Source organism: Scyliorhinus canicula, chromosome 12 (assembly GCF_902713615.1).
Source record: "Scyliorhinus canicula chromosome 12, sScyCan1.1, whole genome shotgun sequence".
In the NCBI taxonomy this organism is placed as follows: Eukaryota; Metazoa; Chordata; class Chondrichthyes; order Carcharhiniformes; family Scyliorhinidae; genus Scyliorhinus; species Scyliorhinus canicula.
Window position 1 is genome coordinate 42,878,019 of NC_052157.1, and position 121,896 is coordinate 42,999,914.

At 49.4% G+C, this 121,896-nt stretch overlaps 1 long non-coding RNA gene across 1 annotated transcript; it reads right to left on the reverse strand.

Moving 5' to 3' along the window:
• Positions 1–22,098: 22,098 nt before the first annotated feature.
• LOC119974567 lies at positions 22,099–115,297 on the reverse strand. Its single transcript, XR_005462523.1, has 2 exons — positions 115,213–115,297; positions 22,099–22,361 (listed from the first exon to the last, which is right to left on the reverse strand). It is a non-coding gene; the product is annotated as an uncharacterized LOC119974567 (long non-coding RNA).
• Positions 115,298–121,896: the final 6,599 nt, after the last annotated feature.

Consider the following 121,896-nt stretch of genomic DNA (forward strand, 5'->3'; position numbering starts at 1 on the left):
GTACGGACAGTCACCAGAGACTGCCAGGTCTGTGCGGAGTGCAAGCCGCACTTCTACCGGACAGATTGTGCGCGCCTGGTGAAAGCCTCCCGCCCCTTTGAACGCCTCAGCGTGGATTTCAAAGGGCCCCTCCCCTCCACCGACCGCAACACATATAGCCTCAGTGTGGTCGATGAATACTCCAGGTTCCTCTTCGCCATCCCATGCCCCGAAATGACGTCATCCACCGTCATCAAGGCCCTCAACACAATCTTCGCTCTGTTTGGTTTCCCCGTTTACATCCACAGTGACAGGGGATCCTCATTCTTGAGCGATGAGCTGCGTCAGTTCCTGCTCAGCAGGAGTATCGCCTCCAGCAGGATGACCAGCTACAATCCCCGGGGAAACGGGCAGGTAGAGAGGGAGAACGGGACGGTTTGGAGGGCCGTCCAGCTGGCCCTACGGTCCAGGATCCTCCCAGCCTCTCGCTGGCAGGAGGTCCTCCTGGATGCACTACACTGCATACGGTCTCTACTGTGCACCGCCACAAATAACACACCTTATGAACGTGTTTTTACCTTCCATAGGAAGTCCACATCTGGGGTGTCTCTCCCGACGGCTCGCAGCTCCAGGACCGGTCCTTCTACGTAGGCATGTCCAACTCCACAAGGCAGACCCCTTGGTGGACAGGGTACACTTGCTCCACGCCAACCCCCAGTATGGCTACGTGGAGTTGCCCGACGGCCGCCAAGATACTGTGTCCCTCAGGGACCTGGCTCCCTCAGGTTCCACTCCAACACACTCTCGCACCCACGCGCCACCCTCCCCTCCCCCGGCGCTCCCAACATTAGACCCACCAAGTCCATCCTTCCTTCCCCTGCCCACGCAAGAGGACGAGGAAGGTTTTGGCATGCTCCCGGAGTCACCTGACTACTGGCCAGCACCAACACCGCCAGCACCGACGTCGGCGACACCAGCACCGCCGGCAACGACATCGCCTCCACAGTTACGTCGGTCCCAGCGAACCGTCAATGCACTGGATCGACTTAACCTCTGACGGGCACCAGACCATCAAAATGGACATTTTGTTTCCCCTCCCCACTGTAGATTATTTGCAAAACTGTATATAGTTCCACGCCACCCCCGCCGGACTCATTTTTAACAGGGGGTGAATGTGGTGAACCACTGTGTGCACCTGTATTAGGGGATGTAAGGTAGGACCTGCACTACAGGTTCGCCGGTAGCCCCTGCCGGCTGGCTCCGCCCACAAGGAGCCATATAAATATGCGTGTCCTCCTCTGATTTGCCATTTCGCCAGCTGCAGTAGGAGGCCACGCATCTGACTGTAATAAAGCTACCGTTGTACCAATCTGAGTCTTTTGTGCAATTGATCGTGCATCAGTGGCAATGACCCAGAGGGAAGTGGCCCAGCCCCTGAGCTCCATGGCTGTGGGAATTAAGGCCCTGGTCAATCCGACAGCAGGCCTCCAGGACTGGTGATGCCAGGAGGCAGGGGAGCCCCAGAAGTTTGCTCCAGCCACACTCCTATCCCATGGAGAAGCCCGGGGGCCATTGGGCACCCCGAGAGAGGAGGAGGTGATGGGGTCTGTGTCGCTGTCCCACGCACGGGAGGTGCCGAAACACCACAGCGCCTCGGACTCGCCCTTTCCTGTCCCTGCCGAATCCATTGGATAGCAGGCAGAACAGGCAGTTCCCAGAAGGAGGTTGGAGTTGGGAGCGAGAGGGAAGGGCAGGGTACCGGGGTGATGTGCGGTGTCTGACCTGGGGCCCCCAGCCTGTGCCCAGCTCCACTGTCTGCCCATCTCCCCCCCCCCCCCCACCCCACCCCCCACCCCTGGGCCCCCTCTGCAGCCATCCCAGCCCACTCCATCCCTCACATCTCCATAAAATCTCTATCACGGTGTGTGCCCTGGCCCTACATGCTATCCTGTGTGCTGGACATTTGCAAACTTAACTGGTGACTACCTTTCTGGTCTTACGGGCCACCTGGGCCACCCGAGCAACTGCCGGGCCCATCCAGGCCTGGTCACTCCAAAGGATGGCCGTCAAAGTGGACCCAGATCACAGGGTAGGAATGGTAGTAGGCCACCTCCAGCCCTGATGCATATGTACCGCCTGGGGATCTACTTAGACATATCGTTGGGGCCCGAGATTCAGAGGGACACTCTGCAGGTCCATAGCAAATTGGAGGAGTCCCAGAGGCTACAGGTGCAGGAGATGGCAGCGGCAATGCATGGCACCGAGGTCAACACTGCTAGGGTGGTGACCGCAATGGAGACCACAACGTCGGCAGCATGAGTGGAGGTGTCCAAGGTGTGGCTCAGTCAGTGACAGGATGGCTGAGCGCCTCTACAGCATGTCGCAGTTGCTCGGGGACATCACCCAGTACCAGATAGACCCTGATGATGCGGAGCATATCACAGTCTCAGGTGGGCATTGCTGAGGCACTGCAGATCATGCCGCAGTCACGGAAGAGAATCGGCATGGGCATCGGCACAACAGCGACAGGGCTGGCAGAGCCAGATGATGCACGGGAAGCTGCGGCTCGATCCAGCTGCCCCTCTGCCCAGAGATGAACCACAGGGCCCTATGGGCACCGATCGTGAGGAGGGGGCACTGGGTGTCGACCCGGAGTCATCCTACGAAGTGATGGCAGCAGCCACCAGCTCCCCCGAGTTCCACCTCCCTGACAATGGCGCGTCTCACAGTCACCTCAGTACAGTACAGCACTGCGGGGCATGTGTCGCCAGAAAGTGCGCCAGGGCCCTCTGGCCCCAGAATCCCAAGAGGACACCCACCAGGGGCATTGAAGGCCCTGGAACGTTGTAAGCAGCAGGCTGCCTCCACCTCTGATGGGCACCCTGGGGACACACCTAGATACAATGGTAGAGTACAGGATGCAAGTTGAGGATCACTGAGAGGGCACTGGGGTAAGGGGTGTAGGGGGTAAAGGGGAGAGGGTGTGTTGGAGGGAAAGGTCTGGGAGGGGTGGGGAGAGGGGTGGCAGCACCATCAGGAAAGTGGGGCTGATGGGGACACTTTTGTAAATGATTAAAATATGTTGACCTTGCCTCTGGCAACACAACGTCTCTGGCATTTTCTTCCGCTATGCGAGCCAAGCACCAATCCCAACACCCATCCCCCGGACATAGAGGTCCTAGACTCCAACAACGCGCCTTTCCTCGAGACACCAAGTGCAGGTGATGGGTATGAGCAAGCACTTAACAGACAGGCAAGAGTCAGACTATATCATTGAATGTGGAGCACCAACACTCAGTTCTCTGTGGGTCATCATCAACCCTCTTCCCACAACCATTCCTGACAATGTCAACACAGACCCTGGGAGAGTGGGTAATGGGAGTGGTGAAGAGGAGGAGAGGGAAGGCAGAGGGATGGGTGGAGGGGCAAGAAGAATTGGGGAGAGGGGTAAGGACAGACGAGGCCAGATCCTATGTGAAGCGGGTGAGGATAAGGGCCTCACTCGCTGCTGTGCTCCAACCTCCAGCTGGTCCTGCGGGTCCTCCTCAGGCTCGTCCTCCTGTCCCTCCTCCTCGTCTTCATCCTCCTCCTCAGAGGTGGCCATATATTCCTCACCCTCCACCTCCAGCCCCACCAGAGCGGTCCAGGCATCGAACCGCATTTTGAGGAGTCCGATGCAACGCACAATGACAGACCAGGTGGCCGCTTGGGCCTTGTATCGAGTCTCCGCATCGGTCACCGGTATCGGAATTGCGTCATTAGCCAGGTCCTCATTGAATACCTCTATCCCCCAAGAGCCAATTGGACACCCTGAGGTGGTCCTTGAAGTGACCAGGGATGTCCGACTGCCCCAGGATGTAGCTGTCCTGAATACTCCCTGGGAAGCATGGGCACAGGTGCATGATCTTCATGTGGTGATTGCACATGAGATGGATGGTCAGGAAGTTGAACCCCTTCCTGTTGATGTAGGGCACTCGCAGATGGCCTGGTGGGTGCAGGACGACATGCTTGCCATCCACTACCCCCTGGACCTGAGGAATCCCGTCGATGGTGGAGAATCCTGCTGCCCAGGCATCTTGTTGGGCCTGGTCCATGACAAAGTTTATATAGTTTTCAGCCTGGGCAAACACGACTCCACAGGTCTCCACTCGAGCCCTGGAATGATCCTGAGATGTAGACTTTCAGGGCTGCAGTGACCTTGACGACCACCGGGAACGAGTATCCTCCTCCTCCACGTGTGCCAAGTCCGTGAGGACATGGCACAAGTGCCGCACCATCCCCTTGTTGAGGCAGAGCCTCCTGCCGCACATGCTGTCCGTCATTTGTTTGAAAGACCAGCGACTTCTCAGGGTGTGGGGTGGGGTTCTGCACATGGGCCACCGCCTCGGGATTCTGTCGATGCTGCTGGCACCGCTTTCTTCTGCGTCTGACTGCCTGGCCTGCCAACAGTACCATTAGGGCACGTTCCGCAGGGTCCAAGATATCGTCCATACCTTGTAATATCTGTGAGGAATTGGGAGATGTGAGACTGAGAACCAGCGAGTTCACACATGCCGGTGCAAGTTCGCGCATGCGCGTGGATTGTCGCCTGTGCGCCAGCCCTGACCAATATGGCGGAGAGCAATAGGGGCCCGGAGCGGAGGAACATAGGCCCGCACCAGGATAAGCCTGCCCGCGGATCGGTAGGCCCCGATCACGGGCCAGGCCACCGTGGAGGCCCCCCCCCCTGGGTCGGATCCCCCCCCTCCCCCCCACCAGGCTGCCTCCCCCCCGCCCCCGCACCCCCGCAGCATGAACGCCGAGGTCCCGCCGGGTAGGACCACAGGAGAACGACTCCAGTGGGACTTGGCCTAACTCAGCGGGCACTCGGCCCATCGCCTGGGGAGAATCATCGGGGGGGGACCCCATTGAGCAGCCCCCGACCGACGCCGCGCTGACCGTGCTGACGCCAATGGCTTCTCTCAGAGGGTCCGACTTCAGAACTCTGCCTCAGAATGCGGTGGAAGTGAGGTGACATCATATTTTTAAGCTGGAGGTAGCGAGTCTCGTGTTAGACCAGCGAATCAAAGCTTATTGGGAGTAGATGGGAATGTGCAGCTCAACAGAAACAGGTCAGCTACGACCTTGTTGAATGCTGGAGTAGGCTAGAGGGGCCGAATGGCCTAATTCTGCTCCTATTTCATATGTCCGTATTTAGTTTACTTTTATTCCATGCTTGCTGTTACTAGTCTGTCTGCTAGTTGTTGTAATTCTTCTGTGTTTGCTGCACATGCTTTGTCATCTGCAAATCTAACTGATGTTATCATTCAGTGCCACTCCCCCTAAAATCTTTAACACTAGGTTCTGTGTCTTCAAACACTTCTTTGATCATAGTTTCTGTGTCGACATTAAAGAGGACTAGTGGAAAGAGAACACCCTTGTCAAACTCCTCTCCCAATTTCACATGGTTCTGACTCCCCTTGGCTACCTTCACCGTTGTTGTCTGCCCTATGTACAGGTTTCTTATGAACGGTCTATCTCTCCCGCCAACTTCATTGCCTTTCAGCAATATCAAGAACTTGATCCAGTCAACCCGACTGAATGCTTTTTTCCAAAATCGACAGAACAAACGTATAGTTCCTGCTCAAACTATAAACTGCATTCACTCAGGAATCCTATAATGCTGATTGCTTCTCTCACTCCCCCCTTCCTCCGTGGAACTGATAATCTCCAATTTTGTTCTACGCAGCTCATTGTTACAGCTTTCAACCCAGCCTTGGATGTATGGACAATCAGACTAATTTTGCGAAAGTCCTCGGTTTATTTCTGAGCCTGGTCATTATTTTCTACGTGAAGCCCTCTGCCCATTCTCCTGATAAGTAAATATCGTTCCACAGCTCAGTAAATATTGATGGTCCATTCTTTCCCATATTTTCAATGAAATCAGGTAATTATTTCATCCATGCCAGCTGCTTTTCCAGTTGTTATCTCATTTATTGTTGCTCTTACCTCGCTCTCTAGTATTTGTGGTCCAGTAAAATCAATGATATTTCCCCCTTCTAACTCAATCAGTTGAGTTTTTTTCATTTATTGCATGTGGTTCTTTAAAATGCTCCTTGCATCTTTTCCTTACGTCATCAGAGTTTGTTAACCAAACACCTTCCTTCAGTTGTTTATCCTTAGTGTCACGAATCTCCTTTGATTTTGTGTCAGAGGGTGGTATTTGATGGAGGCGATGGAACCTTCCATGGTGGCTGGAAAGCTGGTGAGAACCCCATGCCACTTCTTTTAGGGAAAGCCCACCAAATTAAGTGACAATTATGCACTTGACAGACCAGCGGTTGGTGTCACTGGGGTTGGAGGTCCTGCCCATGGAGAGCTGCCAGCCAATCCAAGCTCTTCACTGATCAGCAGGGGCACCAGGGAGCCCTCCAATGAGGAAGGACCGAGACACAGCTGAGTGTTCGGGGTAGGGGCTGGTTGTAGGGGAACGGGAGAGGGCAATTGGCTGCAAAACTAAGGCCGTGGCTTTCAGTGGAACCTCTGTTCCTGGTGCCAGGTTTTCCCAATCAGACACTGGGTACCCTTGAACGTGGGACACCCTTTGGGGGCTGGCGAACCACCTCAAATAGAATTGCTTGTCCCATTTTGCACATGGGCAAGACCCTCCTGCCTCCAAATGAACCCCTTAAGTGAGTAATTAATGCTCGGTCTGGGGACTCAACCAACCACCACTGACATTACCCCATGGGCCTTCCTGTCACGCACTTAATTGGGATGGATAGCGGAGACCCTCCCACCTGTTTAAGTGCCCCCATGCACTACAGGAGAGGGCATTAGAATCCACTCATAAGGTCTATCCTTCTTAGCCAATCCAATTCTTCAAATATATCACACTACTCTTTTGACCATTGTTCTGGTGTTTTTTCCATTTCTCTTAACCTGTTTTTCCGGTGTCTGATTTCAGTTTGACTTCTTCAGTATTGATATTATTCCATTTTCTCTGTTCTTCCATCATTGCTGTTGTTACACCCGGTTAACTCGGGAGAAAATGAAAAGAAAACACGGTGAAGGAGTAATGCTCGGCATGGAGACTGCCGAATGTGTGATTGAAGTGAAAAGTGAGTCAGATTGACCGACACTAGTGAAACTAAAGGGACAATCAGTTGACATTTCCTTACAATGGTATTTAAGCTCTTGGGCTTGTTGCTGTACAAGACACAAGGAAACCAGTCACTCATAAGGCATTGGGTTAACACATTGTGGGTTCATTTATTAAAACTAGACGCATGAGTCTTACATTGTTGTAAAGCTTGGAGTGCGAGGAGTTATCCTTTGCTCTGCTGCTTAAAGGAAACTAAAAAGTGAAATTAAAACTGGAATGCACAATGCATGCATCTTCTAGCGATGTACATGAAAGATGCATGATTGTCCTCTGAAAGGCATACGACAACATCAGTGGACATTATCAGGTAAGCTCATAAGTGAACAATCAAATGAGGAGGTTGATGAACCTTCTGTAGCGCCAAATATTTTCCATGTATACCATCTCTGTTCATGGTGTCTAAAACATGATGTAATTTAATAAGGATATGGGAAGTCCACACCGAGTAAGATATGAACAAAGTTGTGTTTACAGGACAATTGAAGAACTAATCAAACAGAAGTGCTGAAATAGATATGTGATTGTTATGGGAGATTGGAACAGTTTTGTTGGAGAAGGGAGTGAGGACAAGAAGCCGGGCCATTGGGTCTTGGAAAATGAACTGCGTGGGACCAAAACCTGGTCGATCTTTGCATCAGGGCAAGACTCAAAGTCTTAAAGACCTCTGTACTATCCCGCACGGGGCCCATGGGGTAGGAATGCTTGTCTTCCCCGTGTTCGTTGCGGAGTACGAGCTCCCTCACTAGGTGTGCAGTATCTCGATTACCCAATGTGTATAAGGTCGGCCAGTAAGGCTTCCAACCAGAGAGGAACCCAGTAGGGATCTACGGGGCAGTGTATACATCGTTCTGTAAACACAACTTTGTCCATATCTCAAACCTCAAAGACTCACAGACTTAAATGAAATCATGTTTTAGGCATCATCAACAGAGATGATATACATGGAAAATATTTGGCGCTACAGAAGGATTACACACAAACTATATATTGGTGAGGCAAAATTTCAGGAATGATGTTAAGAACTCGAAAGTGTAGCTAGGATCCTGTGCAAAGCTTTGTGTCTTATACATCAGATAAGCTCAAGGACTTCAGCAGATGAGGGGCTGGATTCACCATCCCCTAGCCACGTGTTTCTCAGTTTCTTGTGCCGGATGTAGCAAATAAGATCAAGGGCGTTTATCATTATGAGGAAATGACAACGGGCTTGTACTCCGCAAGGAGCAAGGGGAAGACAAGACAAGCATTCCGACTCCGTGGGTGCCGTGCAGGATAGTACAGAGGTCTTTAAGACTTTGAGTCAGACTGACTGACACTCCACTCACACATTCAATGGGATTTCCCACTGAAGTCATCCCATGCCGCCGGGAAACATGTGGGCGGGGGCGCGCTGCCAGTGGGAAAAGAGAATCCCAGAGGCCAGAGATTTCCGGGCCAGATTAGTGAAAATATAAACGGCATTCCCAATGGAGAAGATCCAAGGTGGAATATGCATAAAACGGTGAGACCTCAAGTGGCTGAAAGAAGTAAATGAAAAATATATAAATGAAGAAAACAAGATACTAGCTAGAAGATAGCATCAACACAAATGAAAGTCAATGGAAACAGATGAAAATATCTGTCAAGGAATGACAGGCAAATAAGACAGGGGTTTCTCAAAGGAAAAAAGGATCAATTAACCTGATGCACCATCAATTGGACTCGAGTCGTAGTGAAGTTCCAAACAACAGGCTTTAATATGCTAGATGTGAGCCCGGCAGTGGTCATACAGAGAAAGGCCGACTGCCAGCCAGCACGAGCTCGTATACCCCGCCTTGTAGGCGGAGCTACCAACCTTTAAGCTAATCGGCGGGGAGTCACATGACCAGCCACAACCAATTGGCAGAGAGGCACATGACTTGCCTGGGCCAATGGGCAGCGAGGCTGCTGCACCAATGGCAGCTTGGTTCTCCGGTAATATGATCTCTCTAGCCACATTCACCCCTTGTTGAGAAAGAAGCAGGGGGGGTGGGAAGGAGTGGCGGGAGAGACGGGGGTGGGGTGTATGGCCCATAAAACTGGTAGTATGACTAGAGACCTTCTCGGGTAGTACCGAGGTAAGTATGGCTGCCCACTGGCCCGTGACAAACGTGTAAGAAAACCATGCTATATACAGTGTACAAGAGAAAAAAAACAATAATCATAGCAATAATAATAAAAAAACATCGGCAAGGAACATGTGCAGAACATGAAAGTCCATAAGGTCCATCAAATTGACTCAATCAGCCGGATGGGTGCTTTCGGTGTCCTGCTGGACCTGCGCAGCGGCGCCGGTGACGGAGCGGTGGTCGTCCGTGACTCCGGGAGCTGTGGTCGTGGTCCTGTGTCCGTACCCCTGGTCGGAGTTGGTGGTAGCCGGGCCAGGGGAAGGGGTTCCTGTGCGCTGGGTTACGGGGGCGCTGGGGGTGCCGGGGGCAGTCGGAACAGGGGGGAGGGTGTTGGTGTTGGGGGGGTGTGGCCGCACTCTGGCGGGTGCCATGTCCTGTCGTCCGTCGGGATACTCCACCTACGCGTACTGCGGGTTCGCGTGGAGTAACTGGACTCTGTCAACCAACGGGTCGGACTTGTGCACCCGCACATGCTTCCGGAGCAAGATGAACCTCTTGCCAGTGGGAGACTGGGAGACACCTGGACCGCAGGGCCAGTAGGACGGTCTTCCAAACTGTAACGTTCTCCCTCTCGACCTGACCGTTACCCCAGGGTTATAACTGATCATCCTGCTAGAGGCGATGCCCCTGCTGAGCAGGAATTGACACAGTTCGTCACTCATAAAGGAGGACCCCCGGTCGCTGTGGATGTACGCGGAGTAACCGAACAGGGAGAAAATGGAGTGGAGGGGCGCGATTCTCCGCTGCCCACGACGGGTCAGAGAATAGCGGGAGGGCCTTCCCAACAATTTTCACGGCCTCCCGCTATTCTCCCCCCCCCTCCGCCGCCCCCGACACGAATCGCTGCTCGCCGTTTTTTACGGCGAACAGCGATTCTCCGCAGGCCGATGGGCCGAATACCGCGGAGTTTACGGCCGTTTTCACGGCCGCAATCACACCTGCTTTCAGCGTTCATGAAAACGGCCGCAAAGTGCCCGTCCCGGACAACCATGGCACCGATTGGCACGGCACGATACCCGCGCACTATTTGTTCTTCCGCCGCCCCGCAGGATCAGTCCGCGGGACGGCTGAGGGGCATGACGGCCATCGCATGCGCGGGTTTGACGCGTCCGCGTGATGACGTCATCCGCGCATGCGTGGGTTGGAGCCATCCAACCTGCGCATGCGCGGCTGACGTCATTGTGCGCGTCAGCCGCCGTGACTCTTAGCGGGCGGAGTTAGCGACGTTCCCCAGCCCCGATACTAGCCTCGCCCGGGGGGGAGAATTGGGTCCCGGGACGGAGCTCCGAGGCTGGCGTGAAACACGGCCAGTTTCACGGCACGCCGGATTTGCGGAGAAGCGCGCCCGAGGGCTTTGATGATAGTTGAAGTGGTCATGTCGGGGCAGGGGATGGCGAACGGGAAGTGGGAGTACTCGTCAATCACATTTAAGAAATATATGTTGCGGTTGTTGGAGGGGAGGGGACCCTTGAAGTCCATGCTAAGACGTTCGAAAGGGCGAGCAGTCTTTATCAGATGCGCCTGCTCGAGGCGGTAGAAGTGCGGCTTGCACGCCGCGCAAGAGTGGCATTCCCTGGTTACAGTCCTGACCTCCTCGATGGAGTAGGGCAGGTTGCAGATCTTGATAAAATGAAAAAGATGGGTGACCCCTAGATGGCAGAGGTCCGCGTGGAGGGAGTGGAGGCAGTCCACCTGTGTGTTGCCGCAGGTACCGCGGGACAGGACATCAGGAGGCTCGTTGAGCTTCCCAGGACGATACAAGATATCGTAGTTGTACGTGGACAACTCGATCCGCCACCGCAAGATCTTGTCGTTCTTGATCTTGCCCCTCTGTGCATTGTCGAACATGAAGGCTACTGACCGTTGGTCTGTGAGGAGGATAAACCTCCTGCTGGCCAGATAGTGCCTCCAATATCGCACAGCTTCGACAATGGCCTGTGCCTCCTTTTCCACTGAGGAATGGCGGATTTCGGAAGCGTGGAGTGTCCGGGAGAAAAAGGCCACGGGTCTGCCCGCTTGGTTGAGGGTGGCCGCCAGAGCTACATCGGACGCGTCACTCTCGACCTGGAATGGGAGGGACTCGTCGACAACGCGCATCGTGGCCTTCGCAATGTCAGTTTTGATGCGGCTAAAGGCCTGGCGGGCCTCCATCAACAGGGGGAACGTGTTGGATTGGATGAGGGGGCGGGCTTTGTCAGCGTAGTTGGGGACCCACTGGGCATAATAAGAAAAGAAGCCCAGACAGCGTTTGAGGGCTTTGAGAAAGTTGGGAAGGGGGAGTTCCATTAGGGGCCGCATACGTTCGGGATCGGGGCCTATCACTCCGTTACGCACTACGTAGCCAAGGATGGCTAGACGGTCGGTGCTAAACACGCACTTATCCTTATTATATGTGAGGTTAAGGAGTTTTGCGGTTCAGAGGAATTTGCGGACGTTGGTGTCGTGGTCCTGCTGGTCATGGCCGCAGATGGTGACATTGTCGAGATACGGGAAGATGGCTCGTCAATCGTATTGGTCAACCATTCGGTCCATCTCCCTTTGGAAGACCGAAACCCTATTCGTGATACCAAAAGGAACCCTTAAAAAGTGGTAGAGTCACCCATCCGCTTCGAACGCAGTGTACTTTCGGTCACTCGCGCGGATGGGGAGCTGGTGGTAGGCGGACCTAAGGTCCACCGTGGAAAAACTTTGTACTGCGCGATCCTGTTAACGAGGTCGGAGATACGGGGGAGAGGATACGCGTCCAGTTGCGTAAACCTGTTGATGGTCTGACTGTAATCGATGGCCATATGGTTTTTCTCCCCAGTCTTAACCACCAGCACTTGTGCTCGCCAGGGACTGTTCCTAGCCTCTATGAGCCCCTCCTTCAGAAGCCTTTGGACCTCGGACCTGATGAAGGTCCGGTCCTGGGCACTGTACCGTCTGCTCCTGGTGGCGACAGGTTTGCAATCCGGGGTGAGGTTTGCGAACAAGGAAGGGGGTTGAGCTTGAGGGACGCGTGGCTGCAGACAGTAAGGGGGGGAATAGGGCCGCCGAATTTAAAAGTTAAGCTCTGCAAGTTGCACTGAAAGTCCAGTCCAAGAAGTGCCGGTGCGCAGAGGCGGGGGAGGATGAGGAATTTATAGTTTTTAAAAACCCTCCCCTGGACCGTAAGGTCCGCCACGCAGCACCCGGTGATTTGGACTGAGTGCGAACCAGATGCTAGAGCGATTTTGTGCTTTACTGGGTGAACGGGGAGCGCGTAGCTTCTTACCGTGTCGGGGTAGATGAAGCTCTCTGTGCTCCCGGAGTCCAGTAGGCAGCTCGTCTCACGACCTTTGAGGTGGATCTGTGTGGTCGCCGTGGAAAGCGTGCGGGGCCGTGATTGATCCAGTGTCACTGAGGCAAGTCGTGGCAGGAGCTCGGAGTCATCATCCAATACGGAGTAATCACTTCCGGGGTCCTCCGCTGATCCAAGATGGCGGCGCCCATCGGCCGCACGTGGTGGGGGATGAACAAAATGGCAGTGCCCTGGGGTCACACGTGGAGTCGGGGGCCCAAAATGGCGGCACCTGCGGGCCGCACGTGGCATCAGGGGCCCAAGATGGCGGCGTCCGGGGATCACTCGTGGCAGTGGGGGGTGGAGGCAGCAAGGTCAGCGGGCCGCACGGGGCCCTAGAGGAGTGCAGGGGGGGGGGGCCACGGTCGCTGTCTGGAACGGCAGTGACTGACTTGGAGAGGCAGACGGCCGCGAAATGGCCCTTTTTGCCGCAGCTCTTGCAGACTGCGGTGCGGGCCGGGCAGCGCGGGCGGGGTTGCTTGGCCTGCCCGCAGAAATAGCAGCGGGGGCCCGTGGGCTTGCCTAGGCATCCTGCAGTGCAGGTCTGGGGGTCTGGGACCGCAATGCGTGCGGCCAGGGGCATTTGCGTCCGCGTTGCGGTCAGCGACCTTCAAGGAGGATGCAAGGGTCCGTGCCTCAATGAGGCTGAGAGTGTCCTTTTCTAAAAGTCTCTGTCGTATTTGGGGTGACTGCATGCCTGCCGCGAAGGCATCCCTGATCAAGAGTTCGGTGTGCTCCGCAGCAGTGACCTGCGGGCAGGCGCAATTTCTCCCCAGGACAATGAGGGCCCGATAGAATTTGTCGAGAGACTCACCGGGGAATTGTTGCCTTGTTGCCAGGCGGTGCCGCCGTAGACCTGGTTTACTGGCCTGATGAAGTGTCCTTTTAGTAGATCCATGGCAACATTATAGTCCAGTTCGTCCTCTATCATTGAGTAAACGGCGGTGCCCACGCACGAGTGGAGGATGTGGAGTTTCTGCTCCTTTGTTGGTTGATTTACTGTAGTAGTGAGGTAGCTGTTGAAGCACGCCAGCCAATGTTTAAAAGTTGCTGACGCGTTTGCAGCATGCGGGCTGATCCGGAGGCATTCTGGCTTAATCCGTAGTTCCATTTTCAAAGTCTAGCGTATTAAATTGATGCACCATCAATTGGACTCGAGTCGTAGTGAAGTTCCAAACAACAGGCTTTAATACGCTAGATGTGAGCCCGGCAGTGGTTGTACAGAGAAAGGCCGACTGCCAGCCAACACAAGCTCTTATACCCCGCCTTGTAGAACAAAGAACAAAGAAAATTACAGCACAGGAACAGGCCCTTCGGCCCTCCCAGCCTGCGCCGATCCAGATCCTTTATCTAAACCTGTCTCCTATTTTCCAAGGTCTACTTCCCTCTGTTCCCGCCCATTCATATACCTGTCTAGATGCTTCTTAAATTATACTATCGTGCCCGCCTCTACCACCTCCGCTGGTAAAGAGTTCCAGGCACCCACCACCCTCTGCGTAAAAAACTTTCCACGCACATCTCCCTTAAACTTTCCCCCCCTCACCTTGAAATTGTGACCCCTTGTAACTGACACCCCCACTCTTGGGAAAAGCTTGTTGCTATCCACCCTGTCCATACCTCTCATAATTTTGTAGACCTCAGTCAGGTCCTAATCTCCTCAACCTTTCTTCATAGCTAGCACCCTCCATACCAGGCAACATCCTGGTGAACCTCCTCTGCACCCTCTCCAAGGCATCCACATCCTTCTGGTAATGTGGCGACCAGAACTGCACGCAGTATTCCAAATGTGGCCGCACCAAAGTCCTATACAACTGTAACATGACCTGCCAACTCTTGTACTCAATATCCCGTCCGATGAAGGCAAGCATGCTGTATGCCTTCTTGACCACTCTATCAACCTGCGTTGCCACCTTCAGGGTAAAATGGACCTGAACTCCCAGATCTCTCTGCACATCAATTTTCCCCAAGACCCTTCCATTGACCATATAGTCCGCTCTTGAATTTGATCTTCCAAAATGCATCACCTCGCATTTATCTGGATTGAACTCTATCTGCCATTTCTCTGCTCAACTCTCCAATCTATCTATATTTTGTTGCATTCTCTGACAGTCCTCCTCGCTATCTGCAACTCCACCAATCTTAGTATCATCTGCAAACTTGCTAATCAAACCACCTATACCTTCCTCCAGGTAATTTATGTGGATCACAAACAGTAGTGGTCCGAGCACGGATCCCTGTGGAAGACCACTAGTCACCTTTCTCCATTTTGAGACACTCCCTTCCACCACTACTCTCTGTCTCATGTTGCCCAGACAGTTCTTTATCCATCTAGCTAGTACACCCTGAACCCCATACGACTTCACTTTTTCCATCAACCTACCATGGAAAACCTTATCAAACGCCTTACTAACGTCCATGTATACGACATCTACAGCCCTTCCCTCATCAATTAACTTTGTCACTTCCTCAAAGAATTCTATTAGATTTGTAAGACATGACTATCCCTGCACAAAACCATGCTGCCTATCACTGATAAGTCTATTTTCTTCCAGATGTGAATATATCCTATCCCTCAGTATCTTCTCCAACAGTTTGCCTACCACTGACGTCAAGCTCACAGGTCTATAATTCCCTGGATTATCCCTGCTACCCTTCTTAAATAAAGGGACAACATTAGCAATTCTCCAGTCCTCCGGGACCTCACCCGTGCTCAAGGAAGCTGCAAAGATATCTGTTAAGGCCCCAGCTATTTCGACCCTCGCTTCCCTCAGCAACCTGGGATAGATCCCATCCGGTCCTGGGGACTTGTCCACCTTAATGTCTTTCAGAATACCCAAAACTTCCCCCTTCCGTATGACAACTTGACCGAGAGTATTTAAACATCCATCCCTAGCCTCAACATCCATCTTGTCCCTCTCCTTTGTGAATACCGATGCAAAGTACTCATTAAGAATCTCACCCATTTCCTTTGCGTCCACGCATAAATTCCCTCTTTTGTCTTTAAGTGGGCCAATCCTTTCTCTAGTTACCCTCTTGCTTTGGGATTTTCCTTAACCCTGTTAGCCAAAGATATTTCATGACCCCTTTTAGCCTCTGTAGGTGGAACTACCAACCTCTCAGCCAATTGGCGGGGAGTCACATGACCAGCCACAACCAATTGGCAGAGAGGCACATGACTTGCCTGGGCCAATGGGCAGCGAGGCTGCTGTACCAATGGCAGCTTGGTTCTCCGGTAATATGATCTCTCTAGCCATACTACCTCAGAACCCATGGGGTAATTCATACACTTTCGTGCTAAAATAATGCTACCACAACTGGCAAGTCTCTCCCTCCCATCACTCATCCTTTTTACTCTAGGTGTCCATGTACTAGATGTAGTTCATAATTCTTCCCCAGGACTGGGAAATGTAACCAAATCAGCAGAATTTGCTCTCCTGGAATACCATCATTGCATAATTTACCAGGCAAGGCCACATTATGGTTATATCACTGGATTACTAATCCAAAGGCCACGGGACTAATATCCAGCAACAAGAGTTCAAAGTTCACCATGGCAGCTGGGGAGTTTCAACTCAGTCCAATAAATAGATCCGAAATCAAACTGGTGACCATAAAACAGCTAGGTTGTCGTAAAAACCCATCTACTTCACTCGTGTTCTTCAGGGAAGCAAATTGGCCATCTTTACCCAGTCATGTGACTCCAGACTGGCAACGATGAGGTTGAATCTTCAGCGCCCTCTTAAGTGGTTGTGAAGGTGATGCATCACCACCTTCAAAAAAGGAAAATTTGGAAAGAGCAATAAATGTTGCCAGTGTCATCCACACCCTGTGTTTGAATTAAACCAAATACTAAAATAATGATAGGTTCCTTTAAAACTGCACAGATTTTATGGTCCCTGCCAAAAGTTGTCCATAATTAGGAAGGTTTTTCCTTTGAAGTTCAAGCAGTGTCTTTACAAGAGTGAGGCAAGTAAAATGTTAATAGACTTGAGGCCTTCGTGACCAATGAAATATCAGTCTTTAGTTGGCTGTATTATTTTGTGCTGTTGCTTGCTTATATTTTTTATATGAAACATCTGATAATTACTAGAAACCATCTTTGTCTGGCTCATTGCACCAGGTGGTATCCAATTAATAGATTCTGTCTGATCAAAGAACATTCTCTTGCTCTAAATCAGACGAACATCTCTAAGCAGCTTTGTATGTTTCCAATAAAGATTTTAGAGCCCGCATTTTTAAAAGTCGTGTATACATTTTAAAAAATTCCTTTGTGGGATGTGTGCATCTCTGGCAAGGCCAGCATTTATTACCCACCCTGAATGGGGGCATAGGTTTAAGGTGCGAGGGGCAAGTTTTAAAGGAGATGTACGAGGCAAGTTATTTACACAGTGGGTGGCGGGAGCCTGGAACCCGTTGCCGGGGGAGGTAGTGGAAGCAGATACGTTAGTGACTTTTAAGGCGTGTCTTGACAAATACATGAATAGAATGGGAATAGAGGGATATAGTCCCTGGAAAGGCAGGAGGTTTTAGTTCAGACGGGCAGCTTGGCCGGGGCAGGCTTGGAGGGCCGAATGGCCTGTTCCTGTGCTGTAATTTTCTTTGTTCTTTGAGTGGGACTTGGGACAAGGTAAGGTATGGATGAGCTCAAGTTTGTGGAGGGTGTATGCTGAGTGGCCAATCCACCTAATCTTTGGACTGTGGGAAGAAACCGGAGCACCCGAAGGAAACCCACACAGACACGGGGAGAATGTGCAGACTCCGCACAGACACCCAAGGCCTGAATTGAACCCAGATCTCTGCTGCTGACGGGCCACAGTGCTAACCACTGTTCACCGTGATGCCCCACTTGATGGTGTTTGAGAGCTTATCTCGAGCAGGAGAGGGAGGTGGAAAGAATAAGAATTTTGAACAGGGAATTCCAGAATTGGGGGCCTGTACTGCTGAAGGCGCAGCTGCCAATAGTGGGATGAGGAAACTCTGGGATGCACAAGGGTTCAGAGTGGGGGGAACACAGAAGACGTGAATGATTGTAGGGGTGGATTAGGTCAGAAAGATAGGGAAGGACAAGGTCAAGGAAGGACTTGAACATGAGAATTCAGATTTTAAAATTGAAGTGTTGGTTGATAGGACAGTAGTGCTTACACTATTTCACATCAATAATGAAGTACCATTGCCAGGAAGTACACTTGACATATTCCTACATTTCTTCATTCACATAACAGATGCTATGGGTTAACATTTCCTCCAAAAGATCAGGCGGAAGAATTTGTGAATATGTTCAGCATTAAGGAAGGATGTAAATGGATTGGAGGTGGTTCAGAGGAGGTTTACTGGATTGATGCCTGGAATGAGTAGGTTGTTTGATGAGGATAGGTTGGGAAAGACTGGGCTTATCTCCACTGGGGTTTGAAAGAGTTGAGGGGTGACTTGGTTGAAGGCGAGAAGATCCTGAAGGGTCTCGACAAGGTGGATGTGGAAACAATGTTTCCTCTTGTGGGTGAGTCCAGAGGTCGGGGGGCAATGTTTTAAAATAAGAAGTCGTCCTTAAATGACGGGATGAGGAGAATTTATTTCTCTCAAAGGATTGTGTGACTTTGGAACTCTCCGCTTTAGAAGGCAGTGGAAGCGGGATCTCTGAATATATTTAAGGAGGAAGTAGATAGATTCTTGTTAGGCAGGGGAACCAAAGATTATCAGGGGTAGCTGGGGAATGTGGGACTCAACATAAACAGCAACAGTAATTTCCAGCTTCATGTTTTCAGATCATTTACATTGCATTCATTCAAAGGCCCTGAGACAACTGAATAACGACAGTACAGGAAAATGTTCAAGTACCTTTATATTTGTCTTCAGTAATGTGAACAATTTTCCACTTCTGATTGGCATTTCCGCCATGTGCACTAATACAAAATGATCATGACTCCATACATTTTATTAATCAGTTCCTCAGAAAATGAATTTGACTGAACACATTTGACAAATTGACGCCTCTGTGCATATTACATTGATTATATTGTTATGCCTTGAAAATCTCCATTGTACCAGACGAAACCACTGAAAAGTGGTCATAACCAGTCTAGCATAGAGTGCATATATACTTGCAATCATCTTACATCTGTTTGTTCTGCCAATTTTGAGTTCAGCAGAATAACGTAGATTTATGTTTATTGATCCTGTTCATGCCTCAGCAAGTGTCATGTTCGACAGGCTTTTAATGGTTGAGTGGTTTTACATCTGTGGCTGTTCAATTTACTGGCAGCAGTGCCTGTAATCCCAGCGGAGAGATGCTTACCTCAGTGGGAGATGCTATTAGTCACTGGTTGACCTGAAATTCACATGATCTAGCTCAGAACTGTGACCTAATCTCCTCCACATGAGTTTACCAATATAATCAGTTGCTCAGGCACTAGCGTTTGTGCACAGATATGTGCACAAGGGGAGTGATCTGAAACCAAATCTGAAAATTCAGAGCTTTGCAGCGAACGAGCATTCCACCTGTCAAACTTGAAGAAACCAACAACAGATCAAATACTTGTCCAAGAGTCCAGTGTTGTTGAAATGATGCAATGCAAATAAACCTTTGAACGATTAACTTCTTGTCATTTTTATTTTGATTTAACCATTCACATCGACCAATAAGGTGCAGGTCAGCAATTAACATCCATGTCATTGTGTCTAACAATCTGTGGTGATCAGGTATGGCATTTAAACCCAACCACGTTGCCAAACTGTGAACAGTCGCTGCAGCAGCATATTTTATGCTGGTTAACGTTTTAACATTGTATTTCATATTTGTCTGAGTCACCTTTTTAATGTTCCTGCCGACTGGTAGGCATTGCTACACATCACCATCAAGTACATTATCTGTTTAAATTTCCAACTCACTCATTCACTAAAGAAATAGAATACCAAAATAGTCTTGTGGATTGTTTAAATCTAACATTCCTCTCTTCATCAGTTCATTCATTAATATTAATACTCCACCAAGAAACCCAGAACATTCATCAGTTTCAAGCCTGCAGTCTATGCAAGTGTTATTTTGTCAGTGGGTGAAATAGACTAGCAGCCAGTCACATTGTTCCTGCAGTAATTGTTTTTCCAATTAAGGAGCAATTTAGCGTGGGCAATCCACCTACCCTGCACATCTTTGGGTTGTGGGGGGTGAGACCCATGCAGACACGGGGAGAATATGCAAACTCCCCCCCGTCAGTGACCTGGGGCCGAGATCATTCCGTGATGCAGCAGTGCTAACCCCTGAACCACCGTGCCGCCTGTGCTCCTGCAATAATGATCCTTTTACCTTTTTCAAACAATGGACAAATTCTCTCAAATGGCATCATTATTAAAAATGTGGCATTTACAGCCATCTAGTGTGCAGTGTGCAAGGGGTGGCAGTGGTGTAGTGGTGTTGTCGCTGGACTAATAATCCAGAGATCCAGCTAATAATCTGGGCAGGGTTTGAATCCCACCATGGTAGGTTGTGCAATTTAAATTCAATAAAATATCTGGAATTTAAAGTCTAATGTTGACCATGAAATGATTGTCGTAAAAACCTGTCTGGTTCACTCATGTCCTTTAGGGAAGGAAATCTGCTTGTACATGACTGCAGACCCACATCCACAGCAATGTGGTTGACTATTAAATGGCCTAGCAAGCTACTCAGTTGTATTTAATCGCATCAAAAACATGAAAAAGGAATGAAACCAAACCCATGACCACTGTTATCTTGACGAACAGCAAATGCCTGGGAACCCCACCCGTCCAAGTCACTCACCACCCTGACTTGGAAATATACTGGCATTCCTTCACTGCCGATGGGTCAAAATCTTGGAACTCCCTCCCTGACAGCACCTACACCTCAGGGACTGCAGCAGCTCAAGAAGGCAACTCACCACCACCTTCTGCAGTGCAATGAGGGATGGGAAATAAATGCTGTCCTAACCAGCGATGCCCACATCCTGTAGATGTATTTTTAAAACATTGTTGAAAATAACGTTTACAGGGGAAAATATTTTACTCCGCAAATTCTGGTGAGCAGGGTACAAACACCTCTTTCGTTAGGAAGAAGGTGAAACACATTTCATTATTTAACAAACACCATGAATCCCTGTTCTTACTAACTGCAACACCTAGCTATTAGGCACTGAAGCATGGCTCAAAAACATAACTCTCAGTTAAATAAACAAGTGTTTATAAACACATGAGGGAACATTGTAGCTGTTAAAGGATAAATGAAAAACTTGCTGTGCTAAATCAAAAGTGTCAGCTAGAGTTTAGCAATTGGGTGATGAGAGATAAAAGTAGTAGTTTGAGGAAAGTACATCATGAACACCATTCTGAAAACAGGAAAATACTGTAGGTAAGGACATCCGAAGGGACTATCAGTTTGTAACTTTCTGGCTCCCCAGCGACAGAGTTGGGGGGAACCCCAAAAATGCACGGAGGAACCCCTCTTAGCAGTTCCCAGGCAAGGGTTTTCACAGCAATTGTTCAGAAGGTTAACGTCCCCCGGACAATTGAGTTGGAAACCATCTGACAAAACAATTTAAATCATTAATAATTACTCTAAAAGTAGTTAGAAGGAATAAAAACACTCCTACTTTTAGTGTACCTATTTTAAAGACCCAGATTGATCCCGCATAGGAACGACCCCTCCCACACTCTCAAACCCACAAGGGACTCCCCTACTGCACCCCCTCCCCCAGCTAAACAACCTCCCACACCCTACCCCCACTTTATTTTCCACCCCTGGCCTCCCTCCTGCATGGGGTTGTCCACCGAGCTCCAAACCGATCTGATCCGATCCATCCTGAACATCCTCCTACCACCCCCCCACCCCACCCCATCCCCACCCCCGACTCGATCCGATCCAGCAGGAAATCCCCTCCCCTTACCCAATTCATCTAGAATATCTGCCCCTATCCCGACCCGATCTGACCGAGCTGGAGACCACCCACCCCACCCAATCCATCCTGAACATCCCCCTCCCCACCTCCGACCTGATCTGACCCGAACAGTTGCCCACCTCTTCAACCTGACCGGACCCAGCTGGGCCCCCACCCCAAGCGCGTTTAGCTATCCCCAGAGTGCTATCACTGTGGGGCAGTCTTTTAAACGTCGGTCCATTCAGGACAGACTTTACTTTCAGTGGATGAGCAGCCTGTCCACCACACCCTGCCCCATCCCGTAACTCTGTAAAATCCAACCCAAGCTGTCATCTGAGAAATACATGACGAAAATTGACAGGGTCCAAATTTGGGCTGTCACGAAAGCCCTGGTTATTTGTGGTTCCTGAATTGGTGATAAAGCCTAAAGGTGACAATATCACCGTCATCCACTGCCGGCCACTATTTCTTCTTGAGTAGATTGGCCTGCTCAGCAGTAGATTAGTGAACCGTGTTAAGCAGTTAACTCAGGAACACATTTTTGGCTGAAGGCAAAAATGAATAAAAGCTGACACTTTTCTGTATAATAAGGATGTTTTAAGTCTATTCATAAATCCACTCAAAATGGTGTGTAGAATTTCTTTACTCGAATTTTTAAAATGCAGGTATTTTAGAAATTAAACCTTTTCTCACATTGCTGCGATCTGCACATACACCTTTATGAATAGAATTGATGCATCAATCATACAAGTGATAATTCTGCTCTGCTGTATCTTATAGTTATTTCATTTATTATTAATGGTGACTGCTGCTTTCTTGATCCTCTTGCAGCTTCTGTTCAGATCAGGATCTTTCATGCTTTCATTTGCTCTGCTGTGTCCGATGATGCCCTGGGGACATCCAATAACAAATATATTCCTGTCAGTAAGTCGCAAAGCTACAACACTTTTAACAACTGTATACAGTTAGCTAATTTAATCTCCCAGTTTTTTTTTATGCCTCTATTCCTTTCCTCCATTACTTTGATTATCTAAAGAAAGAAGCAAGTTTCATTTATAGATGCTATTTATACCCCCAGGATGTGTCAAAGTATGTGGCAGCCATTGAAATCCTTTTGAACGGAGTGACGGGTGTTTTGCAGGCATGTACAGTGGCTAAATAGCACATAGCAAGGTCCCATAAACAGCAGGGAGTTAAATGACATTGTAATCTGTTTTTCTGCTGTCGGTTAAAGGATGAACATTTGTCACGGAGCCAGTAGAACCCCATGCTCTTCTTTGATCATGCCATATGGGATTTCCAATTGTCAGTTGCTGAAGTTAAGTCAATATCAGACCTGTGGCAACTTGCCTGCAGGTTGCCATGTTACAAATATTAGATACTGGCCCAGATGTTGCAGACAGCAACATGGCCAGCAGTATTATCAGTCTGCTGGTCAGAGATGTATAGCCACACAGGAGAGAAAGAGAGGAGCAGCAGGGAATTGCAGCTCACAGAAGAGCTGGAAACACCTTAGTGCATTCTCTTCCTCTTTTTCTCAGCAGAAAGCACGTAACTGCTTTTGATGTGGTCATGAGCTGTCAACCACAACTCGATGTATATAAACATTGTGATTAAGTTCACAGTAGGCTACTTGGGATGTGTTCAAACGTGAAGAGAATTGAAAATCAACAATCCGGATACCTGGCTGTCTGTAAACTGTCAATTACAGCCTACTGAAAGCTATTTCTTGTTAAAGTGAACAGAAGCCTTGCAGATCAATGGGTCTGAGGGGGTTTAAAGCCTTGTGATGTGGTTTTAGCTTTCTGTGAAGTTACAACTGCTGCTTTCTAGACATCTGTTTGAGGCAGCAGATGTAAGGGACAGGTGAGTGAAAGAAACAGTAATTTATTCACTATTTCTGCCTGGACTGCTCTTTAGCTTCCAGGCAAGGGTGGCCTGATTGGGGGGGGGGGGGGGTTCTTTTTTCTGGATGGTCTCTATTATGGGGGGGTCTCTATTATGGGAGGGTCTCTGTTATGAGTGGTCTCTGTTATGGGGGGTCTCTGTTATGGGGGGTCTCTGTTATGGGGGGTCTCTGTTATGGGGGGTCTCTGTTATGGGGGGTCTCTGTTATGGATGGTCTTTGTTATGGGCTATCTCTGGTGAGGGGGATCCTGTTATGGGGGGTTCTCTGAAATGGAGGGTTCTCTGATATAGAGTGTTCTCTGATAGGGGTTTCTGGTGAGGGTCTCTGATGGGGGTTCTGGTGGATTTCTCTGATTGGCGTCGGTTCATCCTCATGCCTGCGTACTGTGGGGTGGGAGGGGGGCTGACCCAGCAATTCCTAAGGGGGTTGAGAGGATTCCCCTACTTGTCAGCGAGGTGGGGCAGGATTTGTCAGGGAAGAGGGGGCAGCCGCTATTCCGCAGGGGGCAACCCTCTCAAAATGGTGGCCCAATAGCAGGATTCATGACAGAAATCCTCATGATCCCCGCCATGCATAAATTTGCATGGCAAAGGTGAGTGAATCGCTGCTGGGAGCCACTTCTAGCACCAAAGCAATTCATAAGCGATTCAGCTCTAGCTGGAGAACATTGACTGGGATTCTCCGAGCCCGCGGCGAATTGGAGAATCAGCATTGGTGCTGAAAATTCCCGTCACGCCGTTCCAGCATTGGGACACGATTCTCCGGCGACCGGAGAATCTGCACCAGTCGCGGGCACGTGACCGACATGGTGCCACTCGGGGCAGTTGAAAGTGGCCCTTGCGGCGATTCTCCGTGGTCAACCCACTGAGTTCCCCCAGCATGGTTCACATATGGTATCACCCGGCGGGTGCTCGGACCCGCGGCCGCCGTGGCTGTCCTGGTGGGGGCGGACCAGACTCCGGGGGGGTGGGGGTGTCCTCCATGACGGCCAGGCCCGTGATTGGGTCTACCGATCGGCGGGTGTGCGTGAGCCGGGGGGGGAGCTACCGCACGACATGTCGTGCGCCGCAGAAACGGCCACAACGTGCATATGCCGGCGCGGAAATGGCCACCACGCACATGTGCCGGCATGGAAACGGCTGCCGCGCTCATGCGTGGACCTGCGTCGGCAGTGCCGTGCTGCTTATCGGCGCCAGAGCTGCGTGGAGCACTCCGGCTCTCTGCTGGCCCCCCCTGTGGGCCACTGAATCGCTGGGCCAAGAGGCCCATTGATGCCGACGTGAAACTCTCCGGTGTTTACACTGGCGTCAACACTTAGCCGGGATTTTGGAGAAACCTGACCATTGTCTCCGAAACAGAGAATCCAGCTCAGAGCCTACAGATAAAGGTTCCATTTATTTGACATATATCCGAACAGCAGTGTTCGGAGCCTCAGTTTATCAAGTTATGTGGTGGAAGATATCTATAACCTGCTGGAAAAAAACCTGCTCTCTCCTAGACCTCATGGCCTTGTATTACCAATGGATGTGAAAAGTCATCACTGCCCCTCAAAGCTGTTTCCCTGGATCCTTCTGCAGCTCTGTTGTAGATACATTCAGGATCTCCCAGTTGGCAGTCCACATGCATATCAGACAAACGACCGACTGCTGGCTTGTTTTCCAGGGCAGGCAATTCATGTCAATCTCGCCTATGATGGTGATCGTCAGGATGAATGGCCACTTGAATTTCTGCTTCTGGCTGGTATCCCACATGGACAGTGAAGTCATCAACAGCACACAAGTGGCAATCCAGGAACTGCCAGAACAACCAGGAGTATTTGTCAACCAAAAAGTCTTCCATTCCATCAACGTGCAACTGCGGAAGATGTAGGCTGAGTTTAAGAGTCACAGCTTACCCAAAATGAGGTCAGAGCTGGTTTAAGAGTAGTTTATTAAGAACTTAATTAAGAGGCAACATTTTATATATGTTGCAGAAGCTTAATAGACAGAAAAAGTATGTGACCCACGACAAGTGAACCTGGTTTACTGATCCTGGAGGGAGTACCTACGGAGGGAGTGTTCTGCTCTCTCACCAAAGTGTTGGGAAACTCTACCCCCAGGTCTGCCTCACTCTTCCCTGGTCTTCCTCCACCTGATGGTGGAGACGGCCCCCTCAACCCCTGAGCACCCAATTAACTTTATTTCTAGTCGTTGTTGTTTCCACTAGGCCAATCCCTTGCTTATGAGTTGCTTTGGCCAATGGCCGCAGAGCAGGCATCTCCCTTCAGTCGATCACTTTGGCTGAGGTCATTTTTTAACTGATCTCATGTTGGGTGCCAAACACTTGTAGAGTTGAAACAGTGCACAAGGTGCCACAGGGCTCCCTGAGAGCACATTTCCCCTTGGTTACTATCTTTGTTTTATCTTGTACCCTGACTGCTGGGAACTGTTAATGGGTTTATCCAGTGAGAGGAGAGAAACAGCTTTCTGCCAGATGATCGCATACTATGCCTGCTAATTCTGGAAGAATTCGATGAGATTCTGAAAAGTGCAATTTCTCAAAGCTGGTGTGCAAAACAAGATGATATCTCAGCAGGTGTGCACCAGATTCTTGAGAAGCTGTCAAGATGCTTTTTTTTCTTGTGGCAGTCCAATCACCATGCCGCCTTTGTGTCTATAGGCAGTCTGAAGAGTTTGTTGCCAGGAGACAAGGGATACCCTTCAAACTTGGCTGATGATACCTGTCAGAAACCTGAAGAATGAGGCCCAACAACGTTGCAATGAATGCCAGATGACCACCAGATGTGCGACTGAACAAGACACCCGCATGCTGAGATTGCACTTCAGGTGCCTGGGCAGATCTGAAGGCGCCTTTCAGTACAATCCAGAATGAACATGCCGGGCTGCATTCTGTACAACACTGCATAACCATGAGGTTATGACCTTCAGGGAGAAGGTGGCAAAGGTCTCAGATTCTCCTCAGATAATTTGAATAGGGATGGGGCAGTGGGTGGATGAGGAAGAGGAGGAAGGTGAAGAGAATAGGACACTCCCAACTGTTCACATTGCACAACAGGATGCCAAGGAATTTTGAGAGCCCATTCCGCCCAAGGGGCTGGTTTAGCACAGGGCTAAATTGCTGGCTTTGAAAGCAGACCAAGGCAGGCCAGCAGCACGGTTCACTTCCCGTACCAGCCTCCCCGAACAGGCGCCGGAATGTGGCGACTAGGGGCTTTTCACGGTAACTTCATTTGAAGCCTACTTGTGACAATAAGCGATTTTCATTTCATTTCATTTCACCTATGTGCAAACCCCATTATGGCGCAAGATCTCGCAAGAGGGCCATAATGGGATTTGCGCTGGTGGGGTCTTCCCCACCCCTCACCGCACCGGTGATGCGATCAGCGTCATGTCCATAAATTGAAATATGTTAAATTCTACTTATCTGTCTCAATGCCATAACATCTACCCATGCCTTATGGCGGCACGGTATCACATGGTTGGCACTTTTGCTTTACGGAGGTGAGTTTAGCCCCTGGGTGGGGAAGGGCATAGCCAGGCAGTGCCCCAGGCACCCTGGCAGTGCCAACCTGGCAGTGCCAACCTGGCAGTGCCAACCTGGCACCTGGGAAGTGCCAGTTTGTCAGCACAAGGGTAGGCCTTTTGGGGAGCCCCATTTAGGGGTTAGCCTTATGTGTGAGGGGGTCCCAATGGTTGATCGTGGGGGTGGGGGTTTGTTGTGCATGCATTTGGATGGGGGTTGGGCTGGAGACTGAAGAAAGATGGGGTTGGTGCCAGTGAGGGGGGGTGGGATGCCGGCAGGGTCAGAGCACTCTGATGCTTGCATGTGGGGGAGGGGGATGTCCCCATTGAGTGGTGGGTGATTTATTGCCCTTCTGCATGCAAGGGTAAGGGGTGTCCCCCTTTTCTGCGGCTGGGGGATCCCAATGTCCTTATTGGGGGGGGGTTGCATATCTGTGGGGGTAATCCTGATGTCTAAGGGGGTGGGAGGCTATAATTTAACTCTGAGATTTGAAAATGGTGCCGCAATCTCAGAATCCTGGTTTTGCCAGCGTGTTTAGCCATCTCCCCCCTCCCTGCTCCTGCACTTCATAAGGTGGCTCCGTGATCCTCACCAGCGCTTTGAAATTGCACAGAGTGCTGTTAAATCAGGCAAGGTAAGGTATCTCTGAAGGAGGCAACTTTCACACAGCTTTTCTTGCCAGATCCAGCAATTTTGGGAACATTCCGCCCGTAGAGTTTGTTGGTGTCCAGAATTTGCACTGCAGTGCAGTTTGAGGAACTGACGGTTGCAAAACAATGATATCACAGCACCACCACTGGCTGGAGGGTATAATTACACCATGACAAGTTTCAGTGGATAGATCCGTAAGTTCAACTGTGTAGTGCCTGTTTATCGTGCACTAATCTTTTTAGTGTAGTCCAAGATGGCCAGTAAGAAGCGTGCACACAAGTCGGGCTGGAAGTGCTCTGCTCGCCATACCAGTAAATGAACCTGTTCATGACAGGAGAAGTGTGCCAGGAATATTGAAAGTCCAGGACCACGCGTGTAAATTAGGGTGCTGCACTTCTTGAAAGACATAGAACATAGAACATAGAACAGTACAGAACAGAACAGGCCCTTCGGCCCTCAATGTTGTGCCGAGCCATGATCACCCCACTCAAACCCACGTATCCACCCTATACCCGTAACCCAACAACCCCCCTCTTAACCTTACTTTTATTAGGACACTACGGGCAATTTAGCATGGCCAATCCACCTAACCCGCACATCTTTGGACTGTGGGAGGAAACCGGAGCACCCGGAGGAAACCCACGCACACAGGGGGAGGACGTGCAGACTCCACACAGACAGTGACCCAGCCAGGAATCGAACCTGGGACCCTGGAGCTGTGAAGCATTATGCTAACCACCATGCTACCCTGCTGCCCCCAAATGCTGCCCCCAAAGACCTGCATTGAATTTTTGATCACCTTCAACCAATGCCAAACGCAAACAGTTTAAAGATTCCGACTGAAAAAGATTGATACATTCACATGTCTGTGTCATTTCTTGTGTATTCCTCCTTCCATTATCAATATTCTGCTTAGTGTCGTTCGCCTTCTGGAGAAACAAACCAACTTCCTCAGTATCCTCTGTCCCCACTTTGTGAAGTGAAAAATGAAATGAAATGAAAATCGCTTATTGTCTCAAGTAGGCTTCAAATGAAGTTACTGTGAAAAGCCCCTAGTCGCCACATCCCGGCACCTGTTCGGGGAGGCTGATGTGGGAATTGAACCGTGCTGCTGGCCTGCCTTGGTCTGCTTTCAAAGCCAGCGATTTAACCGCGTGCTCTTTCCACCTTACCTGAAGAAAATAAAGACAGAAGGAGGCCATTCATCCCTCCATCCCGTTCCAGCAATGTAATCATGCCTTGCTTCCATATTGTTTTGTTCCCTTGGCCAACAAAAATCTGTCAGAGTCAAATTAAAATTGAGCTAGTTTTTATGGGCCAGGGTTTAGAGAGCCCCAACGTGTATCATGGAGTTCACCTGACCCACAATATTAATACATTGTGGTATGGGGAGCACACGGCCATTCTACAGGTGTGGTACAGCAGCAATGGAAAAGTATTTTTTAAAGCAAAATAATGTTTATTGTGTGAACTCAAGTTAACCTTTTTAAAACAAACAGTGAACATCTTAGCAACCATCAATTCAAATACAACCCCCAAAGAATACAACACTAAGTAATCCTTAATAACTTCCCAAACAACATCCAGAAGACAAAATAAACACCTTTCAACAGAAGCACACTAGGTTTACATTCACTACTGAGAACATTTATAATTCTGAATTCACCAAATGATCATGAGATAGTCTTTTCATGGCACAGATCAACAGTACACCTGCTCTCTCTGGCTTCAGCTCCAACACTGAAAACTAAACTAAAACACACCCTGCAGCAAACATCCTAAAACGAAAGTAAAAAGCTGGCAGACAGCTCAGCTCCACCCATACCTTGACATCACTGCAGTAATATGAGCAGCCAAACATTTCTTAAACGATACTCTCATGACATGGGCAGCAGGGTAGCATGGTGGTTAGCATAAATGCTTCACAGCTCCAGGGTCCCAGGTTCGATTCCCGGCTGGGTCACTGTCTGTGTGGAGTCTGCACGTCCTCCCCCTGTGTGCGTGGGTTTCCTCCGGGTGCTCCGGTTTCCTCCCACAGTCCAAAGATGTGTGGGTTAGGTGGATTGCCCATGCTAAATTGCCCGTAGTGTCCTAATAAAAGTAAGGTTAAGGGGGGGGGTTGTTGGGTTACGTGGATACGTGGGTTTGAGTAGGGTGATCATGGCTCGGCACAACATTGAGGACCGAAGGCCTGTTCTGTGCTATACTGTTCTATGTTCTATAGTAAATATTGGAGAGAGTTCCACACTTTTGCATAGAACCATAAAATTCCGACAATGCAGAAGGAGGCCATTCATCCCATTGCGTCTGCACGACCCTCTGAAAGAGCACCCTATCTAGGCCCATTCTCCCTTCCTGTCCCTTGTAGCCCTACCTAATCTATGCATCTTTGGACACTAAGGGACAATTTTAGCATGGCCAATCCACCCAACCTGTACATCTTTGGACTGTGGGAGTAAACCAGAGGACCCATAAGAAACCCACGCAGACACGGGGAGAAAGTGCAAACCCGACACAGACAGTCATAGAATCATAAAATCATAGAATTTACAGAGCAGAAAGAGGCCATTCGGCCCATCGAGTCTGCACTTGCTCTTGGAAAGAACACCCTACTTAAACCCACACCTCCACCCTATCCCCATAACCCAGAAACCCCACCTAACTGAAGGGCAATTTAGCTTGGCTAATCCACCTAACCTGCACATCTTTTGGGCTGTGGGAGGAAACCGGAGCACCGGGAGGAAACCCACGCAGACACGGACAGAACAGACAGTGACCCAAGCTGGGAATCAAACCTGGGCACCGGGAGCTGTGAAGCAACTGTGCTACTGTGCTGCCTCAGGATTGAAGAGGCTGGGCTTCTGGAATGAACAGTCCCATCAATTGTGGAGATGCAGTTGCAGAGCCAGGGACTGCATGAAGGGTTGTCGGTGAGCATCCAGCACCTACAGGAGCAGTTGGAGGAGTCCAACCGCATGCAAGAGTAGGAGATGGTGCCAACCACACACCCAGGCCATCATCGAATGGGGGGGCGCATGCAGTGGAGGCATTGGGGGTCACGGTTTCGGCCATGGGTCAGCATGTCCAAGATCTGGGGCAAGCTGTGCAGAACATGGCCAAGGCCCAGGACAGGGCTGCCCTTTCATTAACAGCCATGTGCCAGGTCCAGCTGGACATTGCGGCGGCACTTCAGAGTGTGGCCCAGTCACAGCGGGCGGGCCATGGCTGACGGTGTAGACAACATTGCCCAGGTGCTAGCTGACATGGCACAGACACAGAGGGAGATGCCCCAGTTTCAGAGGGGGATGGTGCAGTCGCTGGTTGATGTGGCACAGACCCAGAAGGTGGTGGAATAGTCACAGTGTGATGTGACGCAGTCCTAGTCGGAGATGGCGACGTCCTGTGTTCCATGGCCATGAGCATGCAGACTCTGGTTGAGTTGAGAGGAGGCCTTCAGCACTCGCAGTGCCAGGTGATGGAGGAGCCTTAGGGGTTAGATCCGGTCACACCCCCATCCCATAGAGTAGGGCAGGGGCCATTGGGCACCCCGAGGGAGGAGGAGGTGATGTGGCCTGTGCCGGTGACTCCTGCAGGGAGGTGCCGGAACACCGCAGTGCCTCCCCCTGTCTCTAGCAGCGGGCTAAACAGGATGGCACACCACCTGGGACACCCGAGCAGCAGCTGGGCCGTCCAGGCCCGGTCTCCCCAGAAGACGGCCGCTAAAGGGGGCCCAGATCAGAGAGGGGGAATTGCAGCATGGTACTGCCTTGGGATCCACCTAGATGTTGCTTTAGGGCCCATGTGGTCAGAAAGATAGACACCAGTTAGGATGGCACGGGTGCAGATTGTGTTAGGGACGAGGGCACAATCCTGTGTGTATATATACATATATATAGGGATCTCCCGGCTGGACGGAAGAAAGTGCTACCATGGGCAAGAATCAGGCGTTGAGTGATGAGGAGCACCAGAGCTCATCCCAGAGCGGGTTGTCATCATACTCCATCCCATGGGCCAGAGATGCTGTTACAGCCAACCCTGGGCCTGCACCCCATTGTGAGGTAGGTAGTATCACGGAGGGAGTTGCAAGGCTGGGGGGAGGGGGTTGCGCAAGGAGGTGATTATGGGAGGGGGTGGTCAGCTGAAGGGAGGGAGTGGGGGGTTGAGGGGATGGGATGTCCGTGCTTCTGGCCGTGCCCCCGAGTTGGTGAACCTGGAGGGGATTAGAGCATCCTGTGCACACCAGCCTGGGTGCACATGTTATGCGGTCTCCTGTCCCAGCCGAGGTCCACAGTCCTGCCTATCCACATCCTCCTTGTCGGATGAGGACTGCCGTTCATCCTCCTCCTCTAGAACTCCGCCCTTCTGCTGTGCAATGTTGTGGAGGATGAAGCAGGCCACCACGAATCTGGTGGGTGGTCAGCAAGATGGCTGCCTTGCATGCCACGGAAATGGCGGTCCGTGTATGGACACCCTGGTCCCATGGGGAGACACCACGGTCCCACGGCTCATCCCCTGGTCACCGCCACCCCCTCCCCCGCCCCAACCAGCCCGGCCAGTTTCAGGACCAGCAGCCCATAGGGGCTGTTTGGCACACAGCTAAATTGCTGGCTTTGGAAGCAGACCAAGCAGGCCAGCAGCACGGTTCGATTCCTGTAACAGCCTCCCCGAACAGGCGCCGGAATGTGGCGACTAGGGGCTTTTCACAGTAACTTCATTTGAAGCCTACTCGTGACAATAAGCGATTTTCATTTCATTTAGGGGCTGTTTAGCACAGGGCTAATTCGCTGGCTTTGAAAGCAGACCAAGCAGACCAGCAGCACGGTTCGATTCCCGTAACAGCCTCCCCGAACAGGCGCTGAAATTTGGCGACTAGGGGCTTTTCACAGTAACTTCATCTGAAGCCTACTCGTGACAATAAGCGATTTTCACTTTCACTTTTTCACCATGGTTGCACCTCTGCATCTTCTATCTCCTCTCCCTCCCACATCAGCCTAGGCACTCGTTTCCCGATTTTTAAAAGCACAAGTGAAATTGGTCATGGGGAATCTACCCCCCGGTAGCTGATGGAGGATTGTAGAGGCTCCGGAGAATTGCGGGCCAGGCCCGCTAATGAGATGCCAACGGAGCTTACTGTACGTGCGGAGTGGAATGCATTGATGCCGCTGTCGAGGCACCGGAGAATTGCTACTTGGCATGAACCCGGCACCTGCGGGGACTGATTCTCCGCCCAATCGCCTTTCCCAATTCTGACGGCGGCCGATGGAGAATCCCACCCACTGATTCTCAATGGGTATGTTAAGGTCAAAGGGACTGGTTTTCTTCCTGAATGGTACACAAATGGTGCACGTGTTCAAGATTTGTAAAAGAACAAGGTCGGAACCATTTGTTGCTTATTTGCAACACGCCTGTTGTAACTTGCACGAGCCCTGCTGGGTGGGACCAATTCATCTCCCCATGAGTACAAGCTTCCCTGCTGAGTGGCTGGGCCCCGTCAGCAGAACAATGGACACCGTGGATAAAAGCTCATCCTGAATGGGAGCTGAGCAGGGAAGTCCCGACTGGAATCTGTGTATAACATGTAAATAGTTTCTCATTCAATAAATGACCAGTTTCTTCACGCCTCTCGTGTGGACGTCTCTGTGGACACTATAACGCTTGAACCTTTATTCAAGAGCTATGTTTGCTTCTCTGAGTGTATAGGACTCAAAGGTGAACACCATCAGCCACCATCCCCACTGTAAGATACAGGGAATGTGGGTGCGAGGGGGGGTGGGGGCATGTAATCCTTTGAGGTGAGGCAGGGGCCTGGCACAACAGCAGGATATAAAAAAACGACAAATGTTGAAGGGGGTAATGGCAGAACCTGAGGAAGCCGGGTCAAAAAATTGGGCAGCATATGTCAGGGAGCCAGAGCTTCAAGAAACAATAGAAATACAGAACAGGTGGGATCACACCAGAATGAAGGGTTGTGACAGTATAAGTGTCTTCTCCTTGGCTCTCCACGGTCAAAATATTACAGCCAAAGATCAGAAGGGTACCCCAATTGAAAGTGCGCAAGAAGACATCAGGCACGCATTCTGATATCATCGGGCAATATTTCAGTCAGGAGGCACCAGCGCGAGTCGGATGTGCACCTGTGGATAATTAAGAAACTAATTTAAATAATGTATACGCCAGTTGACATGGATTTTACATTGCCCATGATTTTTGGACCTGTGCATCAGCAGCACAGGCAGGCAGCCATTCCGTTTTTGTCGATATGTTATCGAAGGGCGGGAGAAACAAAGACAGGAGCAAAGGCAGGCTGAGTTGGTCGGAGTTAGTAAGAGTTTGGTTAGCGAGAGTTTGGGGTGGGCTTGTACTAGAGTTTAATGAATGTTTTTGCTGCTTTCTTTTGAGGTTTGTGCATTTAGTTTGGCCGTTTCAGGACATTTCAGTCTTGTGACATCTCTCGGAGATTTCCAACCCTTTGGCACTCACTGTGCAAGGGTCAGCCCCAAGTGTATCTCTGCTGATGGGTCTTGTGTATTCAGCAGGGAGCATCTCCTCTGAGGAGGAAGACAAGGGCTGAAGAGATGGAAGGCCAGTGGTTGCAGGCATTACTGCAGAAGAGAGGCGCAGATACAGGGTGTTCAGGGCCAGCAGGGAGGGTAAGGAGGAAGTCCCCTCAGAAGATGCCACTATCCAGCTGCCAGGGTATACAGACAGCAATCCAACTACCTCAACATGACAACGGTTCAGTGCTGCAGGAGGCTCCTGCTTTCAATGGAAACCATCACGTCCATTTGACAGATGATTGGGTCGGTGATAACCTCCATTGTTTGGGTGGTCACCCAATACCCGTGGCTCTCAAAGTCAATGTAGCCCTTAACGTTTATGCCTCTGGATCTTCCTAGGGGTCAGTAGGTAATCTTTGCAGAGTCTCCCAGCCAGCTGTGCATGGCTGTGCCAAGTTGATGATGGATACTCTGTTCAGGCTGGTGAGAACATCCATTTCAAGGTGAACTGAGCCAGGCAGGCTGAGCGGGCCAGAGGGTTTGTGGCTGTTGCAGATTTCCCCCACATCCAGGATGCCATTGGTTGTATCCAAGTGGCCACCAAAGCACTAGCACTTATTAGCAATCGGGTTTGATGCTGAAGTTCATTCCTGTTGGCTTGACAGGATGCCGGCGGCTGCCTGGAGCTCTATTGATCAAAGTAGTTTTTGTAGCATAAGAATGGGATGATGCACTCAAGGTTTGTAAGACAGAATCTATTTGGTTAGAATTCTGTAACAATGGAGGAGCTATTACACTTTTGAGGGTGCATTGTTGGCCATCAAATAATGGAGAGGAGCTACAGGAGATTTACATTTAGGGCAGCATGGCAGCACAGTGGTTAGCATAGTTGCTTCACAGTTCCAGGGTCCCAGGATTGATTCCTGGCTTGGGTCACTGCCTGTGCGGAGTCTGCACGTTCTCCTCATGTCTGCGTGGGTTTCCTCCAGTTTCCTCCCAAAGTCCAAAGATGTGCAGGTTAGGTGGATTGGCCATGCTAAATTGCCCTTAGTGTCCAAAAAGATAGGTGGGGTTACGGGGACAGGGTGGAGGCATGGGCTTAAGTGGGGTGCTCTTTCCAAGGGCTGGCGCAGACTCAATGGGCTGATTGGCCTTCTTCTGCACTGTAATTTCTATGACATGATTCTATGATTTAACAGTACATGTATGTTAAGGTACAAAGTGTGGCTCAGAAGCTTGGCTCAATTAGACGTACGGGAATATGATGCCATTGCAATAACGGAGACCTGGCGCAAAAGGAAATCAGGACTGGGTAATAATAATAATAGTCTTTATTGTCACAAGTAGGCTTATATTAACACTGCAATGAAGTTACTGTGAAGAGCCCCTAGTCGCCACAGTCTGGCACCTGTTCCGGTACACAGAGGGAGAATTCAGAATGTCCAAATTACCTAACAGCACGTCTTTCGGGACTTGTAGGAGGAAACCGGAGCACCCAGAGGAAACCCATATAGACACAGGAAGAAAGTGCAAACTCCACACAGACCCAAGCCGGGAATCGAACCTGGAACCCTGGCGCTGTGAAGCAACACTGTGCTACGGTGCACTCAAACTACATACATCTGGGCAGACAGGAAAGTGGAGCTGAGACCTGTTACAGTACCTAATGAAGACCCCAATTTATATTAGGAAACTGGGCGAGATCTCAACAATTTTTCAATTTGTAAACTGTAAGGAAAGGAAACTTCACCCCCAGAAGTGAATCCACTGACAACTAGGGATCTTTTATATTAAAACAAACTTAATTGTTAACACAGGATTACCCCATTGACAGCCAAGGAAAAACAGCTTTGTAATTAATAGTTGAACAGTTCTTACAAAAAAAATAAAGATTTTTGAGCTTACTGTCCCATTAACATCTAAACTTTCAATTCAGCAAATCCACACACACAGGTCAAATGTCACTCATTAATACAGTTAACACTCAGGAGCTTACAGCTTATTCACAAAGTCCTTGGCAAGAAACTTTCAGAAGTCAGTCTGAGAAACACCTTTCCTCAGAATCCAGAACTCTAAAAATGAAACTAAAAACAACAGACACAAGACAGGGCCAAAAACAAATCTAAAAACAGATCCAGCCCCTCCCATAAGTGACATCACAGCCTGCGTCGCTGTTTATCCCTTCATCACAGTTTTAACAGACGTATAGGTCAGGAGTCTTCCCTACCCGGTGGGGCGGGGTGTCCCGGCGCCGAGGAGTGAACAACTCCGGCGTAGCACCATCCCAAAGGTGCGGAGGAGGGGCTAGGTCGGCGCCGGAGTGGTTTGCGCCCGCCGGCCGGCGTGGAAGAGGCTTGGCGCCACAGAACCGGCAACGAAGGGTGTCTGCCAGCCGGCGCCGAGTTGCCGCATGCGCAGGAGTGCCAGCGTGTGCTGGCGTCATCCCAGCGCATGCGCAGGGGGGGTTCATCTCCACGTCGACAATGGCCGAGGACCACAGCGGCCGACGCGGAAGAATGGAGTGCCCCCAAGGCACATGCCCATAATCTGGATACTTTAACCAAAGTTCTTTCAATAACATTGCTGCAGCATAAGCATAATACAATATATATAGAAATTTCCTATATTCATCAAAGCCCACAACCAGGTCAGCCATGATCTTATTGAATGGTGAAGCAATTTTAAAGAATTGGATGGACTACACCTTCTCCTCAGTTCCTATGTTCCTATATTTTGCAAAGTAGCTCCCAGTTGACTATGAGGAACTTGTTCAACCTTTACCTTCCAGAATAAAATTCAAAGCTGGAACCAACCTCAAATTATTGTTACGACACCCTGGGCAAGTGTGCAGTCAATTCCAGCACCACTTGTCCCAGAGTCACAACACAAATTTTTTTTTAAAAAATGTATCCAATTAAGGGGCAATTTAGTGTGGCCAACCCACCTGCCCTGCTCATCTTTGGGTTGTGGGGGTGAGACCCATGCAGACACGGGGAGAATGTGTAAACTCCCCCCGACAGTGACCCGGGGTCAGATTCGAACACAGGTTCTCGGCGCTGTGAGGCAGAAGTGCTAACCACTGCGCCACCGTGCTGCTGCGACAACACAAGTGAATCAACCAATAATTCTCATAAAAATCCCCGAAGCCTGTGGCCTATGGCTGCCCAATAATTACAGTCAGCAGGTTTGTAATTTTGAAACACAATTACTGTTTATTTTTACAGGAATAATGATGAAATGTGCAGTCAATGCAACTGGATGACAAAAAGCTAACCTGCTACCCCATTTAACTGTCCCACCTTCTACATACAAGACAGACAAACAGAGAGGGAGAGAAGGGGTGAAAATAATACGGTTCAAGGTCAAAAGATAAGAGTCTTAGGTTCAAATGGCAGTTCTGTTGCACGCTTTCTTGGCAACATGCTCGCCAATTGAGGTCTTTGGTAATGGTCTTATTTGCAGAGTCATTGATTCAGGTCAGAAAATGTAGCACTCACTGGCAGCATGTTTTCTTTATTATTTCTTATCAAACTGGGCCTTCAGCTCGAGGTTCACATCCAGGCCTATTTCTTTCTTAAGACACTTTATCTCGCATCAAAACCTGCTTCCAGCGCATGATTTGATTTTAGGCCTCTGCAACCTCCAGAGAATAGCGCCTTGACTTGCTGGAGAAATAGAGAATCAGCCGTCACATTGGCCTTCTGAAGAGAGTTCAGCTGGAACTTTTGGGAGAGAATTAATTAGAGCCCTCCATCCAAGCTGCAGACTTAAAAGTGAAACCAAAGTGGGACCTCGTGACTCTGGGAACATTCGAGTGGGGATCAAATCCAATCACCACTTGTTACCGGGCAGAGCACTGCCTTTTGGGCCCAGTCGTTGGCCACTCACCGAATCAATCAAACCGAGTCATTACTAACACTGGCCAACCGGCAATCACCATTCTGAATCAGCGCAACCTTCTGGATCCTGCTGCTTGAATTAAAGGTACATCGGGCGGGATTCTCCCAGCCCCGTGCCACACCGGAGAATCCCCGCAACTGAGCCACACCGCCCTGATATCGGCTCATGATTCTCCGCAGAATGGAAATTCAGCGCCATTGGCGCCGGTCACGGGCCGTTCTACGTGGCCGGGCCACCGATTCTCTGGCCCGGATGAGCCGAGCGGCAGCTCTATAAAGACAGAGTCACACCGGTGCCGTCCACGCCTGGTCGCAGCCGGCAGGGACTCTGCGCGCAGGGTTGGAGGGCTGCCTGTGGGGGGGGGGGTTTCCGATGGGGCCTGACCCGCAATCGGGGCCCTCCGATCAGCGGGTTGGCCTCTCGCTCCCCAGCCTATTTTCTTACGCGCCGGCCCCTGAACGCCCGCTCCATGTTGCGTCGGGGCTGGCACATTGAGGGAGGCCACCGCGCATGCACGGGTTGGCGCCGGTGCCACTGCGCATGTCCTATTTGACGCCGGTCCCACTGCGCATGTCCTATTTGACGCCGGTCCCACTGCGCATGTCCTATTTGACGCCGGTGCCACTGCGCATGTGTGGATCCCGTGGTGCACAGTTCGTGCCGGGATGGGAGGCTGGAGCAGCGTGAACCGCTCCAGCGCCGTGCTGGCCCCCTGTAGGGGCCAGAATCGGTACTCCCAGCAGCCCGTTCACGCCTTCATGACACTCTGCCGCCGAATAGGAGAATCCGCCCAGACTGTTTACAGGATGCTTTGCCTTAAAGTCAACGGTCCGTCAGACATCCATGATCAAAAATGGAACAGCAAAAATAAAAGAAAGGGAAAATATGGGATTAGAAAGGGAATAAACAAGTACAAGCAAGAAGGGCCCTTTCATTATTGAAATGTATGTATGTTTGACAATTGATTCTGCAATGATATTCATATGTCAGGCTTCTGACAGATTTGTTCAGTTAACAATGGTTTCTGCTTGCAAGGCATAAACACTGCAACATGGTTTCAATTAATTCATTTATTTGTTTGTCGTATATGGGTTAGAATAAAGTGAGTAAATATCTCAAGGTTCAGGAAAGTTGTGCACTTCACACAAACAGAATAGTTAAGAAGTTGAATTAATATTTCATGCACAGTTCCCAAAGCATGACATGAATTTGCTTTGGGAAGGAAGGTGTTATTAGAAACGAGCAGCACATTTTAAAGGTTGTGCATTGGCTCAGAGCACATTGGTTGTCAATGAAGGGGGAATATTGCAGAACTCGGGAATTCAACTGTTTCCCAATCTAGCAGTTCAGATGTGCTGCTTATGAGTCTAAAAGAATTCAAGAGCGCCATCTTCATTCAAGGAAGTGAGCAGTGTTTAAATGGACAAAATGTAAAATGGATAGTTGCGGGGCATACCTGGTAAAATAAGATACCAGCAAAAGTACAGTTTAAAAGCCAACAGACAAATTTCAAGATTATTCATTGGAAAGAGAATTTATTACTTCACATGTCACGCTTACCGACACTCATAATGGTGATAGAACACACAACTAGGTTTGGGGAGAAGTATAAATCTGAGGACAACAATAAAGATTCTCGTTCAAAGAATATAAAAACGAAGACAATAAGGCCCACAATGTTGTCTATCTTTTCAAAGGCCTCCGTCCAGTTACCAATCACAGTGGAATGACCTTTCTGGTACAACACATTTTTCAGAGTTTATTACAGAGCACTGCCATGCATTAAGACACAATGATTAAGACCCTAATTGACCAAATTATTATCAGGAGGATTGGATTAAAATAAAAAGGTTGCTGCTTCAACTGCCATAAAACATAAAAGTTACAAACCCCAATTAAAATTGTTTGAATACTTTTTGCATATAATAACTTCTTTAGCCATTTTAATGAGGAGGATCGGAGCATCGGTGTCTCATTTGAATGGAATGCTAATTCTGGCAAAAGTTACCAAGAAGCTAACGAGGACAAAGGAACAATGAGGAGATGTTGCATGTTGACATACAATGGAGATTTATCAAAGAGCAGACAATTTCTTATTGACAGTGAATGTACTGATTTTACCAAGGACAATCTCACGGATTTATTCTTGCATAGAACCTGGGATCCTGTTCTTTAAGCTGAGAGTAACTGTACGCAAAATCATTCTGCTAGACTACAGGAACCTTTATACAACACCTCATGGTTTACTATGCTTAATTTAGACCCTTAAAGCTGCAACAAAAATTATTTGAAAGTTCATACTTCCTTTACAGAATGGATCCTGTGGACAATCATCAACAATGTATCGTTAGTTTTTTCAGGGTTGTGATAACCGTCACGAGGGCCACGAGGAATCAGTCATCGATTTCCCCACGGGGCATGTGGAGTACCAGTTCCTATGGTAACCGGTGGGGACCCGTCGAGCTGGGACTTATTATCAACCCCTTGAAATGCCATCCCAGACCCGAACTGGGAATTTTGTTAGTCCCGGATTGGGGCATTTGTGTTGTCTGCTGTGGGTGTGGCTTTACTTCTGAGTTATACCTATAAATCTTTCCAAATGCCTACGGCAGGTGGTCAGATCAGGTGAGTTTCCTGGAAATTTCTTCACTACCACAGCTCTTAAAAGACAAATGTAGAAGACAGACAAACCTAACTAAATAAAATATATACAGGGCAGCATGGTGGCGCAGTGGTTAGCACTCACGCCGCTGAGGTCCCAGGTTCGATCCCGGCTCTGGGTCACTGTCCGTGTGGGGTTTGCACATTCTCCCTGTGTTTGCGTGGGTTTCACCCCTAAAACCCAAAGATATGCAGGCTAGGTGGATTGGCCACACTAAATTGCCCCATAATTGGAAGAAATTAATTGGCCACTCTAAATTAAAAAAGATATATAAACTTCTTTTCATACTTACCATGGGGCTGGTTTAGCACAGGGCTAAATAGCTGGCTTGTAAATCAGACCAAGGCAGGCCAGCAGCACGGTTCAATTCCTGTACCAGCCTCCCCGAACAGACGGCGGAATGTGGTGACTAGGGGCTTTTCACATTAACTTCATTTGAAGCCTACTTGTGACAATAAGCGATTTTTATTTCATTTCATTTCATTTCAAGTATCTAGTTCATGGTTAATGTGTTTTAGAATATAATTTCTAGTTTTAGGAAATAAAGATTTAACTGTAGAAAATGGGGATATCTGATGAAGTATCTGGTAAAGTTAGTTCTGAAGTAAATACAATTCAAACAAGCTTGGAGTTTATTACACTTAAAAGCTTGGGGCAAGCTCACTTTGGCGCTTAACACCAAGAAAGGCATTTAGTTAAAGAACTGGAAAAATGACATCTGTAATTATTCCAGTCAAGAATAAAATGTTCATGTGATTTCCAGGATTAAGGAAAGATTTGGGATTAAATGGCCACATGACACAGGCCACATGTGTCACATTGTCATAGAGATGGGTAGACATGAATGAGATTCTTTGTGCTGGAGTTTATCTCTGTGAATTCAGTTAGGATAAAGCACGCAGGCAAAACTTGTTACTATTTGGAAACACAGCTAAGCGGCTTAGGGCATGATCTACCAGCCCAAAATGCAGATCTGCAATGCAACATTGCTGATAAATAACATGGCCGGTAAATGACGGGAGACCCCGATCCCTGGGTCTACCTGGCTCGCTACACCTTGCGAGATATAACGTGATCTCACGAAATGTCACGATGTGAAGCCTGCCCATTGAGGGCGGGATTACTTTTTGGCAAATCTGCATATTACAGCGAGACAGCTAGTCTCACTCTAAAATGCAGTTTCCTGAGGTAACCAAGGCATTGGGATCTATCCCCTTCATCTCAGAGACCTCGGGCCAGCCTTATTCAGTGTTGGTCTCCACAAATGGAGATCATATGGAATGGCACTGGTGTGGGTCTCCCAGGGGATTGGAGGCACCCAGGTGCTTCAGGGTGGTACTGTGGCTCTTCCAGCCTGGCATCCTGGCAATGCCACCTGGGCACCAGCCTGGCACTGCCAAGGTTCCCAGGTGGCACTGTCAGCCTGGCATTTTGTGCATGGTGGTGATCAGGCCGGGAGGGTGCACTGCATGGGTGTGAGGAGGTGGGGCGGGGAAGGCTGAAGACCCCCTTATAGCAAGTTAAGCTTGGGGAGTTTGGAGGACATGCCGGGAACTCGAGAGATTGGGACGCCATTTAAAAATAGCATCCCGATCTCTTGCTGTACTGAGGCGTTCCGGTAAATGGAGCTCCTCAGTGCGGACGAGTTGAGTGTGGCATTTGGTACGGATTCCCTGCTAAGGTCCCATAACTAACCGGATGAGCAGTAGATAGCGGCGTCTTTCTCTGCGCTGTGTGCATCGGGAGACACACAGCTAAACAAGCTCGTTATGGGACTCTGTTTCAATTTGGTTAGTACAGTAAGACGTTTTACACCAGGTTAAAGTCCAACAGATTTGTTTCAAATCACTAGCTTTTGGAGCACTGCTCCTTCCTCAGGTGAGCAGTGCTCCGAAAGCTAGTAATTTGAAACAAACCTGATGGACTTTAACCTGGTGTTGTAAGACTTCTTACTGTGCTCACCCCAGTCCATTGCCGGCAGCTCCACATCATGGCTTCCATTTGGTTAGATCGGGCCCTTAGAGTTAGACAGATTTTTGATAGGCAAGAGAGTCAAGGGTTATGCGCCCAGACAGCAAATTGGAGTTGAAGCCACAACCAGATCAGCCATGTTCTTATAAAATGGCGGAGGAGACTCGAAGAGTTGAATGGTCTACTCTCGAGGGAGTGCAGCGAAGGTTTACCAGACTGATTCCAGAGATGGCAGGACTGTCATATGAGGAGAGGTTGACTAGGTTGGGATTGTTCTCGCTGGAGTTCAGAAGAATGAGGGGGGATCTCATAAAGACTTATAAAATTCCAACAAGACTAGACAGGGTAGATGCAGGGAAGATGTTACCAATGATAGGTGTGTCCAGAACCAGGGGTCACAGTCTGAGGATTCAGGGTAAAACATTTCAGACAGAGATAAGGAGAAATTTCTTCACACAAAGAATAGTGAGCCTGTAGAATTCATTACCACAGGAAGTAGTTGATGCTAAAAATTTGAATCTATTCAAGAGGCGGTTGGATATAGCACTTGGGGTGAATGGGATCAAAGGCTATGGGGAGAAAGCAGGATTAGGCTATTGAGTTGGATGATCAGCCATGATCGTGATGAATGGCGGAGCAGGCTGGAAGGGACAAAAAGCCTCCGCCTGCTCCTATCTACTATGTATCTATGTATCAACTCCTATTCCAAAGTCCTATTGCACCTGTGGGTCGTATGCAGCTTGTGACTCCAAGTCGAGAGACACAGCCAAACCTACACCGAAAGTAGAGTAAATGCTCGATCTATCATCCATAGTGTAACCTGCGATTGGGAGTTGGTATGTTCCTGACAAAGCTGGAAAGGGGAAAAGCGTTGAAAGATTTGGAAGCAATCTACAGTCATCCTCAATAAAGCCAATTAACCTTGTTGCAGTTGGAGATCTGGAAGTAATTAGTTTTGTTGCAGATGGAAACCATAGCAGCAGGCTACTGGACATGAGGAGTGTTTTAAGCCTTTTCACAGAAGTCGCAAGGCGGCCCATGCGAGAGCTGTGGAAGAGCTGTGAGATTGGTAAAGAAGTTGGAGAGATACTTTGTTGAAAGCTAATTGAAAGACCCCTATCTTGCGCCTTGACAAATGCTGAAACAATCAAGAGAAACTAGAGTGAATTTTGGAAAGCGGTGGGATACCTTTGGAGTTGCTTCCAGGAAAATTGAATGAACGTAAAGATTTAGCAAGGTAAGAGTCCCTTGGTGAAAGTTCAAAATAGAACTGAGTTTACAGCATAACTCCTTATAGGTTATAATGTTCAGTAAATTGTGCTTTCTGTGTTTAGTTCTTTTTGACATACATTGAAGTTTGTTTTTATTTAAAAAAACATGAAGTTTTTGTGGTGTAGTTCTGTCAGTGGATTGCTGGTTATTCAGATTTTGTATTTAAATGTTAAATGTCAGAAAGAACTAAACACAGAAAGCACAATTTACTGAACATTATAAACTATAAGGAGTGATGCTGTAAACTCAGTTCTATTTTTAACTTTCACCAAGGAACTGTTATCTTGCTAAATCTTTACGTTCATTCAATTTTCCTGGAAGCAACTCCAAAGGTATCCCACCGCTTTCCAAAATTCACTCTAGTTTCTCTTGATTGTTTCAGCATTTGTCAAGGCGCAAGATAGGGGTCTTTCAAGATTGTAATACATTTAACAAAAATAGTGAAATTCAATGCCAATCATAAATTGATTACTTTTTTAAAGGAATACCCAATTGAAGAAATAGGTCATGATTTTCAGAGAATCATAGAATTTACGGTGCAGAAGGAGGCCATTCGGTCCACCGAGCCTGCACCGGCCCTTGGAAAGAGCATCCTACTTAAGCCCACACTTCCACCCTATCCCCGTAACCTAGTAACCCCATCTAACCTTTCGGATGCCAACGGTCAATTTAGCCAGGCCAATCCACCTAACCTGCACATCCTTGGTCTGTGGGAGGAAACCGGAGCATCCTGAGGAAACCCACGCAGACATGGGGAGGAAGTCCAAACTCCACACAGGCAGTCACCTGAAGTCAGAATTGAACCTAGGACCCTGGAGCCGTGAGGCAGCCACTGTGCCACTGTGCCAGCCCATAAGGTGGGGCGGGGTACCGCACAGTGATGTGAGTGGGTATAGGCTATCCCCAAAATCTGACCTGATCCATTACCTGAGCAGGAATTTGGTGGCAGGGGGAACACAGTTAGGTTCTGAGTGAAATAGTGAGGAGTGATGAGGATGGAATGAGGGTAAAGGAGGAATGAGGCTAGAGAGGACCCAAATCATCCTTATGAAGTTTGGAGGGAGCTCCAACTGGTCCACAAGCAAAAGGAGAATTAAGTTGAATTACTCACTGACCTGGACTTCTCCTGGTTTATGATTCATCTCCTGATTGGTCTGATCTCACAGGGGAAACAATCATAGAACATAGAACATAGAACAGTACAGCACAGAACAGGCCCTTCAGCCCTCAATGTTGTGCCGAGCCATGATCACCCTACTCAAACCCACGTATCCACCCTATACCTGTAACCCAACAACCCCCCCTTTAACCTTACTTTTATTAGAACACTACGGGCAATTTAGCATGGCCAATCCACCTAACCCACACATCTTTGGACTGTGGGAGGAAACCGGAGCACCCGGAGGAAACCCACGCACACAGGGGGAGGACGTGCAGACTCCACACAGACAGTGACCCAGCCGGGAATCGAACCTGGGACCCTGGAGCTGTGAAGCATTTATGCTAACCACCATGCTACCCTGCTGCCCCAAATCACTATTCCCTCACTCAGATCTTTAACTAAAATTGCAGATTTTCCCTTTAATTACATTGTCAGGCCCCAATCTGATATTTAAAGCAAAACCCCGGGCGGGATTCTCCCGTACCCGGCGAGTCAGGGGGTCCCGGCAGCACGGAATCGCATGAACCACTCCGGCATCGGCCCGGCCCAAAGGTGCGGAATCCTCCGCACCTTCATGGGCTAGGCCGGCGCCGGAGTGGTTTGCGCCCTGCCGGCCGGCGTGGAAGGCCTTTGGCGCCACGCCAGCCGGGGCCGAAGGGACTCTGCCAGCCGGCAAGGGTCCGCGCATGCGCGGGTGTGTCAGCAGCTGCTGATGTCATCCCCGCGCATGTGCAGGGCAGGGGTCACCTACACGGCCATCTCGGAGGATGACACGGCCGACGCGTAGTAAAAGAGTGCCCCCCACGGCACAGGCCTGCCTTTGGATCGGTGGGCCTCGATCGGGGGCCAGGACACTGTAGGGGCACCCCCTGAGGCCAGATCGCCCCGCGACCCACCAGGACCCCAGAGCCCGCCCACGCCGCCAGGTCCCATCGGTAAGGGATCTAGTCTGGCGGGACCGGCAAAAAGCCAGCGGGACTTCGACCCATCGCGGGCCGGAGACTTCGGGCAACCCGGGGCCCATTGAGTCGCGCCAGACCCCACCATCCTCCGGGCGCCGACTTTTGGAGGGCCGGAGAATTCGGCGGCTGGCGGGGGCGGGATTCACGCTGATCCCCGGCGATTCTCCGACCCGGCGGGGGATCGGAGAATCCCGCCCCCCCATCTCTCATCCTGGGGCTGTCCCGCTTGTCTGCTTAAAGTAGAAGATTAATGTTGGGACATGACAGGAAGGCAGTGGGATCAGATGGGGGTGCAAGTAAGTAACTGTCCTCATTTTAACTGTGGCCACTGTGATAAATGTAGCAATTTTAGATGTATTTTATTATATTATTTGGTGCAGTACAGGTTAAAAACCTGTGTTTTGTGTGATTGCTGCAGTCAGGTTTTTAAAACTCCTGGTTTGAAACACAGCTAGGCTTTTTGAAGCCAGAGGTGCAATTAAAGCATTGTAAAAGTTGGGAAATTGACTTTTTTTATATTAAGAGGGCTCCCTGGGGAGTAGTTAGTTAGCGATGTTGTATTCCATTTAATATGATGATGTAGTTAATGAGAGCTTCATATGTTCAAAAATTAAAACAGTTTAATTCAAGCTTCGATAACTGCCGGAATTCTCTTTTTGGGAGACTAAGGGCGGGATTCTCTGCTTGCCGACGCCGAAATCATGAAGAGCGAATAGACAGAGAATAGCTTCCAATGCCAAAATAATAATAATAATCTTTTATTGTCACAAGTAGGCTTACATTAACACTGCAGTGAAGTTATTGTGAATAGGCCCCTAGTCGCCACATTCCAGCGCCTGTTCGGGTATACAGAGGGAGAGTTCAGAATGTCCAATTCATCTAACAAACGCGTCTTTCAGGACTTGTGGGAGAAAACCGGAGCACCAGGAGGAAACGTACGCAGACACGGGGAGGTTCCCTTAACAGCCTCCCCGAACAGGCGCCGGAATGTGGCAACTAGGGGCTTTTCACAGTAACTTCATTTGAAGCCTACTTGAAACAATAAGCGATTTTCATTTCATTTCAGACACAGGGAGAACATGCAGACTCCGGACAGACAGTGACCCAAGTCAGGAATCGAACCTGGGACGCTGGCGCTGTGAAGCAATAGTGCTACGCACTGTGCTAACGTGCTGCCCTACTTAGGCACAGAGTAGGCGCCGGTTTGACGCCAAATTGGGATGCTCCAACACCCCTAAAATGGCGTAAATGTGTCACTCCTATTCTGCGGGGCCTCCGAGATTCACCGCCACCGATGGGTCGAGTTCCTAATGCCGTGGTTCACCTGTGGTCTCAAAAAGCGTGAACATGGCGTCATGGCTGCTGATCGAGAGAGAGGAGGTAGGAAATGGCGTGGAATGACTGCGGGCTGCTAGGCCGTGTTGGCTGCGGTGGGGGGGGCCCCTGCCAGGTCCGGGGGAGGGGAGAGGGAGGGAGGACAGGCTGAGCAGCCGGGGTGCCCCCAACAGGACTGGGGTAGTGCCCAGGCACCGACCGCCATTATGGTGGCCACCTTGCTGCACATCCGCTGACCACCCACCTTGGTCCCTGGTTCTACACAGTGACACCGGCCGTATGGGTGCATCCACCCCACACCCCACCCCCTGCCACAGCATGTCCCCCGGCCCCCAACACCCCGCCCAACCGGCCACCACCCACCGTCAAGGTGACGGTCGCCCTGAAGGCCTAAGCGACGGAGTCCTTCCAAAAGCCGAGTGGGGACCTGTCTGGGATCTCACAGACCTCGGCGCACAGGTGTATCCGCGCTGTCCTGGAGGCCCTATATGCCCAGGCGGGTCATTGCATCCATTTCCATGTGGACCGAGCCCACTAGGATGCCCAGTCAGCGGGGTTTGCTGCCATCGCCCCCGGTTCCAGGGAGTGATCTACGGGATGCATGTTGCCCTACGGGCACCTGCGGATAATAGGCCACTCTGCACTAACTGAAGGGCGTACCACTCAATGGGCAGTGTGCACGACTGCTTCATCCTGGCACACTGGGTGATTTCCTGACATGTTCGAAGGGCGCACCCCCCGGCTGAGAGGTTGGCTCCTTGGAGATAGGGGTTACCTGCTGTGGCCGTGGCAGTTTACACCTATCCGGAGTCCACAGACCAACGCAGAGGCCCACTACAATGATGCCCATACAACGACCAGGAGTGTGATCGAGCGGTGCTTTGGCACTCTGAAGATGCGCCTGGACCACTCTGGAAGGGTCCTCCAGTATAATGCTAATTGGGTGGCCTGCATCGTGGTGGCCTTCTGCATCCTCCACAACATTGCGCAGCAGAGGGGCAATGTGCTGGAGGAGGAGGAGTAAGGGCAGGCCTTGTACGACGAGGAGGATGGGGTGGGTGGGTAGGGGGACTATGAGCAGGACATTGGGCACGGGCAGGCAGGGGAGGCTGCACAACGTTATCACCAAGGCCAACGCACACGGGATGTTTTGATCGCCTCCAGGTTCACCGACGAGGAGGGAGAGGGTAGAGAGGGGGAGCTGGGTGCTGTCCAGGATCATGGACACTACATCCCAGACCATCACCATTCACATCACCAAACCTCCCATTTGCACACCCCTCCGTTATACCAGCAGCCCTGTGTTGGCAGTGACAGTGGGTCTGGTCCATGGGATGGAGGATGATGACAACCCGCTCTGCGATGAGCTCTGGTTCTCCACATCGCTGGGAGCGTCGGTGGCATTGTCCAGGCATTGGCCGGGGCTGTGCAGACACTGGGCAGTGTGATCCAGTCCCAGAGGGAGGTGGCCAGTCCCAGAGGGTGGTGACCCAGTCACTGGCTGATGTGGCACAGTCGCAGTGTGATCTGGTGCAGTCCCAGACGGCGTTGGTTCACTCCGTGCGCTCCATAGCCGTGAACGTGCAGACCACAGTCGAGACCAGAGTTGGCCTTCAGGAGAATGTCTGACTCAAGCCCACAGTAGCACCTTCCACCTGGGTGATCCCTGCGTGTGAACTGGCCAAACCGTCACGGCCCCATCGAATCCCTGGAGTGCAAGTGCTGGTGATGGTCAGGCCACAGGGGGAGGGAGGGAGCACAATATCCCACAGGGCCTGAACTGGTCCCCCCCCCCTCCCCCCGTGCACACCCCCGCCCCTGGCCAGACCTGACCAGGCCACCCCCACCCCATCAGACAGAGCACCGAGGCAGGCTTTTACGGTGGTAACAGGTGTTTATTGTGTGGAAATATATACACAGTCTGTGCCCTAGCCCCGATATCTAAACTGTGCCCTACACCCGTGCCAACCTAACTGGCAGCACGGTAGCATTGTGGATGGCACAATTGCTTCACAGCTCCAGGGTCCCAGGTTCGATTCGGGCTTGGGTCACTGTCTGTGCGGAGTCTGCACATCCTCCCCGTGTCTGCGTGGGTTTCCTCCGGGTGCTCCGGTTTCCTCCCACAGTCCAAAGATGTGCAGGTTAGGTGGATTGGCCATGCTAAATTGCCCTTAGTCCAAAATTGCCCTTAGTGTTGGGTGGGGTTACTGGGTTATGGGGATAGGGTGGAGGCGTTGACCTTGGGTAGGGTGCTCTTTCCAAGAGCCAGTGCAGACTCGATGGGCCGAATGGCCTCCTTCTGCACTATAAATTCTATGATAATCTATGAAACTGGTGTCTAACTTTCCGGCCTTACAGGCCCTAACACTACACCTAGGTGGTTCCCCAGACGATACAGTAGGGGTGGAGGTGGCCTGCTATGACTCCTGCCCTGCGACAAGGATCCCCATGTGGTGGTATTAATGTGAGCACTGCCATTGGTGCAGAGCATTGGTTTCCCATTGGCTCTGGCTGGTCATGTGCCTCTCGCCCGATTGGCTGGGACTAGTCATGTGACTGCTCCCCAATTGGTCGAGAGGCAAGTAGACCCCGCCTCCAAGGTGGGTATAAGTACCCAGAGTTCCTGGCGGTCAGCCTTTCTCTGTAGTCGACCACCGGGCTAACAACTAGCTGATTAGAGCCACAGTTTGGATCTTCATCGTGTCTCGAGTCCAATTGATGGTACATCACCCCATTGGCGCGCATCTCCTGGGCGACCCGGCCTGGATAGGCCCGCCCGTGCTCGGGTGTCCCAGGTGGCATGGTGCCGAACTGTTCTGCCCACTGCCCACAAGATGCACCAGGGACGGGAGGGGGGGAGGTGCTGCGGTGTTCCTGCACCTCCCCAGCGAGTGTCACAGGCATGGGATCCAGCACCTCGCCCTCCTTCAGGGTGCCCAATGGCCCCCGGGTTACTCCATTGGATGGGAGTGTGAGCGGAACCATCTCCTGAGGCCCCCCCACCCGCCACCTGGCGCTGCCAGCCCTGGAGGCCCACTCTGGTCTCAACCAGGGTCTGCATGTTCATGGCCATGGAGCACAGGGAGTGGGCTATCTCCGTCTGGGACTGCACAACATCACGCTGCGACTGTGCCACATCAGCCAGTGACTGTGCCACCTCCCTCTGGGACTGGGCCACCTCCCCTTTTGACTGGACCACCCTACCCAGAATCTGAGCAACGCTGGCCAGTGCCTGGGCAATGTCGCCGATGTTCCCAGCCAAGGCCTGCTGTGATTGGGCCATGCTAAGGAGCACCGCTGAAATGTCCAGGTGGATCTGGCACATGGCTGCCTGTGAAAGGGCAGCCCTGTCCTGGGCCTCGGCCACTGCCTGCACAGAATTCTCCAGTCCTTGGACACACTGATCCATAGTCGAAACAGTCACCCCCAATGCAGCCACCGCAGACACCACCCGTGCGGTGTAGAGGGTGGATGCTGGCATGTGGGGTAGGGTGGGGGTTTGACCGTCCACGAGGGGTGGAGGGTGGAGGGTGGGGAGGGGGGGGGGGGGGGTTAGTGCCAGAACATGGAGCAGCCGACTCACCCTAGCCACCCTGAGATCATGGAGTTTATTCCGGCACTGCATGCCAGTTCGGGCAACGTTGCCCACGGTGCTGACTGCCTCTGCTACCTGTCCCCAGGGTCATCCTCTCTCCTCCACAGCGTCCATGAGGTTGTCCAGCTCGGCGCCCCTGAACCGTGGTGCTGCTCTCCTTCCAGCCATCTTGTTGGTTGAGATGGTGTGTGTGTGGGGAAAGACCATTTATGTCCGGCTGCGTCGTGTGAGCCTCATGTGCGCCAATCACAGACCCAGCGAATCTGGCACCGTTTTCCATGAAATTGATTGCGTTCCACTTGGTGATGGTGCTAGCCCATTTAAAGTAACTGAATCGGTGCATCTGTTGCACCATTTTGTCTGTCATAAAACGCCACGGTTCCCACGCTGGCATCGGCACTCCATCTCAAAATCGGAGAATCCAGCCCCTAAGTGTTGCCGCCAGGACTGAATAGCCTGCGATTCACACTTCCGTTGGGAGTGCTGTTCGGCAAGCAAGTCAGGGCATGCAAATGGGTCAGCATTCTGCAGCCGCGAATCGAGAGCAACTCCCGGTCCAATGGGCTTTGCAACCACTGGGCCGGAGTTAACGCCAAAGAGCCTGACAACTGGAGCTGTTTGTAAGCGCTCCACTTACCACACATTCGTTGCAGCCACGAATATGGCTCACAGAAGAACCCCCGAGTTCGGGAGTTTGAGGTTGACCCACAGCTCCTTGCCAATGAGGAGAGGAGTGACAGCCTCTTCGCTAGGGTGCGCAGCAGACTCAAGCCTGCCCTCCTGAATAATGTCTGAGAGGTGGTGGCAGAGGCAGTCAGCGCTGCGAGCCTCACCAGGAGGAAGCAGCTGGTGATCCTGAGGGATGGTGGCCACTGGTGAGGCCTTTGCTTTGAGAGGGGCAGAGAACTAGAAAGGATTCCAAAGGCCACGATGCAGGTTTCCTCTGGTTGGGGTAAGCTCTGCTGATCCCCTGCTTCCTCTGCAGTGGGGCAGCACTTCTAAGGAGTGCCAACGCCTTGTGATTGAGCTTGGCCATGCCCATCGTCTTGATCATAGAGCTGGGATGTGCTGGTGCCCAGAGGGACAACCTGGGTGGGCTCCCAGGTGACCACAGGCTCTCTGAGCATTCATAGGACACAGGCAACACTCAGCAGTGTGAGCTGCCAGGAATCTGGAAGTAGCACCAGGGGGGGTGTTACACACTGTAGCAATGGCGGTCTGAGTCAGACCACCCCATCCCGATGGGGACACCCCGAGTCCACGGAATCGGCACCAAGTAGTTGCCCGCTACTGACCCTGGCCTGGGCAGTTACCTCCCAGCAAGCCCAACAGTCTTTGAGGCTTTTTCAGACTTTTTTTAGCCTCCTGCTCCCTCTCTGCAGCCATGGCGCCCAGGCCCTGCTTGTAAATACTCTCAGTAATTCACGCCCGCAAGATGTTTACCTAAGAGGGGCAGAGCATCACGGAGAGATGGAGCATGAAGTGTCCAAGCCATTACTGATATTAAAATCCATGCAAAGAACAGCTTTGCATGGCTTCACTGGTGCTGGGTGCAGACGTCAATATGCCCGCCAGCGAGGGACTGGAGCATGGTGTCAGAATCAGATTTTTTCCATTTTGCGCAATGCTCTGCACAATCGCGTTTCTTGCTTCTGGCATCGCGAAGCGGACATCCAGCCCAACATCTAAACTTTTGATCCCTACTTTTGTTGTTCGAGCAGACATGCAATGTTTGAAGTCCAGTCAGTTTTAATACCAACCATACCTTCAAACACATTGAGATCATGTTTTGCCTTATAACTTATGGCAAAATTACTTCAAGCCTCAAAGTTATGGTTATTACCTCAGAAATTGGGCCCGACAGCCAGTCTTTTTGGCCTTAACTCCACTGTCAAAGGCACTTGATGAGCTTCCATCTACACTGTAAGTGCAGAATCTTGGCCATGGTACATAGAAGCAAACATGTGGCACTTGTTTAATACCCATCATGTTGTCGATGTCAGGAAAAGCTTATATATCATAGGAGTTGAAATGTTGAATATGCAGCCCAGATCTAGCTTTGTTCAACAGAAATCTGGACCCCACATTCAGATGTAGCTTTAAAACAACAACACAGAGGTGGTTGGTTTACAATTATAATATGCAGGGTTAATGCACTAGGTATAAGTTGTCAGAGGTTCATTTGTCCATTTGTGGTTTGAAATCTGAATGTGGCAAATAAAACATGGGTTAGTGCAGGTTTGGTGCTGAGGTAGGAAGTAGCATCATTCTCAACGTTGCGAAAATGTATGGGGTGTTTACAAAGAGAAGAAAGTTTGAAAGTTGAAGGCTTATTGAGGTTCATTACAAAGCTGTATGTGACGATCAAAGTGAAAATAAACAAAATGGGTATATACTGAGATATGGGCCGGAATTCTCCGCTCATCGGAATTCACTTTTTGCCGCAGCGTGGGTTGGTTTCAGGGATCCCTAGGGGATCGGAGAATCCAGCCGATAAAATGACAAATGCAGCAGCAAGGCAGAGTAAGCATGGCAGTGAGGTGAGATAGAAATTACAGTCTGCAAAGTCAACACTTCAGCGATCAGAAATGGTTAACGGCTGATGGGAAAATAACACGGATTGTTCTCTTCCCGTATATAAGTCTCGATAGAGTCATGGGGCGGGATTCTGTAATCCTCAGGCTAAGTGTTGAGGCCGTCGGAAACGCCGTTGCATTTCCCGACGGCGTCAACATGGCCTCAGGATCAGCAATTCTGGCTTGTACAGGGTGCCAACACAGCACTGGAGCGACCCACGCCGCTCCAGCTGCTGATTCCGGCGTCAACTGGGCGCTGCGGGGTCCGCGCACACGCAGTGGCACCGGCTCCAACGCGCACATGCGCAGTGGCTCCCTTCTCCGTGCCGGTCCCGCGCAACATGGCACAGGGCTACAGGGGCCAGCGTGGAAGAAAGGAGGCCCCCAGCACGAAAGGCTGGCCCACCGATCGGTAGGCCCCGATCGCGGGCCAGGCCACAATGGAGGCCCCCCCCACCGGGGTCGGACCCCCCTCTCCCCCCACAGGTTGCCCCCGGACCCTTCCATGCTGAGGTCCCGCCCTCTGAGAGCAGGTTAGAATGGCACCGGCGGGTCTCGGGTTTTTTTGTTGCGGCCGCTCGGCCCATCCCTGGCCGAGAATCGCTAGGGGGGGCTGCGTAGAGAAAACAATCACGCAAACCAACCTCCCATCCATTGACTCTATCTATAATTCCTGCTGCTTCAGAAAGGCAGCCAGCATAATTAAGGACCCCACGCACCCCGGATATACTCTCTTCCACCTTCTTCCGTCAGGAAAAAGATACCAAAGTTTGAGGTCACGTACCAACCGACTCAAGAACAGCTTCTTTCCTACTGCCGTCAGACAGTATTGGACCTGCCTCGTATTAAGTTGATCTTTTCTCTACACCTTGCTATAACTGTAACATTATATTCTGCAGTCACTCCTTCCTTCCCTATGTACGGTATGCATTGTTTGTACAGCATGCAAGAAATAATACTTTTCACTGTATACTAATACATGTGACAATAATAAATCAAATCAAAATAGGAATTGACCCCGCGCTGATGGCCTTGTTCCGCATTACAAGTCAGCTGTTTAGCCCACTCTGCTGAACCAGCCCCTTTAGCCTTTCATTTGGACACTGATGAATGGGCCGCAAGCTCCAACTGCGCCGGTGCCAATAGCGCCAATTCTCCGCTCTGCGGAGAATCGCGTCCCGGCGACAGGCCGGTGTGGCGCGATTGGCCGGCCTGGCCCCGGGCTGAGAGCATCCCGCCCATAGAACCCTGCTGCACAGAAAAGGCCCTCAATAAGCCTTCAGCTTTCCCATCTGCACCAGTCAAAAACAACCACTTAACTATTCTAATCCCATTTTCTCATATGCCTTGTCATCGCAAGTGCACATCTAAGTACTTCTTAAATGTCATGAGGGTCTCTGCCTCCACCACCTTTGAAAAAGTTTTTCCTCACATCCCCTCTAAATCTTCTGCCCCTTACCTTAAATCTATGCCCCTAGTAATTGACCCCTCCAACCAAGGGGGAGTTTCTTCCTGTCTACTCTGTCAATGCCCTTCATAATTTTATACATCTCAATCATGTTCACCCTCAGTCTCCTCTGCAGCAAGGAAAACAACCCCAGTCTATCCAATCGCTCTTCAAAGCTAAAACTCTCTAGCCCAGGTTACATCCAGAAGAATAGTCCCCACTATCATAATCCTCTTGTAATGTGGATCCCAGAACTGCACACAATACTCTAGCTGTGGCCTAACCAATGTTTTATATGGTCTGATAAAACTAGATTCCCTTGTACACTAAAAAATGATCTTCAAATCTGATAATTTCATTTCTTATTTTGGTGCTCAATGGTCGAAAAAGGTAGGACAACAGGCACCTGTGGCGAACAATACTAGCACTGCTAGAGTTGGATGGCACTGGTGGGAGGGCAGCTCAGCTTCACAGTGTTAATGAGTGTCCCTATCACATGCTCCACCAGTGGAGGGCAGCAAAGGAGAGTCGAATCACCACCACCTACCACTCAACTTACACGGACTTCATGAAAATGAAATGAAATGAAAATTGCTTATTGTCACGAGTCGGCTTCAATGAACTTACTGTGAAAAGCCCCTAGTCCCCACATTCCAGCACCTGTTCAGGCAGGCTGGTATGGGAATTGAACAGTGCTGCTAGCCTGCCTGGGTCTGCTTTAAAAGCCAGCGATTTAGCCCAGTGTGCTAAACAGTTATTCACTCTGGCCCCCTGAGTTAGGGGTTTAAAGTTCAAAGAAAATTGCCCCTCCTCTTCAAAGCTGCTTCTGACTCCCCTCCCCTCCCCACCAAGAGTCCAATTCTAAAATTCAAAGAAAATTGCCCCTCCTCTTTAAATCTAGTTCCGCCTACCCACCCACCACCACCACCTCTGCCCTCTGAAGATTGGTATGCCGCAACTCATTGATGAACTTTGCTTTCCACCAGATTCTCCATAGATCAAGGAGGGAGAACTCCTGGCATTGGAACCCCTTTTCTCAGGCTTGCGGCCCATACATCAGTGTCCAAATGAAAGGCTAAAGGGGCTGGTTCAGCACAGTGGGCTAAACAGCTGGCTTGTAATGCAGAACAAGGCCAGCAGCGTGAGTTCAATTCCCGTATCAGCCTCCCCGAACAGGCGCTGGAATGTGGTGACTAGGGGCTTTTCACAGTAACTTTATTGAAGCCTACTTGTGACAATAAGTGATTATTATTAAGTGCACCCTTCACAAGACCAAGCAGCAAACCTCAATTCAAGTTGGGACCAGGGAGACCTGGATCCTGGCCTTTTCCTAAGCTATTCTACCATGTCTTCGCTCACAGTGGTACTTATGACCGTTTATTTCTGGTGATGACCATGTGATCTCAATGTCTCACGTTCGGGGGGGGGGGGGGGGGGGGGGGGGGGGGGGGCAAATGGGGCGTTATGCAAAAATCATCATACCATACAAAAAGAAAGGCAGAGGCGACTGCAACACCTGCAGGACATCTCACCCCTCAGTGTCATTGGGAAGGGCTTTGCAGAGTTGCGCACTATGTACTCATCAGCAGGACCTACCTCTGAAAGATCTTGGAGAAAATTGGCTGCCCACCAAAATCCCTCAGTCTCATCAGCATTTTTCATGACAACACGCACGGTGCTGTAGAGTTTGACAACTCATACTTCCATCTATTTCAGGATTGAGAATGGACGGAGAGGCCTGTGTTCTAGCCCCCACTTTGGTATTCTCTTCACCGTGCTCCAGACTATTGCCTTCCTGCAGGTAATGAAGGGGTTTGCCTGCAAACTAGATCAGACGATGAGCTCTACAATTTGTCCGAACTGAAAGAAAGGCATGAAGATCAGAGAACTCCCCTTCACAAATGAAGCTGCGCTAGGCATTCGCAAGGAAGCTCAGCTCCAAAGACCCATGAGTTGTCTCTCCTGTGCCTTTAATTTGTTTTCCATGGCTATAAGTGTCAAGAAAACTGTATTTATGGGACACACCACTCTCCCGCACCCCCCACCGACCCGGACCAAACAACAAACTCCTAGAAGTGGTCCATAAATTCAGGCCCATGGTGATAGACAATCTGACGCTTCTTGTAGAACTCAAGACATGAATAGGGAAACCAACTATCACCTCACAGAACCATGCATAGAGAAACAACAAGATGGTTTTCAGGACCAAGGTGCTGTGTTTATGAGCTCCACATTTTCAGCTGTTTGCCCGAGAGGCAGCAGTGCGTGGCTGGCAGATGCCAGGAGATCCCTCTTCCGGGATCTACTTGGCTCGCCACGCCTTACAAGATCTAATGCGATCTTGCGAGATGTCGCGATCTGAAACCCGCCCATTGTGGGCTGCATTACTATTATGCAAATTTGCATATTAGACGGCCACAGTAGTCTCACATTAATAAGCGCTCCCCTGATCTACCCAAGCCTTTGTCTTTGACTTTCCTTTGACTTCGAGCGAGCACGGTCCCCTTAACGCGAACGAGATGGAATGGCACTTGTGGGGTCACATCAGGGGATGAGAGGCCCCCAGGTGGTTGCCCTCTGAACAGGATGGGAACCTGACACTGCTGGTGCAACCTGGGCACTCTGGCACTGCCAAGGTACCCAGGCAGCACTGCCAGCTGGCTGGGCCAAGGTGCCAGGCTGCCATTTTTCCTGCGGCGTGCACTAGGCCTGGGAGCACCCTGCGCATGTGAGGTGGGGTGCTGGATGGCCCAAAGACCTCCATATAGGTGAGTTTGGGTTTTGGGGGGATTCGGGGGTTGCGTCAGGGGTTGAGAGATTGGGACCGATCTATTCCTGCACTGAGGAGTTCTGGCGAGTGAAGCTCCTCAGTGGAGGAAACGGGTTTAAGTGCAGCCTCGGCGAGGCATACCCTGCTGAGACCCCGAATTTAAACAGAGTCCTGATAGATAGCATGCTGTTTCTTGGCGCTGTGAGTGCCGGGAAACACCCAGCTAAACGTGCTCATCACGGGTCACTGTTCCAATTTGCTTAGACCACACCCATGGATGTCTTACAGTGATTAAGAAAGGCAGCTTAATTCTCACCTTCGCTGTCTGTGGCGCATTCTTGACATCCTCTTAGAATGACAAAATCATCAATGCGACTGCCCTCTCAAGGAAATTATGTTCGCCCTCATCAAGCAGATGGCTCACATACGTGGGATGGACATATACACAAGGGTTTCCTGCATGCCAAGATATCCAGAGCCAGAAGACCACCAGGATTCCCAAAGCTCCACTTCAAAGATGCTTGAAACCATGATATGAAGGCCTTGATTTTTACACCTGTTAAACACTACCCAATGGAAAACTGCAGTATCACCTGAGGTTTGGAATGCGCCATCATGATGATCAGTGGTGATAGCGGCTTGGCAACAGGCACCTACATCAAAAACTATAACCCACAACAACACCTAATAAACACTTCATTTAAGGCATGGTGGCAAAACTTGTCTCTCATGCATTGATCTCTTCAGCCATCAGAAAAATATGAAACTATCCCTTCCTCAATGGATTTGCTGCATGTCCCCCATCTTATGTCGATGAAAGGATTCCAACGCACAAGTAAAAATTCACCTTATAAATGCTTGTGCATGTTTCTCTTGTCTCATGTGGTGATATTTTTATTTGTAATTTGTTGGGATATTTTACATTTTTTGGTGGATGCTTTACATCAGGGGTGGGCAAACTATGGTCCGTGGGCCGCATGCGGCCCACCAAGATCAAGTCATAAAAAAAAAAATTTTTTTTGAAAATAATTTTTTTTTTTTTTAATTTTTTTTAAAAATAAGGTTAATTGGAGGGGGGGCTGTTGGGCTACTGGTATAGGGTGGATACGTTGACTTGAGTAGGGTGATCATTGCTCAGCACAACATCGAGGGCCGAAGGGCCTGTTCTGTGCTGTACTGTTCTATGTTTTATGTTCTATATGAGGCGCCCAGAATCATAACCGGGTGAAGCGCCATTTTTGAAAAGTAGAGAAAAAGAGGGCTAAAGGCAGGATGCCGCCGGGGAAAGCGCTGAGGTATATGCCGCACGCTAATTGGTTACAACCGGGACTATTAATTAATATACTATGCGGCCCTTTAAAATTGTGAATTTCTGAACGGAAAAGTTTGCCCACCCCTGCTTTACATGCTTTGGTACATTTTAATGGGGGAGGGGATGTCTTCTGTTCAGCAAGTATGTTTTATTCAGATATTTGTTTTCAAATACTTTTACTGGCAATTATTCGCTCCCATTAATTCACCCTTTGAATGTGCTAATGGATTCTTACTGAGTCCTAATTTACACTTTTGGAAATTTTGCTCTAGTCACAACTTGTCACCTTCTCCTGACACACAAATGTTTCAGTAGTAGCTCAAAAGTGCAACATTGATGCACCACCTCCTTCAGTAAAATGTATATGAGAACGTTCTGGACTGTACAACCCTCCTCCACCCCACGCTGCTCGCAACACATGTTCACATACGACTATGAATTGCAATCAACATAGAGATTACATGGCTATAATTGCTTTCAGAATTAATGTTAACTTTAGACACATTTTGAAATTAGCTGTTGTGACATTCTTGGACAGTTCACACATAATGTGGGAAAATGGAGATAGATTCCAATGATGTTGTGTCAGACATTAACAGATGGTCAAGAAAATTGATTTGAGATACTTTGTGGTACCTACAAATGATCCATTACTGTAACATTTATGTGATAACCCTCACGAGGATCATGAGGAATCACTCTTGGGTCTCCCTGCAGGGCTCGTTGAGTACAAGTTCCCATGGTAACGGGCCGAGGCCTGTTCAACTGGGACTCATTATCGAGCCTTTTAAATTCGGTCCCAGACCCGGACTGGGAGTTCCTGTTGGTCCCTGGCTGGGACACGAGTGTCGTCTTAAACGGGTACAGCTTTACTTTAGAGTTAAAATAAATTTGATTTTAGCTTTATCTTCATGTCTCTTCGATTACTCCAATTTATATAGAGTTCCTCATGAGAACCTTTTCTCAAAGCACATTCCAGCCTGGAAGCAATTGAATTGTAATTTTCAAAAAAACATTTGAATTCATTTTTACAGGATGTGGGCTACGTTGACTAAGCCAGCATTCATTCTCCAATGCTGGTTGCCCTTGAGAAGGTGGTGATGAGCTGTCTTCTTGAATTGCTGCAGGTCTGCTTTAAAGCCATGTGGTTAGGTACACTCACTGTGCTGTTAAGGAGGGAGTTCCAGGATTTTGACCCAGTCCCAGCAATATATTTCTAAGTCAGGATGGTGTGTGACTTGGAGACCATCATCGTATCGGTGCCAAAGAAGAACCCGGCAATGTGCTTCAAGGACTAACGTCCAGTCGCCTTGACACCTATCATTATGAAATGCTTTGAGAGGTTGGTCATGAGACACATCAACTCCATACTCCCAAATGCCTTGATCCACTGCAATTTACATACCGCCACAACCCATCCACAGCAGACGTCATCTCCCTTTCTCTATACTCATCTCTGGAGCATCTCAATAACATGGACTCCTATGTAAGACTCCTATTCATAGACTACAGTTCTGCCTTCAACACCATAATCCCAGCCAAATTCATATCAAAACTCCAAAGCCTAGGAATTGGTTCCTCTCTCTACAACTGGATCTTTGACTTCCTGACCCAAAATCAGTAAAGATAAACAGCAACACCTCATCCACGATAGTCCAGAATACTGGGGCCCAGCAAGGCTGTATACTTAGCCCCCTACTATATTCCCTGTGTGCCAGAATTTGGCTCCATCTCCATCAACAGGTTTTCTAATGATACGCCCATAGTGGGTCAGATCTCGAACAATGATGAGTCAGAGTACAGGAGAGAGTACAACGTGTGTCATGGCTGCTGCCCACCCACATGCCCTGCCCCCACTGCAATCTGGAAGGTGATGTCATGTGGCCAGCCTGCCAATGGGCCAAATGAACCCGATAAGTGGGCAATTATTTCCCACTTAAAGGACTCATGACACTTCTTTTAGGATTTAACCAGTGATGGTAGAGGCCCAGGCCAAGAAGCCTGCCCAGTGATGCGACTATCAATTCACTCGAGACAAAAGTAGAAGTAAACCGTGGCTTTAATCAACTTAGAATGTGCCTGCCTGCGATTGATCCAATACTGAGAACCGTCTACAGGTCGACTGCTCTTTATACCTCCCTTCAAGGGGAGGAGCCATGGGCGGAGCCCATACATGCCCCAACATGTTCCCCTATGGATAATGCCATACAATCGCCCATAGGAGAAGCCCACAAGGGCAACAGCATAGCACAGATACAAATACAAGGGCAACAGCACAGATACAACTCCAATGGTGGATTATTGGCATAATACATTCACCACATTCACCCCCTGTTAAAAAAATTAAGTCCGGCGGGGGTGACGGGTTCATAAGTTCAGCCGGTCCGGCGCATGGATTGTGCGCTGTGATCGGCGAAGCTCTGGCGTTGTTGCTGGCCCGGGTGTCGAACCCGTCCGTGCTGGCATCGGTAGTGAGGGCGCCGGTGCGGGTATAGACGTGGACTCCGGGAGAGTCTCTTCTGGAGCTTCATTCCTGTGGATCGGTGAAGGGGGGATGGCAGGTGGGAGGGAGCGCGGGAGCCATATAGGGGAGGGGGCGCTGGTCATGGTAGGTTGGGCGGGATATGGTGGAGGGGCGGTGGTGGCGGTAGTGGAACCAGCAGGCGCCAGGTCCCAGAGGGAGACCGTATCCTGTCGGCCATCGGGCGTTCGATATAAGCGTACTGGGGGTTGGAGTGTCGGTGCTGGACCCTCTCTACCAGAGGATCGGACTTGTGGCTCCTGACGTGCTTTCTGAGTAGGACTAGCCCCGGTGACTTCAGCCAGGACAGAAGCGAGGCCCCTGAGGTGGATCTTCTAGGGAAAACAAATAGGTGGTCATTAGGGGTCTCATTTGTGGCCGTGCAAAGTAGGGACCTAATAGAGTGGAGCGCATCGGGGAGGACCTCCTGCCAGTGGGAAACTGGGAGATTCCTGGACCGCAGGGTCAGTAGGGCGGTCTTCCAGACCGTCGTGTTCTCCCTCTCCACCTGCCCGTTTCCCCTGGGGTTATAACTGGTAGTCCTGCTCGAGGCGATGCCCTTACTGAGCAGGTACTGACGCAGTTTGTCGCTCATGAACAACGAGCCCCGGTCACTGTGGACATAATTGGGGAAACCAAGCAGGGTGAAGACACTATGTAGGGCTTTAATGACGATGGACGTGGTCATGTCGGGGCAAGGGATTGCAAAGGGGAAGCGGGAGAACTCATCAATAATATTTAGGAAATATGTATTGCGGTTATTGGAGGGGAGGGGCCCTTTGAAATCGATACTGAGGCACTCAAAGGGCTGGGATGCCTTTACCAGGTGGGCCTTACCTGGTCGATAGAAGTGCGGTTTACACTCCGCACAGATCCGGCAGTCCCTGGTCATGGCTCTGACCTCCTCGGTGGAGTAGGGCAGGTTGCGAGCCTTGATATAGTGGATAAGCCGGGTGACCCCCGGGTGGCAGAGGTCATCGTGGATAGCCCGTAGTCGGTCATCTTGCGCGCTGGCGCATGTGCCGCGGAACAGGGCACCTGGGGACTCGTTGAGCATCCCAGGACGATATACTATATCGTAATTATAGGTGGAGAGTTCGATCCTCCACCTCAAGATCTTATCGTTCTTGATTTTGCCCTGCTGCGTATTGCCGAACATGAAGGCTACCGATCGTTGGTCAGTGACGAGGGTAAACCTCCTACCAGCAAGGTAGTGCCTCCAGTGCCGTATGGCTTCCACGGTGGCTTGGGCTTCCTTCTCAACTGAGGAGTGCCGAGTTTCAGAGGTGGTGAGGCGGCGCGAAAAAAATGCTACCGGTCTACCTGCTTGATTGAGGGTAGCGGCGAGAGCGACCTCTGATGCATCGCTCTCCACCTGGAAGGGGACGGACTCGTCCACCGTGCGCATCGTGGCTTTGGCGATGTCCGCCTTGATGCAGCTGAAGGTCTGGCGGGCCTCAGTTGCCAGTGGGAAGATGGTGGCCTTGATTAGTGGGCGGGCTTTGTCCGCATAGTTGGGGACCCACTGGTATGAAATAATGAATATGAAAAGAACCCGAGGCACCTCTTTAGGGCCTTGGGGCAGTGGGGGAGGGGGTGCATACGGTCATGGTCGGGTACTAGAACCCCGTTTTCCATGACGTAGCCGAGGGTGGCTAGCCTGGTTGTGCGGAAAACACATTTCTCCTTGTTGTACGTGAGGTTTAGGGTTTGGGAGGTTGGGAGTATCTGTGGAGGTTGGCGCCGTGGTCCTGCTGATCATGGCCGCAGATGGTGACATTGTCCAATACGGAAATGTGGCCCGCAGCCCGTACTGGTCCACCATTCGGTCCATTGTTCTTTGGAACACCAAAACCCCGTTTGTGACGCCAAAGGGGACCCGGAGGAAGTGGAAAAGGCGGCCGTCTGCCTCAAAGGCCGTGTAGTGGCGGTCCCCCGGGCGGATTGGGAGCTGATGGTATGCAGACTTCAGATCCACCGTGGAGAACACACGATAGTGTGCGATCTGGTTAACCATGTCCGCTATCCAGGGAAGGGGCTACGCATCGAGTTGTGTGGACCGGTTTATGGTTTGGCTGTAATCTACAACCATCCGGTTCTTTTCCCCGGACTTGAGGACCACCACCTGAGCTCTCCAGGGGCTATTGCTGGCCTCGATGACTCCATCCCGCAAGAGTCGCTGGACCTCAGACCTGGTAAAAGTCCTGTCCTGTATGCTATACCACCTGCTTCTGGTAGCGACTGGTTTGCAGTCAGCAGTGAGGTTTGCGAAGGGTGGGGGAGGGTCGAATTTCAGGGTCGCGAGGCTGCATATGGTGAGTGGGGGTAGGGGCCCCCGAACTTCAGGGTTAGGCTCCTGAGGTTGCATTGGAAACCTAGTCCCAATAGGAGAGGAGCGCAGAGGTCTGGGAGCACATATAATTTAAAATTGGCATATTCGGCACCCTGTATTGCTAAGGTTGCGTTCGTGCACCCTCGGATTGGCATCGAGTGCGACCCAGAGGTGAGGGAGATGGTTTGGTGCGCCGAGAAAATTGTGAGTGAGCAACGTCTTACCATGTCCGGGTGAATGAAGCTCTCTGTGCTCCCGGAGTCGAAAAGGCAAGGTGCCTTGTGCCCGTTTACCCGGATTGTCATCATAGAGCTCCAGAGGTGCTTGGGTCGCGACTGGTCCAGGGTGACCGCGCTGAGTTGCGGGTAGCCGGAGTGGTCGGAGGTGCTGGGGCGGCTCTGCGATGGCTGCCCTTGTTGTTCGTACGCGTCAAGTGGCATAGCAGATGGCGGCCAAGATGGCGGGCCCAGTTGGTCGAGCGTGACGGGTGGTGAGGAAGATGGCGTCCAAGATGGCGGCCCCCATGGATCGCATGTGGCTGACCGCGTGGGGGAGGATGGCCAAGATGGTGGCCCCCGTGAGTCACACATGCTGTGAGGGCTGGAAGATGGCTACCCCATGGATAGCACAAGGCTGATGACGCGTCTGCAGGGGGCAGAGTCAGCTGACACGCTACCACACTGCGGGGTCTGCGGGCCTGTGAGTCTGAGGATAGGGCCTGTGAGTTAGAGTTCTTGGACCTGGCCAGACAAACTTTAGCGAAATGTCCTTTTCTCCCTCAGCTGCTGCAGTGCGCGTTACAGGCCGGGCAGTGCTGCCGGGGGTGTTGGGACTGGCCGCAGAAATAGCAGGGTAGCCCCCCATGATGGGCGGGCGGCCGCGCAGCACAGGCCTCGGGTAGTCTTTGTTCGGGGGTCCATGAGGGGGTCGCGTGGTCAGCCGGGAACGCATTAAGGCTCTGGAATGCTACTTCCAGAGAGGAGGCTAAGTTTACCGTCTGATCCAGGTCCAGGGCCCCATTTTCGAGTAGGCGCTGTCTCACGTAGTTGGACCGGACTCCCGCCACGTAGACGTCTCAGACGGCGAGTTTCATATGTTGAGAGGCCATAACGGTCTGGTAGATACAGCTGCATGCGAGGACTTTGAGGTCGCGTAGGTAGTCTTCCAGTGATTCCCCGGGATGCTGGTGGCGAGTGGTGAGGATGTGTCGCACGTAGACCTCGTTCATGGGCCGTACATAGAGGCGTTCGAGCATCGTGAGGGCTTCTGCGTAGGAGGAGGCCTCGTCGAGTTGAACAGAGATTTGATGCATTCTTTCCTGAAGCTTCTGAAGACAACTCAAATAAAAGTGGTTGAGCTTCTTGGCATAATGCTGGTGCATAGATCAAGTGTTGCATGTGTCGAGTAGCTTGGGCAGGATTATTTCACTGTAGACTTTCAGTTTGGTCGGCAGACATAGAACATAGAACATAGAACATAGAACACTACAGCGCAGTACGGGCCCTTCGGCCCTCGATGTTGCGCCGACCTGTGAAACCATCTGAAGCCTATCTGACCTACACTATTCCATTTTCATCCATATGTCTATCCAGTGACCTCTTAAATGCCCTTAAAGTTGGCGAGTCTACTACTGTTGCAGGCAGGGCGTTCCACACCCCTACTACTCTCTGAGTAAAGAAACTGCCTCTGATATCTGTCCTATATCTATCACCCCTCAATTTAAAGCTATGTCCCCTCGTGTTGGTCATCACCATCCGAGGAAAAAGACTCTCACTGTCCACCCTATCTAACCCTCTGACTATCTTATATGTCTCTATTAAGTCACCTCTCAGCCTTCTCCTCTCTAACGAAAACAACCTCAATTCCCTGAGCCTTTCCTCGTAAGACCTTCCCTCCATACCAGGCAACATCCTAGTAAATCTCCTCTGAACCCTTTCCAAAGCTTCCACATCCTTCCTATAATGTGGTGACCAGAACTGCACGCAGTACTCCAGGTGCGGCCGCACCAGAGTTATGTACAGCTGCAGCATGACCTTGTGGTTCCGAAACTCAATCCCCCTGCTTATAAAGGCTAGCACACCATATGCCTTCTTAACAGCCCTATTAACCTGGGTGGCAACTTTCAGGGATTTATGTACCTGGATGCCGAGATCTCTCTGTTCATCTACACTACCAAGAATCTTGCCATTAGCCCAGTACTCTGCATTCCTGTTACTCCTTCCAAAGTGAACCACCTCACACTTTTCCGCATTAAACTCCATCTGCCACCTCTCAGCCCAGCTCTGCAGCTTATCTATGTCCCTCTGTATCCTATAACATCCTTCAGCACTATCCACAACTCCACCGACCTTCGTGTCATCTGCAAATTTACTAACCCATCCTTCTACACCCTCTTCCAGGTCATTTACAAAAATGACAAACAGCAGTGGCCCCAAAACAGATCCTTGCGGTACACCACTAGTAACTGAACTCCAGGATGAACATTTGCCATCAACCACCACCCTCTGTCTTCTTTCAGCTAGCCAATTACTGATCAAAACCGCTAAATCACCTTCAATTCCATACTTCCTTATTTTCTGCAATAGCCTACCGTGGGGAACCTTATCAAACGCCTTACTGAAATCCATATACACCACATCAACAGCTTTACCCTGATCCACCTGTTTGGTCACCTTCTCAAAAAACTCAATAAGGTTTGTGAGGCATGACCTACCCTTCACAAAACCATGTTGACTATCGCTAATCAACTTGTTCTTTTCAAGATGATTATAAACCCTATCTCTTATAACCTTTTCCAACATTTTACCCACAACCGAAGTAAGGCTCACAGGTCTATAATTACCAAGGTTGTCTCTACTCCCCTTCTTGAACAAGGGGACAACATTTGCTATCCTCCAGTCTGCCGGCACTATTCCTGTCGACAAAGACGACATAAAGATCAAGGACAAAGGCTCTGCAATCTCCTCCCTGGCTTCCCAGAGAATCCTAGGATAAATCCCATCTGGCCCAGGGGACTTATCTATTTTGACATTTTCTAAAATTGCTAACACCTCCTCCTTTTGAACCTCAATTCCATCTAGCCTGGTCGACTGAACCTGAGTGTTCTCCTCGACAACATTGTCTTTCTCCAGTGTAAACACTGACGAAAAATATCCATTTAACGCTTCCCCTATCTCCTCTGATTCCACACACAACTTTCCACTACTATCCTTGATTGGCCCTAATCTTACTCTAGTCATTCTTTTGTTCCTGATATACCTATAGAAAGCCTTAGGGTTTTCCTTGATCCTATCCGCCAACGACTTTTCGTGTCCTCTCCTCGCTCTTCTTAACTCTCCCTTTAGGTCCTTCCTGGCTAACTTGTAACTCTCAAGTGCCCTAACTGAGCCTTCATGTTTCATCCTAACATAAGCCTTCTTCTTCCTCTTGACAAGTGCTTCAACTTCCTTAGTAAACCACGGTTCCCTTGCTCGACAACTTCCTCCCTGCCTGACAGGTACATACTTATCATGGACACGCAGTAGCTGTTCCTTGAAAAAGCTCCACATTTCGATTGTACTCATCCTCTGCAGTTTCCTTCCCCATCCTATACATCCTAAATCTTGCCAAATAGCATCATAATTGCCTTTCCCCCAGCTATAATTCTTGCCTTGCGGTATATACCTATCCCTGCCCATTGCTAAAGTAAACATAACCGAGTTGTGATCACTATCACCAAAGTGCTCACCTACATCTAAATTTAACACCTGGCCGGGTTCATTACCCAGTACCAAATCCAATGTGGCCTCGCCCCTTGTTGGCCTGTCTACATACTGTGTCAGAAAACCCTCCTGCACACACTGCACAAAAACTGACCCATCTATCGTACTCGAACTATAGTATTTCCAGTCAATATTTGGAAAGTTAAAGTCCCCCATAACAACTACCCTGTTACTCTCGCTCCTGTCGAGAATCCATAAGACCATAAGACCATAAGACATAGGAGTGGAAGTAAGGCCATTCGGCCCATCGAGTCCACTCCGCCATTCAATCATGGCTGATGGGCATTTCAACTCCACCTACCAGCATTCTCCCCGTAGCCCTTAATTCCTCGCGACATCAAGAATTTATCTATCTCTGCCTTGAAGCCATTTAGCATCCCGGCCTCCACTGCACTCCGCGGCAATGAATTCCACAGGTCCACCACTCTCTGGCTGAAGAAATGTCTCCGCATTTCTGTTCTGAATTTACCCCCTCTAATTCTAAGGCTGTGCCCACGGGTCCTCGTCTCCTCGCCTAACGGAAACAGTTTATTTGCGTCCACCCTTTCTAAGCCATGTATTATCTTGTAAGTTTCTATTAGATCTCCCCTTAACCTTCTAAACTCCAATGAATACAATCCCAGGATCCTCAGCCGTTCATCATATGTTAGACCCGCCATTCCAGGGACCATCCGTGTGAATCTCCGCTGGACACGCTCCAGTGCCAGTATGTCCTTCCTGAGATATGGGGCCCAAAACTGGACACAGTACTCCAAATGGGGCCTAACCAGAGCCTTATAAAGGTTCAGTAGCACATCGCTGCTTTTATATTCCAACCCTCTTGAGATAAATGACAACATTGCATTCGCTTTCTTAATCACAGATTCAACCTGCATGTTTACCTTTAGGGAATCCTCGACTAGCACTCCCAGATCCCTTTGTACTTTGGCATTATGAATTTTCTCACCGTTTAGAAAGTAGTCTATGCTTGGATTCTTTTTTCCAAAGTGCAAGACCTCACATTTTCTCACGTTGAATTGCATCAGCCATTTCCTGCACCACTCTCCCAAACTGTCTAGATCCTTCTGCAGCCTCCCCACTTCCTCAGCACTACCTGCCTGACCACCTAACTTTGTATCATCGGCAAACTTCGCTAGAATGCCCCCAGTCCCTTCATCCAAATCATTAATATATATGGTGAACAGCTGTGGCCCCAACACTGAACCCTGTGGGACACCGCTGGTCACCGGCTGCCATTCCGAAAAAGAACCTTTTATCCCAATTCTCTGCCTTCTGTCAGACAGCCAATCCTCAACCCATGCCAGTAGCTCACCTCGAACACCATGGGCCCTCACCTTACTCAGCAGCCTCCTGTGTGGCACCTTATCAAAGGCCTTTTGGAAATCCAGATAGACCACATCCACTGGGTTTCCCTGGTCTAACCTACTTGTCACCTCCTCAAAGAATTCTAACAGGTTCGTCAGGCACGACCTCCCCTTACTAAATCCATGTTGACTTGTTCTAATCCGATCCTGCTCTTCCAAGAATTTAGAAATCTCATCCTTAACGATCGATTCTAGAATTTTACCAACAACCGAGGTTAGGCTGATTGGCCTATAATTTTCCATCTTTTGTCTTGATCCTTTCTTGAACAAGGGGGTTACAACAGCGATCTTCCAATCGTCCGGGACTTTCCCTGACTCCAGTGATTTTTGAAAGATCTCAACCAACGCTTCCGCTATTTCTTCAGCCACCTCTCTCAGAACTCTAGGGTGTAGCCCATCGGGGCCGGGAGATTTGTCAATTTTAAGACCTTTTAGCTTTTTTAGCACCATCTCTTTTGTAATGGCAACCATACTCAACTCAGCCCCCTGACCCTCTATAATTTTTGGGATATTACTCATGTCTTCCACTGTGAAGACAGACGCAAAGTACTTATTAAGTTCTCCAGCCATTTCCTCGTCTCCCATCACTAGCCTTCCGGAATCAGTTTGAATTGGCCCAATGTCTACTTTGGCCTGTCGTTTGTTTCTTATGTATTGAAAGAAACTTTTACTATCATCTTTGCAATCCTTTCCTCTACATCTCTGGAACTATTTGGAGGTCTATAGACAACTCCCAACAGGGTGACCTCTCCTCTACTGTTCCTAACCTCGGCGCATACTACCTCAGTAGACGAGTCCTCAAGCGTCCTTTCTACTGCCGTAATACTTTCCTTAATTAACAATGCCACACCCCCCCCTCTTTTACCATCTTCTCTGTTCTTACAGAAACATCTAAATCCTGGAACCTGCAACAACCATTCCTGTCCCTGCTCTACCCATGTCTCCGAAATCGCCACAACATCGAGATCCCAGGTACCAACCCATGCTGCAAGCTCACCCACCTTATTCCGGATGCTCCTGGTGTTGAAGTAGACACACTTCAAACCAGCGTCCTGCTTGCCGGTGCCCTCTTTCGAACTTTTAACCCTATCCCTGACCTCACTACTCTCAACATCCTGTACACTGGGACTACAATTTAGGTTCCCATCCCCCTGCTGAATTAGTTTAAACCCCCCCGAAGAGCACTAGCAAATCTCCCCCCCAGGATATTGGTACCCCTCTGGTTCAGGTGAAGACCATCCTGTTTGTAGAGGTCCCACCTACCCCAGAATGAGCCCCAATTATCCAGGAAACCAAAACCCTCCCTCCTGCTGTGACTCGAGAACAGCCCCTTCACAAACCACCTTCAACTTACGCTGACCGCACTGCACGTATGCAAATCTCCCCGGAACAGCCAATCAGAAGCTCTGCTCTGTTGCCCCCTGCTGGATGCTTGACGTCCTCGAACTCCTCTGGTCACTGATGCAGGTGCACCTTCAACTTATGCTGACCGCACTGCACGTATGCAAATCTCCCCGGAACAGCCAATCAGAAGCTCTGCTCTGCTGCCCCCTACTGGATGCTTGACTTCCGTCGAACTCCTCGGGTCACTGATGCAGGTGCACCTTCAACTTACGCTGACCGCACTGCACGTATGCAAATCTCCCCGGAACAGCCAATCAGAAGCTCTGCTCTGCTGCCCCCTGCTGGATGCTTGACTTCCGTCGAACTCCTCGGGTCACTGATGCAGGTGCACCTTCAACTTACGCTGACCGCACTGCACAAATGCAAATCTCCCCGGAACAGCCAATCAGAAGCTCTGCTCTGCTGCCCCCTGCTGGAGAGACGTACTCCTCTCCACCCACAAACTGATGTTCGAAGGCTACACTCACTTTCTTAGTTCTTGCATGTGTCTCATCATCATTATAGACACTCGAGAGGGTGTGCTGCTGAGATATGTGACTTTATCCATTGGCCCTGGATGGAAACCGTGGGCTTGATCGGGCTTTCCTGGAGAAGGCTGGTACATTATTACAGTTTTCTTTGTGATTATTTTAAGGCTGAATTTGTCACATATATTGGAGAACAAGATCATGCTACATTGCATGTCCAACTCTGATCCAGCAACTGGTGCACAGTCATTGGCAAATAGGAAATTGCCAATCAGGTCGTTTGAGACCTTGGTCTTTGCCCGGAGTAATTTTAGATTGAGCAGATTCCAATCCTTAGGATAACTGATTTTGATGCCACATCACCATCATGGAAGGCATCAGTGCATGGCAGAGAAAAACATGCTGAAGAGGGTTGGTGCTCGTACGCAGCCCTGTTTAACTCCATTAGTGACTGGGAATGGGTCAGAAAACTCACTGCGCTGAATCCTCCGCAGCCCCATGCCGAAATCGCGGCCAGTGCGGGGGCAGAGAATCCACTTTCATGCCGCAATTGGGCCCGGCGCCAGTCTGGCGATTCTTCGGGATCCGAAAACCGGCGTGACCACGGAGTACGCCGCACGGCCGGGGGGGGGGAAACTAACCACCGACAGGCGGTCTGGATGCTGGCGTGGTGGCTGCGGACTCAGTCCGTGGTCACACTGGTCTGGGGCAGGGGGGATCGGAGGCCAGGGAGCGCCTTATAGGCAGCTGGGGATTAGATTTGCGCGATTAGATGCTAGGGCGTGTGGCCGCTCGGGGGGGGGGGGGTCTCATTTCTCGGTGTGGCCAATCGGAGGGGGTCTCTTCGGGGTGGGGTGGGGGGGGGGGGCGAGTCCGCCATGGAGCCTGGCGCGCCCGCTGGATGTCACCGTCAGGCACATGCACCGACTCCGAACCGGAAGTGCGGGGGCCCATATCCACAGCTAAAGCTGCGAGATTTACTCCGGGTTTCTGCTAGCCCCCTGCAGGGCATTGAATTAGTCCAACTTTTTAATAGGAATTTCGGGAGTAAAACTCCACCATTTTTACGCCAGAGTGGGGACATTGTCTCATTTTGGGAGAATCCAGCCCACAATCTTCCAGGACAGGCACGAGTATAATGTCATGGAACTGTCAAACTATTGTGTTCAAATTCTCAGAGCAGCTAAATTTCTCCATTGCCTTCCAAGGTCCTCACGACTGACTATGTCAAAGGCCCTGGTCAAGTCAACAAATATTGTTTAAAGGTCCATATTCCATTCTTGGCATTTCTCTCTGGAGCTGTCTAACCCTAAACACCATTTAAGTGTTCCCTGGACCTTTTCTGAAACCAAATTGACGCTCCGACAGCAGATCCTGGTTGAGGTGTTGCATTCAATGGTTCAGAAGGATTCTGGCAAAGGTTTGTTGGCAATGGAGAAGAGAGAAATTCCTCTATCATTGTTGCAATACTGGCGAGTTCCTTTCCTCCTATTCAGGTGGACAACGGAGGTGGGATGGTTTCTCGCTTCCGTATAGACTGAGCGTCTCGACCTGACATTGACCTCCAGAGTTGCAGAACCCACATCACCTGTCTCAGTGGAGCGATGAGTTTTGTTACAGCCAGCCCCAGGTGGGGTTGCCCAAACGTTTGTGATCCAGGAGAGAACACTCGATTTGGACCATCCGGCTGGGGTATACCCTTACTTTCTCAAACCCGGGTGAGGACGGATGTCGGGCTCTGTGTCTTTATCCAACACATCCTCAACTGGTAGCAGCAAAGCTTTAATCTAACAAGGTTCCCTTTCCCTTGGATATCTTTTCAGATCCAATAGTTATGATTAAAATAAACAAGGCTTTTTTTGAGTTAAGATAAAGTTTATTAACTGCCGCAAAGGTAAGGAGAAATGGTGAAACACATACATCTACATTTCTGCAGATTAAAACATAGGATTTGAGTCCAATAAGAGGCAAATATGTGTTTTAGAAACGTTTTGCAGAACAATACTTGAGTTGTGACAAGTGGATGACGACGCGTTGCAGCCGTTAACGATTGTTTTCAGTATAATTAGCTTCTGCAGGCGAACAGTTGATACTTTGGCTCAGAGATTTCAGTTCTTTTTCCAGCTGCAGTCTATCCTTCTGCTGGCTGATGACTTTCACCGTCAGGTGTTCGTGAAAGCTGGAACTTTGCAACGGCCCTGACTTAGTCGCTGTATTACCTCCAACGCAGAGCAAGCGTCCAGCTGCCTTTTCTCAACATACACACACACGGACTGACCGACAGAGAGACAGACAGAGACACAGATATCTAGAGATTTACAGCTGTTAAACTCCAGGAAATTCAGGACTTTGACGTCAGATAAGCAATGAAAGGTTACTCCTGCAGTCAATAATGGTGTGGACAGCTTGTGTTAGGTTTGTTGATGTGGAGATGCCGGCGTTGGACTGGGGTGAGCACAGTAAGAAGTCTTACAACACCAGGTTAAAGTCCAACAGTTAGGGGCAGCAGGGTAGCATGGTGGTTAGCATAAATGCTTCACAGCTCCAGGTTCGATTCCCGGCTGGGTCACTGTCTGTGTGGAGTCTGCACGTCCTCCCCCTGTGTGCGTGGGTTTCCTCCGGGTGCTCCGGTTTCCACCCACAGTCCAAAGATGTGCGGGTTAGGTGGATTGGCCATGCTAAATTGCCCGTAGTGTCCTAATAAAAGTAAGGTTAAGGGGGGTTGTTGGGTTACGGGTATAGGGTGGATATATGGGTTTGAGTAGGGTGATCATGGCTCGGCACAACATTGAGGGCCGAAGGGCCTGTTCTGTGCTGTACTGTTCTATGTTCTATGTTCTATGTTTGTTTCAAACACGAGCTTTCGGAGCGCAGCTCCTTCCTCAGGTGAATGGCGAGGTATGTTCCAGAAACATTTATATAGACAAAGTCAGAGATGCTGGACAATGCTTGGAATGCGAGCATTTGCCGGTAATCAAATCATTACAGATCCAGGGAGAGGGATAGTCAAAGGTTAAAGAGGTGTGAATTGTCTCAAGCCAGAACAGTTGGTAGGATTTGTTGAATAGGTTTGTTGACATACATGAGAAGCACAATTCGATGTTTGTAATGTGTTGCCAATATTAGAGCAGGTGAGTACCAAGAATGGAGGAGGGAATATTGAAAGTGTTAGGTATCAGACAACACACCCCTGCTGGGGAAATGCCACATGATTTGTAGTGTCATCAGCAGAGAATGTTTGCGTGGGCTTCAGTTCTCTATCTTAGGTTGTATGAGCAACATCTCCAAATGAAACCTCTCATCAGGCTGGTTTAGCTCACTCGGCTAAATCGCTGGCTTTTAAAGCAGGCCAGCAGCACGGTTCGATTCCCGTACAGCCTCCCCAAACAGGCGCCGGAATGTGGCAACTAGGGGCTTTTCACAGTAACTTCATTGAAGCCTACTCGTGACAATAAGCGATTTTCATTTCATTTCATTTTTAATTTCATTTCGTGTTTGTTAGAATATGGAGTGTGGGCACCTCCATAGCTGTTCTCTTTCTGGTGAACACATAAATATAACAGAAGGCAACAACGTAGGCACAGAAGATGATTGTGAAGATACAATAGCTGCTATTATAGCTGCTAAAGGTAGGTGTACAAACACAGAGTGGACACACGTAGAGGAGAATGGAGTGAACAATAATATTAAAAGGAGCAAAGGTACAATGAAGACCATAGTCTGGGTCGTCCAGTATTCCTTTTCATTATTTTGACCAGGACTAAATGCTGTGAGGTAGTTGCAGTCTATATTTGAGGCATTTCAACAGAGAATGGTACAAGGGACCTGTCCCCCAGCTTAGCTGATAGCGAATGCAGAGAAGGAAGGTTTACAAAGGCTCATAAATGAAAGCTGAATATGGACACCTAAGAGAGTTTTGAAAGGGAAATTCTAATCATACATAGCAGTTTTGTGTTAAATTATTAAGACATCTACATTTTGTAATGCATGTTTAAAAAAAGATTTAATTTTTAATAAACATATCCATGTGTTAATGCTGGCGAGAAGTTACATGACTTTATAAATTAAAACAACACTATTTATTTGTATATGTGAAGTACATTCTTACCTCTGTATATGCATCAATATTAATTTCTAATAAATCATTCTGTGGTTCTAATTAATTACATTCTCCCTTAAAAGAAAATATTTAAATTGCATCATAATCCGTGTTTATTACCAGAGTCAAATAAACCAGTCTGTGAGCTGTAAGACCCGTCTTTAAAATGCAATGTCAATTCTGCTAGCATAACTGAATGAATGATTATTCGATAATACTCAGAGTCAGGCCATTAAGGTGGCATTAGTGCCATCAGCTAAATACTAATTTACTGGCACCATTAATATTTGGAGCAATTATACTGACATTTTAATCACTGCAAGTAGCAAATACTGTAATATTTAACCAGCTCCTTCACTTATGTATAATTCTATATCAATTAAACACATCTGTAAAAACAAACACAAAGAGTTGTTGCAGGGTTAGTGCTGAATATTAAGTAAATATCCAATACAATTTTTAACTTTTAACAACATAATCCACTCATGATTTATAACTACTCTAAAGAGTCTTTTCAATAGATTTCTAATACTAAATATTATGAATGAATAGTAAACAAACAATATGCATTTCCCATTATTTCAATAATTGATTGAAACACTAGTTTTCGGGTGTACATTTAGTGTTCAAGTCCTTAGTACATTAACTCTAATGCAGATTTGCATTTTAGTCACATAAAAGTACAAGCTATAAAATAAAGCATTACATCCTTCTACTAATAGGTGAACTGTGTTGACAGTCTTAATCTAATAATTGTTTTACAATATAATATGTTTGTCTGAGTGCATTAATAATAATACAGTAACTGTGGAAACTGCTGAACTGTAAACAGAACACACTGTTTGAACTCCATAAACCAGCTCTCCCAATTCCTGTAATCAAGTTATACTGTGATTGATCATATTTTTCATTCATTTGGCCCTTAGATTTTTTTATGTTACCCTAAATATTGATGAGCTACAAAGATAGATTATTACCCTGCCGGATCAACTTCATATATGATGTATGTCTTCCATTGTGTGCACCCAATTTGTGGGGGCAATGAGCGCCCTTAAAGCTTCAAAATATTATCTTCAGGAAATGCACACACATAGAAACATAGAATCCCTACAGAGCAGAAGAAGGCCATTCGGCCCATCAAGTCTGTGCCAACTCTCTGAAAGAGCACCCCACACAGGCCAATACCCCGTCCTATTCCCGTAACCCCTCCTAATCTTCGGACACTTTTATAAGGCCACAAAGGAGTCCACACCAAGTAGTTCAAAGAAACTTGCTTTATTTGCAATAACTATTATATACATAGATCCCAGCCGGGTCTGCCTTGCCGGTGCCAAACTGGTCGGCTTTATATAACCATAAAACTATAAATTGTTTAGATAACCCCTGCCCCCTTAACAGGGGAGCTCGTTCTGCCGGGGTAGGGCCTGTAGCATGCCGCGCCCTTTGTCTGCGATGGGAGTGTAAGCCTTCAAGGTTCACCCGGTAACTAAGGTAGATCACCTCCATTGCTTTGAAGACACATTTCGCCCACTGCAAGTGGACACCAGCCTCAGAGAAACATTTCAATAATGCCCCAAGGTTCTCCAGGTATTCTTGTTCGGTTACTCCCATGACCCCCTCAGGAATTTTTCCATTACTCGTTGAAAAATAGCACAGGCAGAGGACACCCTGAAACGTAACAGGGCGTACTCATAAAGTCCTCTGTGCGTATTCACTGTGATATATATTCGGGGCCACATTCAACTCAAGTTGTAAATATGCGTGCCTCATATCGAGTTTAGTGAACGAACGTCCACGCGCAAATTTTGTGTAAAGATCCTAAATGCGAGGCATGTGGTAGTGATCCAACCTTGAAGCCGTATTCACGGTAAACTTACAGTCCCTGCATAACCAGACTATCTTGACTAGTTTTAATACCGGCACCCATTTAATACCGTGCTGCCCAATATGCAAAGCGTACCAGCCTGATGATGCCCAGAATTTCTGAGTTCAGTTTCTACATTTTCCAGCAATGCACAGGGAACCGAGCATGCCCAGAAATACCAAGGTTGGGCACCCAAGTTGACATGAATACGAGCTAAGGCCCCTTTGATCTTCCCCAGTCTTGGTTGAAATACTTCAGGGTACTTGCCCAATACTTCGCTTACGCCCCGGACCCCATCTAGAGGATACATTGCCAATTTAGTTGCAAATGGTATAATCAATCACGGCCCAACAAGCCCTCTGGCCAGAATAACTAGCAGGCGTGCCTCCACCCGCTCCCATACCGACCCCTCCCCCACTACCCACTTCCTGACCATCGCTATGTTTGCCGCCCAATAATAATTAATAAAGAGGGCAGCACGGTGGCACAGTGGTTAGCACTGTTGTTTCACGGCGCTGAGGTCCCAGGTTCGATCATGGCTCTGGGTCACTGTCCGTGTGAAGTTTGCACATTCTCCCCGTGTCTGCGTGGGTTTCACCCCAACAACCCAAAGATGTGCAGAGTAGGTTGTTTGGCCACGCTAAATTGCCCCTTAATTGGAAAAAATGAATTGGGTACCTGAATTTAGAAAAAAATGAAAATGTATAAAGTTCAGAAGGGCCACCCCGCCACCCCCACACACACAACTCCCCTCACCCCCCGACCCCGCTCCAGCAGCACCTCCTTCAACCGCAGGGTTTTACCCAACCACACAAACCCTGAAATCACCGCATTCACCCTTTTGAAGAACACCTGGGGATAAAAATTGTAATGCTCTGTAAGACAAACAGGAACCTCGGGAGTACCATCACCTTCACCGTCTGCACCCTCCCCATCAATGACAACAGGAGCGCATCTCACCTTCTAAAGTCCCCCTTCATCTGCTCGACCATCCGAGCCCGATTCAGTTCCTGCTGCAGCTCCCACTCCACCTGGATGCCCAAATACCGAAAGCTCCCCTCCACCACCTTGAACGGCATCTCCCCCAATCTCTTCTCCTGCCCCCTCGCATGGATCGGTTAGACCTCGCTTTTACCAATGCTCAATTTGCACCTCGGAAACCGGCTGAATTCCTTTAGGATCCCTATAATCCCTCCAACTAACCCCCCAGCGGGTCCGAAATGTACAAAAGAAGGTCGTTCATGTATAGCGAGATTCTGTGCTCCACGCCCCCCCCCCCCCCCCCCCCCCCGCCACTATTCCCTGTCAGTCCTTCAACGCTATCAGCACCATCACCAATGGCTCTATAGACAAGGCAAAAGGCAGTGGGGAGAAAGCGTTACCCCTGCCTTGCCCCCTGATGCAGCCTAAAATAGTCCGAACTCACCAGTTCTTCTGCACACTCACCACCGATGCCTGAGACAGCAACTGGACCCAGTCCATAAAACCCTGCCCAAACCCAAAGTGGCCCAGGACCTCCCACAAATAGTCCCACTCCACCCGATCGAAGGCCTTGTCCGCATCCATGGCGACCACCACGTCCACCACGTCCACCTCTCGTCCCTTGGAGGGCATCTTTATGAAATTTAGCAATCTCCTGATGTTCGCTTTCAGATGACTCCATTTAACGAACCCCCTCTGGTCCTCCCCTATCAACCCTGGCACACAATCCTCTATTCCTGAGGTCCAGATCTTGGCCAATAACTTGGCATCCACATTTAACAGGGAGATCGGCCTGTACGACCTATATTGTTCTGGATCCTTCTCCCACTTCTGAATGAGAGAGGTCGAGGCTGGCGACATCGTCGGGGGGAGCACCCTCCAATCCCTTGCCTCATTAAATGCCCTTACCAACAAAGGCCCCAGCACCTCCAAGAATCTTTTATAAAACTCCACTGGGTATCCATCCGGACCTGGGGCCTTGCCCGACTGCATCGCCTCCAGCCCCTCCACCACTTCTACCAGCCCAATTGGGGCTACCAGGCCCTCCACTAGCTGCTCCTCCACCCTCAGGAACTCCAACCCCTCTAAAAACTGTCTCATTCCCTCCACCCCGGTTGGGGGTTCAGACTGATATAGCCCACTATAAAAATCCCTAAACACCCCATTCATCCCCACTGGGTCCAAGGTCATGTCCCCCCCTTTTTCCTTCACTTTCCCAATCTCCCTCGCTGGCTCCTGCTACCTCAACTGGTGCGCCAGCATCCTGCTCGTCCTCTCACCATATTTCTACACCACCCCTCTTGCCCGTCTCATCTGCCCCACCGCCTTCCCCGTAGATAACAAACCAAACTCCATCTGTAGCTTCTGCCGCTCCTTCAACAGCCCTGCCTCTGGGGCTTCCGAATACCTCATGCCCACCTGCAGGATCTCATCCACTAGCTTTTCCATCTCTGCCCGCTCCGCCTTCTCCCTATTTGCCCATATCGATATAAACTCCTCTCTCACCACTGCCTTCAATGCCTCCCATACCGTGGCTGCCAAAATCTCCCCCATATCATTTATCTCCACATACCCCCGAATGGCCTTCCTCACCCGTTCACACACCTCTTCCTCCGCCAACATCTAACATTCATTGCGGGCGCTGGCCCCCCCTTTATTCACCCACAAGTCCACCCAATGCAGGGCATGATCTAACACCACTATCGCTGAGTACTCAACGTCCACCACCCCCGCCAGCAATGTCCTGTCCAAAATAAAGAAGTCAATTCGGGAGTACACCTGATGCACATGGGAAAAGAATGGAGATTCCTTTGTTCTCGGTCTCTCAAACCTCCACGGATCCAGCCCCCCATGTGTTCCATAAACCTCCTTTGCTGCCACCGACATCCTCCCTGACCTTGAGCTTGATCGATCCAGCCTTGGATCCAGAACTCTATTAAAATTCTCCCCCATAATCAGCCAAAGCAAATCCAGATCGGTGATCTTCTCCAACACCCGCCTCAACAACTCTACATTGTTCCAGTTCAGAGCATAAATATTCACCAACATCACCAGCATCCCTTCCCGTTTCCCACTCACCATAACCTACCTCCCGCCAGAGTCCGCCACAATACTTCCCACCTCAAACGCCTCCCGCTTATTAATCAAAATCGCCACCCCCTTCATTTTAGAATCTAACCCCAAATGAAATACCTGCGCTACCCACCCTTTCCTCAGCCTAGTCTGATCCACCACCTTCAGGTGTGTCTCCTGCAGCACAGCCTCAGCAACGTCCACCTTCAAGCTTTACAAATGTGCGAACACACGGGCCCTCTTGACTGGCCAATTCAACCCTTGCTCCTTCCACATGGTCAGCCTAGCCAGGCCATCTCCCCCCCCCCCCCCCCACTTTCCATGTGATCAGCCTGATCAGGCCCCCCCCCCCCCCCACCGCATCGCCCACCTGGGCCAGCCTCCAGCCCTGGTCCCGCATATCTTTAGGCCCGCCCTCGGGCACCCACCATCATCGGCCCTCCCCATGCCACCTTTTAGAAAATCTCCCCTGTCAGCTGTTCCCCCCTCCCCCCATCACAAAATAACAACCCCAACCCCAAATTTCACACTAACCAGCCAGCCTGATAGCCCTCGCCCACAGTGCCTAGAATCCTGCCACCCACTGATTCCCCTCCCCCCCCTGCTCAACCATCCTCCCAGTACAACCTTAACAACCCCCACCAAACACAAAGAAAAGAGCAACTCACCCTTCCCCATCAAGAACAAACAAACTCAAAACAAAACAATGGCCCCAATCACAGTGCAAAAGTGACGCAAACAAACTCCAAAGGAACAAAACAGGAACATCTCCTCCAAAGTTCAATGTCCTCCTTCACCTGCCAGTTCATTGTCTCTGACAAAATTCATTGCCTCCTCCGGTGTCCCAAAATCGAGTTCCCGACCTTTGTAGGTCACCCACAGGCGCGCCAGGTACAACATTCCAAATTTCACCCCCTTCTTAAAGCGGGCCGCCTTCACCTTATTAAAGTTCACTCTCCTCTTGGCCAGCTCTGCACCCAGGTCCTGATTCATCCATCTCGTCTGCCTGGCCCACCTTACAATCCACTCTTTATCCAAAAATTGGTGCAGGTGCACCACCATCGCCCTCGGCGGCTCGTTCGCTGTGGCTTCCTCTTTAGCGCCCCGTCCACTTCCAAGGGCCGTGCAAATGCCTCCTCTCCCAGCAGCTTCTCAAACATCCGTGCCACATACACGCCGGCGTCCTCTCCCTCACTGCCCTCCAGCAGGCCCATGATCCTTAAGTTCTGCTTGCGTGACTGATTTTCCAGATCCTCCACTTTCTCCTGCACTCGCCTCTGTTGATCCCGCATCAACCCCATCTCTGCTGCCATTGAGGCAAGCTGCTTCTTGTGCTCCTCCACCGTCTCCTCCACCTTAGAACATAGAACATAGAACAGTACAGCACAGAACAGGCCCTTTGGCCCTCGATGTTGTGCCGAGCAATGATCACCCTACTCAAACCCACGTATCCACCCTATACCCGTAACCCAACAACCCACCCCCCCCTTAACCTTACTTTTTAGGACACTACGGGCAATTTAGCATGGCCAATCCACCTAACCTGCACATCTTACCTTCTGGATTGCCTGGCCCTGGGGTGCCAACAACGTCTCCATGTGGTCAATCCCCGCCTTTATCAATTCCACCAACCTGGCCAGGTCCCCCAAGTTCTCCTTGCTCTGCTGGGTGAACTTCTCATTCAGGAAGCCCACCAGTTTCTGTCACTAAGCTAGTCCCACTTACCTGCATTTGGCCCATATCCCTCTATACCCACCCTGCCCATGTAACTGTCTAACTGTTTTTTAAAGGACAAAATTGTACCCGCCTCTACCACTGTCTCTGGCAGCCCATTCCATATGCTCACCACCCTCTGTGTGAAGACATTTCCCCTCTGGTTTCTTTTGTATCTCTCTCCTCTCACCTTAAACCTATGCCATCTAGTTCTAGACTCCTCTACCTTTGGGAAATGATATTGACTATCTACCTTAACTATGCTCCTCATTATTTAATAGATCTCTATAAGCTCACCCTAAGCCTCCTACGCTTCAGAGAAAGAAGTCTCAACCTATCCAGTCTCTCCTTATAACTCAGACCATCAAGTCCTGGTAGCATCCTCGTAAATTTCTTCCGCATTCTTTCTTGTTTAACAATATCCTTCCTACAATAGGGTGACCAGAACTGAACACAGTATTCCATGTGTGGTCTTACCAATGTCTTGTACGACTTCAACAAGACGCCCCAACTCCTGTGTTCAATATTCTGACCAATAAAATCGAGCATGCTGAACGCCTTCTTCACCACCCTGTGCACCTGCGACTCCACTTCAAAGAGCCAAGAACCTGTACTCCGAGGTTTCTTTGTTCTATAACTCTCCCCAACTCCCTATCATTAACTGAGTAGGCTAGATTGACTAAGTCATTTCCAAGAGAATTAAGAGTCAAATACATAGGTATGGAGGCCAGACCAGGTTAGGAGTGTATGTTCCTTCCCTGAAGGTCAGTCGTGACCAAACTGAGGTTTGAACGACAATCTCACAGTTTTAGGATGATGTTATTGGCAACAATGTTCTGATCTTACCCAATTATTGTTCCGTCTCAATCCAAATTCTCAGAGAGCCATGGTGGGATATGAACTCAAGTTCCCTGGATTCCATCCACCTTGACTCATCTGTTCAGAGGGAGCGACCAATCTTCGAGTTTCTAAAAGTAATTCCAGGATAATTGTTTCCACCACAGTACCTGACAATCCATTCGATGTGTTCCGCTGTGTCACAAAGAGGTTTCAAATATCAGTCCAAGATTTGTCTTGCCATGGCCTGATGGCCATTGTTTCACAGGTATGGTTTCATTTGAAGAGAGTTTGGGCTTTACATATACCACACCTTGGGCGGGATTCTCCGACCCCCCGCCGGGTCGGAGAATCGCCGGGGGCCGGCGTCAATCCCGCCCCCGCTGTGTCCCAAAGTCTGCGGCACCAGGGATTCGGCGGGGGCGGGAATTGCGCCGCGCTGGTCGGCGGGCCTCCCCCCAGCGATTCTCCGGCGATCCAACCCCCCGCGATGGGTCGAAGTCCCGCTGCTGTCATGCCCCTCCCGCCGGCGTGGGTCAAACCGCCTACCTTACCGGCGGGACCAGGCGGCGCGGGCGGGCTCCGGGGTCCTGGGGGGGGGGGGGGCGATCTGGCCCCGGGGGGTGCCCCCACGGTGCCCTGGTCCGCGATCGGTGCCCACTGATCGGTGGGCGGCCTGTGCCATGGTGGCACTCTTATCCTTCTGCCTTCACCATGGCGGAGGCGGAAGTGACCCCCTCCCCTGCGCATGCGCGGGGATGGCGTCAGCAGCCGCTGACGCTCCGGCGCATGCGTGGAGTTCCGCCGGCTGGCGAACTCCCTTCGGCCCCAGCAGGCGTGGCGCCAAAGGCCGTTCGCACCGGCCGGCGGGGCGCCAACCACTCCAGCGCGGGCCTAGCTAAAGGTGCGGAGACTTCCGCACCTATGGGGCAGCCCAACGCTGGAGTGGTTCACACCACTCCATCACACCGGGACCCCCCACCCCGTCGGGTAGGGGTGAATCCCACACTTATGTTATTTTACTTATCTTTTATTAGATTGCTGCTTTCTTTTTTTTATATAAATTTAGTGTACCCAATCTTTTTTCCAACTAAGGGGCAATTTAGCGTGTGCGGTCGTCACCACTGATGTATCTATTGTATATAGAGGATGTCGATATAGGTGCTTTATGGTGAGGCCCTGTACTACAGGTACGGAGGTAGTTCCCTGCCTGCTGGCTCCGCCCAGTAGGCGGAGTATAAATATGTGTGCTCCCCATACAACAGCCATTTGGGCTGGTAGGGCTGGTTTAGCTCACTGAGCTAAATCGCTGGCTTTTAAAGCAGACCAAGCAGGCCAGCAGCACGATTCGATTCCCGTACCAGCCTCCCCAGACAGGCACCGGAATGTGGCGACTAGGGGCTTTTCACAGTAACTTCATTGAAGCCTACTCGTGACAATAAGTGATTTTCATTTCATTTGGCCAGCTGCTGTAGGAGGCCACACATATTAGTGAAATAAAGCCTCGATTGCATCCAACTCTTGTCTTTGTTGAATTGATCGTGCATCAGCATGTTCAATCCCCCTGCCTTGCACATCTTTGGGTTGTGGGGGCAAAACCCGCGTAAACACGGGGAGACTGTGCAAACTCCACACGGACAGTGACCCAGAGCCGGGATCGAAAGGTTGCTGCTTTCTGATGCTGGCAAGCCCTGATTTCTTTCGTCTTCCACATAACTCTGTTTTCTTCTGCTGAGAATCAGCACTATGTTTCTTCTCTACTCCATTTCCAGGGCTTGAATATTTTCTCGGGTGTCCTGATCTTGAGAGCTGAGCACAATACTGCAAGTTTAATCAATAAGAGTTTGGCACCACTTCAGCATAAATTTCCTCTGAATTCACATAATGCAACTTTGGTTTTCTGGAACATTTGATCTACTTTGTTGGTAGAAATTTTGAGCTCCATGTTTGCCACACATTGAAAAACATTGGCACCTTACGTGTTCACTTGGGTAATTCTCTTTGCTGCTAGATTTGAACAGTAGCTGAATTAAGCGGTTTGTCACCATTCAAAAGTTTTTTTTTCCTCGTCCCTGGTTTCTACTGTTATACAATGTTCGACATTAAAGAAAGTGGGGAGTCGAGTTAATTGCTTTTGCTGAAGCTGCTGCCTGTGCAGTCACAGGAAATGAATCAATTCATGCTAAATTGATCACTGCTTATTTCATATTGTAAACTGCAGTCACCCTAGTCTTCTAGGTTACCTATAACCTCACTATAGGGGAAGAGGGCGAGTGCCGGGGAGGGGAGGGCGAGTGCCGGTGGGGGGGGGGGCGGGGGGGAAGTGCCGGGGAAGAGGGGAAGTGCTGGGAGGGGGGGGGGGGGGAGTGCCGGGGAGGGTGGGGTGAGTGCCGGGGAGGGGGGGTGAGTGGCGCGGAGGGCGGAGGGCGAAGAGGGCGAGTGCCGGGGAGGGAGGGGGGGCGAGTGCCGGGGAGGGGGTGCGAATGCCGGGGAGGGGGGGGGGGGCGAGTGCCGGGGAGGGGGGGATGAGTACCGGGGAGGGGAGGAGAGGGCGAGTGCCGGGGAGGGAGGAGGGGCGAGTACCGGGGAGGGGGGGGAGAGTGCCGGGGAGGGGGGAGTGGGGGAGTGCCGGGGAGGGGGGGTGAGTGCCGGGGAGGGGGGAGAGGGCAAGTGCCGGGGAGGGAGGGGGGGCGAGTGCCGGGGCGGGGGGGGGCGAATGCCGGGGAGGGGGGGGCGAATGCCGGGGAGGGGGTGGGCGAGTGCCGAGGAGGGGGGCCAAGTGCCGGGGAGGGGGGGAAGGGGGGAGGGCGGGCGAGTGCCGGGAGGGGGTGGGGAGTTCTGGGGAGGGGGGAGAGGGCGAATGCCAGGGAGGCGGGAGAGGATGAGTGCCGGGGAGGGGAGGGGGGGGGGGTGAGTACCGGGGAGGGGGGGGGCGAATGCCAGGGAGGGGGGGGCGAGTGCCGAGGAGGGGGGCCAAGTGCTGGGGAGGGGGGGAAGGGGGGAGGGGGGGCGAGTGCCGGGGAGGGGGGAGAGGGTTAGTGCCGGGGAGGGGGTGGGGCGTTCTGGGGAGGGGGGAGAGGGCGAATGCCAGGGAGGCGGGAGAGGATGAGTGCCGGGGAGGGGAGGGCGAGTGCCCGGGGGGGGGGGGGGGGGGGGGGGGGGCGAATGCTGCATAGTGGGGAGAGGGCGAGTGCCGGGGAAGGGGGGGGGGGGGAATGCCCGGGAGGGGAGGGCAAATGGACCGGGGGCAAGCCAGGGTGCCCGGGTGTGGTCTTGGCTGCGATGGCCGGGATTCCCATGGTCCAGGGCGCGATCGATGGAATGCATGTCCTTACATGGCCTTACGGGTCCTTTGACTATGTCCAGGTGGTTCCCCAGATGGTACAGCAGAACTGGAGGTGGACTCCTGTGATTCCTCCCCTGTGACTCGGGATCCCTTTGGCAGCCGTTTCCTGGGGTGGCCCAGTCGAGATGGGCCAGGCTGCGGCTCGGGCAACTGGGATGGCGAGCTGCCAGCCTGTCCTGCCCGTTGCCCACCAGATGCACCTGGGGGGGGGGAGTCCGAGGTGTCGCGGTGTTCCAGGGCCTCCCCTACAGGGGCCCCGGGACGAGCCTCAGCACCTCCTCCTCCCTCAGGGTTCCCGATGGCCCCCGGGCCTCTACCTGGGTCGGGAATGCGAACGGGCCGACCATCCAACGCCCCCCAACACCTGGCGCTGCCAGTCCTGGAGGCCCGCCCTGGTATCAACAAGGGTCTGCAAGTTTTCAGCCATGGAGCTCAAGGAGTTGGCCATCCCTGTCTGTGTCTGGGCGAAGCCGGACAGCACCTGGGCAATGGCACCGATGCCCTCAGCCATGGCCTGCTGGGACTGGGCCACTGCCTGCAGACACTGGGCCATGACATTGAGCGCCTCTGTCATCTGCCGCTGGTTCTGGCTCATGGCTTCCTATGAGAGGGCAGCCATGTCTTGGCCACAGACACCGCCTGCACGGAAAGCCCTAGGCCTTGCATACTGCTCCCCATGTCTGACACCGTCACCCCCATTGCCTCCACCCTGGACACCACCCTTGCGGTTTCGGCCTGGGTGACTGATGCATGACTGGCACCACTCCCAGCTCCTGGAAGTGGGTGGACTCCTCCACCTGCGTCTGCAGCCGCTGCAATCCGGCCTTCAATCGTCCCTGGTTCCATGACTGCAGTGGGTCTATGGGTGGGTGTGGTAACTCCAGGAACCCGGGACCCATCTGGGCAGCAGCTGGTTGCTGGGGCTGGGATGCCCTCTGACCTCCCGGCCCCTCGGCTGCTCCTACCTCCACCTGCTGTACCGGGACGGCTGTGTTGTGCGCACCAGTGAGCGTACCAGAAGCCTCATCGCTAAAGTGACCAACCGAGGTGAGTGTCTCTGCGATGGTGGAGGGTGTGGTACATAGTGGTGTTGTGTCGTGCGCATCGTCCGACCCAAAGTCCATGGTCCCCTGGGGTGGTGGTTCCTGTCCACCAGTCCACCGTGTGTCAGTGTCATGTGTGTCAGTGTTGTGTGTGTCAGTGTCATGTGTGTCAGTATCCTGGGTAGCGGTGTCCTGGGTGGGGGTGTCCTGGGTAGGGGTGCCCTGGTGATGCACGATTAATCACAACTGATGAGAGATTGTAGTCCAATTGAAGGCTTCATTGAAGAGGTAGTTACCCCAGCAGCTCCGGTACAGAATGACTGCTGTGGGTGAAACACAGACCCTTATGCTGCGGGGTTATGCTGCAACTATGCATGACCCTGGTGAGACCACATTTGGAGTATTGTGTGCAGTTCTGGTCACCTTATTATAGGAAGGATGTGGAAGCATTGGAAAGGATACAAAGGAGATTTACCAGGGTGCTGCCTGTTTTGCAGGATAGGTCTTATGAGGAAAGGTTGAGGGAGCTAGGGCTTTTCTCTTTGGAGCGGAGGAGGATGAGAGGCGACTTAATAGAGGTGATGCACCATCAATTGGACTCGAGTCGTAGTGAAGTTCCAAACAACAGGCTTTAATACGCTAGATGTGAGCCAGGCAGTGGTCGTACAGAGAAAGGCCGACTGCCAGCCAACACAAGCTCTTATACCCCACCTTGTAGGCAGAGCTACCAACCTCTTAGCCAATCGGCGGGGAGTCACATGACCAGCCACAACCAATTGGCAGAGAGGCACATGACTTGCCTGGGCTAATGGGCAGCGAGGCTGCTGTACCAATGGCAGCCTGGTGCTCCGGTAATATGATCTCTCTAGCCATACTACCACAAGAGGTTTATAAGATGATGAGGGGGATACATAGAGTGGACGTTCAGAGACTATTTCCTCGGGTGGATGTAGCTGTTACAAAGGGCGATAACTATAAGATTCAGGGTGGGAGATATAGGAGGGATGTCCGAGGTAGGTTCTTTACTCAGAGAGTGGTTACGGTGTGGAATGGACTGCCTGCTGTGATAGTGGAGTCGGACACTTTAGGAACTTTCAAGCGGTTATTGGATAGGCACATAGAGCACCACCAGAATGACAGGCAGTTGGATAGCTTGATCTTGGTTCCGGACAATGCTTGGCACAATATCGAGGGCCGAAGGGCCTGTTCTGTGCTGTACTGTTCTATGTTCTATGTTATGCTCCGCCTGCTGGGCGGAACCAGCAGGCAGGTTCTACCACTCATACTACAGTATAAGGTACATCCGACCTAGGTACCACGATACCCCTAATATAGCCTACCACACCTGGGTAGGGGTGTCCTGGCTCGGCTGCGACGGGGGCCTTGGCTGCCCCCCTCGTCGCTGGGTGTTGTCCGCCTGCGTCGCCGCACTCGCACAAGACGGGGACGTCGTCTCCCTGGTGCTCCGGGTCTGTCCCTGTCTCGTGGCTGCCCTGGGATGTCCTGGGGGCATCGTATGCCGGAGGGGCCGGGTCTCTCCCTGTCTCATAGCAGCCCTGTATGCCTGTTGGGCCATGTCGCTCCCTGTCCCGTGGCCGCCCTGGATCATCCTCGACGGGCGGCGGGTGCCTCGACGTTTGGTCCTGCAATACACAATACAGCACGTATGGTTAGACACACAGGCAGTGATCAGGGGATATGAGGTATATGGGGGAAGGGGGATATGAGGGAAGGGGGATATAGGGGAATATGGGGGAAGGGGATATGGGGGAAGGGGGATATGAGGATATGGGAGGAAGGGGAATATGGGGGAGGGGGGATATGGGGGATATGGGGAAGGGGGATATGGGGAAGGGGGAAGGCGGGCAGGCCATGGGGGTCTCACTTGGTGGTGCGCCCCCGACCTCTGCATCCGCAACCTCCCGGTCCTCGGGTCCGCCTGTGAGTTCCAGGGATCTTTCCTCATGAACGGTTAGGGGTCTCTCATCAGCTGAACCCCCTCCGGTCCTCTCACGCTCCCTGTTGTTGTGTGCGCGCTTCTCCTGTGGGGGGTGGGTGGGCGGCAGGGATAAAGGGCTACAGTGTTAGGCAGAGATATACATGCAGGCCAGCCGTTGTGTGTATATTGGCAGAGGTGCGCAACACATCCTGCCACTGCAGGCTGCATGGGTGGGTGCAGCCATGTCAGTTCCACCTAGGGCTGTGCCGCACATCGGAGATGGGGGGGGGGGGGCGATACTCACCCTGGCTGCCCTGACAAGGTCATTGCCCTTCTTGTGGCACTGGGCACCTGTCCTTGGTGTTACAGCCACAGCGCTGACGGCCTCTGCCACCTCCCTCCACAGGCGGCAGCTGAGATGTGGGCGACCCTGCGGCTGTGTCCGGGGTACAGGGCCTCCCTCCTCTGCTCCACTGCATCCAGGAGCACCTCGATGCATAGTTTGGATGTCAAGAGTTGACCAAATTCTTGTAAATGTTTTTATATCAAATATTTCAGTGAAAAGTCTCATTTTCGTGACGTAAAAATATTCTTGTTAATTATGTGACATGATCATGTAGCTATGTCTTTTGTGCTGTGACGCCACGCGGCGTCAATGACGCGGTGCGTCCGTGATGGTGACGCCGTCGCGAATGGCGTCACGCCGCTGTTAGCCCATTCCAGGCCGGAGAATTTGTGCCGTTTTGGGGGGCCCGACACCGGAGTGATCGGCGCCGTTTATGGCACCGGGTTCCAGCGATCGCGCCGATTATCGAAGAATCCCTCCCAATGTGTGCAATATGTTACGATGGAAGTATTGAAAGTACGTGGATGTTTGCACATTTTTGCCTTTTTTGCTTCCTCTCTGGAGATGTCTGTAACTGTTTATAAAGCCAAAAACTACCTCAATAAAATTGTTTATTAAAAAAAAAGAATCCCTCCCAATGTTTCGGATCTAAACGACCCATCTATAGAACTGCACTGCAGAGCATAAACACTAAAAAAAATAATGAATTGTGAGTGTTGACATTGTTCCTGGTTGTAGAACCATGCATGTGGAGACTGAGGTGTCTTCAGGTTTATCAGTGGCTGCCTCACAGCACCAGGGACCCGGGTTCAATTCCGAACTTGGGTGACTGTTGGAACTTGCTCTTCTGTTTCACCTACTTTTTATTTAGCTTTATTTATCCTGTTTTTCTTTGCTTTTCAACAAGAATCAAGTTTGTTCTTTTTAGTATTATGAGTGCATTTAGTTTGGATGTCAAGAGTTGACCAAATTCTTGTAAATGTTTTTATATCAAATATTTCAGTGAAAAGTCTCATTTTCGTGACATCAAAATATTCTTGTTAATTATGTGACATGATCATGTAGCTATGGATTTTGCTGGTCATATTTCACATTTTCAGCAGGGTTTGTCTCCCTCTACAGGGAAAATTAATCTCAGTAGAGTTTTAAACAGAAGCTAATGTAAAAAAACTGATATTTTTCTTAACCATCCTTCTTCAAAATAATTATCAATTTGTTTACAAATTTAATTTTAACTTTAATAGAATTTCCATTTTGTAGGTTGAGTCCCGAAGATCGAGAAGTACACTTGTCCTTTTTTTCTTTGAACCCTTCCAACTGGTCACCACGGCTTCTTTGACAACACTTGCCAGACCAGCAGCCTCTCCCACCAGGATAAGGGACGAGATCTTTTGGCTGTTTACGAGATCTTCCAGTCCTGCCAATGGCACACCCCGCCATGGGTTTCCCAGAGGCGTGGGTGGAATTAATGGGTAATCCCATTGACAGCGGCGGGACCAGAAGATTCCGCCACCAGCCAACCCCTGCCAAGAAACGCATCACAGGGAATCTCTTCCAAGGAATGTAGATGCAAGGGAACACCACCACCTGCACTTTCCCTTCTAAGTCACACATCACTGATTTCTAACTCTTATCACCGTTCCTTCACTTTCGCTGTGTCAAAAACCTGGACCTCCCCCCCACCTCCCTCACAACATTTGGCCCATCACATCTGCACCAACCCTCCAAAAGGGCACCCTATCTAGGCCCACACCAGTACCCTTCCCCCGTAACCCCACCTAACCATTTGGACATTATCCATCTCACCTGTACACCTTTAGACTGGGAGGAATCCAGAGCACCCGGAGGAAACCCACGCAGACACGGAGAGAATGTGCAAACTCCACACACTCCCAAGGCTGGAATTGAACCGGGGCCCTGTTGCTGTGAGGCAGCAGGGCTAACCACTGTGCCACAGTGTCACCCACCATTGTTGGTTGCACATATATATCACATTGATCGCAGCCATTCAAGTAGGTAGCTGAAGGACAATCAATGCCAGTGATTCCCAAATCCCATGGAAGAATACAAATATACTTCCTCAGAACAGCCACTGGTAAACGTGAAGATAAAAGCAAATTTCTGCAGATGCTGGAATCGGAAACCAAAACAGAGAATCTGCTCAACCTTTTTCATTCTCTGCCTCTTTCTGCCTTCTATTCTCTGGCAACTTTCAATCCAGTTAACTAATCTGCTGTTAATTCCAAGAGCTCATTCCTTGATTAAGAGCTTTACACATGGAAAGGTAACTAATACCCTCTGAAATCCAGGCAGATAAAATGACTTTGCTGATGCACCAAATCACTTCTTCACAGATTACCAGTGGATTTGTGCAGCAGTTGTTGCCTGACGGCCTTGTGGGGGTTTTTTCCAGTTTTTCGACGCAACTTCAGGGGAAGATCAGTAAGAATTGGTGGAAAAGTAATGCAAACGTCTAAAAAGGCAATTTACACAATTTCTCCTGGGTTTCAGCCAATCTCCCACCAAAGTTGATCGCGATTTTACCCACGACTAACAGTAATTACTATCAAAAAGTGTTATTTGCACTTTTAACAGACAGACACGTAAAACTGTGTTTGTCAGTCCGTTGGGATCTCTAGGTCCTGTCGATGTGAACAGAGATTTCAATGGTTCATCAGGTAAATATTGGCCAGGACAAGTGCCCTACTTTCTCTTGAAATAAAGCCATGAGATGCTTAACAGCCAACTGAACAGATCGACAGAACCTCAGTTTAACAACTCATTGGAAAGGTGGTACATCCAACTGTGCAGCACGCCCTCGGTAACACACCGGTCAGCCTAGAATGGATATTGAACTCACAATCATGCTGTCTTAATGCAGTACTCACCCAAAACTGCTGAGTAGTCACTTATCCTGTAATGGGACCTGACAGGTCTCATCAAAGCAGGATATGTAATGCAAAGAAATTCCAATATATTCTCAGTTCCATTGGTGTGCATCCTACCGGTAAAGTTGATCATCTACATTAACAAATGATCATTTACTATGTTTCTTAACTTTTCTTGAAGTGTGCTTATTGCACATTGTGGGCCAACTTGATTCTAAGGACAATGAGGGACATTAAAACCCCCACTTTATGTGATGACTGCTGATAATATTGTATTATGGCCCATAATTTCCAGTCTCTGGAGAGTTGGACCCAAGATGTTCTCTGGAGGGTGCGCTGGGGGGACTGTCCCCAGAACTCCCCATGCAAGGACTGCATGGCAACTTCCTGGGAAGTTCAAAATTCCATTGGATAGTTACCTTGCACTGCGAGCCATCCACACTCTGATTTAAATCACAGTTTTCAGATGTTTCCCACTGTTACAAAGGAAATGAAGAATCAAAACCACCTTTAATTCCTGGATAACCATAGTACTGACCCCCCCCCCCCCCCCTCTCATGATCCTCCAACTAACCTCCCATTTTCCCAGCTCTCCCCCCCCTCCCCCCCCCCCCCCCCCCCCCCCCCCCCCCCCCCCCCCCAAACTCAGGGACTGTTCAGTCACCCAACTATCTCTCGACCGTCCAACTACTGGCCCAGCCCCACAACCTTTTAAAAATAAATTTACAGTGTCCAATTCATTTTTTTTTCAATTAAGGGGCAATTTAGCATGGCCAATCCGACATACCCTCCACATCTTTGGGTTGTGGGGACGAAACCCACGCAAACACGGGGAAAATATGCAAACTCCACATGGACAGTGTCCCAGAGCCTGAATTCAATCTGGGACCTCGGCGCCGTAAGACAGCAATGCTATCCACCGCACCACCGTGCTTCCTTAGCCCCCACAACTAACCCCCAATATCCCCAGCAAACCTCTCACAACTACCTAACTACCCAACCCTATCCCCTCAACTGACTGACTACCTCAGCCCCCCCTCCTCCAGAATGGCCACCCGGCCCCCTCCCCCGAGACTGATCATTCCCACCAACGCCACACACCCAACTGATCAACCTCCCCTCCCCCACTGAGCTCCCAAACCCACCCCATTTCATAGATCATAGAATTTACAGTGCAGAAGGAGCCATTCAACCCATCGAGTCAGCACCGGCCCTTGTAATTAGCACCCTACTTAAGCCCATACCCGTAACCCAGTAACTCCAACTTAAACTTTTTGGACACTAAGGACAATTTAGCAAGGCCAATCCACCTAACCTGCACATTTTTGGACTGTGGGAGGAAACCAGAGCACCTGGAGGAAGCCCATGCAGACACGGGGAGAATGTGTAGACTCCGCACAGACAGTGACCCATGCCGGACCTGGGACCCTGGAGCTGTGAAGCAACTATGCTAAGCACTGTGCTACTGTGCTGCCCACTTATCTTCTCCCTTGCTTTCTCAAAGAGACTGGATGTTCAAACCTACCTGCTTTACTGCAGCCAGTGCTGCGTGACTTCACTTCTTCCAAATCTGCTGCCCTCGACGGAAGGCCTCAGAAAACCACTTCACTGCACATTTCTCACACGGCCTGGGTCAGAAGGTCAAGCAAGGAAGGTGCAGCAGCATTGCAGTGTGAATAGATAGGAGCCGAGTGGCAAAATGACTGTGACATCCAGTCCACTGACGTCCTGACCCTTTAAAATGTGTTCGATTAGCATCTTGGACATTCAGTAAACCTTGGCTGCTGGGGTTCCTATTGTAAATTCCATCGAAACCATCTTCCCCTGGAGAATCAATTGACACCAGATGAATGCCGGGTGGGATTCTCCGATTCTGGGGCTAAGAGTTGACGCGGTCGTAAACACCAGAGCATTTTACGACAGTGTCATCTGGCAACTAGGATCAGCGATGCTGCAGTGCACAGGGGGCCAGCATGGCACTGGAGAGCCTCACGCTGCTCCAGCGGCTCCAGCGGCCAATATGGGCGTCAGCACGGGCGGCGCGGGTCCTCGCATGCACGCCACGACCAGCGCGAGATTGCGCATGCACGTGGGTTGCCTTCTCCGTGCCGGCCCCGACACAACATGGCGGAGACCTATAGGGGCCCGGCGCGGAGGAACATAGGCCCCCATCAGTATAAGCCTGCCCGCCGATCGGTAGGCCCCGATCGCGGGCCAAACCATGGAGGCCGCCCCCAGAGTCGGACCCTCCTCCCCCACATCAGGCCACCCCCCGCAGCATGAACGCCAAGGTCCCGCTGGGTGAAGAACGAAAACGACGCCGGCGGAACCCGGCCGTACACGGCAGGCACTTGGCCCATCGTGCGGGGAGAGTCGCCAGGGGGGCTGCGTTGAGCGGCCCCTGACCGGCACTGTGCCGATCGCTCCGGCGCGATTGATGCCGATTCTCCGGTCGCTGGAGAATCGGCGGACCGGCGTCGGAGCAACATCGCGTGATTTGCGCCCGCCCCCGGCGATTCTCGGACCCAGCGTGCGATCGGAGAATCCCACCCGCCATGTCTATTGAGGACAAACCATTGTCTTGCGAGAATTCTTGTGAGAATTGACTTCTTGACTGCAATAAAGCCTCTTCCATTTGAATAAATGTATCTTTATGAAACACTGTGAAATCGTCTGGAAATAATTCTGCAGTAAATATTTTCATCAAGTTTGTATTCAGTTCCGATAAGTTTTTCTTGGCCGATCAGTAACTCCAATTTAGTTCAATTCTCTCAAATAGCATTGCACTTTCTATTTATAATCTTGCTAAGAGTTCAACATGGGATGATTTTGAAGAATAGCGTTGCTTTTTCCTGAGTTTTGTTTTGTTTGGTTAGTGTTGGAAGATTGTTAGTGTTGGAAGAGGGCAGGTCTGGTTACATATAATCATAGAATTTACAGTGCAGAAGGAGGCCATTTGGCCCATTGAGTCTGCGCTGACCCTTGGAAAGAGCAACCTACCCAAGCCCACACCTCCACCCTATTCCCGTAACCCAGTAACCCACCCAACCTTTTTGGGCAATAAGGGCAATTTTTCATGGCCAATCCACCTAACCTGCACATCTTTGGACTGTGGGAGAAAACCGGAGCACCCGGAGGAAACCCACGCACACATGGGGAGAACGTGCAGACTCCGCACAGACAGTGACCCAAGCCAGAAATTGAACCTGGGACCCGGAAGCTGTGAAGCAACAGTGCTAACCACAGTGCTATCATGCCGCCTAGACGTGACCATCTATCCTCCGATCATGTCCATTGTGACTCTTTTCGGAATAACTTTGTTCTTTCTGCTGCCTCCTTTGCTTCACTTTGGATTGCCTTATATTCACCCACCCATCATCAGTTCATTTTAATTTCGCTGTTGTAACTTCCCTTTGGCTGGTGGTACCTATGGCTTGTAGGATGATGATAAGCAATCAAGCTTAGTCCTGGTATATTGGTTGAGTCGACGGTCCATGTCTTCAAACTATCAAAGCACGAGATAGCCATACAGCAACTATGTAAGTAACATGATGTGACAGTGTTCCCTCCAATGCTTCAGAGCAACTTATGGCATCATAGAACCTAGAACATAGAACATACAGTGAAGAACATATTCAGCCTATCGAGTCTGCACCGACCCACGTAAGCCCTCACTTCCACCCTATCTCCGTAACCCAATAACCCCTCCTAACCGTTTTGGTCGCAATGGGCAATTTATCATGCACGTCTTTGGACTGTAGAAAGAAATCGGAGCACCCGGAGAAAATCCACGTAGACTCGGGGAGAACGTGCAGACTCCGCACAGACAGTGACCCAGCGGGGAATCGAACCTGGGACCCTGGTGCTGTGAAGCCACAGTGCTAGCCACTTGTGCTACCCTGCTGCATAACTGGGCACCTTGAGCAACTGGGGCACATGGCACATGTATATTTATAAGTCCACAGAATTACAGAACCTAAGATATAAATATGGCCTTTAAATCCTGTCAAATTTCTGTCGCATGATGAAATATCACAAATGCCGTCTTTGTGTTTCAAATACGTCACATCTTTGGTCCATCACAGAGGTACGTTTATCTGCCGATTCCTTAGTGCTGACTCACTCAATCTGTCAAGCAAACATGTAGTTCTCTTTCTTCAAAATGTTAATCTTCACTACTTCCTTAAATTCACAAAAATGTTACATATAATAGCGAGTAGCCGAGTACTAAAAGATAATTTGCAAGTCAATAGAAGGACCTCAGTTGAAACAAAAACTACAAAAGAGTGCAGGGATTAAAGAAATTGTAGAAATACATACACAAAACAAAGTCAAATCTGAAGCGAATAAAGAGTTGGTATAATGCAGAGGTTCAAATTTGATTTTACGATGATTCACAATTGCCAAAATGGGGGAAATTACTCAAACCAACAGGTGGCGCTAGCAGTTTGATGGCAGCGCTCAGAAACACTGCAACATTCAAACAACCTACAGAATATCTCGTGGTGAGAAATTCTCATTCAACTTTACGTTAACCCTCCTTGCAAAAGCTACGCTTAGCTCTCTGATGTGTTGGGTATGCTGGTCTGCGAGGACTGCGTTTACCAGAGCAGTGAGACAGACAGGCTACCAACACTTGTAGAAGTACAACTCTATTTTATTTAACTATGAACTTTTAAACATACTTGCACTGTGGGTTGACACTATGTTAAGTTGACTGGAGACCTGAGGCTAACCTGACCAGACTATACTGCTAGCACATGGCAGATGTTCGTGTTGCTGATCACGGGCTCTGGCTGTCTCAGAGGCTGCATCCCAAGAGAGCGAGAAAATTAGTGCCCTCTGGCTTTATAGTGACCGTGTCCTGTCTGGTGATTGGCTGCTGTGTTCTGTGTGTTGATTGGTTATTCAGTGTGTCAGTTAGTGTCTATCTATGCACCATCATATACTTGTGTGTGTATATTATGACACCCCCCTTATCAAAAAAAAATATGTGTACATGGCAATAAATAGTGTGGTATGTGAATGTGTCTGACTATATAGAGAGCATGTGAGCATATTTACATGATCATGATCCTGGCTATATACAAAAATCCTAACATGACTTCCGGTTGCGGCTATGACCAGCTAAGTCGCACGTTTGGCTGCTCCTGCTACAAAGGTGTTTTCGGGCCGATTGGAGGGCCCCAACGGCGCTGTAAGGACAAATCCCGGTGGGGGAAGGCTCCCTGAAGAGAACCAGACCAACTTTATGGTCGGTACCCGGAGTGGGGTGGTAAAGAAAGCAACAGCAGCTCCCAAAAAAAAGCGGGAGAAGAAGACCAAAATGGCGGCCGGTGGTGCACCCGAGGAATGGAGGAAATGGGCGGAGGAGCAGCAGGCCGCTCTCCTGCGCTTCTTTACGGAGCTGAAAATGGAGCTCTTGGAGTCAATGAATGCGACGACCACCAGGCTGATGGGAGCCCAGGCGACCCAAGAGGCGTCGATTCGGGAGCTGCAACAGGAGATGACTGCGAGGGAGGAGGAGGCCACGGTCCTCGTGGGAAAGGTAGAGGTGCACGAGGCACTCCACCTGAAATGGCAGAGCCGTTTTGAGGAGCTGGATACCCGAATGAGGCGGAAGAACCTGAGGATCTTGGGCCTGGCAGAAGGCCTGGAGGGGTCAGACCTCCCGGGATATGTAGCAGAAATGCTGAGCTCCCTGATGGGGGCAGGGGCCGTCCCTTTGCCCCTGGAGCTGGAAGAGGCCTACAGGGTCATGGCTAGGAGGCCAAGAGCAAATGAGCCCCCGAGGGCGGTGCTGGTGCGGTTCCAGCGACTCAGCGACCGTGAGAGAGTGCTGGAGTGGGCCAAGAGGGAAAGGAGCAGCAAGTGGGAGAATTCGACGGTGAGGGTCTACCAGGACTGGAGTGCGGAGGTGGCAAAGCGGCGGGCCCGGTACAACCGGACGAAGGCGGTGCTACATGCAAAACGGATCAGGTTCGGAATGCTGCAGCCAGCGCGCTTGTGGGTCACCTACAAGAACCAACACCACTATTTTGAGTCCCCAGAGGAGGCGTGGGCCTTTGTACAGGAAGAGAAACTGGACTCGAATTAGACCCAGGGGATACTTGGCGGCCGTAGCCGCTCGGGTACTTTCAGCTGAATTCTTTGTTTGGATTTTGAACTCTTGCTGTGGTTTTTCTTCTGATGTTTTTTCCCCCTTTGCCAACTTCCCTTAGTTATTGTTATTGTGGTTATTCATGGTTATTTATGGTTATTTATGCTGTTTGGTAGAGGGCGACTGTTAAGTACAATGTTATTTGTTATTTATCTGTTATTTATAATGTTAAGTTGGGGAGGCGGGACGGGGGGGGAGAGCAGATCGGGGATATGGGCTCCTAGGGGGGGTTCTTTACAGGCATGGACGGGGACGGGGGTGGAACTGAAGATGGCGGGGTGGGGTGTGGCAGGGCGAAAGCGCGGGCTTTCCTCTGTTTTCCCGCGCGCGGGGCAGAGGAGGGGGGAGGGGAGGAGTGCGGGGTGTGGCTAGCAATGGCGACCTTTCCCGCGCTGGAGCGGGGCCAGGGAGGAGTGGCAAGGGGGGGGAGGCCCCCCCCCCGAGCCGGGGGGAGTCGGAGTGTGGCAGGAGCAGCCGGGTCAGCGTGAACCAGCTGACTTACGGGAGTACGATGGAGGGTACATCGCGGCTAGGAGGGGTCCTAGCCTGGGGGGGGGGGGGGGGGGGGGGGTTAGGGAGGGACACCGGGTTGCTGCTGAAAAGACCAGAAACGGGAAGTGGAGGACTGGAGAGGTGGGGGGAGGGGGACATCGCCATGGGGAGCGGGTCAGAAGGGGAGGGTCGACCCGGGGCAAGCAGGGAACAGGACATGGCTAATCGGCAGGGGAGGGGGGCGGGTCGTCCCGCGACCCGGCTGATCACTTGGAACGTGAGGGGGTTGAATGGGCCGGTCAAGAGATCAAGGGTATTCTCACACCTGAAGGGACTGAAGGCTGATGTAGCAATGTTACAGGAGACCCATTTGAAGGTAGTGGACCAGGTTCGCCTGAGAAGGGGGTGGGTGGGACAGGTGTTCCACTCTGGATTGGACGCAAAGAACCGGGGGGTGGCGATTCTGGTGGTAAAGAGGGTGTCGTTCGTGGCGGAGGAGGTGGTGGCGGATAAGGAGGGTAGGTATGTGATGGTGAAGGGTAAGCTGCAGGGGGAGAGAGTGGTGATGGTCAACGTATATGCCCCGAACTGGGATGACGCGGGTTTTATGAGGCGCCTATTGGGCCTCATTCCGGGACTGGAGGCAGGGGGCTTGATCATGGGGGGGGACTTTAACACAGTGCTGGACCCCGGGCTAGACAGATCGAGCTCAAGGACCAATAGGAGGCCGGCAGCGGCAGAAGTGCTGAGGGGGTACATGGAGCAGATGGGAGGAGTAGACCCATGGAGGTTTGGTAGGCCGAGGGCGAGGGAGTATTCCTTTTTCTCCCACGTCCATAGAGTGTACTCCAGAATCGATTTCTTCGTGTTGAGCAGGGGGCTGATCCCGAGGGTACGGGAAGCTGAGTACTTGGCCATTGCGATCTCTGATCATGCACCACATTGGGTGGATGTGGAAATGGGGGAGGCGCGGGACCAGCGCCCGCTGTGGCGGCTGGATGTGGGGCTGTTAGCGGACGACGAGGTGTGTAAAAGGGTCCGGAAGAGCATTGAGAGCTATCTGGACTTGAATGACACGGGTGAGGTGCAGGTGGGGATGGTCTGGGAGGCCCTGAAGGCAGTGATCAGGGGAGAGCTGATCTCCATAAGGGCGCACAGAGAAAGAAAGGAGAGGCAGGAGAGGGAGAGGCTGGTGGGGGAGCTATTGGAAGTGGATAGGAGATATGCGGAGGCACCAGAGGAGGGGCTGCTGGGAGAACGGCGCAGCCTGCAGGTCAAGTTCGACCTGCTGACCACCAGGAAGGCAGAGACGCAGTGGAGAAGGGCACAGGGCGCGGTTTATGAGTATGGGGAAAAGGCGAGCAGGATGCTGGCACACCAGCTTCGCAAACGAGATGCGGCTAGGGAGATTGGGGGAGTGAAGGAGAGGGGCGGGAAGGTAGTGCAGAAGGGGCAAGAAGTGAACGGGGTCTTCAGGGATTTTTACAAGGAGTTGTATCGGTCTGAGCCGCCGACGAGGAGAGGGGGAATGGAGGACTTCCTAAACAAATTGAGGTTCCCAAGGGTCCAGGAGGGGCTGGTAGAAGGGCTGGGGGCGCCAATAGGGCTAGAGGAGCTAGTCAAGGGAATAGGTCAGATGCAGGCGGGGAAGGCGCCGGGGCCAGATGGGTTCCCGGTGGAATGCTATAAGAAAAATGTGGACTTGGTGGGACCGGTACTGGTACGAGCCTTTAATGAGGCGCGAGAGGGGGGGCTTCTGCCCCCGACAATGTCGCAGGCTCTGATCTCCCTGATATTGAAGCGGGATAAAGACCCCGTGCAGTGCGGGTCCTACAGGCCTATCTCGCTTCTGAACGTGGATGCCAAGTTGCTGGCAAAGATCCTGGCAGCTAGAATAGAGGATTGTGTGCCAGGGGTAATCCATGAGGACCAGACGGGGTTCGTGAAGGGGCGGCAGCTCAACACGAACGTGCGGAGATTGCTGAATGTAATTATGATGCCGGCAGTGGAGGGGGAGGCTGAGATAGTGGTAGCGCTGGACGCGGAGAAGGCATTCGATAGGGTGGAGTGGGAGTACCTGTGGGAGACGTTGGAACGGTTTGGGTTTGGGGAAGGCTTTATTAAGTGGGTGAAGCTGCTCTACTCGGCCCCGACGGCGAGTGTAGTGACAAACGGGAGGAGGTCGGAGTATTTCGGGCTCCACCGAGGGACCAGGCAGGGATGTCCCCTATCCCCCCTACTTTTCGCACTGGCGATTGAACCGTTGGCGATGGCACTGAGGGGTTCAGGGGGGTGGAGAGGACTGACTAGGGGAGGGGAGGATCATCGAGTATCGCTGTATGCGGATGATCTACTGCTGTACGTGGCAGACCCAGAAGGGGGAATGCCGGAGATAATGGAACTATTAGCAGAGTTTGGGGACTTTTCGGGGTACAAACTAAATTTGGGCAAAAGCGAGGTTTTTGTGATACACCCGGGGGACCAGGGAGAGGGTATTGGGAGACTCCCCTTCAAGCGAGCAGGAAAGAGCTTTAGGTACTTAGGGGTGCAGGTGGCAAGGAACTGGGGGACCCTCCACAAGTTGAACTTTTCCAGGCTGGTGGAACAGATGGAGGAGGAATTTAAGAGGTGGGACATGGTACCGTTGTCGCTGGCGGGGAGGGTGCAGTCAATCAAAATGACGGTCCTCCCAAGGTTCTTGTTTTTATTTCAGTGCTTGCCCATCTTCCTCCCTAGGGCCTTCTTCAAAAAGGTGACGAGTGGCATCATGAGCTACGTGTGGGCGCATGGCACCCCAAGGGTGAGGAGGGTCTTTTTGGAGCGGAGTAGGGACAGTGGAGGGCTGGCACTACCCAATCTTTCGGGGTACTACTGGGCGGCAAATGTGTCAATGGTGCGCAAGTGGATGATGGAAGGGGAGGGGGCAGCTTGGAAACGAATGGAGAGGGCGTCCTGTGGCAACACAAGCCTGGGGGCCCTAGTAACGGCACCATGGCCGCTCCCCCCCACGAGGTACACCACGAGCCCGGTGGTGGCGGCCACCCTCAAGATATGGGGGCAGTGGAGGCGACATAGGGGGGAAATGGGAGGTCTGTTGGCGGCGCCAATAAGAGGGAACCATAGATTCATCCCGGGGAACATCGACGGGGGATTTCAGAGCTGGTACAGGGTGGGCATACGGCAGCTGAAGGACCTGTTTATAGAGGGGAGGTTTGCGAGCCTGGGAGGGCTGGAGGAGAAGTTTGAGCTCCCCCCGGGAAACATGTTCAGATATTTACAAGTGAAGGCATTTGCTAGACGGCAGGTGGAGGGGTTCCCCCTGCTCCCCAGTAAGGGGGCGAGTGATAGGGTGCTCTCGGGGGTCTGGGTCGGAGGGGGGAAGATATCAGACATCTACAAGATAATGCAGGAGGCGGAAGAAGCATCAGGGGAGGAGCTGAAAGCCAAGTGGGAAGGGGAGCTGGGAGAGCAGATAGAAGACGGGACGTGGGCGGATGCACTGGAGAAGGTCAATTCTTCCTCCTCGTGTGCGAGGCTGAGCCTCATTCAATTTAAGGTGCTGCATAGAGCTCACATGACGGGGACAAGGATGAGCCGGTTCTTTGGGGGTGAGGACAGGTGTGTCAGATGTCTGGGAAGCCCAGCGAACCATGTGCATATGTTCTGGGCATGTCCGGTGCTGGAAGGGTTCTGGAAGGGGGTGGCAAGGACGGTGTCGAAGGTGGTGGGGTCCAGGGTCAAACCAGGATGGGGGCTTGCGATCTTTGGGGTCGGGGTAGAACCGGGGGTACAGGAGGCTAGGGAGGCCGGAATACTGGCCTTTGCATCCCTAGTGGCTCGACGAAGGATATTAATTCAATGGAAGGACGCGAGGCCTCCAAGCGTTGAAACTTGGATTAACGATATGGCTAGCTATATTCAGCTAGAAAGGATCAAATTTGCCATGAGAGGGTCGGTACAGGGATTCTCCAGGCGGTGGCAACCTTTCCTTGACTTTTTAGATCAGAGATAGACGTTCGGGGTCGTGGCAGCAGCAACCCGGGGGGGGGGGAGGGGGGGAGGGAGGGAGGGAGGGAGGGGGGGAGGGGGGGAGGGAGGGAGGGGGGGGGGAGGGAGGGGGGGGAGGGGGGGGCAGCAAGGGTCGTGGGGGGACATGCACGACTGTAACGCGGGCAAGTCTGCTCGCTGCTCATGTCTGAAACTGTAGGCTGCCTTGTTTGTTAAGGTTGCCTGGGGGGGGGGGGGGGGGGGGGGGAGGACTGGTGCGCGCGAGAGGGCGGGCGAGGGAGGGACATTTGCCTAGAGGGATTGTGTTGTAAATAATTTAAAAATTAGTAGGGGTAAATGTTTGTATGGAAAAACTCTTTCAATAAAAATTATTTAAAAAAAAAAAAGAATCTGGAGCTTCTGTGCTTCTGGATTGGGTCTAGCGCAGACCCGATGCATGCTTTAAAACAGGCTAGCCAATGATCGAAGTCTTTTTTGGCGTTGTCTGCTTGAGGATGCAGCTGCAGGCGATCCGGCTTGATGTGGAGGTCCATCTCTGAAAAATCTCTGTGTAATAAATTGATGCACTATTAATTACGACGAGACGAGAGTAGAATGTAATTGAGGCTTTATTACACAGAGAAGTTCTGGCCTCCAACAGCAGCTGAAAAAATGGCTGCTGTTCGGAGAGCACACACATTTATACTCTGCCTACTGTGCGGAGCCAGCAGGCAGTGGTCTACCCCCGTACCTGTAGTACAGGGGCCTCACCGTAAAACCCATATGTACAATATAATGCATCAGTGGTGACTACCGCAGTGGGCCTTCATAAATAACCTCAGCCAGTACTGGAATTGAACCCGCATTGTCTCGCCAACTGAGCTAAATAAGGAGTGGTTGAAGGAATGATCCCTGGGAGTAGTCTTTGAGGTGTTTCTCGCCAAGCTATCCCAGTACAGAATCCAGTACTGGTATCCACCCGGCAATGTGGAAAGTTGCCCAGGTACATCTTGTCCACAAAAAGCAGGTGAAATTCAGTTTGGCCAATTTCCGCCCAATCAATCTACTCTCAATCATCAGCAGGTGTAGTTGAAGGTGCGATCGAATGGCTGAAGTTGTGTTCTGGCCCACTCTACTCTGCTCCAAAATTCATCACATCTAAACCGCAACAAGGACGAAAGAACTGAATTCCAGAGTTGAGGTGAGAGTAACTGCCCTTGACATTAAACCAGCAACTGAAGTTAATGTGAATCTGGGGTGGGGGTGGAGGGGGATCTCGCCACTTGTTGGAGTCATCTGACGAGAAAGGAAGATATTGTGGTTGTTGGAGGCCAACCATCTCAGCCTCAGGCCATTCCTGAAGAGTTTCTCAGGGTGGTGCCCATGCTCAACCAATTTTGACTGCTTCATCGATGACACCCCCTTGAGCAAAAGATCAGAGGAGTGGACATTTGCTAATGATTGCACTGTATGATGGAATACTCCACACTTGCCTGGATAAGTGCAGCTCCAGCCACACCCTAGAGGTTCGGCACCTTCCAGGACCTAGCAGCTCACTTGATCAACGCCCCACCTACTATCTTAAACATTCACTCCCTCCACCACTGGCACACAGTAGCAACAGTGTGTACCTTAAACAAGATGTACTACAGCAACTTGCCATGCCTCCTTCCAAACCTGCAACCTCCACCTCCTGGAAGGACAATGGCAACAGACACATGGGTACACTGCCACCTGTAGGTTCCCCTCCACATTGCACACCATCCTGATTTGGAATTATATTGCTTCTCCTTCACTGTTGTTGCGCCCTAACAACAGCACTGTGGGTGCACCTCTACCACATCGACAGCTCACCACCAGGTTCTGAAGGGCAAACAGGGATGGACAATAAACATCAGTCGTGTCAGTGATGCTCACATGGCACAAAAGTATGAAAGAGAAGCAGACTGTTGATGCTGGAGAGCGAAAGAACAGAATGTAATTTTTGGGAGAGGTTCATCGTGGGTTCAATTCCAGTGCTAGCTGAGATTATTCATGGAGGTCCCGCCTTCTTAACCTTGCTCTTCAGCTGAGGTGTGGTGATCGTCAGGTTAAATCCCCACCTGGCATCTCCCCCCCTCCAAGGGGAAAGTGACCTATGGCCATCTGGGTCTATGGCGACTTTAGTTTTTCATTCAGCTAAATGTACATGCCCTTTAGATTTTATTAAGCCACAATGCATGCACAATAGCTCAAAGGGGTCTACCTGTACTTGGCATGTGTGCGAATTTTGGGGCCGCACAGCTTTGAGGAAACCTTGCTTGGGACCAATGACCTCAGGAAGGTGAACTGATACTTTGGGGAGGGTATAAAGTAATTTTTAAGGGTTGGGCACCAAAACGAAACAAAGGAGAGGCAAAAACAAGGTTCACAGAGGACTGTGAAAGACGAGCAATACAAGAGTAAAGAGCAGTTCAGAAATAGGAGGAAGCAGACAGAGGGAAATGCTTGTAAGTAAACACATGGGCAATGGTAGATAAGGTCAGTCAGCTGCAGGCATAGTTCGCCCATGGGACTTGGGATTGATGGCGACAAATGAGACCTGGGAGTTTGGGAGTTTAATATTCGTGGCTTCGAGAACATTAGGAAAGTGTGGAAAAGAGAAAGCCTGGCAGTATTGATCAAACTGATATCATAGCACTGGAGAGGAATGATGTGGTTAAGAGGTCAATACCAGAACTGATTTGATTATAATGAAGGACTAACAGAGAAGCTCGTGTTATGGACCAGGGTTTAGAGAACCCCAAAATGTATCATGGAGTTCACCTGACCCACAAATTTTAATAGATTGTGGTATGGGGATCACACGACCCACTCTACAGTTGTGGTACAGCAGAAATGGAAAAGTATTTTTTAAAGGAAAACAATGTTTATTCTATGAACTCAAGTGAACTTTTTAAAACATACAGTGAATATCTTAGCAACCATTAATTCAAATTCAACCCCCAAAGAGTACGACACAAAATAATTCTTTAAGATTTCCTATTAACATACATAAGGCTTAAAACACCTTTTACCAGAAGCACATCAGGTTAAAGTCACTACTGTTATTAGTTTTGAATCACCAGGATCGATTTAGAGTCTTTAGGTTACAGAGAAAGGCTCTAATACACCTTCTGGCTGTGACTGCAGCTATCCAGCTCTGAAAACAAAACTAAAAAACCCTGCAGCAAACAGCCTAAAACGAAAGTAAAAAGCTGACAGACAGCCCAGCTCCACCAACTCTCTGACATCATTGCAGTAATAAACACCCATTTCTTAAAGGTTCTCTCACTACAGATATTTATATACACACCCATTTATAATACCCATTTCTTAAAGGTACTCTCAGATGACACCTCCCACCAAGAAAAAAAAATAAACCAGCAACTTCAAGATGGTTTCATTTTCCACCTTTTCACCATCCTTTAAGAAATGCACACAGTAAATATACTTTATCGTTTCAAAAAACAACACACGCAAACAGGTATAATAATATAGTCCATTTCTTTATTTTTTTCTTCTTCCTCCAACTGGAATCCCTCTTGATTGACAGTCGCTTTGAACAAGAAGGTCTCTGCACGATCCATGCATTTCCCTACGCCTTGGCATTACTCTTTAAAGTCAGATACTTTAGTTCAATCTGATCACAGAGTCCCTTGTATTTCTCCAACACAGGAGCATTGGTTATCACAGCTTTCAGGCAGTCAAATGCCTGTTGAAAGTCCGCTGTCCACTGACATTTTGGACGTGTGTTCAACAAGACCATCAGTGAAGCACCCATGCTCCAAAACTTTTCACAAATGTTCGATCAAATCCACTCATGCCAAGAAAACGCATTATTTCGCTTCGTCTTGAGGGTATCGGAAACTCCTCAATAACTGTTGTCTTCATATCCCATGTGACCATTCGACCCTGACCGATTGTATGGCCAAGGAATGTGACTTGGGCTTTTCCAAATTAACTTTTGGCTAGGTTTATTACCAAACCCGCCCCCTGAAGTCGATCAAATAACTCCATCAGATGTTTTAAATGTTCTGTCCATGTCTGGCTGAAAATTACCAGATCATCGATGTATACCGCACAATTGGGTAATCCTGAAACAACTTTGTTTGTTAACTGTTGAAATGTGGCTGGGGCGTTTTTCATGCCAAATGGCATAACTTTGAATTGGTATATACCATCTGGAGTCACAAAAGCTGAAATCTCCTTTGCCCTTTCGGATAAAAGTACCTGCCAGTAACCTTTAAGTAAATCCAATTTGGAAATAAAAGCTGATTGTCCCACAATTTGGAAATAAAAGCTGATTGTCCCACTTTCTCAATGCAATCCTCCAAACGTGGTGTAGGATAAGAGTCCGTTCTTGTAACTGCATTAACCTTTCTATAGACAACACACACCATTGGGTATGGATTACGTGCCATCACTATGGGTGAGCTCCATTGGCTGCAACCCACTTCAATTATGCCATTTTTAAGCATAATCACAATCTCTTTTTTAACCTGTTCCAATTTTAAAGGGTTAAGTCTGTATGGATGTTGTTTGATTGAAACAGCATTTCCCACATCTACATCATGTATAGCCATTTTAGTCCTTCCCAATTTATCTCCACAAACTTGCCCATGTGATATCAATAACTCTTTCAGGTCAGTTCGTTTTTCCTCTGGAAGGTAACTCAACAATTTATCCCAATTTTTAAGAACATCCTCATTTTCCAATTTAATTTGAGGTATGTCAAATTCACAGTCATCTGGATTTGATTCGTCACTTTGAGTTAGAATCATTAAAACCTCCTCCTTTTTCTCTCCTTCCCTTTCAAAGTACCTTTTAAGCATATTCACATGACTACACTCGGTGAGTCTTCCTTCTATCTGGTGTTTTTACCACATAATTCACCTCACTTAATTTCCTTTCAATCTAATAAGATCCACAAAACCTTGCTTTTACAGGTTCATCTATCACTGGTAACAACACTGGAACTTTATCTCCACTGGCAAAACTACGAACTTTGGATTTCTTGTCCGCGACCCGTTTCATCACATTTTGTGCAATTTTTAAATGCTGTCTTGCCAATTCACCTGCTCTATTTAGACATTCCCTAAAATTTGACACGTAATCCAATAATCTAAGTTCTGATTTCTCACTTATCAATTTTTTCTTAATCAATTTAAGTGGTCCTCTTACCTCATGACCAAAAATTCGTTCAAAAGGACTGAATTTGGTTGACTCATGAGGTGCATCCCTAATTGCAAACAGTACGAATGGAATTTGTTTATCCCAATCCCCTGGATAATCTTGACAATAAGCCCTCAGCTTTGTCTTTAATGTCTGATGCCATCTTTCTAACAGTCTCTGCGATTCTGGATTGTACGCAGTTGATTAAAATTGTTTTATTCCAAAACTATCCACAACTTCTTTGAATAACCATGATGTGGAGATGCCGGCGTTGGACTGGGGTGAGCACAGTAAGAAGTCTTACAACACCAGGTTCAAGTCAAACAGGTTTGTTCAAACACGAGCTTTCGGAGCAGTCACCTGAGGAAGGAGCAGTGCTCCGAAAGCTCGTGTTTGAACAAACCTTTTAGACTTTAACCTGGTGTTGTAAGACTTCTTCTTTGAATAACCTTGAAGTAAAATTTGACCTTGATCCGATTGTATTTCTGTGGGTAGTCCATATCTGGTAAAGAATTTAAGTAATTCCTCCACAATCCTTTTAACTATAATATTACATACTGAAATGGCCTCTGGAAACCGAGTAGACACATCCATTATAGTCAAAAGATATTGATTCCCACTTTTTGTTTTAGGAAGCGGTACTATGCAATCAATTAGGACACTTGTAAAAGGTTCCTCAAATGATGGAATGGGTATTAAGGGCGCTGGTTTTATCACTGCTTGAGGTTTCCCTATCACTTGACATGTGTGACATGATTGACAAAATTTAACTACATCTTTATGTAGTCCAGGCCAATAAAAATGTTTCTGGATTTTAGCTTGAGTTTTCCTTATTCCCAAATGACCTCCCGCTGGTACCACATGTGCAACTCGCAACACCTCCTTTCTATACCCTACCGGAAAAACTACTTGATAAACTTCTGCCCACTTTTCATCCGCCTGCATGTGTAAAGGTCTTCATTATCTCATCAAGACATTACTTTTATGGTAATAACACTCTGGCATACACGCAGATTCCTCTTCCGTGTATGCTTTCTGATACATCCGTTTTATTTCTACATCTTTTTGTTGTAACTCCACCAATTTTCCTGAACTAAAAATATCCGCCTCATCCTCCATCTGTTCTTGTTCTTTTTCAACCATCTGATCAAAAATTGTTTCTGACAATTGCACTTCAACGTCATCTTCACTCTTTGATTTCTCCTCGTCTTAACTTGTGACATTGCGACCTTGTTACTACACAATCCGGAAAAATCCCAGGACATTCGTCCTTCAACACTTCAGCTGTCTGATTTTCCACTGGCTTATCAACCACAGGAGCCATCACTCCCATCTGCGATCCAGCTATATCATGACCCAAGATAAATTGTATTCCTGGACAAGATAGTTTCTCTATTACTCCTACTACCACTTCACCACTCTTCACTGGACTTTCTAACCTTACCTTGTACAATTGAACACTACTCTTCTCACCCTGAATTCCACATATTACCACCTTTTCTGGCAACATTCTTCCCAAACTACATAACTCTTCATCTCTTACCATTAAAGATTGACTAGCTCCCGTATCTCTTAAAATTGTAACTTCTTTACCTGCCCCTCCTGAAACACATGAGTAAACTTTACCCACACAAGTAAGTTATTTAAAGAGATCTGGCACCTTCTTATCAATCACCTCTTGATCAGACTGTACAATCTTTTGCACCTCCTTCGCTTCACTTGGGCTTTCCTTTACCACTTTAATAAACCCCACTGTCTTATCCTGTTTTACCACATCAGCCTTCCCAGTGCTTTTCTTCAATCACCAACACTGTGACTTTACATGGCCTAGTTTATTGCAGTGAAAACATTTGAAATTTTTCATTTCTTTTCCACCCTCCTGGATTTCTTTTTAAATCTGAGGTATGCTCTCCTTATTATCTCCCATCAGATCACCTTTACCTTTACCACTTGAGTATTTCTCATGTCCCCAGTTTCTATCCCTCACAGGCTGAAACTGATGTCGGAAACCAAGCTTTGATTTATGAACTAATTCATAATCATCTGCCATTTCTGCTGCTAATCTCGCAGTTTTAACCCTCTGCTCTTCCACATGAGTTCTCACTACATCAGTAATTGAAAATTTAAACTCCTCCAAAAATATAATTTCTCTGAGAGCGTCATACATTTGGTCTATTTTCAAAGCCCTTATACACCCATCAAAATTACTCTGTTTGATCCTTTCAAACTCCATGTATGTTTGACCAAATTCTTTCCTTAAATTTCTAAACCTTTGTCTGTAAGCTTCAGGCACTAGTCCATATGCACCTAAGATGGATTTTTGCAACGCTTCATACGTCTCAGATACCTCCTCCGGTAGTGATGCAAACACTTCACTAGCCCTACCTACCAGCTTTGTTTGAATCAGTAATACCCACATGTCCTGTGGCCATTTCATTTGTTTAGCTACCTTCTCAAATGAAATGAAAAAGGCTTCTACCTCCTTCTCATCAAACCTTGGCAATGTTTGGACATATTTAAATAGATTCCCACCAAGCCTTTGACTATGACACTCTTTCTCACTATCCTCATCACTATCATCCAACTGTACGTTTCCCTTTACGTCTGCCAATTTTAACTGACTGTCATGTTTCATGGCCATTTTCTGAAGTTCAAACTCTCTTTATCTTGTTCCCTGATTGGTATCTCCCTTTTCTCTTTCTTTATCCTCTCTCTCTCTCTCTTTCTTTTTCCTCTCTATCTCTTATGATTTCACGCTGCTTTAATTCTTTCTCATGTTCCATTTGTTTGATTTGTAACTTAATTTTTTTCCATTTCCAATGAGTCAAACTGTATCTCAGGCAACTTTAAATGCTTAGCCACCGCCATAATTACCTCATCTTTTCGCATTTTGTCAGGTAATGTTAACTGCAATGTTTTTGCCAAATCTAACAGTCTGCTTTTAGTCTCTGTCCGTAAGGTACTGCATGTGACTGTCTGCACCCTCAAAAACTTCTGAGCCTCTGAAAGAGCCATTGTCCACAACATAATCGCTACTTAAATTATAATACCACACCTGAAAAGCAACCACAATATGCTCACCCCTCAATTCAATAGATAGACTTTAATCCCGGACAAGCCCCCAATTTGTTATGGGCCAGGGTTTAGAGAACCCCAAAGTGTATCATGGAGTTCACCTGACCCACAACTTTTAATAGATTGTGGTATGGGGAGCACACGGCCCACTCTACAGGTGTGGTACTGCAGAAATGGAAAAGTATTTTTTAAAGCAAAATAATATTTATTCTATGAACTAAAGTTAACCTTTTTAAAACATACATGAATATCTTAGCAACCATTAATTCAAATACAGCCCCCAAAGAATAAAACACTGAGTATCCTTTAAGCTTTCATTTCAGCATCCATAAGACTTAAAACACATTTTACCAGAATCACATCAGGTTAAGGTCACTACTTTTATTAGTTTTAAATCACCAGGATTGATTTACAGTCTTTAGATTACAGAGAGAGACTCTAATACACCTTCTGGCTGTGACTGCAGCAATCCAGCTCTGAAAAAGAAACTAAAAAACCCTGCAGCAAACAGCCTAAAATGAAAGTAAAACGCTGACAGACAGGCCAGCTCCACCCACTCTCTGACATCACTGCAGTGATTAACACCCATTTCTTAAAGGTACTCTCACTACAGATATTTATATACACACCCATTTATAAATACCCATTTCTTAAAGGTACTCTGACATGACACTAGTAAAGCACTGTGTGTCTACTAAAGTCCGGAAAAGTAGAAAGGAGATAGTGGAACAAATTTGCAGCCTAATTACACAATGGTGCAAGAACGATGGAGTAGTGACTATCTACTCAATTATTCAAGTATAAATGGAACAGTAGAAATATGAAGGACAGGGTAGTTGAAGAATTTCTGAAATATGGACAACTGCCATAATTGTTACATTCCAGTAATAACCTTGCCAAAGCGTCTTTCAGTACCAAACCATTTTATTAGTACAACGAAAAGGGCCATTGCCGTGGTTTACAACACACAAGTTCAAGCCAAGGGACCTATAGAATATGGGCCGGGGTTGAAGCAGCGGGTTTTAAGTTCCTGCTGCTTGTTTCCCAATGGGCGAGCTCCTGCCCGCTTAATAAGGAAGTTCATATTCCATGAAGCATTGATGATCCCTCATTTCCTTCATGGCCACCATAACAATTTCCATTCATAATGTAGCCCAAGGAAAGCCTCTGACCATATGTCCAACACTAAACACACCTTCTTCCACCTCTTCAATGTTGCCTGAATCCACTATCCCTCAGCTCATCTGCTTTTGAAACCATCGTCCATGCCTTCATTACCTCTCGATTTAGCCATTGTATGGCTCTTCTGACCTTGAATTCCTATCTTCCATCCTTCATTGAACTCATCCAGAACTCTGCATCTCGCACCAAGTCCCATTTACCCTTCATCTCCATGTCCACGTATGTACATTGGCTCCCATTGCAGCATAGCCTCAGTTTGAAAATTTTCCTCTTGCTTCCATATTTTTCATCTCCATTTTAACTCTGTAAACTCTTCCAGCTCTACTGGCCTTCAAGATCTCTTCACTTCTCCTATTTGGCCTATTTCACAATCCTGATTTTAATTACACCATCAGTGACACCCACATCTTCAGCTGCCTCAGCCCTAAGCTCTGGAATTCACTCTCTAAATTTCTCTGCCTTTCCACCTCTCTCTCTTCCTTTGAAACATGCCTTCAAACCCATCTCATCGATCAAGCTGCTGGTCATCTGGAAAGGCAGGGTCAGTGGTGTCGACAGTGGGGTCCTGGGGGAAACAACTCAGGGTACCGCTGATAGGAAGAGCGAGTGAGTGGGATGCAATAGGGGAGTGAAATGGCGGCAAATCTTCAATCCTACCACAAGATTAGCCAAGTTCCTCACAAATGCATAATTAATGAGCTGAAAAGCTGAAGATCGCCCACATTCACCCACCCCAACACCCAGGGGGAAGCACACTGTCTTTCCCAACCACCACTGGACTCCAGAATGAAAACTCCACCCACTGCGATACATTGGTTTGCATCTTCCAAAACTTGATAGATTCTGGAATAGTTCCTGAAAATTGAAGGTAGAAAATGTCACCCCACTATTCAAGAAAGAAGAGAGGATAGTCTATTGAGATGGAGAGAAATCTGGTTGGCAGACAGGAAACAAAGAATAGGGTCTTATTCCAAATGGTGGGTGTGGTTAATGGGGTATTGCAGAGATTGGTGCTGGGACCCCAGCTGGCCAGAACATATATTAATAATTTAGATGAGAGAACTAAATGTAATATCTCCAACTATGCAGATGACACAAAGTTGGATGGGAGGGTGAGCTGTGAGGAGGATGCAGAAGTGCTTCAGTGTGATTTGGACAAGTTGAGTGAGTGGGCAAATACATGGCAGATGCAGTACTTCATGGATACATGTGAGGTTATCCACTTTGGTAGCAAAATCAGGATGGTAGATTATTGTCTGAATAACTATAAACTGAGAGCAGGGAATGTGCAACAAGGCTTTACTTTTGAGTTCAGAATAAATCGATTTAAACCTTCATCTTCATGTCTCCTGGATTACTACCTGTCGTAAAAGATTTTTAAAATAATTCATTCACAATGTTCTATGATGTTTAAAAAAAAAACATTTACTGTCAGGCAACAGGCTGTTGAAACACATGAGCCCCAGAGAACGCAATGCTTGATTGACGGCTCAGAATTGATCTCTGCAGTCAATTTTACAATATTTATTTACACAAGGTTAAGTGTTTTCAAGGGCTTGAAGTATTTTTTATTGAGACTTTGAAGGGTCTGGATGATTGTAACTTTTATTGCCTGACTGTAAATGATTTTTTAAAGACGAACAGAACACCAAGTCCAGGTCTGGGACAGCATTTAAAGGGTTCGGCAACAAGTCCCCACTGGGCTGGCCTCCGTCCGTTACCATGATGACTTGTACTCCACAAGCTGTGATCCTCGTGAGGGTTATCACACCACACATCCACTGCCCTTATAGGATACGTTGGCTCTATGCAGGGTGGAGTGGGTCATTCAGCATGGAAGGCCATAGCTTGACATAAGGGGCATGAAGGGCCAGAGTGATTGTCATTGGGGGTTTGAGGAACTACAGGGGTGAGTGGAAGGACAGGGGTTGGCATTGAGATTGTGAGGAGTAATGGGGGTTGGATAGACAAGAATTGGAATAGGAGGCAAGGACCATTTGAGCTCACCATTTAAAATATTCCCTCATGCAGATGAAGTGTAACAACTTCCCTGAGGGCCTATGCACCACAACTCTTTAAAAACTTCACCCAACTCCATGAAAATAATAATTATATTTATTAGTGTCCCAAGTAGGCTTATATTAACACTGCAGTGAAGTTACTGTGAAAATCCCCAAGTTGCCACACTATAGCGCCTGTTCGGGAACACTGAGGGAGAATTCAGAACGTCCAATTCACCTAACAAGCACATCTTTGGGACTTGTGAGAGGAAATCAGAATACCCGGAGAAATCCACGAAGACACAGGGAGAACGTGCAGACTCCGCACTGACAGTGACCCAAGCCGGGAATCGAACCCAGATCCTTGGAGCTATGAAGCAACAGTACTAACCACTGTGCAATTGCACAGGACTACGACATGCCCATCTCCACAATGGAGCCAGCCAGGTTGGGAGTGCCAAATGCAGGCTTTTGACAGGAACCAGTCCTTAATCTTCAAAGGCGATCCTGAAAATCAGTCAGCCCGGGAATGGGATCTGGAAACCCTGGATTGGGTCTGGTCGCCGATTTTTAAAGGGCTCCCGAATCATACCGAGTCAATCCAAGCTTGAATCAACGATGATAAACAGATTGATTCAATCTGCATTGAGCTCTACTGAGCCAAATATATATTTACATGCAACTAAGTCATGGACTTCGAATGTCAGCAGCTCCAGCTGGGCAATGCTGTAAATTGAACAATGTGCATCCACATCCTCCTGTTGAAAATGTAAAATTGCTGAAAATCATTGCATACACACAATTAAATTAATCGTTTTAAAGAAGAAAATGCACCAGCAAGATTTTTGGTACAAGGAACAGAACTATGAGTGAGATTTTCGTGTTGTGTCTTTTTTTTTGTCTCAACCACTTCCTTTTCCGCATTGAGAGGATTGGTGGTAACAGTGCACTTGATACAGTTATTTCCCATCCTAGAGTAACTACGGCTATTGAAACAGTGAAAATTGCAGAACGACCTTTAGTTAAAAAGGCCAGAAGCAAACCCTGCATTCATCTCCTGAATGCTGCCCCCCTTCAAATCGATGGCAAAGAGAATGAGCTGTCAAAGAAAAAGAATAAACAACGACTCACAGAGCATTGATGCCGAGGGAGCTGTGGTTGGATTACTGCGCTGGGCAGCTTCGCAATAACCAGCCTCTCCCATCTCAGTCGCTGTTAATTGCAAACTACCTCCAATGGAAGCTTAAAATAACAATCACAGCGGGTTCTGAGTTCTTAATTCCCTTCATTGTCTAAAGATTGCAGAGAATGTGTTCTGCTGTGGGTGGTAATAGCACTTCTGTCTTCGGAGAGTTATAAGTCCCTGCAGTCTGGAGCATGAGTAAGTAAAGGCTGCTCTGAAACCCAGTTAGCAGGCCCAGCAAGGGTTGATAGTTTTCTCTCCTGACCATTCATGGAGAAACAGCTAGATAATTTATTCTTCTGCCTCAATAGAACCGGAATTCGGAAGAATAATACTGTTTCTTTAAGTACTGCCAGTTCAGAATTTGGATCATTTCATTATCTCATTACTTAGGAATAATGAACAACCAATGCTTCTTTATACTTAACGCTGAAACATGGACAACACTAATGAGGCAGTGTTTTTTGCTCTTCCCTTGTTGCGCTCAGGACATTTAGGCCACAATTTTGTCAATAGTGTGTCGTTCCCGACCTCAGAACTGTGCACTAATTATGCTCTATGTCTTTTTTCCCATTTCCCACGCAATTACGAATAAACCTCTAAGTCCGGCAGCATGAATGGAAAACACGTGCGATTCAGCAGCAGGGAAGCATTTCATTGGTGAAACCCACTATGAACTGACAATGCCGCAGGTAAGGTTGGGCGAGAAAAGAGTCTCCTGAACCAACAGGGAGGCTCTGCATCATGGCCACTACTTTCCTCCTCAAGTATATTGCCATTGACAGAAGACCTGAGGCCACAAATGTGGCACAGGTGTCTTTCAAAATGAAACCGCACTTGTAAATTTGGTTTCACTTCATTCAGGTGTGCATCATTGTTATTTATTGAGACTCGCTTAGTCAGAAAGCTAATTGTACCGGCATACCCCATGGTTGGCGCACATTGATGGTTACACGGAAATTATGAGTGTTTCCTTTATTCTGGAAGAAAGATAGGCTGGGATTCTCCGAGCCCCCGTGCCGGGCGCAATTGCGGCACGGGGCGGAAAATGGGGTGTCAGACGTGTAACGCCTTCACGTGATTCTCCTGCGAGCAGAGAATCGCCACCAGCTGCGCGCGCACCGTTGACGCGGCGCCAGTCGGGGGCCGTTGAAAGAGGCCCCCCCGGCGATTCTCCATGGTTGACCGGCCAGGTTCCCGCTGACGTGGCTCTTATATGGTTTCACCCGGCGAGAGCTCAGCGTCGTGGCTGCGGTGGCCGTCCTGGTGGAGGGCGGGGGATCAGTCTCCGGGGGGGGTGGCCTCCACGATGGCTAGGCCCGCGATCAGGGACCACCGATCAGTGGGCATACACAATCTGGGAGGGGTCTACCTTCTTCCACGCCAGCCCGCTGTGTGGGTCCGCCATGTCACGCGAGACCGGCGCCGCAGGCAGCCACCGCGCGCATGCGCGGACCCGCGGCCAGAAGGACAGCCCGGAGTGATTCGCACCCGTTTTCCGACGGGCGTGGGGACATAGCCTCATTATTGGAGAACCCAGGCCAATGTTATTTTCTTTTCCATTCACCCTTTATGGAATGTTTATGTTAATGTCCAGTGTTGCACTTGCCATTCTGTCAGACAGGGCTGAACTTGAATATCACACTGACCACAGAGTCAGAAAAATTTAAAAGCTTTTGTAAGAATTAAAAGTTGAAATTGGTGCACAATGTGCCTAAATCAAGTAAAGTAAAATCAATATAACACAAGTATCTTTCAGAATCCATAATACACATTGAAAAGGGCACGTACCTCAATCTTAGACTAATTGAATTGCCTAAGACAAGCAATGTAATATGAAGGGCACAAATTATAAGGACCTTGATTTGACAAACATAAATCCCTTTGAATTAAGCAAATGTAGCCAAATGAAAGAGGCCCAGAAGAAATAACAGAATAGAACCACTTTGAAATGAAATGAAAATCGCTATTGTCACAAGTAGGCTTCAAATGAAGTACTGTGAAAAGCCCCTAGTCGCCATATTCTGGTGCCTGTTCGGGGAGGCTGGTACTGGAATTGAACTGTGCTGCTGGCCTGCTTTCAAAGCCAGCGATTTAGCCCTGTGCTAAATTCAAATAACCTTAAAACTTTTGACATTCAAACCGACTTCTGAAGACTGACTGTTACCTCAAACGTAACCGGTTAACTTTGAAATGATATGATATAGGTTGATTACTATTAGAAATATTAAACATATTATAAAGAATGGAAGGAAAACATATATCAGGGACAGATTCAAAACAACCCGATTCTCCTTTCCTGTAGCTCTCTGAGAGGGGAGAGTGAGGAGTCAGATTTCTGTTCCCTGAGTGTTTTGTCAAAAAAGTTTCTTGCGACCTTTGTAAATATAAGAACATAAGAATTAGGAACAGGAATAGGCCATATGGCCCCTCGAGCCTGCTCCGCCATTCAATGAGATCATGGCTGATCTTTTGTGGACTCAGCTCCACTTTCCGGCCTGAACACCATAACCCTTAATCCCTTTATTCTTCAAAAAACTATCTATCTTTATCTTAAAAACATTTAATGAAGGAGCCTCAACTGCTTCACTGGGCAAGGAATTCCATAGATTCACAACCCTTTGGGTGAAGAAGTTCCTCCTAAACTCAGTCCTAAATCTACTTCCACTTATTTTGAGGCTATGCCCTCTAGTTCTGCTTTCACCCACCAGTGGAAACAACCTGCCTGCATCTATCCTATCTATTCCCTTCATAATTTTATGTTTCTATAAGATCCCCCCCTCATCCTTCTAAATTCCAATGAGTACAGTCCCAGTCTACTCAACCTCTCCTCGTAATCCAACCCCTTCAGCTCTGGGATTGACCAAGCGAATCTCCCCTGCACATCCTCCAGCGCCAGTACGTCCTTTCTCAGGTAAGGAGACCAAAACTGAACACAATACTCCAGGTGTGGCCTCACTAACACCTGATACAATTGCAGCATAACCTCCCTAGTCTTAAACTCCATCCCTCTAGCAATGAAGGACAAAATTCCATTCGCTTTCTTAATCACCTGTTGCACCTGTAAACCAACTTTTGTGACTCATGCACGAGCACACCCAGGTCTCTCTGCACAGCAGCATGTTATAATATTTTTATTTATTAAAAGATGTTTATATTACTCTATTAAAAAATTTTGTCGTGCGAGAAACTTCTGGATATCCGTGTTTAATGGCAAACTGTTAGCAGACTTTCCTTTTGTAGACTCTGTAACTCTGTTTTATATTTTAAAATGTTTGTAATAAAACCCCACTAAAATATAACTGTGTATTTGTTATGTTGAGTAAGTTTTAAATTCCTATACGCCTGTTAGGATGTCCTCAGCGATAAGGATCCACACTGAAAAAGTAACAGTTTAGTATGAACGACTTATCTGAACAATTCCCACTCGAATGTAACTGATAGCAGTTTGACTACTCAGGGCAGAAGGTTATCTCCCCACAGTGGAAAACATTTGTTAATTCTCTGTCCTGATTAATTCCATGGTGGGAGGACTTGGAGATTGCCTTCCAGCTCCACTCCCGATTGAGGCCCTTCAGTGGGCACTTAAAAATGTATTCACCCAGCAGTGACCAGAGGACTTGCCAAGCAGGAAACCTGAAAAGCAAACACGGGAGGGTCGAGGGATCTCATTCAAGAGCAGTATGTGCCTGATTGAGAGACCCCGCATTGGGCAGGCAAGTGCCTGCTGAGAGCCACACCCATGCTCCTGCTGCTAATCTGATCTCCTCCAACTCGGCCCCAACCCTGCGACTCCCCCCCTCACTTACCTGTGGGCTGGGTGACGTGGCAATCCTGAGCCTCAGTTGGGTGCATTACTGTCGAGCGCCACCACCTCCCCAGTGGCGCTGCTGGGCAATGAAGAGCTGCCAGCCTATGATTGGCTGGCATCTTTTTGAAGCAGATCTTGACACTTCATATAGTGGACCTTCTCCAAAGGAGGAGTCAATTACGAATTTCAAGACTGAGACTGACAGACGTCTGAAATATAAAAAATTTCCAGTGAGCGGGAAAGCCTCCTGCCACCCACATTAAATTCCACCCACAATGTGCTCCTGGGGTTATATCTAGAGATGGAAGTTTTCTTACCTGAAGGAATTTGGAGAACAATTTGGGACATTGCAATAAACTTGTAGCTTTCAAACTTGTTTTTTTGGCGGCAATCTTCTCATTTCCAGATTTATTTCATTCAGTTTTGCTACTTGCCGTAATGGAATTATGAATTTATAATCTTTGCATTGCCAATCTGCTACACTAATCATTCTGCTACCATAGTTAACCTTGGTTGATCTTGAATACTGTGTAATTCCCCGCAGATCAGGCATTTGAATCTTCAAATGTATTTGCGGCGTTTGCCAGCTGAAATCCACCATATTTTAGAATGGAGACATTCCTCAGACTACTAATGCTTGGGCTAGTGTCGAGAATGAACGCTTCTTGTCAACAGTTGTAGAAACATTTCGACCAACTTGATGACGAGCTGTGACCTTCCATGATAGTTCATCTCTACTTTCGACATTTCAACTCAGGTAGATTTCAAAAGAAGTTGATCTATTTGGCAAATACTTATCTTCTTAGCTTTGCATAATTCTATAATTAACCTGTAATATTTAGAGCCAAAATAACAAAGCAAATCCACCAGCACATCTGTAAATGCTTTACCTTCTGACCTTTCGCTGTGCATCATGCACTCCTCCTCGTTTTATGCTCAGGTGTCAGGCATACCTATTTAGGCCTATATCAAGAGCCAAATGTTGCACATCTTTGAACTGCACAGTAGCACTGACCTTGATTAAATACCCAAAACTTGTAGCCCATCCAGAACCTTGAACTTAACAATAAAAACTTGTGCAGCCGATGATATATATATAAATTGCTACATTTTCAAATATTTCAGGGTACACCTCATAAGTCATACCTAGCCAACGTAAATTACTTTTGGCTTCAAATGTGTATTGTGGCATTCTTCAACATAGAATCATAGAATCCCTGCAGAAGGAGGCCATTCAGCCCATCATGTCTGCACTGACACCCTGAAGGAGCACCTCACCCAGGCCCACTGCCCCACCCTATACCCACAATCCCATCTAACCTGCACATCTTTTGACACCAGGGGGCAATTTTATCGTGGCCAATCCACCTAACCTGCACATCTTTGGACCGTAGGAGGAAATCAGAGAACCCGGAGGAAACCCACACAGACACGGGGCGAACATGCAAACTCCACACAGTCTGCACTGACTCTCTGAAAGAGCACCCTTCCTTGGCCCACTTCACCGCTTCTATCCCTATAACCCCACCTCACCTACACATCTCTAGACACTAAGGGGCAATTTAGCATGGCCAATTTACCTAACCTGAACATCTTTGGACTGTGGGAGGAGCTGGAGCACCCGGCGGAAGCCCACGCAGACATGGAGAGAACGTTCAAACGCCACGCAAGCAGCAACCCGAGGCCGGAATTGAACCCGAGTCTCTGGATCTGTGAGGCAGCAGTGCAAACCACTGTTCCACGGTGCCACCCCAACATGTTGGATAATACATCGGATAAGAGACAAGAATCAACATTTTCTGGTTGGACATACTCCATGTACCACACCCCAGAAGAAATACATTTTTGCACCATCAGAGCATTGGGAAAAAAATGTTTGTTCATTTCAGTTTTCTTTCCAATAGAATCACATAATGATTACTGCAGAGAAGAAAACCATTCAGTTCATAGCGTTTGTGTCAGCTCTCTGCAAAGGTAACTCAGCTGGACCCACCACCAGACTTCTTCCCCCATAGCTCGCTGATTCTTTTCTCTTCAAATAGTTATCCAATTCTCTTTTGAAAGCCATGATTGAATCTGCCTTCACCACATTCTGTGGCTTCCTTCAGAGTGCTTTGGTGAGGCTCTAAATATAGGTATGAAGGATATGCAGCTTCTAGAATCTAAAATGCTCCATGTGAAAGAACAAGTGTGTGACAATAAGACCATAAGATATAGAAACATAATTAAGTCATTATTTTCATGGCTGATATTTTTCTCAACCCCATTCTCCTGTAACCCCTGATCCCCTTATTTTTTTTTTTTTAAATAATTTTTATTGAGAAATTTTGATTTTATACAACATTGACGCACCTTAGTAAAATACCGAAAATAACAATAATATTAACAATCATATACATTCGCCCCATCCCCATGAACAACCCAGCATTTTAACAACAACGCATATTAACACACTATAAAGTTACAGAATAAACACTACAATAATGCACCCCCCCGGGTTGCTGCTGCTATTGACCCAGTTACCTATCTCTGAGCCAGGAAGTCCAGAAAAGGCTGCCATCGTTTATAGAACCCTTGTATTGATCCTCTCAGGGCAAATTTGACCTTTTCCAATTTTATAAATCCCGCCATGTCACTGATCCAGGTCTCCACGCTTGGGGGCCTTGCACCTGATCCCCTTATTAATAAAGAACTTATTTATTTCTGTCTTAAAGTGATTCCGCCTCCAAGGCCGTCTACAGCAATTGAGTTCCACAGATATGAAAGTAATAACACCATTTACCTGCCCTTAATCTGTATCCTTGATACTTTTACCCAACAG